At 42.1% G+C, this 137,500-nt stretch overlaps 2 protein-coding genes and 2 long non-coding RNA genes across 6 annotated transcripts; 2 read left to right on the top strand and 2 right to left on the bottom strand.

The window, feature by feature from the left end:
• Positions 1-41,049: 41,049 nt before the first annotated feature.
• Positions 41,050-49,834, bottom strand: LOC113636223 (E3 ubiquitin-protein ligase TRIM39-like). Of its 3 annotated transcripts, none has more exons than XM_047809760.1 (7): positions 49,692-49,834; positions 49,311-49,395; positions 44,604-44,708; positions 44,204-44,437; positions 43,945-44,107; positions 43,760-43,795; positions 41,050-41,979 (listed from the first exon to the last, which is right to left on the bottom strand). In XM_047809760.1, the coding sequence occupies exons 1-7, from the start codon at positions 49,823-49,825 to the stop codon at positions 41,426-41,428; spliced, it is 1,311 nt and encodes a 436-aa protein (XP_047665716.1). In that variant the 5' UTR covers positions 49,826-49,834; the 3' UTR covers positions 41,050-41,425. The 3 variants fall into 3 exon arrangements, with proteins under 3 accessions (XP_047665716.1, XP_047665717.1, XP_026992015.2); XM_047809761.1 differs by having other exon boundaries at positions 43,760-43,786; XM_027136214.2 differs by lacking the exon at positions 44,604-44,708.
• A 9,975-nt stretch (positions 49,835-59,809) lies between these two features.
• LOC113636187 (protein NYNRIN-like) lies at positions 59,810-62,214 on the bottom strand. The gene is made up of 2 exons (XM_047809759.1): positions 61,665-62,214; positions 59,810-61,537 (listed from the first exon to the last, which is right to left on the bottom strand). The coding sequence occupies exons 1-2, from the start codon at positions 62,121-62,123 to the stop codon at positions 61,460-61,462; spliced, it is 537 nt and encodes a 178-aa protein (XP_047665715.1). The 5' UTR covers positions 62,124-62,214; the 3' UTR covers positions 59,810-61,459.
• A 20,439-nt stretch (positions 62,215-82,653) lies between these two features.
• On the top strand, positions 82,654-84,086 carry LOC125140593. Its single transcript, XR_007139825.1, has 4 exons — positions 82,654-82,715; positions 83,156-83,272; positions 83,706-83,754; positions 84,076-84,086. It is a non-coding gene; the product is annotated as an uncharacterized LOC125140593 (long non-coding RNA).
• Positions 84,087-99,430: 15,344 nt separating this feature from the next.
• Positions 99,431-106,468, top strand: LOC125140594. The gene is made up of 4 exons (XR_007139826.1): positions 99,431-99,492; positions 99,933-100,049; positions 100,483-100,531; positions 106,459-106,468. It is a non-coding gene; the product is annotated as an uncharacterized LOC125140594 (long non-coding RNA).
• The last annotated feature ends 31,032 nt before the right edge of the window (positions 106,469-137,500 follow it).

Raw genomic sequence — 137,500 nt, 5'->3', positions numbered from 1 at the left:
TAAAAACCAAAAGTTATGTGTCACATACACCTACATACAGGGTACGACATGCAGTGACATGCTTTTTACATCTGTCCGGTATATAAGCATAAAAAAGGAATACAATTTAGGATAAAAAAATAAACCAAAAGGAGATAGATAAGTAAAAAAGTATCTACTGTATAAAAAACTATATAAAATATGAAAATCCTTTTTTTTTTGCCGCTGGTGATTGTCTGTTTTTTATACTGCTGACACAAAACCTTGTGATTTCACATCAAGCTTTCAATGTTACTCTCTATCTTGACATTTAAACACGCTACTGAACCGTACATCATTTCTTGAGCAGACAAACGATTATGTAAGTTCGTATAAAAGGTAAAGAAAACTTATTGTTCTATAAAATGAAAAAGAAACTTAACAATTCTATAATCTTCTTTCAGCAAGATGATGGGTCTTTATCCAACTGTCTAGGTACAGTGTCTGTTGCTCCTGTTGTTGTATCAGCTTCCTTCTGGATCTCTTCTTCACAGTTTTAATCAGATACATTCACTTTCTTTATTTCATACAACAGTGTCCCCATTTCCTTTAGTTTATTTGACATTATTAACCCCCATGTGTGTGTTGATAGAAATATTAAGAGTGGAGTAACTGCCATACTACCAACATCTGGTTATCCTTATGTGACAATCTCATCCAATACAATAAAGAAACAAAGTGAAATTAATGCAGCAAAATGAGAAAAAAACAAATAAAAGACAACAAAGACACAAAACAAGGAATAAGGAAGTTATGGCAGACTCAGAAGAAACAAGTCGTAAACTTTACTCTTGTACAGTGAGTTTTTTTTAGTGAGTTTGGGCGAAGAAAGTATAGATAGATGGTATAACTTCAGTTCTAAGGTATAGATGGTATAGCTCCAGTAAAGGTCAGGATGATCACTGGCAGATGTAAAGCACCTTGGAGAAACACAACAGCGGCACAAATCATGAAAAGAACATGCAGAAAAGCTGAACGTATGTGGCGGAAAACAATACTTGAAGTACATTATAGCATCTATAAGGACAGTCTTAGTGCTTTCAATGTAGAACTAGGCACAACTAGACAGATCTTCTTCTCAAACATTATAAACAACAACATAAACAACGGTCACACTCTTTTTGCTACTGTAGAGACACTAACAAACCCCCCAAATCAAGTTCCTAGTGAAATGCTCTCTGACAACAAATGCAATGAGTTTGCAACCTTTTTCTCTGAGAAAATCAGTAATATCAGAATGGCAATCAATACGGCCTCATATTTCAGTAGTCATGTGAAAGCGATAAGCAAATCAGCTTACTACCATCTCAGAAATATAGCCAGAATTAGATGTTTTGTCTCAAGACATGACTTAGAGAAACTTGTTCATGCTTTCATCACCAGCAGGGTGGATTATTGCAATGGACTCCTTACAGGGATCCCCAAAAAGACCATTAGACAGCTGCAGCTCATATAGAACGCTGCTGCCAGAATTCTGACCAGAACCAAAACATCTGAGCACATCACTCCAGTCCTCGGGTCCTTACACTGGCTTCCAGTTACATTTAGAATAGATTTTAAAGTATTGTTACTGGCTCAAAAACTCTTTATGAAGAAAATAATAACAAGGTCCGTGACGTCGCCCGGTATGGCGCAACCGGGGCCCCACCCTGGAGCCAGGCCCGGGGTTGGGGCTCGCATGCGAGCGCCTGGTGGCCGGGTCTTACCCCACGGGGCCCGGCCGGGCTCAGCCCGAAGGAGCGACGTGGGGCCGATCTCCTGTGGGCCCACCACCTGCAGGAGAAACCGTAAGGGGCTGGTGCAATGTGGATTGGGTGGCAGTCGAAGGCGGGAGCCTCGGCGACCCAATCTCCGGACATGGAATCTGACTCTAGGGACATGGAATGTCACCTCGCGGGGGGGGGAAGGAGCCTGAGCTGGTGCGGGAGGTTGAGAAATACCGACTAGAGATAGTTGGGCTCGCCTCCACGCACAGCTTGGGCTCTGGAACCCAACTCCTCGAGAGAGGCTGGACTCTCTACTACTCTGGAGTTGCCCGCGGTGAGAGGCGGCGGGCTGGTGTGGGCTTGCTCATAGCCCCCCAGCTCAGCAGCCATGTGTTGGAGTTCACCCCGGTGAACGAGAGGGTCGTTTCCCTGCGCCTTCGGGTCGGGGAGAGGTCTCTCACTGTTATTTGTGCTTATGGGCCAAATGGCAGTGTAGAGTACCCGACCTTCTTGGCGTCTCTGGAAGGGGTGCTAGAAAGTGCCCCGACTGGAGACTCCGTCGTTCTACTGGGGGACTTCAACGCTCACGTGGGCAGCGACAGTGACACCTGGAGGGGCGTGATTGGGAGGAACGGCCCCCCCGAACTGAACCCGAGTGGTGTTCTGTTATTGGACTTCTGTGCTAGTCACAGTTTATCCATAACAAACACCATGTTCAAGCATAAGGGTGTCCATCAGTACACATGGCACCAGGACACCCTAGGTCGGAAGTCGATGATCGACTTTGTGGTTGTTTCATCTGACCTCCGGCCATATGTCTTGGACACTCGGGTAAAGAGAGGGGCGGAGCTGTCAACTGATCACCACCTGGTGGTGAGTTGGGTCCGATGGCAGGGGAGGAAGTTGGACAGACTTGGCAGACCCAAACGTACTGTGAGGGTCCGTTGGGAACGTTTGGCAGAGTCTCCTGTCAGAGAGATCTTCAACTCTCACCTCCGGCAGAGCTTCAACCAGATCCCGAGGGAGGTTGGAGACATTGAGTCCGAGTGGACCATGTTCTCCACCTCCATTGTTGATGCAGCCGCACGGAGCTGTGGCCGTAAGGCCTTCGGTGCCTGTCGTGGTGGCAATCCCCGAACCCGGTGGTGGACCCCGGAAGTAAGGGATGCCGTCAAGCTGAAGAAGGAGTCCTATCGAGCCTGGTTGGCTCGGGGGACTCCGGAGGCAGCTGATAGTTACCGGAGGGCCAAGCGAGCTTCAGCCCGGGTGGTTGCAGAGGCAAAAACTCGGGTCTGGGAGGAGTTCGGTGAGGCCATGGAGAAGGACTATCGATTGGCCTCGAAGAAATTCTGGCAAACCGTCCGGCGTCTCAGGAGGGGGAAGCAGTGCCCTGCTCACACTGTTTACAGTGGGAGTGGGAATCTGCTGACTTTGACTGGTGACATCCTCGGACGGTGGAAGGAGTACTTCGAGGATCTCCTCAACCCCACCAACATGTCTTCCATTGAGGAAGCAGAGGTGGAGGGCTTGGTTGTGGACTCGTCGATCCCCCAAGCTGAGGTCACTGAGGTAGTTGAGAAGCTCCTCAGTGGCAAGGCACCGGGGGTGGATGAGATCCGCCCTGAGTACCTTAAGTCTCTGGATGTTGTGGGGCTGTCTTGGCTGACACGCCTCTGCAACATCGCGTGGCGGTTGGGGACAGTGCCTCTGGACTGGCAGACTGGGGTGGTGGTCCCTCTGTTTAAGAAGGGGGACCGGAGGGTGTGTTCCAACTATAGGGGATCACACTCCTCAGCCTCCCCGGAAAAGTCTATGCCAGGGTACTGGAGAGGAGAATTCGGCCGATAGTCGAACCTTGGATTCAGGAGGAACAATGCGGGTTTCGTCCTGGTCGTGGAACACTGGACCATCTCTATACCCTCACCAGGTTGCTGGAGGGTTCATGGGAGTTTGCCCAACCAGTCCACATGTGTTTTGTGGATCTGGAGAAGGCATTTGACTGTGTCCCTCGTGATGGCCTGTGGGGGGTGCTCTGGGAGTATGGGGTCCGGGGCCCTCTGTTAAGGGTTGTCCGGTCCCTATATGACCGGAGCAGGAGTTTGGTTCGCATTGCCGGGTGTAAGTCAGACTTGTTCCCGGTGCATGTTGGACTCCGGCAGGGCTGCCCTTTGTCACCGGTCCTGTTCATTATTTATATGGACAGGATTTCTAGGCGCAGTCGGGGGCCGGAGGGAGTCAGGTTTGGGGACCACAGGATTTCATCTCTGCTTTTTGCAGATGATGTTGTCCTGTTGGCTTCTTCAAATCAGGACCTTCAGCATGCACTGGGACGGTTTGCAGCCGAGTGTGAAGCGGCGGGGATGAGAATCAGCACCTCCAAGTCCGAGGCCATGGTTCTCAGCCGGAAAAGGGTGGCTTGCCCTCTTCAGGTTGGTGGAGAGTTCCTGCCTCAAGTGGAGGAGTTTAAGTATCTTGGGGTCCTGTTCACGAGTGAGGGAAGGATGGAGCGGGAGGTCGACAGGCGGATCGGTGTATCTTCCGCAGTGATGCGGTCGATATACCGATCTGTTGTGGTGAAGAAAGAGCTGAGCCGCAAGGCGAAGCTCTCTATTTACCAGTCGATCTACGTTCCTACCCTCACCTATGGCCATGAGCTTTGGGTCATGACCGAAAGGACAAGATCCCGGATACAGGCGGCCGAAATGAGTTTCCTCCGCAGAGTGGCTGGGCGCACCCTTAGAGATAGGGTGAGGAGCTCAGTCACTCGGGAGGAGCCCAGAGTAGAGCCGCTGCTCCTCCACATTGAGAGGGGTCAGCTGAGGTGGCTCGGGCATCTGTTTCAGATGCCTCCTGGACGCCTCCCTGGGGAGGTGTTCCGGGCATGTCCAACCGGGAGGAGGCCCCGGGGAAGACCTAGGACACGCTGGAGGGACTATGTCTCTCGGCTGGCCTGGGAACGCCTCGGTATTCCCCCGGAAGAGCTGGAGGAAGTGTCCGGGGAGAGGGAAGTCTGGGCATCCCTGCTTAGACTGCTGCCCCCGCGACCCGGCCCCGGATAAGCGGTAGAAAATGGATGGATGGATGGATGTTACTGGTTTATAAATCACTTCATGGCTTAGGACTGAAATACATTACAGATATGCTAATTGAATATAAACCAAGCAGACGACTCAGATCATTAGGATCAGGTCAGTTAGAGATACCAAGGGTTCACTCAAAACAAGGTGCGTCAGCATTTAGTTATTACGCCACCTATAAGCGCTGTGCTGCTTCACACTGACTGTACTTTTTATCCAAATCACTTTTACTCCTGTTTTATTCTTTAAACTGTTTTTATTAAAAATCACATTTATTTTCTTTCATTGTTCTTTGTTTTTATTATTATTTTATCGTGTCTTTGTAGCGGATTTATTAATCAAGAAGAAGCAGAGAGTTCCAAACGGGTGTCGGTTTATTTCTTCCTCTCAACGAGCACCATGCACCATAAGCACCATGAACACCGTGAAAACTACAGCAGAAAACAGCAAAATACAAAATGATTCTACTGTATGTAGTTTCACAAATAATTAGCACATAAATCATGTTCACATCAAATACAAACCATTTTAACATTTTAACTAATAATCGATATAGAATGAACAATGTTTTTAAACTGTTATGACATAAAATATCACATGCTTCTTTTAAATGAAATACAACACATTACAATTGTTCAAAGAAAGAATATATTGCTTTTAAACAAATCTCTTCTGATAATAATACACACTCCACATTTTTGAGTTTCATACCTCATTCCGTTCTAGAAGGGCGCTAATTAAAGAGTTTCCGCCATCAGCTAACATTCTCTAGCTCGACACACACACCCTCACAGTTCAAGGCTCTTAGAAATAACAGGTACGAACAATACAAAAATAATAAAGAAAATCAATGTAAACTCTTTCCTTACAGAATTCAAATGGATGAACATGATAAACAACTAATGTGTTTAAGTTTTTTACCATTCTTCCGATGATGCGTGAGCACCACGTTGTGAAGCGAGTGTAACTGGAAGTTTAGCACCACAAAAACAACAGAAGAAGAAAACGGCACTTTTCAAAATAAAAGCAGAACAGACAACTAGGTGGCACTGTAGAACTACAATGTCTTATTAACACAAATATAATACTGCATAGGAGAATATTAATGCAATTTATCTGACATTTACACTATCACCAAATCCTAGTACGATGAATGAACAAGTACATAAAGAGTAAATGAATTGTACAGGATTTCTTGACTCTAAGAAATAAATAGCTTGAAGTTAAGCTATCAGAGGTGTAGCTATATACATCATCACGCCTAATAAAGCATTTTGTGTAGTGTTGTCAATTGCTTTCTTATAATCAGTTCTCAAGGAGGAGCACCAATTTTTTTGAATGGTCTTTCAATAACTAAGGGCTTGGAGGGAGGATCTTGTTTTTTATAAGGTTTTCTGTCCCCAACTTGCTCTTTAACTCGACGAACTAAGCCATCACTACTTTGAACAGGCTCCACCACTCGTCCAAGTTGCCAATGATTTCTTGGGAGGTTATCGTCTTTAATAATGACAATATCATTCACCTTGAGGTTGTGTTGAGGTGAGTGCCATTTCTGTCTCATGGATATGTTCAACAAATACTCCCTTTTTCAGCGGCTCCAGAATTGTTCGATAAGATACTGAACTCTTCTCCACCTCTTTGTCGCATACAGGTCCTCCTTGACAAATACTCCAGGGGGAGGAAGAGCAACTTTACATTTCATCATAATGAGGTGATTCGGTGTTATAGGCTCCAGTGCCTGCGGATCATTGATTCCATCCACTGTTAAAGGGCGGCTGTTAATGATAGCCATGGCCTCGTATAGCAGTGTTCTGAGGGAGGTGTCATCAAGTCGACCTGAGCACTGTGCAAAGGTAGCATTCAGCACATTTCTAATGGTTCTGATCTGGCGTTCCCAGACACCGCCTGCGTGACTGTCAGAGGGAGCATTGAAAACAAATTCGCACTGCTTTTCAGTCAAGAAGATTTCCAGTAGCTTGGTGTCACATTTTTTAAGCGCTTCCTTGAGCTCGTTTCTGGCACCAACAAAATTAGAGCCTTGATCACAGTGTAGTTGCTGAACAGCTCCTCTCAGGCTGATGAAACATCTCAATGCATTGATGAATGAGTCTGTTGACAAATCTTCGAGCATTTCGATATGAACAGCTCTAGAGTACAGACATGTGAAAATCAGGCCAAATCTTTTGTATTGTTTGCGATAAAAGGGCCGAAACAGTCCATGCCGCTGTATGTGAAAGGTGCTGAAGCTTCGATGCGTTCTTTAGGAAGTTCGGCCATTCGCTGTCTCTCTGTCGGCCGTCTCAGTTTCCTGCAAAACACAAGTGTGTATCAGCTTAGCAACCAACTTGCTCCCACCAATTACCCAGAATCCATTGGCCCGAAGCTCATTTAAAGTCTGGCTTCGACCCTGATGGCATGTATTAGCGTGGAAATGGGACACGATCAGCTTGGTGATGTGGCTGTTATTTGGTAAGATGACTGGGTGCTTCACTTTGTGACAGAGTGATGACTGTTTCAATCTCCCACCAACACGGAGGAGTCTTTCAGACCAAATGGGGTCGAGACGGAAAAGAGAGCTTGACTTTGGAAGTTCCTTTTTACCCTGAAGCATCTTTATCTTCTTGGGGAAGGCTTTCTGCTGTACGATCTTAATTACTTCATCTGCAGCCTTCTCACGCTCCTTAACAGTCACATACTCATGTTCTTGTTTCGGTTTAGAGCCCAGCCTCTTGATTCTTGAAACCACTTTAAGAATTGTTGTCCAGGAGGAAAACTGATTCAGACGCCTGAGGATGTCATTGCAGTCTTTGGCTTCTGTTGCAAGCACCTGAATTGTTTTGACTTCAGGATCGCCAACGAGTAATTCTGATGGAGTGCTGGGGGTTAGAAGTAATTCACGCTTCCAGAGAAACTTCGGTCCTCGCAGCCAGTTTGTTGAATGAATGTCTGAAGCACGAAGACCTCGGGAAGCATGATCGGCCGGGTTTTCTGCAGTGTCCACATAGTGCCACTGACTGGGGTCACTGTTATCCCTTATCAGCTGAACACGGTTCGCAACAAATATGTGGAACCTACGGGCATCATTGTTAATGTACCCAAGCACGACTTGTGAATCTGTCCAGAAAACCTCTTCATCAATCTTTATGTCAAGTTCACCTCTTAACCTGACACTGAATTTTGTAGGAACCACAGCTGCTGCAAGTTCTACTCTCGGGATACTTGTGACCTTTGAGGGTGCAACCCTTGCTTTCGCTAACACCTGACTGCAATGGACTTCGTCCATGTCATTTTGGTACCTGAGATAAGAACATGCACCATATCCCACGCAGCTGGCATCCGAAAAATGGTGCAATTCTACTCTGACAATGTTATGGAAGACTTATAGGTGGTAACATCTCAGGATTGAAACCTCTTTCAACTTGTGAAGACCATTTATTCACTCCTCCCACCGTGACCTCATATCTTTTGGTAGTGGATCATCCCATCCGATGCCTCGGTGACACAGCTCTTGAAGTATACGCTTTCCAGTTGAATGGAGCGATGAATCGAAGTGGGTCATAAAGTGAGGCAATGATATTTTTTTATTTCAGATAATTCCGGGATTCAGGAGTGACGGAGAACTGATAAAACATTCTTTCGATATCACAGATGATCACAACAGCCTCCTTCCTGAAGCGGCAAAGAACTCCTACCAGAGGATTGATAAGGTCAGGCCCAGTCAGTATAGTGTCGTTTAGAGAAACACCATGGAATTTGGCTGAACAGTCGAATACAACTCTCAGCTTGTCTGGTTTTCTGGGGTGATAGATGCCGTGATGCGGAAGGTACCACTCCGTCTCTCCCTCAGATATTGATGCGGCAGGCTCTGCATCACCCTTGTTAATTGTTTCTTCCATGAATGTTTTGTATTGATTATAATAATGTTTATTGGTCTTTAATTTCTTCTTAAGGCACTGCAGGTGAACTGTGGCTAACCTCTTGTTGTTTGGTAGGTTCAGTGCACTGTTGCCCTTGAAAGGGAGGGGCATTTCATAATGTCCGTCTTTCTTCTGCGTGATGTTGTCGCCAAGGAACTGTATGAAATGAATCTAATGTTCATTAGTATGTTTAGATATTAAGACAGAGAGTAACAGTGAAAGCTTAAAAAGGAAATCACAAGGCTTTGTGTCAGCAGCATAAGAACACACAATAGGCCGTGCAGCTGAGGAGACAGAATGTTTTGCAGAAGCATGAGATCATGAGAGACCTGACGATATGCTGACAGAAGCAGAATGACGTTATGAGATCATACTAATAAATGGTATAAATACGGTTTTAGAACCAGTTATTGGTGTGCATTCACCTAGAGCCAAGCTCATGGTGTTATACTCTGTGATTGCTTATAGAGGGTGCATCAGGAGAACAAACACAGCCATCTCGTTTAGGGTGATACTCTGAACAAAGGTTTAAATCGGTGTACCGACTGGCCTTTCGGTTGTGCCGCAGCCCCGCTCACAATATATGCAAAATCAAAAAACTTTTTACAACATGTGACATATCAAAACACTCAGAACAATAAGGGGAACTTCCTCACGGGTATTCTGATGATGTCACTTGCTCGTCTCCACTTACCTCCAAATGTTTTGGCACCCTAGATTTCTGTCTACTTGCTTCCAAAAGTAACACTGACCCTCATGTCAATTCGCCTCCAAAAAGCACCGGCCTTTGAGAATACTTGCGTCGTCAAAGCCAACATCAAAGTTTGTCGTGACGAACTTTAAATATCTAGTCTCTATTGTATTTGTTGTCTTTAAACTCCATAAAGTGTACAAATACCAGTGGATATGAATTCCTTCCTCTCCAGTATTATAATACCAGTGTGTGTTTGTTCTTAGTAAGGGTTAGGGTTAGGGTTGACATGATTTGTTCTGCAGCAAGAAAACTGGCATGATGAATGCATGATGGAGCTGCCTTCTTGTATTACTGCAGCAGCCGGAGCTCCGCTAGATCAGCAATAGGGGGCGACACAGCACCGGAAAGCCGGTCAGAGTCACAGACGAGAAGAGTGTAAGCTGTAAAGTCATTACGCCATCCTATAGTGTGTTACATAACAAGGAGCAGACTTTAATTGGTGCAAACTGGCAAGTGAAGTTAAGCTGAATGTTAGGATAGGGGCAGATTATCTGGTGCAGCAACAGTGCCTCGAAAAAGAGCTATCAGGATTTATTTGATTTAATATATTGTTAATAATTTGTATATAACTGTTACTTCGCTGCATATATTGTGTACACTCGTCACCCGACTCGTCACCCGACTCGTCACCCGAGTGATAGCCTACATTTCTTAATGTATTTGGTAATCTTTGATAACATTAGTTAATAGAAATACAGCAGATCATTGTTCATGTTAGTTCACAGTGCTTACTGACGTTAACAAGTACAATTGATCTGAATGTAATTTATTAGTAAATGTTGAAATGAACATTAACACATTAATATGCTATAGAAATGCAGTTCATTAGAAGGTCATGTTAACAAGGTATTTTCAGATATTGTATCGAAAGTCATAATTTTGGTATCGTGACACTCAATAGCCTAACATTACAACTTGATTTTAAAAAGGGAAAAGTCTTGATAGAATATCATTTCAGATTTAAATAAAAATATGCAATAATCCACACACATTAATGTAATGTAGTATTTCTTAGTAATTATTATTATTCTGATTAGTTAAATGATTGTGTAATTTACACAAATTAGGGTTTTTTGACGAACATTAACACCGACGTCAGACTTCACCTGAATTCACAATGATAATACACATGACATACAATACTTTGTCTACATATTGTTGATTTATAGCCAGAAACATCAGAATTTAAAACGCCAAACCAGCAGACCCCTATGAGGCTACATTAAACTGTATTGTTAAACTGGGGGAAAATAGTAGATAATTGGACCTTTACTGTTGATACTTAAGTAAAGTCGGCCACATATAAACATGTTGGAGTTTCCTGAGTCAATAACTCCTGAGCTAAATGCTATTATTACACAAATAACACCTCTTTTCTACCGTAGTAATGTAGAGAGGCAGCTACAACACAATTCTCCTCAAATTCAGCTTTTTCCTCCGCGGTGGACAAAATACACAAGTCTCTGTGTGCAGACGAATCTGTTTCTCAGTCGTCTGCACACAGAGACTTATGTACTTTGTCCACCACGGAGGAAAGCTGATATTGATATTGAAGAGAACATTTCCAAGTTATGGCAAAACAAATATGGCCACAATTTGGCCCATATCTGTTCAGCCACGCCACATCTAGGCCCCAAATGTGGCCCAAACGTAATTGCTATCTGATTTGTGTGTGTGGGTTTGTGTGCGTGCGTGCAGGTGCGTGTGTGTTGCTGCAGCAGCAGCAGCACCTCCATCTGCCCGGTGGTGTTTATGGATTCACCTGCCTGGGTGAGGAGCCCCGACACTGTCCAAAACCGCAGCAGCATGCTGCATAAGACGCCCACCTGCGCGCACAGCAGCATCCGCCTCTTACCAAGCTTAAACATGTCCGCCATATTAAAGCACTTTATAAATGGTATGGATGCGGACAAGCAATGGAATGCCCGCCATTGCTAGTGTTGTGAAAGGTGATGACAATTACAGGGGCTCCCACTGCCAAGGCGACCCCACAAAATCCAGCAGCTATACTGTTTAGGCCCCTGTTCTGTGAATAATTCTAATATTAATAATAATCTTAATGAAAAGATCTTAATGAAAACCACAGAAACATACAATTTGATATAATAAGTCTTCCAAATATCAGCTCGTCACCCCTCCCTAAAAATTGGTTTAGTCCGATAAGAAGGATTCATTAATTATTCAGTCAATGACAAACATCTGAGGGACCCAATAAATCGTAAGTCCCACCCTAGCTTGTGGAAAAGGACCAATCCGTGTGTTACCAGCGTGAAGTTCCCCCCCACCCAACGCAAAACGTCAGCAAAGGGGAGGCCGATGACGTCATCAGCCACCTCACCTGCTCCAAATTTACCCAAAATAGTCTCGTTCATTTGTGCTTCGTTTGTGCTGCTTTGTGCTGCTAAAAGTTTTGTTTGTGCTGCTTTTGTTTGTATAATATTAAACATTTTATTATAGCTGATGATGTCATCAGGCTCCCCACCTGCTCCAAATTCAACAAAAATGGTCTCATTTGTTTGTGCTTCGTTTGTGCTGCTAAAAGTTTTGTTTGTGCTGTTTCGGTTTTAATATATTATATATATTAATATATTCGGTTATAATATTAAAATAATATTAGGTGGTCATTCTAAGGTCACTCTGTCAAGCCAAGGTAAGATCCATACTGCAAACCAAATCACATAAATAGTCGCATTCACTAAACTGGTATCTATTTACCGTACGCTTTCAGCTTTTAAAGGACACAGCCATGTGTGGAATGTAACATAGACTCTAAGGTAAGTGTTTTTACTTGGTACTCTACGTTCTTATGTGATTAACAATGTCATAAATGCACACACCAATAAGCATATAAACATGTGCAGTAAAAGTCAGAACTTTGAAAACATTAAGATTATTCAAAGTCTCTTAAACTGTATGTACAGTACATACATCAAAAATATAGTAAAAACAGAAATGTTGTGAAATCTGTTCTCTGAACATTTGGAGCAGGTGAGGTGGCTGATGACACTTTTAATATCTAAAAAACCAAAGCAGCACAAACAAAAACATAAATCAGGGTACCAGAAACGCTATGAAAAGGAGAGGGAGGCCAAAAGAGCTGCTGTATCCCAGTCGATCAATACATTCTTTACGACAGTTTAGTGGTGTCTTTTCGGCCCGATTTACTTTTGTAGGAAAACTGCTGTTGGGCGGGCGGGTACTGTCAGGTTATTTTTATCTTTTTATTTTTTTATTACCGAAAAACTGGATAAGAGTCATGACGCATAAAGCACTTCTACATATAAAAGTAACATTATGTCACGCACCGGTCTGCTGATGATGCATTTAATCATATTCAGAATCACAAAATGAATTTATTGAACTCTGTGGAAAAAGGTCTTGGAAGAAATATTGAAGGAAAGGGAAAAAACAATTTATTATTCTGTGATTTGTGATGCAACTCTTGATATTTCTCACATGGAGCAGAATGTGATTCTTTTAAGATATGTTGCAAACAAGGAGGATGATCAGTGGGAGATAATTGAGCGTTTTTTACAGTTCAAAGCGTTCAATGGTAAGACTGGCCGGGAAATATCAGAAATGATACTGAAGACTTTGGAGGAACATTCTATTGATATTTCAGATTGCAGAGGACAAGGGTTTGATAATGGGGCAAATATGTCCTGCAAAGTAAAAGGGGTTCTGGCTGAAATAAAGAAAATAAACCCTCTTGCCACATATTCACCCTGTGCCTCACACTCTCTGAATCTTGTTGGTGTACAAGCAGCAGAGTCTTTTCCTGATGTTTCCACATTTTTTTTGGCTGTTTGAACCGCTTGTACAATCTCTTTAGTGCAAGTCCTGAGCGTTGGGCAATACTAAAAAGTCTGGCTGCTCCCTTCAACGCTTATCAGAGACCAGGTGGAGTGCACACATATCTGCAGATAATCCTGTAGCAAACCACTTGCCATCAATTATAGAAGCTCTGGACACCATCCTTGTGAAGTGCAGTTTAACCAATGAAGCTAGGTCAGAGTCCAGTGGTCTAAAACAGTACTTCATGTCCTTCAAAGCCATAGTTCTTCTCACTGTATGGAAGAAAATGCTGCAGTCCATTAAAGACAGAACGCTAATTCTGCAATCAGGGAAAATTTCAAACGAACAACATACAGGCACTTAAAGAGGAGATGGAAGTTTAGCGTAACTCATGGGATAATCTTTTTGCAGAAGCTTCCCTCATTGCAGAAGCTATGGATGTGCCCATGGGGTTTCCAGTCAGCCACAAAAGAAAAAGAAAGCGCTTTGCAGATGAGAGACAGAGTTCAGAGGATGCTAACCAACTAGAGACAGAAGAAATTCGGTTTTGAAACAATGTGTTTTTTTGTGGCATTGGATAATATAATCTCTGCACTGGATATCCGCTTCTAAACCACTGCAAAGATATATGAAGAGTTTTTTGCAATCTTGAAGTTAAAAGACCTAAAACAAGATCGGATTCATCCAGTTTGCCACTCATTAGTGAGCAAACATACACAGGAACTTACAACAGGCTTTGAGAACGAAGTGAGGCATCTTAAATCTGTGTATAATGCTACATTTGCAGACGGTCATTCTCCTCTTGACCTGCTGAATTCAATCTACAGGATGCAGCTCCAGAGCATTTTTGGAGAGGTGTGTGTTTCAGTGCACATCTTCTGCACTCTACCTGTCTCTGTTTCTGGTGCAGAAACTCAGGTCTACACAAACTCAAGAAAGGTTTAATAGCCTTGCCCGACTTTCAATTGAAAGCCAACTAAGCAGACAGCTGGACTTCAAAGACCTCATTGTCACAACCAGAGGAGGAAGGAGGTGGAAGCACACACAGGATCGCTTCAAATGAACGGGGTTTAATAAATGATAAAGACAAATACAGGACAACAATGAGGACTAAAATATTACACATGACGAAACCAACCTAGACTAGACGTAAGCAATGAATCCGCGCCGCCATCGGCAACGCGGCTCACATTTATACACAGGACAATAATGACACAATGAGGAGCAGGTGTGGTGACAGGGAGGAGCAGACAAAGGCGGGGCAGACACGTGATGAGGAACGACAACAAACACATGTGGCCGAAAGTCTGTGCTGAACCCTGACACCGAACATCTGCATCCGAGGAACAACACATGTTAACCGGCATTAGGAAATAATGAAAATAGCATTAGGATACTGGAATAATTAGCCTACATCTTGCCCGGTGATTATTTCAGCCAAACCATAGGATTATTTGAACATCGGCTAACCCAGATGGCTTTGGTGAGTTTTATCTAGTTTGTGTCGATTTTTAATGAAAAGTGTTTTACAAACAGCTAACAAGTAAATTTAGCTAACTGTAGTTTGGTCAAGGCTTTGCATTTTTCTGTTTAAATGCCAAATTGGTGTGAAAATATTGTCTTTCTGGACTCTTTGTGAATGCATTTTGTCTATTTATCTGTCGCTGCACGTCTCACACAGCCTTCAACTGTTTTAGAGCATATAGGCTTTAGCCCTATTCGGACGGGACCAGTTTTCCAAATGACATTTGATTTAGAATTTTTTTAAGCCAACGTCTGTCATTTCATGTAACATCTCTGTGTTTATAACGGATCTAGGAGTGTCTGTGTTTTACATGTGGGCGTTGCACAAGACCACATGTCCAAGATGCGTGTATTGCGTATGGTCAAAAAAAAAATGTAAAAAATGTTTAACATCATATGGTTTTATATAGAACTTCTTATAAACCCACTGGAATAAATACGTTTTATATAATTTTCACGTTATGTAATTGACTATAGACATGAAAGTTACCTGAAACTGATATTACAGTAGCCAGTCTTAACAATTTACTTGATTTGGCTTTTCTTTTTGATTTCATTTTTTTTATTTCTTTGCAGGGTAGCAAACACATTTACATCCATTATTGGTGTGCAGAAAGCAGAAACTTGAATACCGGTGCACTAGGGTTAATATGGTAGTTCACGTTGACCAAAACAGACAAGAAAATGCATTTTGGAAAAAACATTTTCGGCAATGACAGACGTTCGCATTCAGACGGAATTAGATTTCTCAGAGGAGAATTTTTTTTGCTGAAAAACAGTAGGTTATTTGCTCTGGAATTTTTACACAGGTTGTGTGAGAAAAAGACAGACATGGCAGATTCGGACGGGATTAAAATCACAAAGTACGTCTGTGAAACTGAAATTTCTATAACGACCCCCTGTAAAATTTGTCCTGTCCAAATAGGGCTTTAGGCAAACCGTTTTACATCATTTGTGGCTTTTCTTTCACAATCTTAAAATTTGCAACTTGGTTAAGGTTAAACATTTCTGCATGAAGACTGATACGGTGTCACTAAAAATCAGACAGCAACCGTACTAATGCATGTTTGTTGATGAAAATTTTCAATCTACAAGGAATTTACCATCAGGCGATAACAAAATGTTCCCCTGTCAGATCTGTTGCAATAACTGTGCCACAATAATGACATACATAAGGCATTATGTATTAGAGAGTGGAAAAAAAGTTGTGTCCTTACAGACACTGTAAGTAAGAGCTTTACAGTTTCATCCACATTTATATCACACATGAGTAGGAAACATAAAAATGGTGCTGAGGAAAATTTGTCTGAGTCCGTTGTGAATCCTGGTGTTTCCCATGAGAGTGAATGCAGTAATGCAGGTAATGAACAAGATATTTACCCTGAAATTGCTGATGAATCACAGTTCTTTAAAAATTTAGCCTTTTTTTATTTGAAATTGCAAGCAAAGTGTTTGCTTCCATCCTCTGTCATCCAAACAATAGAAGATTTTAGGAAATACATGATACAAGCCAGTCACATTTGCTTTTCAAACTCAAAGAGAAGTTGATTACAGTTTGGATTTCTGAAGCAGACACAAACAATGTGACTGAAGTCATGGAAACTGAGGATCTCTTTAGGACCTGCAACACTCAGCCACTGAAAACTGATCAGAAAAGAAAAACAGTTTTCAAGAACAGCTTCAACTTGATTGATTCTCTATTCCATTGGCAATCGGTGCAGGAACAATATAAGCAAGTACACTCCAGTATACTGTAGGTTCTAAGGATATTCTTAAGGATTTGTGGCATGGCAAAAATATGGCTGAGAATGTGCTCTTCCAGATGGAGAGCTCATCACTGAGCTTGATCCTGTATCAGGATGCATTTGAAGTGGTAAATCTACTGGGATCTGGAAAGAAAAAACATAAGATACTTGCAGTGTACCTAACTCTTGCAGATTTAATGCCACACAACAGATCCAGCACTGATCAAATGCAACTTATTCTTCTCTGTAAAGAACACTATTGTAAGTATTTTGGTCAAGACTTGTTATGTGCTCTCTTGTCGATGACCTTAAAGATCTTGAGCTCAATGGTTTTACCCTGTCTGATCGAAAGGTTTGTGTACCATTGCAGGTGACAACCTAGGCTCACATAACATAGGAGCAGTGGTGTAGTCTAGTTTTTTGTAGTGAGTATACTGTGATTTCCCCCCCCACTCCCAGCCTCATACGCACCCATCCTAGAGCGACACCCCATATGCACCACCACACTCACTAATGCATAAAATATGCATCTACATGTAATTGAGAGCATTATTAAAGACCGCTTATGTGTTATCAACATTCCAATTTATTGTAAGCAACAAAAGACAGTCAGCTGATAAAACCTGTGCTCCAGGTCCCATATTCATATAACATTTAAGGCTAAATGTAATCAGACAGTTGGCAGCACCCATTAACTTTCACAGTAGGAAAAAATATAGACTATGAAAGGCAATGGGTGCTGCTAACTGTCTGATTTACCAACATTTTTCAAAATATCATCTTTTGTGTTAAACAGAAGAAAGAAACTCATACAGTTTTGGAACAAATTGAGGGTGAGGAAATAACACAATTTTCATTTTTGGGTGAACTTTATACCTTTAAGAGCTACATTTAGCCTTAAATATTATATGAATATGGGACATGGAGCTCAGGTTTTACCAGCTGTCAATTTTCAATGTACATTTAAGAGTGAACAGTAAACATTTGTTCAGTTCTATCACCAACACTCTTTCATTGCAGAATATTATGAACTGAATGAACTGGTAGTTTACAAAGCTTTCCAAATACATTTGTACTCGGGCTGTGGGTGAAATGTCACCCAAAGCTGCTGTAGCTTTAGGTGCAGGCTTCCGAAAACACTCAGAGTGTAGTTTGAGTCTGCTTTCGTTTCAGATCTTCTTTTACATTAGTTAGTTAATTTCAAATTTGCGCCACAAAAAAAACGCCAAGCAACTCATTTTCCTCCTTGGTAGGTGACGTCAGATCAGGTCACAGGCCACGGAAGCCCCAATGGTCCAAAAACGTTAGTGATTCGCAATCGCAACCAAAGTCTGTGTTCACAACACAGACGGGGTGAATTTATGACTGAAAGTTCTGTCACAAAACGATATCGTTACGTATCCTCATGCTTTTTAAGTGGGTATATGGAAATCCTTGCCATTTCCTAGTGGGTATACGGAAATCCTTGGCATTTCCTAGTGGGTATACGGCGTATACCTGCGTATCACGTAGACTACACCACTGCATAGGAGGTTTTGTGGAGAACTTCAGTAGGAGCTCACACTTCTGCAGATATTGTGATATCAGCAGAGAAGCATTCCATGCAGATTCTCTTATCCAGAGCACAAAACGCACAGTGCAGTCATACAGTGGTCATGTTCAGAGCAGTGAAGGACAGTCTACATCTAGTGGAGGTGTTAAATTTGACTCCACTAAACCACGAACGTTTGGCAGTTGGTTTTGCATCTTAGAGAAGTTGTGGACCTCAGTTGTGCACACGTGATTTCAAAGTGCCAGATAGCCTACCTAAGAGTTCTGAAAAAAAGTAAATCTTTTAAGTTGACTTTTGAGGAAATATTAATCTAACTCTCAGGAATATGTTGAGAGGAAAAACACGAGCCTGTGGGCTTTTTTCTGCGAAATGTGCCAAAGATGCTTGCATGTTCTTACTCATGTGATAAAAAAGTGAAAGTGACGTGACATACGGCTAAGTACAGTATGTCTGAGCACAGCAGTGAACACACACACACCGTGAACACACACCCGGAGCAGTGGGCAGCCATTTATTCTGCGGTGCCCGGGGAGCAGTTGGGGGTTCGGTGCCTAGCTCAAGGGCACCTCAGTCATGGCCGGCTCGAGACTCGAACCCACAACCTTAGGATTACGAGTCAGACTCTCTAACCTTTAGGCCAAAGCTTAACTTAATGTAGATAAGATAAATCACTTATGACAATAATTTGGTTCAAAAGTGTTCAAACTTATGTCTTAAATAAAAAAGTCAACTAAAGATTATGCCCTTCACATATGGTAAGGATTAGGGTCAGCATCTGATGGGCAATTTAAAAATATAAGTTTATTACCATAGTCTAAAGCAGACACTACTGTTTCTGTTTGCTACTAGAAAGCCCTTCTCAGCATCGTCCAACAGGGTTTCTTTTCTTTTTTTCCTGTTGACATCTACTGTGCCTGTCTACAGTAAAGTGTGAGAAGTTAAAGTAACAACCTAAACAATATTATTTTAGTTTTCCAAATAAATCACATAAATATGCTGCATTTATTTTTTACTGTATTCGACTGTGAAATCATTTAACAGTGTGACTACAGAAATATACTGAATTTCTGTATTTACAGACTACTACCGTAAAGTTTTACATATGAATACCGTAAAAATAACGGCATACTGCTGGTGTCTCTGCTGCTCTTTACTGTTATTTTACAGGAAAATCTTTTACAGTGGAGTGATAATTATACGACAAACTCTGAGCTCACACACAAAGATATGAAGAACTGCTCATTTATCAGATAGAATGTGGTGGCTCTTAAAAGAACCTTTGTGCACATTAGATAGAATTGAGGTTTAAGCATTCTATTCTATGCCACACACCCCTCCCACTCCTGTGTGTGTGTGTGTGTGTGTGTGTGACTGAGTGAAGACAAACGAATGTACATGGATTTAAAATGTAAACTGTCCAGTTCTCCCTAGTTGTTCATACATTTATGTGAAGGTGAATGTACAAGTCTGTAGCTGCCTAAACATTCGGTACAGAATCCACTAAAGTCATCATGATGTCATCATTTTGTTTATCATGTTTATCAGAATAGGAAACAACTCTTTAAGGGAAAATATGGGTGGCTCTTAAAAGAGCCGTTTGAGGAATAAAAAACATAAGAAACAAGTTTACTTCTTCTTGGGAGCCTTTTTGGCCTTCGCCGCTTTGGGCTTTGAGGTTGTCAGGGAGCTCTCTGGCTCGCCTGCTTACTGATTGCTCTCACCTGACTCTCATTTCACTCTCATCAGCCACCATATATAATCCCCTCTCTCACTCCCACTCACCGTCAGTTATTATCCATGGTTTCACTGAACATTTCTCGACATTCCCGTGTTCATGGTCAGCTTCGTGCTTCTCCCACGCGCTCCCGTGGTTAGTACACTGACTGCCTTTCATCCCCTACTCTCTGGACTTTGTGGGCCGCGCTTCCACCGCGCACCACCGGATTACACAGACTGCCTTGCTACTCTGGATCTTTGTGGGCCGCGCTTTTCCGCGCACCACCGGATTATTCTACTTCCGTGTTTTCACAATAAACTCTGTTTGCTTCCACTCCGGCTTCCTCCTCTGTGTCTCGCATAACAGAGGTCTTGGGCTTTACAGCCTTTACCTTCTCCTCCTCGTGTCTCATCTCCTCATTTTGGTTACATTCCCTCTCTCTCTCCTAGTTTGGCTTCTTCTCCCTCTAACTCTGAGCCTGGCTCACCAGGCTTTGTTCCTTCTTCCCCTTCTCCTAGGCCTGGATCCCCAGACTATACTCCCACTTCTCCCAGGCCTGATAGCTCTGGTTATTACTAAGTTTGTTTGCAATAAACCTCTCTTTCTCTTTTATACTTCTCCTGAGTCCTGTGTGGTTTATTTGCATTAAGTAACTACTTATTCTTATTATGACATCTGAGCTCTATACCCATATATCCTATGATATCAATCATAAGTCTTTACGTATGCTCCTCTGGGGCCCTTCTTAATACATCATAGAATTTTCACAACATCACAGGTTTCTTTAGGATGGGAATAACCCTTGCTCTCTTGAAAGTAGTTGGTACCTCACCAGATGCTATGGATCTATTGACAATAGTGGAAATGAAGGGCAAAAGGTCTTGTGAGATGGAAACAAGAGAACCTTCAATTTAAATAGGTAAGCCCTGCCCCCAATTCACACCTTAACCCTCTGAGGTCGACAGGCGCGTTTTTGGCGCATTTTTCCTCTTCAACTTGAAATCCACTTAAAATACTCCGTCATTCATAATCATACACATACATGTAATACATCATTCGAAACTGTGAAATGTCTACTTTTATTTGACTGCCTTCATAATAACAACAAAACGCTGTGCTTTTGGCAAATAAAGAAAATAACCAGGATGTGCATTCAGACATCTATGTGTCCTTGACCATCTTCCTGGAACACGTTACAAATATGGAACACGTTACAAATATGAACTGATAACTCCGCCAATACTTATCACATGAACATGATACTTATGTCTAATGAAAGCCTGAAATGTCTACTTTTAAATGATATAATTAAAATCGAAAGCAAATATTGTCTTTTTGTGCAATCTGTATGTAAGTAAAAGAGAGGTACAGTTTTTCTGGCTCGACCTCATTAGCGCTAATGTGATCCCACCTACCCGAGCGTGCCGTTCATATGGAAATTACCTGACGTGGGCTATGCAAACAAGATCAATGCCCCAAACAATGCTGTAAGAAGCACCAAGTTTTAACAGATTCCATTAAAGATTAAAAAAAGATTCAATTAAAGATTCCATTAAAGATTTTAACAGAGCCATATTGTATTGGTCATATACAATATTGTTACTTGTATACATATTGTTACTTTATAATTTATTTTAAGCATCTGTCTTGTAGTATAGTGTCTGTTTGCTCGGTCTCTTGTCTGGCACAGTTTGCACTAAGTTGTACACATGCACTTTATGTGGATTTTTTAGTACTTATCTCTTGTCTGGCACTGTTTGCACTAGTTAAATATTCTAAATAAAGTACAAACACAAAATATACACATTTATTTTGTCTTCACATTCTTTCTTGTAACTTCTCTCTCAGAATTACATTAATATGCATGATAGTTGACGCCTACTTGCATATGCACTTTTCAAGCAAAATGTGTCTTAGAAAATTTAAATCAATATATTGTTTTCTGTGAGCGAGTAAACAAGATGATTTTCACATAATTTTGAAGCAAAAACACTAGGATACAAGATCCAGTTCTCAAAAGTCCTGTGAACCGACGTTCTGTATGTGTTTTATGGCCTTATTCAAGTGATTTATAATGTTTCATTTTTCACTAACCACGCATAAACATTGTTTTCTCAAAAACACAATCATGTACATACATGCTGCTCACACATTATTGTAGCCAAGTTTGTGCTGATTACAGTGATATTAGACTTTAGCCATTTATATCTTCATAAGCAACTGAAAAAAGCACAAATATCAGGGTATGTCAAAACTTCTCCAGGCCCAAAAATACCCTTAGACCCCGGAGGGTTAAGGGAGACTAAAACTACTCCTGATTAATCAGCTGGGAGAACAACAAAGACCAACACTATAAAATCAACAATGGAATAGAATATAACACAATTCAAATCACACTACTCTAGAACAAAGTGAGTTAAGCAGAAAGTATACAAATGACAGGAACCTACTTTACCAGAAGACAATATAATCAAATGTAGAGAGCACACACGGTCACTGTGTGAAAACTACTTATCCCACGAACACCCGCTCCAGACACGCTACTGTTAGCATGTAGCTAATGTTTGGTCATAGATATCTACACCTAGATGTCGCCTGTTTATGAATGCGTCAATAGAGCCGCCATCTTGGAACGGGGACCCCCTCCTCTTTAATGCATCAGCGTCAATGTAGGTAAAGGGAAATAAAATCACCATAAATCGTCATGAATGCCATTTTCTAGTTTTTTTTGGTTTGTTACAACAATCAGACATGTATTTATCATTGAGTCCAGAGAAAATTTAAGGTTTTGGTATGAAGATAAATGCAAAATTTATAACATTTATCATATCTACATTAAAATGGATGTGTCGTTGATGGGAAAGAAAATGATTTATAAGTTTGATCAATGAGCGAATCTTTTACGTGCATGCGTTCAAAAGTGCGTCATCAGCTGTCTGCTTTATCTCACCTGAGAAGCACAGAGTCAGTCAGAGCTGGAGGTGTTTATCTATAAGGTTAATCGGCAGAAAGCCACAGACGGTTATAGAAAGTGTTTTATAAATGTGATAAATGTTATAGATTTTGACAATTAGTTACAAGGTTGTGTCAATACTAAATAAAAATAACATTTATTGATTTGGTTTTTGTGAATATTAGTTTATTAATGACTGCATTAATAAGTAATGAGCTGTCGTTACTGCGCATGTGTGAACCTTCAGAGCAAATTATTGGGATATGCATAGTAACTAGTCATAGGTTATTAAACATTTTATATAAAAAAGTCATACAACTCTTCAATTAACTGACATTACAGTATATGTAATAAATCAAGTGAACAGTTGATGATGATGATGATGATGATGAACAAAATGATGACTTCATGATGACTTTAGTGGATTCTGTACCGAGTGTTTAGGCAGCTACAGAGTTGTACATTCACCTTCACATAAACATATGAACAACTAGGGAGAATTGGGCAGTTTACATTTTACATTCATGTGCATTTGTTTTTACTCTCTCGTCGACCCACCACAGAATATATCTGACCTGGTGCAATCTGTCACCAATCAGGCGCATTATGTGCTCTCCCTGTTGCAGCATGTCTTTGACCCAGGCCTGAATGACCACTAGATGCTGAATGACCACTAGGCGCTGAATGACCACCAGGCACTGAATGACCAAAGGCGCTGAATGACCACCAGGCGCTGAATGACCACTGGGCATGAATGACCACTAAGCATTCAATGACCACCAAGCACTGAATGACCACCTCGAGCAGCATGTTGTCAACCCGGAGCATCAGCCTGTCCTGCAGCATCCATTAAGTCCGCCTTTATTTGTGCAGAAATTAAGTATAGAAATTTCTACATAATTTATTGATTTTCTATTAATTAAATTTTTTCATCAGCTTACTCTCAAGGTTCTCTTGTCGATTCACTAAAATGTAGGTCATGCTAATGTGGTCATGTGGTGTTTCTCACAGCCGATAAACATGAACGCGCAGCAGAGACAAAGAACATCTGCTGATGTTTTGTTGTTGGCATCTTCTGTGTTGGGAAGTATACCTGAGGCAGTTTTATCCCGAGAAACAGCAGTAATCTGTCTGGCTTCCTTGGCCATTGCTGCAGAGATTTGTATATAGTTTTTTGTATTTTAAATTGTTTTATTATAGGTTTTATTTGTTTTATATATAGCAACCTACAAGCTTTCCATATATGTTCTGGCTGTTGAAGTTTTCAGAAGGAACATCTGATTTATGGTCTTTCTTTCTTTCTTTCTTTCTTTCTTTCTTTCTTTCTTTCTTTCTTTCTTTCTTTCTTTCTTTCTTTCCTTCCCTCTATCAGACCAGATACAAAGACCTGAACAACAGGGTAATTTGTTTTCTTACTTTCTTAATTTGGTAATTGCTGCCATTGTTTGTTTTGAACCTGGTGATCACCATCCTGGTCAGTTTAGTAAGATCATTTTCAAAATAAAAAGAGGTAACGTAAACCTGAGGTGATTGTTATATAAATAGTGAGGTAACATAAACCTTAGGTTATTGTTAATATAAAACAAGTTAGAGAGATAATGTAAACCTGAGGTGATTTTTAATATAAATGGTGAGGTAACGTAAACCTGAGGTGATTGTTAATATAAACCAAGTTAGTGAGGTAACGTAAACCTGAGGTGATTGTTAATATAAATAGTGAGGTAAAATAAACCTTAGGTTATTGTTAATATAAATAGTGAAGTAATGTAAACCTGAGGTGATTGTTAATATAAACCATGTTAGTGAGATAATGTAAACCTGAGGTGATTGTTAATATAAACCAAGTTAGTGAGGTAATGTAAACCTGAGGTGATTGATAATATAAATAGTGAGGTAACGTAAACCTGAGGTGATTGTTAATATAAATAGTGAGGTAATGTAAACCTGAGGTGATTGTTAATATAAACCAAGATAGTGAGGTGACATAAACCTGAGGTGATTGTTAATATAAATTGTGAGGTAACGTAAACCTGAGGTGATTGTTAATATAAATAGTGAGGTAATGTAAACCTGAGGTGATTGTTAATATAAACCAAGTTTCTGAGGTAATGTATACCTGAGGTGATTGTTAATATAAACCAAGTTAGTGAGGTAACATAAACCTGAGGTGATTGTAAATAAAAATTTGCGAGGAAATGTAATCCTGAGGTGATTGTTAATATAAATAGTGAGGTAATGTAACCCAGAGGTGATTGTTAATATAAACCAAGTTAGTGAGGAAACGTAAACCTGAGGTGATTGTTAATATAAACCAATTTAGTGAAGTAATGTAAACCTGAGGTGATTGTTAATATAAATAATGAGGTAATGTAAACCTGAGGTAATTGTTAATATAAATAGTGAAGTAATGTAAACCTGAGGTGATTGTTAATATAAATAGTGAGGTAATGTAAACCTGAGGTGATTGTTAATATAAATAGTGAGGTAATGTAAACCTGAGGTGATTGTTAATATAAACCAAGTTTCTGAGGTAATGTATACCTGAGGTGATTGTTAATATAAACCAAGTTAGTGAGGTAACATAAACCTGAGGTGATTGTAAATAAAAATTTGCGAGGAAATGTAAACCTGAGGTGATTGTTAATGTAAATAGTGAGGTAACGTAAACCTGAGGTGACTGTTAATATAAACCAAGTTAGTGAGGTAATGTAAACCTGAGGTGATTGTTAATATAAATAGTGAAGTCATGTAAACCTCAGGTGATTGTTAATATACCCAATTTAGTGAGGTAATGTAAACCTGAGGTGATTGTTATTATAAACCAATTTAGTGAGGTAACGTAAACCTGAGGTGATTGTTAATATAAACCAAGTTAGTGAAGTAATGTAAACCTGAGGTGATTGTTAATATAAATAGTGAGGTAAAGTAAACCTGAGGTGATTGTTAATATAAACCAAGATAGTGAGGTAGGTAAACCTGAGGTGATTGTTAATATAAACCAAGTTAGTGAGGTAATGTAAACCTGAGGTGATTGTTAATATAAATAGTGAGGTAACGTAAACCAAGGGTGATTGTTAATATAAATAGTGAGGTAAAGTAAACCTGAGGTGATTGTTAATGTAAACCAAGATAGTGAAGTAAAGTAAACATTAGGTGATTGTTAATATAAACCAAGTTAGTGAGGTAATGTAAACCTGAGGTAATTGTTAATATAAATAGTGAGGTAACCTAAACCTGAGGTGATTGTTAATATAAACCAAGATAGTGAGGTGACATAAACCTGAGGTGATTGTTAATATAAATTGTGAGGTAACGTAAACCTGAGGTGATTGTTAATATAAACCAAGTTTGTGAGATAATGTAAACCTGAGGTGATTGTTAATATAAACCAACTTAATGAGATAATATAAACCTGATGTGATTGTTAATATAAATAGTGAAGTAATGCAAACCTGAGGTGATTTTTAATATAAACCAAGTTAGTGAGATAATGTAAACCTGAGGTGATTGTTAATATAAACAAAGTTTCTGAGGTTATGTAAACCTGAGGTGATTGTTAATATAAACCAAGTTAGTGACGTAACATAAACCTGAGGTGATTGTAAATAAAAAATAGTGAGGTAATGTAAACCTGAGGTGATTGCTAATTTAAACCAAGTTAGTGAGGTATCGTAAACCTGAGGTGATTATTATTATAAAACAAGTTGTGAGATAATGTAAACCTGAAGTGATTGTTAATATAAACCAAGTTAGTGAGGTGACATAAACCTGAGGTGATTGTTAATATAAATTGTGAGGTAACGTAAACCTTAGGTGATTGTTAATATAAATAGTGAGGTAATGTAAACCTGAGGTGATTGTTAATATAAACCAAGTTAGTGAGGTGACATAAACCTGAGGTGATTGTTAATATAAATAGTGAGGTAACGTAAACCTGAGGTGATTGTTAATATAAATAGTGAGGTATCGTAAACCTGAGGTGATTGTTAATATAAAACAAGTAAGTGAGGTAATGTAAACCTGAGGTGATTGTTAATATAAACCAAGTTAGTGAGATAATGTAAACCTGAGGTGGTTGTTAATATAAACAGTGAGGTAAGGTGAATCTGAGGCGCTTGTTTATATAAATAGTGAGGTAATGTAAACCTGAGGTGATTTTTAATATGAACCAAGTTAGTGAGGTAACATAAACCTGAGGTGATAGTTAATATAAATAGTGAGGTAACATAAACCTGAGGTGATTGTTATTATAAACCAAGTAAGTGAGGTAATGTAAACTTGAGGTGGTTGTTGATATTAATAGCGAGGTAATGTAAACCTGAGGTGGTTGTTAATATAAACAGTGAGGTAAGGTGAATCTGAGGCGCTTGTTTATATAAATAGTGAGGTAATGTAAACCTGAGGTGATTTTTAATATGAACCAAGTTAGTGAGGTAACATAAACCTGAGGTGATAGTTAATATAAATAGTGAGGTAACATAAACCTGAGGTGATTGTTATTATAAACCAAGTAAGTGAGGTAATGTAAACTTGAGGTGGTTGTTGATATTAATAGGGAGGTAATGTAAACCTGAGGTGATTAATATAAATAGTGAGTTATTGTAAACCTGAGGTGATTGTTAATATAAACCAAGCTAGTGAGGTAACGTAAACCTGAGGTGATTGTTAATATAAAACAAGGTAGTGAGGTAACGTAAACCTGAGGTGATTGTTAATATAAAACAAGTTAGTGAGATAATGTAAACCTGAGGCGATTGTTAATATAAATGGTGAGGTAACATATACCTGAGGTGATTGTTAATATAAACCAATTTAGTGAGGTATTGTAAACCTGAGCTGATTGTTAATATAAATAGTGAGGTAATGTAAACCTGAGGTGATGGTTAACCACTTATATTGTCGCCGTCGCGGAAACGAGCCACCACCGCTAGGGGGCGAAGCTGCAGCAACTTCATTGTAACTTTTAATCATTAAATCCTCTAAATACACGGTTAAATTATATACTGTTTGAAAGCTTAAACTCTCATGATTTTATTAAGCATAATATGATTTATAGCCATCATAATAATTTAATCAATTTGATATCCACCGGAACTAGGCGGCGCTAGTTCGGTCTGTTTACTTACCATTAAACGCTTGTCTTTTTTCACTGGGGTAATATTTTCTAAAACAAAATGCTTGTAAAAACCCTCAAGAGGAAAAACCCTCAACTGGAATATGTAAGCATTTTAATCAAAAACGCTTTGCTCGCCTCACAGATATTAAGTTTCTGAGCGGAAAATGCGAACAGTACTTTAAATCTCTTTAAATCACTTTAAATTTGATTATATTGTCTTCTGGTAAAGTAGGTTCCTGTCTTTTGTATACTATCTGCTTAACTCACTTTGTTCCAGAGTAGTGTGATTTGAATTGTTATATTCTATACTATTGTTGATTTTTTATAGTGTTGGTCTTTGTTGTTCTCTCAGGTGATTAATCAGGAGTAGTTTCAGTCTCCCTTAAGGTGTGAATTGGGGGCAGGGCTTACCTATTTAAATTGAAGGTTTGTCAGAATCTCTCTCTCACATTAGTGTCTAGTACTGCTTGATATATGATTTTTTACCATACCTTTTTAATTCTCACTCTTGTTTGACTACAAATATGTGCATTAAACCCATCTCTGTACTCAAGGTCTACTCTCGCAGACGCTCTCATCCACAGAGCAGAGGTCACAATCCCAGTAACCTCATCTACCCTCCTCTTTTGTGTAAGTCTCAAACAGTAGTGGTAGGTGGGCTCTGGAATTGTCAGTCTGCTGTAAAGAAATCTGATTTTATCTCTGCTTTAACTTCCCATTACTCCTTTGATTTTCTTCTTTTGTTTATCCCCACAGAACACTGCTACACCAGCTGCTCCATCCTCTGCCTATGCTTTCTCTCACTCACCACGAGAAACAGGCGGGGGTGGTGGTACAGGTTTATTGTTGTCAAAGAAATGGTGCTTTACACCTCTCCTCTTCTCTCATTTAACCATCTCTTCTTTTGAATTCCATGCCATTTCAGTTACCACTCCTATCAACCTTGTTATCATTGTTGTATACCGCCCCTATACCGCCATCCTACCTGGAAGGATGCTCATATCAGGTAACATGGAGGGGAGTGACATCTGCTCCACGCAGACTCTCCACTGGTGTCCCACAGGGCTCAGTACTTGGTCCTCTTACATTTACATTTACATTTACGGCATTTAGCAGACACCCTTATCCAGAGTGACTTACAACTGAGCAACTGAGGGTTAAGGGCCTTGCTCAGGGGCCCAGCAGTGGCAACTTGATGGACCTGGGGTTTGAACCCATGACCTTCCGATCAGTAGCCCAACACCTTAACCACTGAGCTACCACATCCCCACATCCTCTTCTTTTCTCCCTGTGTACTCACTCTCTTGGTGAAGTTATTTCATCACCACTGCTTCACCACTGCACCAGTCTTACCACTGCTATGCTGATGATACACAACTTATCTTCTCTTTTCCACCTTCAGATGCCACAGCTTCTGACCGGATCTCAGCATGTCTGGCAGAAATTTTATCATGGATGACTGCTCATCAGTTAAAGCTCAATCCTAGCAAAACTGAGCTGCTGTTCATCGTGATTCATCCCCAGGTCATGATCTTGCTATATCCTTGGACAACGATCTTGCTATATCCTTGGACAATCTTCCCTTCAGCCACAGCTCGCAACCTTGGGGTAACCATGGACAATCAACTGTCCTTTTCCTCTCATGTTGCTAATGTGACTCGGTCATGTCGGTTTCTTCTCTACAACATTAGAAGGATTCAGACATTTTTGTCCACACAGACTGCTCAGGTACTTGTTCAGTCTCTTGTCATTTCTAGACTGGATTACTGCAATGCACTGCTGGCAGGTCTACCTATGAACGCAATCCATCCTCTGCAAATGATCCAAAATACAGCTGCCTGGCTTGTTTTCAACCTGCCAAAGTTCTCGCATACCACTCCGCTGCTGCGATCCCTCCACTGGCTTCTGGTAGCTGCACGCATCTGATTCAAAACACTGATGCTGGCCTACAAAGCCAAAAATGGACCAGCTCCCTCTTACCACAAAGCCCTCATCATTCCTCGCACTGCACCCCGCAACCTCCGATCTACCAGCACTGCTCGACTGGTTCCACCATCTCTCAGGGTAAGAGGCAAGTATACTACAAGACTCTTCTGTGGTGGAATGAACTTCCCCTAGAGGTCCAGACAGCTGAGTCACTGGCTATTTTCAAGCGGCAGTTGAAGACCTACTTATTCAGGAAACATTTCAACTAGCACTTCTTTCCTTATCTTTTGCATTAAAAAAAAAAAAACTGACACTTTTCATTGTAACTTTGAACAAATGTTAAACTCATGGTATCTTAAGTATGTAACCTAGTGAACCTGCATTAATGTATTCAATTTTAGAGATTTAAGCACTTCACTACGTGGCTCTGGATAAGGGCATCTGCCAAATGCTGTAAAAGAAATGTAAATGTAAAGGGGTGTGGCTGTTAGAGCCGTGTGTATAAACATATCTCCAGATGCGTAAAGCGTGTGCCCTTTACACACAGCTGTTAGTGTTGGTGTTTTTGTGGAAAGTGACGTTGGTGGGGTTTTTGGACAACTTGTAGGTATTTTTGAAAAGTTTGCCAAGAATTTCCAAATGGAAGGCAAAAAGTTTTTCACGCCTGAGCAGGTAGCCAACATGATGTGCGAAATATCCGATGATTTTTCATCCTCGGCAGAGAGCGATTTATCTATGGATTCAGAAGCTGATGAGGATTTCCTAAAAGGAAGAGATCCTGATCTAGAACTGTGAGTACATATATTATGTTATGTGTTTATTATTTTATGTATATATATATTTTTTTATATTTATTTATATATTTATATATATATATATATATATATATATTTGTGTGTGGGTGCGTGCGTGCATGCATGTGCATGTGTAAGGGGAAATTCTAAATGTGATCTGACTGTGGTCAATACAGAAACTTTGTATTTTGGGAAGGGTGCTGTGTAAAAACAATTTCTGCTTGGTATTGCACTGAGTTTATTCTGAGTGTTGGGGGTTGTTATTGGGCATTGAGATTGTTCTGTCTTTGGGAGTTATTATTGGTCATTGAGATTGTTTGAATGTGTCTGGATGAGGTGTGACAAGCTAATCATCGCATTTCTTTGTTTCAGAGAGCCAGAATTTCTGCCTGGTATTGCACTGAGTTTATTCTGAGGGTTGTGGGTCGTTATTGGGCATTGAGATTGTTTGAATGCATGTGAATGAGGTGTGACAAGCTAACCATTGCATTTCTTTGTTTCAGAGAGCCAGAGTCATCAGACTCAGATTGGCAGGCAGAGAGAAAGAGGCCCATGAGGACCCCAGTGACTGTGGAGGAGGAAGACCTGGAACCCCAACCCTCTAGCTCCACACAGCCTGCAAGTCATGGAAGAGGCAGAGGGAGAGCAGGAGGGAGAAGCACTCCGAGTTCTGGACTTGAAGGTGCATGGCAGAGCACTGATGTGGAGGACATCACTCCTGATCAGCCATCCTTCCACCCAGCATGCACACCTGGTGGCCAGCTCATGGGTGGTGTAAAATACACCATCCTACAATTGTTCAGTTTATTCATGACAAATAACATTATCAAAGACATCATGAACAATTCCAACAAATATGGAGAAAGGAATCACCTGGACACATTCCAGAGGATTACCATGGCAGAGATGATGTCCTACCTCGCAATGATCATATATATGGGAATACTCAAGACAACAGCAGTCACTGACTATTGGAGAAGGTATGAGCTGTATGCCTTGTCTTTTCCCTCAAGTGTGATCTCCGGGCGCCGCTTCAGAGCCATCTCTCGCGCCCTCCACCTCAGTGACCCTGGTGAAGATGCTGCCAGTGACTCATGAAGAGGCACCGCTGGGTACGATAAGTTTGGCAAAATAAAGCCATTGTACCAGAAGTTCAGGCAGATGTGCATGGCACATTATCAACCCCACCAGTACAATTGAGGAGAGGATGGTCGCCTCCAAAGCCCGCAGCGGAATCCGCCAGTACATGAAGAATAAGCCTGTGAAGTGGGGTTATAAGCTGTTTGTGCTGGCGGATTCCGCCAGTGGTTATACCTGGGACTTCATCAACTATGAAGGCAGGGGAGCACCAATCAACAAGGGGCTCAGCTATGACTCCGTCATGCGTCTCACAAATACGCATTTGCTTGGTACCGGGTACAAGTTATTTGTAGATAACTTTTACACAAGCCCAGATCTCTTTCATGACCTCCTGCAAAAGAAGATCTGGGCCTGCGGTACCATTCGCGGACAGCATATTGGGTTCCCCAAAGACAGGCCAGGCGGGCTTGTGAGGTCGTCTCCCCGGGGCACCATTCGCTGGATCCGTGAGGGGCCCCTGGTGTTTGTGCAGTGGAGGGACACCAGAGATGTGCTGATGTGTTCCACGCTTCATGCAGCACATGGGGACGATAGTGTCCGGAGACGGATCAAGGGGGCAGATGGGCAGTGGCGTGTGCAGGATATCTCCATTCCACCAGCCATCAAGGATTACAACAGGTATGTACAGTGTTTTTTTGAAATGAATATTGATATCATGTCAATGCATCAATATCTCGGATAAGCGATAGAAAATAAGTGAGTGAGAGTGCATCAATATCAGTGTAATGTCATGGCTATGTTCCTTTTCTACTCAGGAACATGGGTGGTGTGGACCTGTCAGATGCTATGATCGGGTATTACAGTGTCCTGCACAAAACCAAGAAGTGGTACCGGTCTTTCCTGTACCACTTCATCGACATCGCCATCGTCAATGCCTTCATCCTTTACAAGGAGATCGCCACTGCAAGGCAGGAGAAGGTGATGTCCCACAAGGCCTTTCAGGAGACCCTGGTGATGGAGCTGAGAGAAGTTGGGTCTACCACCACAGCCCCTCCACAGCCACCCCCTCCTGCTCCCCAAGGTGCCTCACACAAGCCTGTTCACTTTTCACAGGATGGCACCGTAGGTCGGAGGAGGTGTGTCCACTGCCACCGGAGGACCACAGTAAAGTGCACCTCCTGCAACGTATGCCTGTGCTTCGTAATAAACAGGGACTGTTACAGTACATGGCACACCATGAAGAATTTGACTTTTCTATAACATGTAAATATTTATTGTGTGTTTTGTATTTTGCAGTTTTTGTAAATTATGTAAATAGTTCATTTTACAATTCTTCAACATTACACTTTGACAGTGCATTTTGTGTGCTCTTTTTTTTATCAAAATCTCAGGAGGAATGGAAGAAAATGTGTTTTTTTTTGTGGTTATGCTAATGTAAATTTGTGCCTAATTGACTGACATCAAATCCAAATACAGAACATCATACCTCAGAGGGTAAGCTTTCATCAGACAGCAAGATTATGTTTCTAGGCAAAGGGTTTCAAAAGTTATAAGCCTTGGAAACTGTGGGTACCCAAGGTTCATTTTGGAGTCTCCAAATGGCACAAAGCAAAAATGCATGGACATACCTGTAGAAAAACATTCATATAAAATCCATTTTTTAGTCTCTTGACTTCAAACTTTTTATGGTGAAAGATAAGACATGTGGCTATGACCCTGAGTTGTTCTTTAGCTCCTGACATATGTTTACAGTAGTGTATTTTAGGCAGTTTTCAGAAAAATTATTTGGGTGGAAATGAAATCCTCCATTCTAGCCTCTGTAACTCTGTGTCAGTAAGGCCTAGAATCACACTGATACTTCTATCAGAAACTAGAGATTATCTTCTTTCCAATGAGACCAGGCACACCCCTGTGTGTCAAAGTATGTGGGAGCTGTACCACTTTTTAGTTGGATATGTCATGTAAGCGAAAATCATGACAATAGGGGGGTGACAGGTAAGAGGTATATACCAAGTTAGTGAGGTAATGTAAACCTGAGGTGATTGTAAATGAAAATTTGCGAGGTAATGTAAACCTGAGGTGATTGTTAATATAAACCAAGTTAGTGAGGTAACGTAAACCTGAGGTGATTGTTAATATAAACCATGTTAGTGAGGTAACGTAAACCTGAGGTGATTGTTAATATAAATAGTGAGGTAACGTAAACCTGAGGTGATTATTAATATAAACCAAGTTAGTGAGGTAATGTAAACCTGAGGTGATAATATAAACCAAGATAGTGAGGTAATGTAAACCTGAGGTGATTGTTAATATAAACCAAGATAGTGAGGTAATGTAAACCTGAGGTGATTGTTAATATAAATAGTGAGCTAACGTAAACCTGAGGTGATTGTTTATATAGTGAAGTAATGTAACCCTGAGGTGATTGTTAATATAAACCAAGTTAGTGAACTAATGTAAACCTGAGGTGATTGTTAATATAAACCACGTTAGTGACGTAATGTAAACCTGAGGTGATTGTTAATATAAACCAAGTTAGTGAGGTAATATAAACCTGAGGTGATTGTTAATATAAATAGTGAGGTAAGGTAAACCTTAGGTTATTGTTAATATAAATAGTGAAGTAATGTAAACCTGAGGTGATTGTTAATATAAATTGTGAGGTAACGTAAACCTGAGGTGATTGTTAATATAAACCAAGTTAGTGAGGTAACATAAACCTGAGGTGATTGTTAATATAAAACAAGTTAGTAAGATAATGTAAACCTGAGGTGATTGTTAATATAAAACAAGTTAGTAAGATAATGTAAACCTGAGGTGATTGTTAATATAAATAGTGAGGTAATGTAAACCTGAGGTGATTGTTAATATAAACCAAGATAGTGAGGTGACATAAACCTGAAGTGATTGTTAATATAAATTGTGAGGTAACGTAAACCTGAGGTGATTGTTAATATAAATAGTGAGGTAATGTAAACCTGAGGTGATTGTTAATATAAACCAAGTTTCTGAGGTAACGTAAACCTGAGGTCATTGTAAATAAAAATTATCGAGGTAATGTAATCCTGAGGTGATTGTTAATATAAATAGTGAGGTAATGTAACCCAGAGGTGATTGTTAATATAAACCAAGTTAGTTAGGTAATGTAAACCTGAGGTTATTGTTAATATAAACAGTGAGGTAGCCTAAACCTGAGGTGATTGTAAATATAAAGAGTGAAGTAATGTAAACTTGAGGTGTTTGTTAATATAAACCAGGTTAGTGAGGTAATGTAAACCTGAGGTGATTGTTAATATAAACCAAGTTAGTGAGGTAATGTAAACCTGAGGTGATTGTTAATATAAATAGTGAGTAAATGTAAACCTGAGGTGATTGTTAATATAAATAGTGAGTTAATGTAAACCTGAGGTGATTGTTAATATAAATAGTGAGGTAACGTAAACCTGAGGTGATTGTTAATATAAATAGTGAGGTAACGTAAACCTGAGGTGATTGTTAAAACTACTTATCAGGTCGCCGTCGTGAGAACGATCCACCACCGCTAGGACGCGAGACTGCAACAACTTCATTGTAACTTCATTGTAACTTTCAAGCATTAAATCCTCTAAATACATTAAATTCCTCTAAATACGTTAAATTATATACTGTTTGAAAGCTTAGACTCAGGATTTTATTAAGCCCACACACAAAGCATAATATGATTTATACCAGTCATAGTAATTTAATCATTTGATAGCCATTTGAACTAGGCGGCGCTAGTTCGGTTTGTTTACATACCTTTAAACACAATTTCCCTTTCTTCACATTGTCACTAATGTTAATGTATTTTCCAAAACAAATGCTTGTAAAAAAATCCCTGAGTCCAAGGAACTTGAATAATTAAGCCTTTTAATCCAAAACGCTTTGCTCACCTCACAAGTATTACATTTCTGACCGAAAACTTTAAACAGCGGTTCACTTCCGTCCTTTGTTTCTTCTCTCACTTCTCATTGGAGGCTTACAAAACTACACTCACGCGTCAGATTTGTAGTCGAGGGTCTACCAAATCAAACAAGCCCTCTCATGAGCCAATCAGTGCCTGTGGTGCAGAGATAGGCAGCTAAGAAACCAATGAGGTTTCTCCATGCTATGTGGGACACCCTCCCTTTGACTGACAATTGCTCCCTCCAGTAGCGATTTGATGTTTCGCGAGCGTCATAGCTCTTTAGCCAAGAAGGAGACAATTCCAACGAGATGCAACAGGATACATCTGGTGAGGGCGGGCTATGCAATGAGCATGCGCATAATAATTTTTTTCAACTTTATTGCACAATTCTCGAACTTTTCACACTCTCACACCTCAGGGTGTCAGGTTACAGGCCTTTTTTCACAGCAGGCTTCTAGGCAGAGGGGTTCTCTTTGTTATAGGACTTTTGAACTAAGCATGCAGTCTTTTTATACAAAGTTATACAGTAAACCAATAAATGTGCCCGTAGAAAAATATTCATATAAAATCCATTTTTGAGTCTTTTGACTTAATTTTTTTTGGGTGAAAGCCAAGACATGTGGCTATGACCCTCAGTTGTTGTTTACCTAACATCATTAAATACAGCAATGTATGTAATCAGTGTATCAGGTAAACAACTCAGACGGAAATAAAAACCCTCCATTCTAGCCTCTATAACTCTGTGTCAGTAAGGCCTAAAATCACCCTGATACTTGTATCATAAACTAGAGACTCTCTTCTTTCCAATGAGACCAGGCTCACCTCTGTATATGTGTAAAGTATATGGGAGCTGTACCACTTTTTACGTGGGTATGTCATCTAGGCGATAATCATGAAAATGGGGGGGCGACAGGTAAGAGGTTAAAATATATAGTCAGGTGTTCATTTAACTGGGAAGAAAATAGTCAGATATTTTCCACTACCTCGACTTTCGCATCATCAAGCCCAGGAAGGTGTTCTTCATGGCCGTGGATGGTGTCACACCCAGGGCCAAAATGAACCAACAGCGTGGCAGAAGGTTCAGGTATGTTCTACATCCGTTAGTGCAGGATGCATCTAACAGGAAGCTGCTTGCTGGTCTGGATTGCCTTAACGAGCTTGTTAGGTTGGTGATTAAATTAGTGATAGTTTATATAGATTATGTTCAAAAGTAATACTCGTATATGGAACGTTTCCACCGGGCTACATCCCAAACCGCACTCTACTGTAGATCACTTAATGTCAGTTGTTGCTCTCTTTTCTTTCAGATCAGCAAAAGAAACAGAGGAAAAAATAAAGAAGGCTGTGGGCAAGGGCGAGGATTTACCTGCAGTGACCTGGTTTGACTCCAACTGCATCACACCCGGTTTGTGTTACAGCTTTTACAGAATATTAACAGTTTATCACACTGTTTTAGTTCATTACAATCTTTTTTAAAAAGCAGATGTCATAATCATGAGTTTTTTATAAATTGTGTTTATTGTAATTATTCATATACAGTGGTAAGAAAAAGTACGTAAACTGTTTGGAATAAACTGGTTTTCTGTTGTAATTTGTCATAAAATGTGATCTGATCCTCATCTAATTCACAGCACTAGACAGCATGCTTGATGGACAGAGAGAGAGAGAGAGAGAGAGAGAGTCAGACAGGGAGAGAGACAGACAGACAGGGAGAGAGAGACACACACAGAGAGACAGACAGGGAGAGAGAGAGACAGACAGGGAGAGAGAGAGAGACAGAGAGAGAATCACAGAGAGACAGACAGACAGGGAGAGAGAGACACACACACAGAGACAGACAGACAGGGAGAGAGAGACACACAGGGAGACAGACAGACAGGGAGAGAGAGAGAGACACACAGAGAGACAGACAGGGAGAGAGACACACAGAGAGACAGACACAGAGAGAGAGAGGGAGAGAGCGAGCAATAAACTTGTGAATATAATATGAATTATAGTATAATAAAATGAATATAAATGAATTATAGCATCCAAATGTTTTTTAATAAACTGCAAGGCTGTAAATGCATGAAGTAATTAAATAAACACATTTAGCTATTTAACTATAATATAATAAGCACTAATTGGTTGCATTATGTTTTTTATTATTAAATTATGTTCTTTACATTCTCATATGTGTTATTATTATAAGCTTTTTTTTTATTCAAGTCTTTTTTTTTGTTAAAGTGCTCTGAAAGTTTAGGTATATGTTCATGTTTTGCTTCATTTCTCTGTAGGTACGGAGTTCATGACTCGGCTTCACAAACATCTGAAATACTTTGTGCAGAAAAAGCTGTCCACAGACCGACCGAGTAAGAGTGTATCTGTCTGGTCACGAGGTGAGTAGAGTGACCGCACACACACACACACACACACACACACACACACACACACACACACACACACACACACAAATATTTTTCTCTTTATGAAGTTTCCATCTCCAGGACAAATCCGTGATCATGAATTCGTCCCCCCAGTTTATAAACCGTACTCACAGATTATTGAACTGTTCCCTCAGTTTTACAAAGCGTGCACATGAGGTAACAATCCGTGCTCTCAGATTTGTAAACTGTACCCTCAGGTTTTGTAATCCATACCAACAAATTCATAAACCGTGCGCACGCTTTCGCAATCCATACCCATGGTTTTGCAGACGGTACTCACTGATTTGTAGCCCCTCCCTCATTTTAGACACCTGAAGTCCACAAGCAGGACAACAGCTCCACAAACAACGTGTTTAAACTTCTTTTTTTTTTAAATATGATAGAGGGTTGGATGACCGTACTGTGTCAACTTTTCAAGAGGAGAAAGTAAAAACCATACAATACGAATAATGCACAGATTCCTTGGCTTAATACAATTGAATAAAGTTATTTTATAATAACATATTGTCAGGACTCAACCCGGACTTTTGGCCACGTGCTGTTTTAGTTTTCTTCTTCGTCACGTGTCTGCCCCGCCTTCGTCTGCCCCTCCCTGTCTTCACACCTGATCCTTATTGTGTCATCGTGTCTTTTTTATATTTAAGTGGGCCGCGTTGCCGAGTGCAGCGCGGAATCATTAGTTACGTTTACCCCTCGTCATGTCTAGTCTTTGTTAAGTGTCTTCATTTGTATTGCTTTTGTTATCATCTTATGTCGTTGTCTTTATTATTTATTAAACCCCTTTCCAGGAAGCTATCCTGCATACGGGTCTGTCTCCTTCCGCTTTCGGTTGTGACAGAATGATTCCGCCTACGAACTGAGACCCAGCAGGATAGCTTCCAGCTCGGACCGGTTTTTTTTCTTCTCCCCCTGGACTGTTCCGGCAGTCCTTCTGAACCTTTTTTTCCTTTTTTCGGTGGCATCGCTCCGCACTTTTTTCGGTGAAGCACGCCGCTACACTTTCGGTTCCGTCCGAAGCGGTCGTTGCCTCACTACCTTCGCGGAGGATGTCACCATACCGTTTTTGCCCCTTTTTTATTTTTTGGTGCCCTGCGGCATCGGCCCGCATTTTTTCGGTGAAGGACGTCGCTCCACTTTCGGTTCCGTTCCGAGGAGGGCGTCGCTTCACTTCTTCCGCGGGGGGTGCTGCAGGCCCAGGGCGAAGGACTTTTCCCACCCTCCCACCCTTCATATTCTGGTCATCGGGACCTGGATCTGGCAGCGGTGCGTCGGGGGTTATGTGCGGCCTTCCAGCTCGGCTGTGGACGTCGCTCGGCCCTCCAGCTCGGCTGTAGACGTCACTCGGCCCTCCAGCTCGGCTGTGGATGTCGCTCGGCCCTTCAGCTTGGCTATGGAAGTCGCGTGGCCCTTCTGCTCGGCTGTGGACGTCGCTTGGCCCCTCTGCTTGGCTGTGGACGTCGTTCGGCCCTCGCTGGCTGTGCCCGCCATGTGCCTTGTTCCCCCCACCGGACCTTGTCGGGGTTTGGCGCTTCGGGAGCCGCACCTCGAGGGGAGGGGTACTGTCAGGACTCAACCCGGACTTTTGGCCACGTGCTGTTTTTGTTTTCTTCTTCGTCACGTGTCTGCCCCGCCTTCGTCTGCCCCTCCCTGTCTTCACACCTGATCCTTATTGTGTCATTGTGTCTTTTTTATATTTAAGTGGGCCGCGTTGCCGAGTGCAGCGCGGAATCATTAGTTAGGTTTACCCCTCGTCATGTCTAGTCTTTGTTAAGTGTCTTCATTTGTATTGCTTTTGTTATCGTCTTATGTCGTTGTCTTTATTATTTATTAAACCCCTTTCCTTTGAAGCTATCCTGCATACGGGTCTGTCTCCTTCCGCTTCCGGTTGTGAAACATATTAACGAATGAAAGTAGCAACTGATTAAAATATTATTTCTTAAAATATCTCATTTCCGCAGGCATTGTGACGCTCCGGGAGCTTGTGCAGATCACGGGAGCTGACCTGTCGAAGGTGGAGGACCTGGCAGTGCGTATGGGAATGCGGTCCCTGTGTGTTGTCTGTCAACTCTTACATCCCTAACATCTGAGGAGCGTGTTCGGCTGAAGGACTATCAGTATACAGAGACTTTTCCTGCAGAGGAGGAACCCTTTCCCCAGCTGAACATCGCTCCTGACCTCGACGGGTGTGAAGGTCCTCTCCTGGAGTGCCGGGGCGAGGCGGAGATGGCAGTGTCGGGGAAGCTGCTCTACAGAGCCAGTGTTAAGGTTTTAAATAAGAATAAACTGAGTGTGAGGGTCGACACCCCATGGAGAAATGTACATGGTTTTAATAATGATATTAAACCAGACTGGAGACACTGTACAAACCACCGTTAGCCAAAAGAGCTGCCGACCTCCAGTGGAGGATTTTACACTGTATTCTCTCTGTGAACTCGTTTATCTCCGTATTAAACCCTGATGTTACACACGACTGTCCTTTCTGTTCACAGAGACAAACTGTTCATGCTTTTATTTACTGCTCCAGGTTACAGTCTTTCTTTGTTTTTACTGAGCTGCTTAAGGTCTTTTAATGTTGATTTTACTTTTCAGTGTTTTATTCTTGGTTTTAAATACGTCAGGTTCAGGTGCCAACTGATCAATTTTATCTTTGGTCAGGCAAAAATGGCGATATACCTTAGCCGAAAAAACAATCTTGCTCAAAATACAGACTGTGAGTCTAAAGTAATCTTCTCCAGACTTATTAAATCAAGAGTTTAATTTCTATAAGTGTGAATGACCTGCACATGTTTCAGTCAGAGTGGTGTTGTAATAATGGTCTATGTGCTGTCATTGAAGAAGCTAAGCTGATGATGATTATTATCGGTTTACCTCATTTATTTGAATTATTTTAATACTCTTATTTATTTATATAGTTACCGATTGTTGTTTTTTACATGACTTGCGCAAATGAAGGATCTCTCTCTCTGTGTCTCTCTCCCTCTCTCCCTCTCTCTCCCTCTCTCTCTCCCTCTCTACACTCGGAGCATCATGGAATAACAACAAATTAATTACATCTGGGTTTTTTCATCTTATAAATAAACTATGAATTACTCCCAACTATTTATAATGTAAAAAAAAACACACAGTGAAATAAAAATACATTCCCATAAACAAAAACAAACACAAAATATCCTGATTGCTGGATAAATAGTTTAATATGTGATTTGTAATGACAAAGTTCTACAGTCATAATGTCACACAATCATAACAAAGACTAGGATTACAATTAAAACCAGGTATTAAAATAATATCTACAGCATTTTAAAATTCAATTCAAATGATATAAGTATTTCTAAAATCTAACCAAAAAAGTAAACAAATTCGTTTTACTCTTAACATCTGATGATCAAATTTGTGAGGTTTAAATGTATTCAGTTTTAAATACAGGAGAGATGATCAGTGGTGCTGCATTTTTATCTCCTTCATTGAAACAAGGGCTGAAGAATGGATAGAGTTCCTCAGTGAAAGTCTGACCAGTGAAAGAGTAGATATTAGATCTGGACTTCACATCATAAAAGGAGACCAGACCCTCCTCATAATCCACAAACACCCCCACAACCTCCACCTTCTCTTTCAGTGTGAGGAGGACAGAGGGATGTTCACAAGCATCATACTGATTCTCATTCCACAGGGTCACAGCCCAGAATCCATTCTGAGGAGACAGTGTAATCTTCCCTTTCCTGTTAATGTTCTCTCTCGCGACTCCTAATGACCAGCCAGTTTTCCCTCTGACCTGCACCTCATAATAAAATCTCCCTGAGGAGAAACTGTGCTTTCCCAGAACACTGATACATGGACTAAACCTCTGTGGTGTATCAGGGAGATTCTGTCGTCTGTCTCCATCTCTCACTTGTTTTCCATCAGCAGACAGGATGAGATCAGGATGAGCTGTATCAGGATCCAGGGTCACATCCACTGAGAGAAACACACAGTGTGTGATGAGTAAACTTGTAAAAAATATTACATCATCATCCAGTGGTTCAGATTCATTATCGATTTATAAAAGGATTTGTAGAAGATTTTTTTAATTTTATTTCATTGAAATTTCTAAAATACAGTTTATAATAGGAGTTTATTAAAGATATGAAATATAAAAAGGTTCCTTCTGAAATTTTAGTGATTAATTTTTTGTTTGTAATTTTTGTTTTTCAGGAAATACACAGAAAGGGTCACAGAACATGAGAGAAAACCATTTGAGGTAAAAACACTGAGTGTCTCTAGTGACAAATATCTGGTACGTTTTACATATAGAAATAAAACATGGGACTCTCAAGTGATTGAGAGAAACAGTTTGTTTTTTTATTATTTTTTTTAACTGTAGGATTATAAATCTTTCAGCCTTCTTTGTCCAGCAAAACAACAACATTCTCCTCTGATAGACAAAGTATTTTATACTCATCACTTTTCCACATACAAATATCATTCATTATTTCCACACAATGTTTTACTCACATCAAGAATCTTTCATTTCTACAAGTGAAGCTGAATTCAATCCGATCATGAAGCTGAACAGTGAAGGTAAAGCTGCACTGATCCAATAAATAACAGCCATCAATCATATAGATGTCTTGTGTAATTTTAATTTGTGCTCTCTCTCTCTCTCTCTCTCTCTCTCTCTCTCTCTCTCTCTCTCTCTCTCTCTCTCTCTCTCTGTCCTTAGTGAGAACATATGGAGGTTTTGCTGATTCTGATGATAAATAAAGTAAAATTTTCCTTTTGCATCTTTACTTTAGTGATGTATTTGTGTTTGTGATTTTTATCACCCAGGAAAGACAGAAAGAGTCACAGACTATGAGAGAAACACATTTAAGGAAAGATCTTGATAAAGATGGACAAAATAGTTCAGTAATTTTCTCCGTCTGAAAAAAAAAAAACAGGCCTGAATTTTTACACGTTTTCTTTAACTGGTACAAAAATATTTTATCAAAGACACTTGTTTGGGGTGTCAGTTAGTGTTAGTGTAAAATATATATTTTTGTAGAATACATTCATCACTTTTATGTTCAGGTTTATTACACACACACACACACACACACACACACACACACACACACACACACACACACACACACACACACACACACACACACACACACACACACACACACACACACACACACACAACACATTCCCAAACACACACACACACACTATCTCTCTCTCTCTCTCTCTCTCTCTCTCTCTCTCTCTCTCTCTCTCTCTTTTCTAAATGAAGCTCTCTCAGTTAGTGATAGTGTCAAAATATATTTTTGTAGAATACATTCATGACTTCAAGTTTATTTGTAAATGACAGAAACACTGCATGGTGTAAAAACTCTTTTCTAACTGCATGACTTTAAAACTCTCACCTTTTGGACTGAATAAAGATTACATTTACCACTGATAGTCAAAGAAATCCATCTTTTATCATGCAGTTAAAAAAGTTATAAAGTTAATCTCTGTACAAACATACATCTGTTCCTGCATTATTTTATTAGTGAAATGTAAGATGATGATCAGTGTTTCTAAAGTAGTAAAGGGTTTAAGGGCTTTAGTGCATGGCAGTAATAAGGAGCTATAGTGAGGAGGATAATGAGACACTTTAATACTCCTTGTATTTGGAGAGATCTACAGATGATAATAAGTCTGATGATGCAGTGGTGTGATGCTGATATGTACATTTTAATATGAGAGGAAATCAGAAAGCTCACTGTACCTGCATACTGCTGAATCCTCTTCAGTTCTGTGGAAACTAATTACAACAAAACATCACGTCATTAGATTTCAGATAAATTATTGGTATTTAATATTTAAATTTTGCAAAACATATATACCTAAAACATCTACTTTAGTCTATTATTAGAGACTTTTTTTAATCTAAAGTACAAAATAATTTCTCACCTGTTTCCTTTAACTTGTCATTGAGTGATTTATTGAGTTTCTCATTCAGAGTCTGCTGAAGCCGAGACAGAGCTGTCCTCACAGTGTCCACACTCACATCAGTGTTAATGCTGATCTCAGTCCAGTTCTTGGTGTGTGGAGGGCTGCACATGGAGGAGTAAATCTACAGTAGGGCAGAAGAGAGGAGAAATCCCTCAGCATGGTGAGTGTTGTTCTGTGATGTTCTGCATTGTCAGTGAGCAGAGAGAGGAACACTGACCTGTAGGACGTGGAGATGCTCCTCAGTGTGTGAGAGCTGCTCCAGCTCAGTGTCTCTCCTCTTTAGCACACTGATTTCCTGCTCCAGCTCTTTAATGAGTCCTTCAGCCTGCCTCTCTGCTGCTTTCTGCTTCTCCTCCATCATCTCCAGCAGCTCAGCCTGACTTCTCTCAATAGAGCGAATCAGAGCAGTGAAGACATCAACAATGTCTGCTTTCTCTTTCTCTGTGCTTCTCTAAAGGAGGAACACATTTTCCCTTCCATCAGAAAACACTGATACTTGGTAACCTCTCTCAGTGTTGTATTAATCTTCAGTTCAGGTCTCTTGGTGAATTTCTTTTTACATAATGGACAGCGACAGCGTTTGTTCATGTCCCAGCACTGTGTAAGGCAGCTCTTACAGAGGTTGTGTCCACATGGAGTGGTGACTTTATCAATGAGCACATCCACACAGATCGGACACAGCAGCAGATCTTTAGACAGGAGACTGCTGGAGTCATGAAAAACTAGAAAAGAAAATGTTACACTTTGTTGATAAATGGTGTAAATACATTAAATGCAAGTTTAGGTGTGAAAATCACAGACTGTGCATAAAACTGTGCATAGGATCCCTACTAAAAGTTTACGTACGTCCAAAAGCCAAAAATGGCGTACACCAAAAAAATTCCGATTTATAAAACCGTGCGTACGCAAACCTGTAAGCAATGTTCCCTTTATAAATAACAGATCACCCACAGATGTGCGTACGTGAACCAGCCTCAAATCCCGCCCTGTACACGCCCATTTTTAACCATAAATAGTCAATGCTAATCACTCCGCGGGCACGAGAGTGGACCTCGTTATAATGAGTTTCCTCTGCGCTCTGTGTGTTTAAAAATGGGGTGAGGAGCCAGCGTCTCAGGGGTAGCCACTGTCGCCTGCAGGTTATAATTATATTAAAAACAAAATTGTTACATTTTCTACTTTTTAATATTGTTAAACTCACCAAGAAGCCAGCCATCACGTACTGCGCCTGCATTTAGTCAGTTCCCTACACTGTTATGTGTCAAGATAAAGGAATCATGTGTTGAACCAGGCCAGCGTGCCACAATGTTTGTGAGGGTCATGTTGGAGTCACATCTGATTTACACATTAATACAATGCACATGCTTTCTGTTAACATAAGCAAATTCATTTTCAGATGGTGCCCTTATAGCAACATGAGCACAGTCAATTGCGCCGATTACATTTGGGAAACCAGACATTGCTGCAAATTGCATTTTAATTTTGGCCTGTTCTCGCACAGTGTAGGGGAACCTGATGTACCGACTACCCATATTAAGTATACCAAGTATACAATTATTTCATATACAAAAAGGTCTTAGAGACAAAGTTGAGGATTACTTATAGTTTTTTTATATAAATAATTTACCTGTCTGCCAATTCCCGCTGGAAACAGCCGGTTGCCAAGAACCCCAGAGTGGTGAGGACTTGTATTTGGACTGGGATGGCATGGCTCTGGCGTTTTGCCCTCTCTAATACTGGGCCCAATTTAACACATATATCTAAGAGCACAGCTCTAGGGAATCTAAATCGGCTTACTAGCCAGTTATCATCATGGGCCAGGAAATCATCATGGTCCCTGAAAACTCGTTCTCTCCTTATTCTCCCATTGCGTAATCCTCCAACAGTGCCAGCAGTGCCATCATGAAGCATTACATACCCGGGTCACCGGAGGATTTATATGTTTCTAGCAATTAGACTGATCGTTAACACCTTGACAAAATCACAGAATTAATTTGTGGGCGAAAGTGTTAATTTAAATTAATTTAAGACGAAAATGTTATAGTGAACACATACTTCTTCATGATGGTTTTGTAATGAACACTGTAATAGTTAGGACCGATGATGAGTAGCGATTGTGCTTCATGACTGTATTTGCAGACTTTGACATTTTATGATATAAGTACATTAAGGAAAATATTTAGTTTTTACACTGTGTTCTGTAGTTCTCTAATAAAAGAGTATTTCATGCTATTCTGTATCACTTGTAGTCGCGCCGTCTCCTTCTGTGCTCCCGTTGTGGACAATGTGACTGTAAGGCAGCGCTGAGTATTATTATTATTATTATTATTATTATTATTATTATTATTATTATTATTTTATTTTTAATACATTTTGAATTACGTTTGGATTTTACTAGATGTATATAGCCTAATGGGGCAGTCGTGGCCTAATGGTTAGAGTCTGATTCATAACCCAAAGGTTGTGGGTTCGAGTCTCGGGCCGGCTACGACTGAGGTGCTCTTGAGCAAGACACCGAACCCCCCCAACTGCTCCGAAACCCCCAACTGCCGCAGCATACTGTAAATGGCTGCCCATTGCTCTGGGTGTGTCGTCACGGTGTGCGTGTGTTCACTGCTGTGTGTGTGTGAGTGTACACAGCAGTGTGTGCACTTCGGATGGGTTAAATGCAGAGAACATATTCTGAGTATGGGTCACCGTACTTAGCCGTATGTCACGTCACTCAAACAATCGACACAAATAACACTGTTGGATTTAATCTTCATGATAATGTGGATATAACGTATGAAATGGAGTGAAAATTAAATGTCATTAATTCTCATAATCGTTCTCACATGAATTTTCTACAGTCTTCTTCTTCAGTTCACGACCTCACCATCTGTGTCGCCAATTCCCTTTGTCTCCAGAATGTGTGTACGCACGTCTCAAAGTTTGCTTAAAGGTGCGCACATTCTCACGTCAAGTTTGTTTTTTATAGATCACAACCTTTGCGCGAAAACTGGTGTACGTACGTTTCCAGCCCCGTTTTGTGCGTACGCACGCTTTATAAATGAGACCCCAGAATGTCTACGAGTTTTCCTAAACTATGTAAAGACACTTGTTGGGGTGTCAGTTACTGTTAGTGTAAAAATGTTATTTTTGTAGAATAGATTCATGAATTTTTCAGTGAAAACTGGTTGCCATCTGACATCACTGATTGAACATCAGCTCTGTTTGGATGATGAGAGGATGCAGAGTTTATTTAAACAGCATTGTCCTGCTAGTTGTGTGTGGGTGTTTGGGTGGGTGCTGGTGTGGTTGTGAGAGAGTGAGCTGTTTTTGGGAGGTGCTTCAAATCTCTTCCAGAAGTTTGTATTTACTGTTTAGTGATTGTACTTTGAGCTTTTGTTATTCTTTCTGTTGTTGGAATTGACATCTCTGTAACAGGAAGTTTTTCTTTTGGTTGTAAGTTAATATTCGTTACACTTTTTCATTCTTTATTTGTTGAGTTCTATAGTTAATTTGGAAAGAGGTTAATAGGGAAGGGGTGCCGTTTATTTTGGATCTTGTTTTCTCTTGTTTATGTTAGTAATGGAGTTAGTGTATTGTGTATTGTGTTGTAATCTTTGTTTTTTATTTTCTTTTGTAGCTTATTTAGTTTCTCCCTAAATGAGTTAGATGGGTTCTGCTTATTGTTTTGTCCTGATCCCCCTCTTGGAGTCTTCAAACCCTCCTGCACTTCATGTTTGGGAATAAATGAGCTTTGTTCATTTTGACTTGGTTGTATAGTGATATTCTTTTTTGTGACAGGATTTAGGAAAACGTTATACATTTTGAAGTTATTTAGTGTTGCAAGGTTTTGTTAAATGAAGTTTGTAATTATTATCAATATTCAAGATGAATATTACATATAACACATTATTGTGATGTAATATTTTACAATGACAGCTGTCTGACCTTCTGTGCATGTGACTAGGAGTTATTTGTGACTATAAACTGTTATTACCAGAGAGAATTTGTGTACAATATTAGAGGGTCAGAAGGAGCTGGAGACGTGATGGTGAGACTCAGGCTCATAAAAACTTGGTAAGATCCTGATCAGTAGAAGATCGAGCGTTGTGCATCCAGCCAATGATTGGTGATGTTTTCCTTTCTTCTGTTTTCTGCCTATAAATCATTCCTATATAACCTCAGTGTAATAAATGTTCTATTCCCTTCGTCTCTCCTGATACACGAGGAGCTCTGGGTCCTGCTGTGCAGCAGCACAAATACATTGTGAACCTTTTTACTCTTGCTCGTTCTGATCGTGCTATTTTTATTTTCTCTAAAACTTCCACAACAATAATCAGTCACAGATTTTGCTAAATATATTATTTAGTAACTATTTTACATCTTTCTTAAACAGTTTCTATGTATTTGTTATTATTTGTATATTTTCTGTTTAGTTTTACTGACATTTAGCTCAGTTACATAGAGACAGTTTTCAGGGAGTTTTTTAATGATGCTTGTTTTTTAATCATTTAAATTTTAATCAATCACCCTGATTAACAACTCATTATTCAACTGATTATTCCCCGCTTCATATCTACAAGTACTGCATTATCAGAACTGTCAGTCATCACATTATCTGTGTACGTTACACACACTACTGCTGCTGCATTTTGCACAAAAGCAAAATATTACACAATATTGTTATTAGCACTACAATGCACTTATCACACTGTACATAACTGACCAGTCATATATTCTGTATTATATTTAATACTCATACTGTCTATATTGTATCACATTGTCTGCATTTTCCTGTACAGTCTGTATTGTCCTGTCTTGTGTAGTATAATGTTATGTCTGTACTTTTGAGAGTCACAAACAGCTGGAACCAAATTCCCTGTGTGTGTCAACACCCTTTTGGCCAATAAACCTGATTCTGATTCTGATTAATTTTTCTGCCTTTCAGTGTCAGTGAAATAAATTAATATACAAATATTAAAATAGCAAACAAAACATTTCACTCTTATATATCTATTCAAATAAATACAAACTATAAAGAAAGAAAGAAAACAATAATAAATAATATAATTCTAATGAGTTCTACATTTCATTACATATTTAATTACTGAATTATAACTAACAAAGTAATGTAAATCCTCCATAGTTACAGCATCAGTGTAAATAAATGTCTTTCTAAGATGTTTGTATATTATATCACAACTCTTGTTACATAAGGCAGTTAAGACAATTAAGCCATTCACTGAGATCATTTTTATTACAATATAGATTATAATAGTGACAGTACTTCATTAAAACATACAGAAAACTAATCATGAATAAACTGTATAACTTACATAATTCTGGTTCTTCCATGTTCCCCCTTCTTCTGCCTTCTGTTGGTGATGAAGATTCAGCCATTTACTTCCTCCTGTTTTTAACCTTTACAGTGAGAAATCACATCATTCAGTCCATACATGTAATGGGGTTTTACTGATTAGTCTGTTTAACTCACTTATGTCTGTCTGCAGTGTTAAACCTAATGAATGACACTAAAACATTTAGTCTGTGATTTAAAACACATGTAAACATTCTTATCACCATGAGATTGTAATAAACACAGAATTTCACTGATCTTTCTCTCAGCTTTCAGCTCAATAACTGTATCATTTACAGTTTCTCACATCCAGATAACTTTGTAAGTGTAAGTTTGTGTCCGAGTTTCACCCAGAGCTTACCACAGTCTGTACTGTCCTGTCCTGTGTAGTATAATGTTATGTCTGTACGTTTGAGAGTCACAAACAGCTGGAACCAAGTTCCCTGTGTGTGTCAACACCCTTGGCCAATAAACCTGATTCTGATTCTGATTCATTTTTCTGCATTTCAGTGTCAGTGAAATAAATGAATATACAAATATTAAAATAGCAAACAAAACATTTTACTTTTATATATCTATGCAAATAAATGCGTGAGTGAATGAGAGTGTGTGTGTGCCCTGCGATGGGTTGGCACTCCGTCCAGGGTGTATCCTGCCTCGATGCCCGATGACGCCTGAGATAGGCACAGGCTCCCCGTGACCCGAGAAGTTCGGATAAAGCGGTAGAAAATGAATGAATGAATGAATATCTATGCAAATAAATACAAACTATAAGGTGTAGCTGACCCCATCCTAATGACGACCCAAACTTTACTGATGGTCTTAATGGAGTTTTATTGATCCTTGATAATTCCAACAGATCACAGTAAGAGTTTATGCCCTTTAGGGGGTGTTAACAAAAATATAAAACTTTACAGCTGAGAACCGTAGTGCTGTGATGCTTTACACAACCGTGACTGTGACTGCAATGCATCACTGCTGCTTTTCAAAATAAGAGTGCCGCATTTATTTCAAAATTTAAACACTATATCTATATATATATATATATATATATATATATATATATATATATATATATATATATATATAAATATTCAAATACGTCTGCTACACTCCCACCAAATTATAAATGTCTCTTAAACATTTCCATTTATGTTTCTTTAACCTTTGTATGTTTGGAGAAATATAAAGTCCACATGTGAATCAGTTCATTCTGATTCTTCTAATAGCAAAACCAACTTTTGAACTGGCCTTTCTACCATTGATATTTATCCGTTCTCCTTTCTTGGACAATTTCCTGTCACCAAGTATTTATTCGATCCAACCTGTGAATATGTGGCCGACTTTGTCACGTCACGTCACATCACTTAAGAAGTAAAGAGGTAACTTATACACAGAGTCATTTAACCATAGTTCCCTTTCGGAACTCGAGCTGTGTCGAAATGCTATGGGAACGCCCCTGTGTGACCGCACTCTGAACCACGTGTGTAATTTGACCAATAGGTGTTGGGATGTGACGTCATCGGCGGGCGACGTCGCGTAAACAGGAAGCTACAAATGGCACAGATGGACAAACAGCTTCTGCTCATTCAGGTAAGCGCTGTTTTTCTGATACTGTGTTTCTGATCGAGTGATGGCTAGCAGACAGAAAAGTGTGTTTTTCCATGTCCCCGTTTCATTACCGGGAAGGATTTGCATGATCGGTGTGTTGTTTGCTTGGGAGTGGAGCATGCACAATCGGCTCTTGAGGGAATCGATTGCTTGCACTGTAGTCACATGGCTATGCATACGCTTTGCTCTCGGAGAGCACTCTTCGAAAAGAGCTCTCCCTCGCGGCTCCGGTCCCGCTCTTGCTGAGGCAAAGCGGCGCCGGCACTCATGGGGCTTGCGGGCTGATATCGCAGCAGGATTGGAGGCAGATGAGTCCTCTCCAGTCTCGTCTGCTGAATTGAGCTCATGCTCCCTCGGAGAAGCAGGCCCGATGGCTGCTTCTTCTCCTGGCAGCACGGCATTACATGGCTCTCCCTCTGAGGAAGGAGATCTGATGGATGCTAGCGAGCCCGTGGGCTCCTCACAGCTTGTGCTGTATGAGGAGCTCCTCGAGGTTGTGACATGAGCCGTAGCCAAGCTGGATTTAGATTGGCTGGTGGAGCAGCAGAAGCAGCGCGCACCCAGTAAGCTGGATAAGTGTTTCCTGTTCCTGTGTCACTTCCTGGGCGCCGGGGCCTGCCATTTTTTCCCGATCTGCACGCCGAGGTGTCCAGATTCTGGGAAACCCCGTACTAGGCACGCACTTCTCCTCGTCACTCCACACGAATGTGGTTGAGGCTAAGGCGTGCGGCTATGGGGCGATGCCGCGTGTGGAAGAGATGCTGGCTTGCTATATCTCCCCTAGCGTAGCATCCTCACTAAAGGCTCCAATGTTCCCTACTTAGCCGCTACGTGCTACGTTGGCCTTAGTGAGGAAGGCTTCTGCCCTCCTCCGTTTACAGCCCCTGAATAGGAACGACAGAACCGATTGTGTCCAGTGCGAGCACTAGTCACTTACCTCCGCAGGACGAGTCCGTGGAGAAACTCGGAGCAGCTGCTCGTGTGCTACGGCCCTAACAGTAAGGGTTTCTCGACCACTAAGCAGACGTTGAGCAGATGGGTAGTGGATGCGATTGTGTCAGCTCACGAATCCTCTGGTTTCCCCGCACTGCTCGGGGTCTGAGCTCACTCCACCCGGGGTGTGGCGGCCTCTACGGACTGGTCCGCTGGAGTGGCACTCCAAGACATCTGTGATGCCGTGGGTTGTTCCACCCTGCTGACCTTCGTCAGGTTCTATGACCTTGACCTCAGAGCCACCTCGGACTCCTCTGTACTACGTACAGGCGCCAAGGCCCTCGCTCTCTAAGCAGGGTCTGGTCAGTGTGGCATAATTGGACACTCGTTCCCATAGCAAGGCAAGGCAAGGCAAGTTTATTTGTATAACACATTTCATACACAGAGGTCATTCAAAGTGCTTTACATAGAAATTAGAAAACAGTTTATAAAAGAGAAAAAGAAATATATATGAAAAATAAGAAACACGATAAAATCATAACAAAAACAGTTTAAAATATGTTAAAAAGAATAAAACAGGAGTAAAAGTGATTTGGATAAAAAGTGCAGTCAGTGTGAAGCAGCACGGCGCTCATTCAGTAAATGCAGAGTTAAACAGATATGTTTTTAATCTTGATTTAAAAGTGTCTACTGTTGAAGCACATCTGATCTTTTCTGGAAGCTGATTCCAGCTATAGGTGGCGTAATAACTAAATGCTGATGCACCTTGTTTTGAGTGAACCCTTGGTATCTCTAACTGACCTCATCCTAATGCTCTGAGTAGTCTGCTTGGTTTATATTCAATTAGCATATCTGTAATGTATTTCGGTCCAAAGCCATGAAGTTATTTATAAACCAGTAACAATACTTTAAAATCTATTCTAAATGTAACTGGAAGCCAGTGTAAGGACCTGAGGACTGTAGTGATGTGCTCAGATTTTTTGGTTCTGGTCAGAATTCTGGCAGCAGCGTTCTGTATGAGCTGCAGCTGTCTAATGGTCTTTTTGGGGATCCCAGTAAGGAGTCCATTGCAATAATTCACCCTGCTGGTGATGAAAGCATGAACAAGTTTCTCTAAGTCCTGTCTTGAGACAAAACATCTAATTCTGGCTATATTTCTGAGATGGTAGTAAGCTGATTTGCTTATCGCTTTCACATGACTACTGAAATTAAGGTCAGACTCTAAAATGACACCAAGATTTCTGACTTTATTTTGTGTCTTTAGACCCCTAGAGTCAAGGTGTGTGTTAACCTTGAGAGTTTCATCTTTATTTCCGAATACAATGACTTCGGTTTTGTCTTTGTTTAACTGGAGGAAGTTTTGACGCATCCAACTGTTAATTTCCTCAATGCACTTACATAGAGAGCCTCAATGGGGCTGTAGTCATTAGGGGACAGGGCTAAGTATATCTGGGTGTCATCTGCATAGCTGTGGTAAGCAATTTGGTTCTTTTTCATTATTTGACCAATTGGGAGCATATACAAATTAAAGAGAAGCGGTGCAAGATTTGAGCCCTGTGGGACTCCACATGTCATGGATGTCCACTCAGATTTATGGTTACCTATGTTCACATAGTAACCTCTACCTTTTAGGTATGATTTAAACCATTTGAGGACCATCCCAGAAAGCCCTACCCAGTTTTCCAATCTATGTAAGAGTATGGTGTGATCTACCGTGTCAAAGGCAGCACTAAGATCTAGTAGCACCAGCACTGATATTTTACCCGAATCAGATTTTAAGCGAATATCATTTATTATCTTTATGAGCATTGTCTCTGTGCTATGATGCTGGCGGAAACAAGATTGAAAATTGTCCAGGCAGCCATTTGAATTTAAGAATTTGTTCAGCTGATTGAAAACAACCTTTTCAATGATCTTGCCTATAAAAGGAAGATTAGAGATTGGTCTGTAGTTGTTTTTAGGGACTCTGGAAAAGTGCCTGTGAGCAGAGAGGTATTTACTATTTTTAAGAGGTCAGTACCTTTTTGAGAAAGGATGTGGGGAGGGTGTCAAGGCTGCAAGTTGATGCTTTAAGATGTTGTACTGTTTCTTCCAGGGTTTTTATATCAATTATGTCAAATTCTGAGAAAATGACAAATTTTTGAGGTTGTTGTAGTGAGGTCTGACTGACCACATTACAATATGAGGCCGTATTGATTGCCATTCTGATATTACTGATTTTCTCAGAGAAAAAGGTTGCAAACTCATTGCATTTGTTGTCAGAGAGCATTTCACTAGGAACTTGATTTGGGGAGTTTGTTAGTGTCTCTTCAGTAGCAAAAAGAGTGCGAGTGTTGTTTATGTTGTTGTTTATAATGTTTGAGAAGAAGATCTGTCTAGCTGTGCCTAGTTCTACATTGAAAGCACGAAGACTGTCCTTATAGATGCTATAATGTACTTCAAGTTTTGTTTTCCGCCACATACGTTCAGCTTTTCTGCATGTTCTTTTCATGCTCTGTACCACTGTTGTGTTTCTCCAAGGTGCTTTACGTCTGCCAGTGATCATCCTGACCTTTACTGGAGCTATACCATCAATAACATCTTTAACTTTTAAGTTAAAATTTTCAAGGAGAACATCAACAGAGTCTGCTGATATGTTTGGCAACATTGATATAGCATTCATAAATACCTCACTGGTGTCTTCATTTATGAACCTTTTTTTGACATAGACAGATCTAGCATCAGTGGCAGGACAGATCAATAAATAAAATTAAACACAGAAATGGTCAGATAGTGCTTCATCCTTGATAACAGTGGATGGAATGTTTAGACCCTTGCTAATGAGCAGATCAAGAGTGTGTCCCCTATTGTGTGTAGGACCTTGCACGTGCTGGGTCAGATCGATAGTGTTCTAAAACATTTAACAGTTCAATTGCAGTATTGTTTTCTGCATTGTCTATATGAATGTTGAAATCTCCAGCAATAACAAAATAATCAAATTCAGAGGGGATTGTTGATAAAAGTTCTGTGAATTCATCAACAAAAGTTGGGGTGTATTTGGGAGGCCTATAAATAATTGTAAACAGAATGCGTGGTGTACCTTTTAGAGCAATACACAAATATTCAAAAGACTGGTATTCACCAAGTTACACTTGCTTGCATTGAAAGGCATCTTTGAATAAAGCAGCTATTCCTCCACCTCTTCTAACAGCTCTACAGACACTTATAAAAGTAAAGTACGGTGGGGTTGATTCATTGAGGACTGTAGCGCTGCAGCTGTCATCTAACCAGGTTTCATTTAGAAACACGAAGTCCAGGTTGTTAGTGGTGATAAGATCAACTAAACTAAAAATGATTTGTTCTTTAATGAACAGATGTTCAGAAGTGCTAATTTAACAGTAACTGGTTTTGGCCCTGTATCCATCTCAGAATGACGTCTTAAAGGCAGTAGATTGGATAGAGTTGTCGTGCGGCTAGAGAGGACCTTCGTCTTTCTATCACATATCAGGACAGAGATAGGGAAAGCTAAAGGGACATTGGGCTCCCGCTTGTTCTGAAAACATTTCTGATTGTTACTGTTGTCATAGCGGGGACCCAACACATATCAGTTACCAGTGCTGTTTGCAGATGAGGGCTGGTGTGATCCCTGACGTTGAGGCAGAGGTCGGGGTGCCCTCTCAGATGGAGGGGGAGGGCAGGCTGGGCCCAGAGGCTTTGGTGGTTGTGGAGCCCGGTTGGTATTTGGGGACTTGCAGCAATAGAGTGGGAAAGCTTAGTTCCAGCGGATACCAGTTTCTCCATTTTCTCTGAAAAGCACAGAAGTGGTGATGTTGAAGAGAGGGAGACAGAGTGTGACGACAGCAGCTGTGATTCTGGTGTTCCTGGAGGCTCGGGTGTGTTATCTTGTTTTTCCTGGTTGTTATCCACAGAAACGTCCTTGGGTGTCGATTCACCATCCAGCTGTAGTGAATTCTGTGGGTAGGGCTCAGCCTGAGCTGTGTCTGTGAACAGTAGTTGTTGTGGCTGCGGAGATTTATCCTTGTCAACTGAATGTCCATCCAGGTGTTGGTGTGAAATCCTGAGTGGACTGGCACACTCAGCTGATGAATGATGAAGGAAGAAAAAGATATTGTCTTTAAGCAACCTAGCACCTAGTTTGTTTGGGTGGATACCATCTCTGTTAAAAAGTTGCCTTTGACTCCAGAAGATATTAAAATTGTCAATGTAATTCAGTCCTCTCATGGTGCAGGTTTTTTGCAGCCATGAATTTAAACTTAGTAGCCGAGAAAACATATTTGTTCCTCTGGCTGGGAGAGGTCCACTGATGAATGATTGAACTTTCAGTCTTGCAAGTGTTTCAAAACGTTCATTGAAATCCCTCTTGAGGAGCTCAGACTGCTCTTTCCAAATATCATTCTTTCCCACATGTATGACAATCCGACTGAGAAACTCATGTTTCATCAGAATGTTGTAAAGTTCCTTGTTAACAACAGAAACCGTTGCCCGAGGAAAACAGTATGTACGGGTAGCCTTGCTTCCAATGTTTCTGATAATAGAATCACCCACTATCAGTGTGCTTGGCTTGGCTGCTGTCTGAGTGGAGCGCCACTGCCTGTATGATATTGAGCGTCTGTTACCTCCGTTAGCTACTGGCTGATGAGATCTGTGTCCATTTACATTTAGGTATTCTTCGCCCAAACTCACTAGTGCTTCATATCTATTTTCAAGCCGCACAGGGGGTGGTGGAATACCAATATTAGCTACTCGAGCTGGACCCATATCTGTGGTAGATGATGCTAATGCAGCACCTTTGGGTCTCGCACCCTGTTTATGCCATCGGTTTGTGTCCTCAATTACTTTAAATTTCTCTGAGCTCACTATGACCTGTTTAGAAGCATTAGGTTCATAGGACTCACCAGCTTTATGTTGAGAGGGACCACGATGAAGCTCTGCTATATGTTCTGGCCGTTTCAGGAAGTCAAGCCGTTTCGACGCAGCTCGAGTTTCAAAAGGGAACGTCTCTAGGTTACGACCGTAACCCCAGTTCCTGTGGAACAAGACACTGTGTCTCCGTGCCACACTCCCTGCATCCCTGCAGAGCTTACCTTCTCTCGCAGGAGCTAGCGTCTTGTCCATCTCGCAGCCTTTTGTAGCTTCCTGTTTACGCAATGTCACCCGCTGATGACGTCACGTCCCAACGCCTATTCGTCAGTTTACACATGTGGTTCAGAGCATGGTCACGCAGGGGCGTTCCCATAGTGTTTCGACACAGCGTCTCGTTCCTCAGGGAACTAGGGTTACAGTCGTAACCTAGAGACGTAACTTACTCTGTGAACTTAACCTGGGAACTATTGCACAAAACTAGGATAAGGGATTAAGCCGGGATATCTTGGCGATCCTGGCTCAATTTATCCGTGATCCGGTTGCACTAAAGCTGGATAAGATGGCGGTAGGATGTGATGGTATAAATTACCATGGAGATTTATTCTGTGGAGCTAGTCTGCTCCAGACCAGGATAAGTTCTAGGATCTATTTAAAACGGAAACCAATAGTTATTCCACTGCCCACTATACATTATCACATACAATGTAACTAGACCCACTGTCATTATTTAAACATTTGTGACAATTAATTTCAATCAATTTGCATAAATGATGATTTTTAGATGATGTTGCTATCATTAGATAATTTACAGTTTCCCATAAACTATAAGGCTATATATAAAATGATAGAATATTAGGGCCACAGAGGAAAAAAGAAAATTCACAGTCTCTGAGAATGAAGTCTTTAATAATATTGTAACCCGTTGTTTTAGAGGACAGTTGTTAAAATGACAGCTGTGGGGCATTTCGTGGAATTGTTCTTCAGTATAGTTTCACAAACAAGGACATACGTAATCTTTTGGCACATCATCAGCACATTGTCATAAGTATCATTACTGTCCATCCATCCATTTTCTACCGCTTATCCGGGGCCGGGTCGCGGGGGCAGCAGTCTAAGCAGGGACACCCAGACTTCCCTCTCCCCAGACATCCGGGGGAATACCGAGGCGTTCCCAGGGCAGGCGAGAGAAATAGTCCCTCCAACGTATCCTAGGTCTTCCCCGGGGCCTCCACTCGGTTGGACATGCCCGGAACACCTCCCCAGGGAGGCGTCCAGGAGGCATCCGAAACAGATGCCCGAGCCACCTCAGTTGACCCCTCTCAATGTGGAGGAGCAGCGGCTCTACTCTGAGCTCCTCCCGAGTGACTGAGCTCCTCACCCTATCTCTAAGGGTGCGCCCAGCGGATGAAATTCGGAGGAAACTCATTTCGGCCGCCTGTATCCGGGATCGTGTCCTTTCGGTCATGACTCTAGGTGAGGGTAGGAACGTAGATCGACCGCATCACTGCAGAAGATATACCGATCCGCCTGTCGATCTCCCGCTCCATCCTTCCCTCACTCGGGAACAGGACCCCAAGATATTTAAACTCCTCCACTTGAGGCAGGAGCTCTCCACCAACCTGAAGGGGGCAAACCGTCCCAGTGCATGCTGAAGGTCCTGATTTGAAGAAGCCAACAGGACAACATCATCTGCAAAAAGCAGAGACGAAATCCTGTGGTCCCCAAACCGGACTCCCTCCGGCCCCCAACTGCGCCTAGAAATCCTGTCCATATAAATAATGAACAGGACCAGTGACAAAGGGCAGCCCTGCCGGAGTCCAACATGCACCGGGAACAAGTCTGACACTGCCGGCAATGCGAACCAAACTCCTGCTCCGGTCATATAGGGACCGGACAGCCCTTAGCAGAGGGCCCCGAACCCCATACTCCCAGAGCACCCCCCACAGGTCACCACAAGGGACACAGTCAAATGCCTTCTCCAGATCCACAAAACACATGTGGACTGGTTCCCATGAACACTCCAGCAACCTAGTGAGGGTATAGAGATGGTCCAGTGTTCCACAAACAGGACGAAACACGCATTGTTCCTCCTGAATCCAAGGTTCGACTATCGGCCGAATTCTCCTCTCCAGTAGACTGGCATAGACTTTTCTGGGGAGGCTGAGGAGTGTGATCCCCCTATAGTTGGAACACACCCTCCGGTCCCCCTTCTTAAACAGAGGGACCACCACCCCAGTCTGTAAGTCCAGAGGCACTGTCCCCAACCACCACGCGATGTTGCAGAGGCGTGTCAACCATGACAGCCCCACAACATCCAGAGACTTAAGGTACTCTGGGTGGATCTCATCCACCCCCGGTGCCTTGCCACCGAGGAGCTTCTCAGCTACCTCAGTGACCTCAGCTTGGGGGATCGACGAGTCCACAACCAAGCCCTTCGCCTCTGCTTCCTGAATGGAAGACATGTTGGTGGGGTTGAGGAGATCATGGAAGTACTCCTTCCACCGTCCGAGGATGTCACCAGTCGAATTCAGCAGATTCCCGCTCCCACTGTAAACAGTGTGAGCAGGGCACTGCTTCCCCCTCCTGAGGCGCCGGACCGTTTGCCAGAATTTCTTTGAGGCCAACCGATAGTCCTTCTCCATGGCCTCATCGAACTCCTCCCAGACCCGAGTTTTTGCCTCTGCAACCACCCAGGCTGAAGCTCGCTTGGCCCTCCGGTAACTATAAGCTGCCTCCGGAGTCCCCCGAGCCAACCAGACTCGATAGCACTTCTTCTTCAGCTTGACGGCACCCCTTACTTCCGGGGTCCACCACCGGGTTCGAGGATTGCCACCACAATAGGCACCGGAGACCTTACGGCCACAGCTCCATGCGGCTGCATCGACAATGGAGGTGGAGAACATGGTCCACTCCGACTCAATGTCTCCAACCTCCCTCGGGATCTGGTTGAAGCTCTGCCGGAGGTGAGAGTTGAAGATCTCTCTGACAGGAGACTCTGCCAAACGTTCCCAGCGGACCCTCACAGTACGTTTGGGTCTGCCAAGTCTGTCCAACTTCCTCCCCTGCCATCGGACCCAACTAACCAGCAGGTGGTGATCAGTTGACAGCTCTGCCCCTCTCTTTACCCGAGTGTCCAAGACATACAGTTAAATGTTGTGTTACAGTTTATATTGTGATAACACAATATTGTGATTACATCATTAAACCTGTTATTAATGTTAGATTAGACTGTGATATCAGTGCATTTAATGGTGAATAACTGCTGAACTCCCAACTGCCATTTACCCAGATGCCTACACACACATACACACACACACACACACACACACACACAGACAATGACTGTCATTGCCAATGCAGATTAACAAACCGTGCTAACACTCTGAATTAGCATCTCAATTGAGCAGCAGGATGGAGTTGCTACTGCACTATCGCTGTACTCTATTGTTCCAGTGTGAGGAAGTGTGCTGATAATTGTGTGTGTTTGTGTGTGTGTTAGAGAACGTTGGTGATTATAAAACATCATTCACCTCCCTGTTACCTCAAATAAAGTTGTTTAAATATTTGTTTTAATCAGCACATAATCATTAATCGGTCAATTAAATAACATTTTTAAATTATGTAATAAACATTTTGTGTGTGTGTGTGCGTGTGCGTGTGTGTGTGTGTGTGTGCGTGAGAGAGAGAGAGAGAATATTTTAGTCTGCTTGTTCAGCATAATGAACTCTGGACAGGACAAGAATATTCACACACACGGCAGTTGGTGCATTTGTGTGTGTGTGTGTGTGTGTGTGTGTGTGTGTGTGTGTGTGGTGTGTTTGTCTTTTGTTCTTGGCATTGCCATTTAGTGCTAGCACTTTGCTTTGGGCAAGTTTTAACCTGATAAAACCTCTTGAAATGTTGTTCTGTGCGCATATTAAACATCCGTCTAATATTCTATTCACGTCTGTGTGTAAGCGGAAAATACAAAAAACCTCAGATAAGTCCTGTAACACCCCTCTTCGTCCGCGATGAGTGGGGCCATGAAACTCGCGGATGAGAAAAGGAGTACAATGTCGTGGTAGACAGACACGGCCCTTGTTATCTAGAATAACATAGGAATCAGTCGCACCCTGACTAGTCCAAAATTCACGGTCAACAGGCGAAGCTGAAGCCTGCAGCGAAGGGAGATCCATGTCAGGTAGAACAGCACTGATCATGGTGTTAACAGAGACCATGGCTGGAGATAGATTTGGTGGAAGTGGGCGTGAAGCCGCAGCCTGTTTAGCCATTCGGTCAGCAAAACTGTTCCCTCGCACTTCATCGGTGTCACCAGAGGAATGCGCCCTAGTTTTAACAATGGCCACAGAACGAGGCAGATGACAGGCGGTGATTAAATCCTGCACTAACGAGGCTTGCCGTCAGCTGCAGTGAAGCCACGAGATTGCCAGATGCGGCCAAAATCATGAGCTACTCCGAAGGCATAACGAGAGTCAGTGTAAATAGTGACGTCAGCGTCCTCAGCGAGAACACAGGCACGAGTGAGAGCGAAGAGTTCAGCTGCCTGTGCAGAGGAGAAAGGGAGAGAAAAAGATTCAAGGACAGTGTTAGGTAATCGACAAACAGCATAGCCACAAAGATAACCACCATCACTAGGTTTGGAGCAAGAGCCATCTACAAAGAGGACATCACCTGTCTGTAGGGGAACAGAGGAGAGGTCAGGGCGAATGCTAGTGGCATTGACTATTTCAGTAAGGCAATCATGATCAGAGTCACCCATACAATCATCCTGTGCATTAAGAAGGCGCTGCAGGGCATGCGCTACAGTGTCAAGAGAGGATGATGGACGTACAGTTAAATGCTCAGTGGCCAATAACACGGTCTCATATCCTGAACGACGCTGGGATGACATGCGCTGTGTGTTTAAATTGCGTAGAATTTGTGTAACCTGATGTGAGGTGTGTAAGATCAAAGGATGAGATAAAACGATCTTTTCAGCATCAGTTACCATCAGAGCACAGGCGGCAACAGCACATAGACAGGCCAGCAAACCCTGAGCCACAGAGTCGAGGTTGCAAAAGGTTGCAAACCCCCCCCCCCCACCACGTTCCTGCTCCAGCATCTCAGAGGCTGTTCCTGGCTGAGTCGCAACATACAGGTGGAAAGGGAGGCTGTAGTTGGGGAGTCCCAGAGTAGGAGCTGTACACAGGGCCCGTTTCAAGGCCTCAAAAGCAGCCTGCATTTCTGAAGTCCATGAGAGAGGTGCGGATGAAGGATCAGAATGCTTCACCGCAGCACGCAGACATTTGTCATATAGAGAGCAGTCTGGGATCCAGTGGTGGCAGTATTTGATGAGGCCGAGGAAGGCCTGTAAAGCCTGTTTAGTGGCAGGCCGCTGAGTGTCCATGATAACTTGTATTCGTTCAGCAGTTAACTTCCGTGAGCCCTGAGAGAGTTCATAACCCAGGTAGCGGACAGTGTTCTGACAAAACTGGAGTTTTGACTTGGACACCTTAAAACCTTTCTCAGCCAGGTGTGTGAGTAGAGCCAGGGTTGCTGCTTGGCAGGTGTCATAATCGGCCACAGCCACCAGGAGGTCATCTGCATATTGTAAGACCACTGAGTCTGGGGGAAGGCAGAGGCTTGACAGGGTGTTCTTGACCGTGGTCGCGAAGACCGCGGGGGAATCGATGTAACCCTGTTGCAACCTGGTCCACGTATACTGCTGTCCCCTGTGTGTGAAGGCAAAGAGTGGCTGTGTGTCTTTCCCTACAGGAACACTAAAGAAAGCAGAACAAAGGTCAATCACAGAAAAGACTCTATGTGTACATGGAATAGAGGCTATAATTGAGGATACATCAGGGACAATTGGAGCAACAGGAATAACAAGCTTGTTTATTTTACTCAGATCTTGGGTGAATCTCCAAGAGCCATCTGGTTTTAGAACAGGATTGACAGGAGTATTGTATGGTCTAACATGGCATCACCACCCCCTGCTGTAAAAGAGAATGAAGAATAACGTCAATTCCAGCGGCTTTCTCATGAGACAGAGGATACTGTTTAATATACACAGGTGTAAGGTGTTTAATTCTGGCCTCATAAGGACAGGAAATGCAGCCCACGTCATCCTTGTGTTCCGCCCACAAAGAAGGAACAGACTCTAGAGCGGGAGAGAGAGCAGGGAGAGAACAGACAGCGTTACGTTATCAGCAAGCCTTACCATCCTGCTTATGTTTGCAGAAACACAGGGTACAAAAACAAGAAAACAAGAACACACTTATCACAGGTCAGCATGACCAGAGTGGGGGGGGGGGACACATTCATTCCGACATAGAAAGAGAAATGTGGAAAGAAAATGAAATAAGCACAAACATTAATTACCATAAAGAAAATTCATTTCAGCAGTGTCTGAGTGTGTGTGTGTCTGAGTGTGTTTATCTGAGTGTGTGTGTCTGAGTGTGTGTGTCTGAGTGTGTGTGTTGATATGAGAGAACACACAGACAGAGTGAGTAATTAGATGTTATGTTCATTAGTATTTAATGACATGATGAGGTTTAATAGTAATATCACACTGAGAGATAAAAAGCTTTCTCAGAGTTCTGTGTCCTTAAATAAGTTCTGTTTAGAACCTTCCATCAATAGAATAGAACCTGTTATTGTTCTAAATCTAATGTAGAATCCAATAAAGATTAAATATGTTAGATATTCATATTAATTAAAGAATTAAAGATTTGTTTTTACAAAGATGCAAAAATATGTTAATTACACAACAAAGAAATAATCACGCACATCAGAGGAACGACACGAAACACACATTTAATATTAATCAGCACATGCACTCATGTATACACACACACACACACACACACACAGAGCAAATGTGTGACATATGCCGATGTCTCCACCAGGACTGCCAGCTCCCTGCTGCTCTGGACGCAGCATTTGGTCGGGTTGTGCTGTGTGTGTGTGTGTGTGTGTGTGTGTATACATGAGTGCATGTGCTGATTAATATTAAATGTGTGTTTCGTGTTGTTCCTCTGATGTGCGTCTGACATGCCTTAACCACAAATGGACGTGTGTGCTGATAATTTTGTGTGTGTGTGTGTGTGTGTGTGTGTGTGTGTGTGTGTGTGTGTGTGTGTGTGTGTTTGTGAGTGTGTGATTAGTGTGCCAGACCATCATTACGTGTCTACAGCTTTTGTGTGTTTGCTGATATTAAATGCTAAATGACTGCAGTCGTCTCTCTGCACACATCACTTCCTCTAAGGGAGGATCCAGTTTGTTTACTTCCTGTTACACTGACCTTTATAATGTTATAATAAACAACATTTATCAAATCACTCAACATTTCTCTAAACATTAGTAACATTAAGAGTGTTTATGTCAAAAAGGGCGGGGCTAAAGGGGGAAAGCAACCACTCAGTAGTATACGTGATCACGTGACATCATCACAATGGTCACAAAGAAATCAGGAACAAATGAGAAATAGAGTTAAAGTAATATGATGTGACAAATGTGAGATTTTGTTAAGGACTTTATTATAACTTCTCTTTTTAATACCAGTGCAGTGTTCAGGTGCAATGTTCAGGTGCAGTGTTCAGTGTTCAGGTGCAGTGTTCAGGTTCAGTGTTCAGGTGCAGTGTTCAGGTGCAGTGTTCAGGTGCAGTGTTTAGTGTTCAGTGTTCAGGTTCAGTGTTCAGGTGCAGTGTTCAGGTGGACAATCAACTGTCCTTTTTCTCTCATGTTGCTAATGTGACATGCTTATGTCAGTTTCTTGTGTAGATGTAGGATTTGGCCATTTTTTATCCACACAGGCTGCTCAGGTACTTGTTCAGCCTCTGGTACTCTCAAGACTGGACTACTGCATCACTGTCTGGTTTGGGAACTGCACCATCTCAGATCACACGACCCTGCAGCGGATAGTGAGGACAGCTGAGAATATCATTGGGGTCTTTCTTCTCTCTATCATGGACACTTACACCACACGCTGCATCCACAAAGCCAACAGTATTGTGGACCTCACACGCCCCTCACAGACACTCTTCACCCCACACACCCCTCACACACACTCTTCACCCCACACACCCCTCACACACACCCTTGTGATATACAGTATGTGTGTGTGATGTAGTGTGTGATATACATTGATGATCTGACATAAGGGAAATGAGCAATAACTGCGTTATTAATGTTTAATAAACACTATATTAACACAATTAATATCTTTGTTCATATTTGAATAGTTTTAGAACTTTAGGTTCTAGAGACAGTTGATGCGTGGTGTCGAGTGACGTCACCAGAATACCCGAATTTGCCAATACTTTTGGCAAAAAGTGGCTACTGAGGGTTTGGACAGTTCATGTCAATACTGCAGTCATTATGGGTATCTACTTATTATACTACATAGAACAGTACATGCAATTCTTAATGTTGGATGTATTGTGTGTGTGAGAGCTTAGAGAACTTTTCGGAATTCTTTATTCAAGTCTATGGGATGTTCGATCGTCGACTATGTGAAAACCGAAAATTCCGTCGGAACTCAGAAATAAAAACTTCGTCCGGAGTAAGGTCCTAAAGAACCTGTCCGAGTTCCGTGTAAATCGCTCGAAAATTTGCCGAGTTATGAACCTCAAAAGTTTATAATGGAAGTCTATGGGAAAAAAGGCCACTTTGAGCTTCCGTACCGGGAATGCCGGAATTCCGATCGCTTAGAAAAATAGAAGCAACAAACTTCAGACCAGGGTCTACGACATATCCGAATTTGGTGCATGTGGCTCGAAAGCCCTAGGCCGCATTTTTTTAAATAAATTTTTGTCTAATAATAATAATAATAAGTAGATTTGTAAAGTTCGTCGCGACAAACTTTGATGTTGGCTTTGACGCGGCAAGTATTTGCAAAGGCCGGTGCATTTTGGAGGCGAGTGGACAGAAAGATTGTGAAAGCTACTGGACCACTAGGGTGCCAATACTTTTGGAGGTGAGCATACATAAGCATGTGACGTGACCAGAATACCCGTGGGGCAGTTCCCCTCAATGTTCTGAATGTTTTGATAGGTCACATGTCCATGTTGTGCAAATTTTTGATTTCGCTTGTTTTGGGGGCAGGGCTACATGTGACGTCACGTGGTGTCGAGTGACGTCACCAGAATACCCGGTGGGGTGCCAATACTTTTGGTAAAAAGTGGCTACTGAGGGTTTGGACATTTCATGTCAATACTGCAGTCATTATGGGATTCTACTTATTATACTGCATAGAACAGTACGTGCAATTCTTAATGTTGGATGTATTGTGTGTGTGAGAGCTTAGAGGATTTTTCGAATTCCCTATTCAAGTCTATGGGATGTTCGATCGTCGACTACAGGAAAACCGAAAATTCCAGTTCCCCTCATTGTGCTGAGTGTTTTGATATGTCACATGTCCATGTTGTGCAAATTTTTTAATTTGCTTCTTTTGGGGACGGAGCTACACGTGACGTCACGTGACGTGACCAGAATACCCATGGGGCAGTTCCCCTCATTGTGCTGAGTGTTTTGATATGTCACATGTCCATGTTGTGCAAATTTTTAATTTAGCTTGTTTTGGGGGCGGGGCTACACGTGACATGACGTGACGTGACGAGAATACCCGTGGGGCAGTTCCCCTCAATGTGCTGAGTGTTTTGATATGTCACATGTCCATGTTGTGCAAATTTTTGATTTTGCTTGTTTTGGGGGCGGGGCTACACGTGACCTCACGTGACGTGACCAGAATACCCGTGGGGCAGTTCCCCTCATTGTGCTGAGTGTTTTGATATGTCACATGTCCATCTTGTGCAAATTTTTGATTTCGCTTGTTTTGGGGGCGGGGCTACACGTGACGTCACGTGGTGTCGAGTGACGTCACCAGAATATTCGGTGGGGTGCCAATACTTTTGGCAAAAAGTGGCTACTGAGGGTTTGGACATTTCATGTCAATACTGCAGTCATTATGGGATTCTGCTTATTATTATACTGCGTGGATCACAGAGAGAGAAGCCGTGCCTGAGCTCTGCGCACGCTGTGTGTGTGAGAGCTTAGAGGAATTTTCGGAATTCCCCATTCAAGTCTATGGGATGTTTGATCGTCGACTACGGGAAAACCGAAAATTCCGTTGGAACTCCGGAATAAAAACTTTGTCCGGAGTAAGGTCCTAAAGAACCTGTCCGGTGTAAATCGTTCGGTGTAAATCGCTCGAAAACGTGCCGAGTTATAAACCTCAAAAGTTTATAATGGAAGTCTATGGGAAAAAAGGCCACTTTGAGCTTCCGTACCGGGAATGCCGGAATTCCGATCGCTTAGAAAAATAGAAGCAACAAACTTCAGACCAGGGTCTACGATATATCCGAATTTGGTGCATGTGGCTTGAACGCTCTAGGCCGCATTTTTTAAAATAAATTTTTGTCTAATAATAATAATAATAATAATAATTATTATTATTATTATTATTATTATAGTAATAATAATAATAATAATAATAATAATGATAATAATAATAATAATAATTATGATAATAATAATAATAATAATTATAATAATAATTATTATAATAATTATAATAATAATTATTATAGTAGTAATAATAATAATAATAATAACAATAATAATAATAATAATAATAATAATAATAATAATAATAATAATAAGCTTATAACAGAAATCAGAATGTTGGCTTCTACAAAGCCAACATAATAAAAACTCTATGACTAACTTATAATGCCATATGGACTGATGCCCCCTTGGTCTTCAGGCTCCTGTTCTCCATGTCAGGAACGTTTGTTATTGCGTACATCAACAATATTCTGAACTAATGAACACACACGAAATCATCAGCAACTCTTCTGAAGTATCAGCTGCTTGTTACTTGAACATGAGGAATAAAATCATTCTGTTTGTGACAGCAGCTGTCCCAGGTTCAAACCTACACACGTCACCCAAGCACCACCTCCACCTCCACCTGCATCATGTACTTATTTCAACCACCAGTACCTGATCATTTGGATGAAAAATCCCATAAAATCCCATCATCCACATCTTGAAGGTCAAACTGTACACACAATCATTGCCTACATTTCAGATCCTTTCCATGGGATACGAACCCAACACCTTTTCACATGCAGGCAAAACCACCTTGGGTTCATGGTGAAGTCCTGCTGTGATGTGTGTGACATTACTGAGGGTTCTGACCCCTGCTTGTTTAGTTTTGCCCAGTGCAGTGTGTCTGGCTGCCCTTTGGATTTGTCTGTGTTGTTGTTTCTTAATAAAACCATGAACTTTCTTCTAGAGAGCTCCAGTCTGTGCCTGACGGAGGGGGTTTCCATTTTTATCTCACTACAGAGTAAAGAAGATTCAGTACACACTGTATATAAACAGCCTGAGAGACTTGCGTGATTCATCTGCATGCAACTTTTTTACACACACACACACACACACACACACACACACACACACACACACACACACACACACACACTGACCCATATCACATCATATGACCAATATAACAAAAAAGGAGGAAGAAAAAGAACTCAAACTCAAGTTGTTTCCACATATTTTTGGAAGGATAATAAAGATGCTTTAGACCAATTGCGTCGGCAGCTCACTAAATATCTGCTTAATATTAAACATGCTAATTGTGATCTCTCTCAGGTTACTAACTGTACACCATGGTTCTCAGACCTTAGCTCATAAATTGTTATGGAGAATGAAGAAGTCCATGGTTCTCAGACCTTGGCTCATAGCGATAACTTGTTATGTAGACTGAAAAAGACATTGGTTCACAGACCTAGGCCCTGAGAACTAAAGGGAGGAAAATCCATAAATGGGCATATGGGGAAAAGGTGATGGGAAATAAGGGGAAATTAGGTCAGTGTGTTTAGAAAACATAGGAGGTGATGCTGATAAATAAGGTGATATGGCACCTGGGACTCCAAGAAATACTGGGAACCAAAGAGGAGGCTAGGAGCGCCAGGGTATATATTGAGAAGATCGGGGGTGAACGGGTGTGTGTCAAATTCTTCTGGCCAGGTGAAGGAGGCAGCCCCGCGCGCACGTGTGTGTGGGGTGTGTGTGTGTGTGCGCATGTGTGTGTGATGTATGTACGTGTGGTGTGTGTGTGCGTGTGTGTGTGTGTGTGGGTGAAGGTGGGTCTTTTTAATTTTGCAAGAACGTCGCGAGAGTTTTTGTTTTTGATTGATTTTGCATGACTTGCTCTTTTTGGGGTTTTCATTTGTTACTTTCAATTTGGCAATTTCTCTTAGAAGATTGTTGGCTGATTGACCACAATAAAGAAGTTTGCTCATTCTCATCCAGGTCTGAGGAGTTTTCTCAGTGTTTTTTGTAGTAATTATAGAGTTAACAGTTAACCCTCTGGGGTCTGACCATTTTGGGACACTGGCAGAGGTTCTGACATGCTCTTACATTTGGTCTTTCTTTCTTCTTTCTTTCTTCTTCTACCGCTTATCCGGGGCCGGGTCGCGGGGGCAGCAGTCTAAGCAGGGATGCCCAGACTTCCCTCTCCCCAGACACTTCCTCCAGCTCTTCCGGGGGAATACCGAGGCGTTCCCAGGCCAGCCGAGAGACATAGTCCCTCCAGCGTGTCCTAGGTCTTCCCCGGGGCCTCCTCCCGGTTGGACATGCCCGGAACACCTCCCCAGGGAGGCGTCCAGGAGGCATCCGAAACAGATGCCCGAGCCACCTCAGCTGACTCCTCTCGTTGTGGAGGAGCAGCAGCTCTACTCTGAGCTCCTCCCGAGTGACCGAGCTCCTCACCCTATCTCTAAGGGAGCGCCCAGCCACCCTGCGGAGGAAACTCATTTCGGCCGCCTGTATCCGGGATCTCATCCTTTCGGTCATGACCCAAAGCTCATGACCATAGGTGAGAGTAGGAACGTAGATGGACCGGTAAATAGAGAGCTTTGCCTTGTGGCTCAGCTCTTTCTTCACCACAACAGATCGGTATATCGACCGCATCACTGCAGAAGATACACCAATCCGCCTATCGATCTCCCGCTCCATCCTTCCCTCACTCGTAAACGAGACCCCAAGATACTTAAACTCATCCACTTGAGGCAGGAGCTCTCCACCAACCTGAAGGGGGCAAGCCACCCTTTTCCGACTGAAAACCATGGCCTCGGACTTGGAGGTGCTGATTCTCATCCCCGCCGCTTCACACTCAGCTGCAAACCGTCCCAGTGCACGCTGAAGGTCCTGGTTTGAGGAAGCCAACAGGACAACATCATCTGCAAAAAGCAGAGACGAAATCCTGTGGTCCCCACACCGGACCCCATCCGGCCCCATACTGTGCCTAGAAATCCTGTCCATATAAGTAATGAACAGGATCGGTGACAAAGGGCAGCCCTGCCAGAGTCCAACATGCACCGGGAACAAGTCTGACTTACTGCCGGCAATGCGAACCAAACTCCTGCTCCGGTCATATAGGGACCGGACAGCCCTTAACAGAGGGCCCCGGACCCCATACTCCCAGAGCACCCCCACAGGTCACCACGAGGGACAGAGTCGAAAGCCTTCTCCAAATCCACAAAACACATGTGAACTGGTTGGGCAAACTCCCATGAACCCTCCAGCAACCTGGCGAGGGTATAGAGATGGTCCAGTGTTCCACGACCGGGACGAAACCCGCATTAATCCTCCTGAATCCGAGGTTCGACTATCGGCCGAATTCTCCTCTCCAGTACCCTGGCATAGACTTTTCCGGGGAGGCTGAGGAGTGTGATCCCCCTATAGTTGGAACACATCCTCCGGTCCCCCTTCTTAAACAGAGGGACCACCACCCCAGTCTGCCAGTCTAGAGGCACTGTCCCCAACCTCCATGCGATGTTGCAGAGGCGTGTCAACCAAGACAGCCCCACAACATCCAGAGACTTGAGGTACTCAGGGCGGATCTCATCTACCCCCGGTGCCTTGCCACTGAGGAGCTTCTCAACTACCTCAGTGACCTCAGCTTGGGGAATCGACGAGTCCACAACTGAGCCCCCGCCCTCTGCTTCCTCAGTGGAAGACATGTCGGTGGGGTTGAGGAGATCCACGAAGTATTCCTTCCACCGTCCGAGGATGTCCCCAGTCGAAGTCAGCAGATTCCCACTCCCACTGTAAACAGTGTGAGCAGGGCACTGCTTCCCCCTCCTGAGGCGCCAGACGGTTTCCAGAATTTCTTCGAGGCCAAACGATAGTCCTTCTCCGTGGCCTCACCGAACTCCTCCCAGACCCGAGTTTTTGCCTCCGTATCCACCCGGGCTGAAGCTCGCTTGGCCTTTCGGTACCTATCAGCTGCCTCCGGAGTCCCCCAAGCCAACCAGGCTCGACAGGACTCCTTCTTCAGCTTGACGGCATCCCTTACTTCCGGGGTCCACCACCGGGTTCGGGGATTGCCACCACGACAGGCACCGGAGACCTTACGGCCACAGCTCCGAGCGGCCGCGTCGACAATGGAGGTGGAGAACATGGTCCACTCGGACTCAATGTCTCCAACCTCCCTTGGGATCTGATTGAAGCTCTGCCAGAGGTGGGAGTTGAAGATCTCTCTGACTGGAGACTCTGTCAAACGTTCCCAGCAGACCCTCACAGTACGTTTGGGTCTGCCAAGTCTGTCCAACTTCCTCCCCCGCCATCGGATCCAACTCACCACCAGGTGGTGATCAGTTGACAGCTCCGCCCCTCTCTTTACCCGAGTGTGCAAGACATACGGCCGGAGGTCAGATGAAACAACCACAAAGTCGATCATCGACTTCCGACCTAGGGTGTCCTGGTGCCATGTGTACTGATGGACACCCTTATGCTTGAACATGGTGTTCGTTATGGACAAACTGTGACTAGCACAGAAGTCCAATAACAGAACACCACTCGGGTTCAGGTCGGGGGGGCCGTTCCTCCCAATCAAGCCCCTCCAGGTGTCACTGTCACTGCCCATGTGAGCGTTGAAGTCCCCCAGTAGAACAACGGAGTCCCTGGTCGGAGCACTTTCCAGCACCCCTTCCAGACACGCCAAGAAGGTAGGGTACTATACACTGCCATTTGGCCCATAAGCACAAATGACCATGAGAGACCTATCCCTGACCCGAAGGTGCAGGGAAACAACCCTCTCGTTCACTGGGGTGAACTCCAACACATGGTTGCTGAGCTGGGGGGCTATGAGCAAGCCCACACCAGCCCGCCGCCTCTCACCATGGGCAACTCAGGAGTAGTAGAGAGTCCAGTCTCTCTCAAGGAGTTGGATTCCAGAGCCCAAGCTGTGTGTGGAGGTGAGCCCAACTATATCTAATCGGTATCTCTCAACCTCCCGCACCAGCTCAGGCTCCTTCCCCCCCCAACAAGGTGACATTCCATGTCCCTAGTGCCAGATTCCGTGTCTGGGGATTGGGTCGCCGAGACCCCACCTTCGACTGCCACCCAATCCACATTGCACCGACCCCTTACGGTTTCTCCTGCAGGTGGTGGCCCCACAGGAGATCGGCCCCCCGTCGCTCTTTCGGGCTGAGCCCGGCCGGGCCCCGTGGGGCAAGACCCGGCCACCAGGCACTCGCCTACGAGCCCCAACCCCGGGCATTATGACTATTTATTACTAAACTAGTTATTACTTTGTTTAGTAGAACTCCACTCTGGGTATCAGCCAAAGTTGAAGTCCAATCTGAGAGAAAAGTTTAAAAGAATTAATGAAGGAATCTCACAGCATGGAAGCTCAGCACTTCTGAATGAGATCTACACTGAGCTCTACATCACAGAGGGTTGGAGTGGAGACGTCAGTAATGAACATGAGGTGAGACAGATTGAGGCAGTGTCCAGGAGACCAGCAACACAGGAGAAACCCATCAAATGTAATGAGCTCTTTAAAGACAAGTCCATCAGAACTGTGCTGACTAAAGGAGTTGCTGGAATTGGAAAAACAGTCTCTGTGCAAAAGTTCATCCTGGACTGGGCTGAAGGAGAAGTAAATCAGGATGTCACCTTCATGTTCCCACTTCCCTTTAGAGAGCTGAATCTGATGAAGCAGCAAAGTCTCAGTCTGATGAAACTTCTTCATCACTTTTTCCCAGAAATAAGAAAACTAGAATCAATAGACTGTGACTCCTACAAAATGGTGTTGATCTTTGATGGTCTGGATGAGTGTCGACTTCCTCTAAATTTCCAGAAGAATGAGATATTGTGTGATGTGACAGAGTCAACCTCAGTGGATGTGCTGCTGACGAACCTCATCAAGGTGAATCTGCTTCCCTCTGCTCTCCTCTGGATAACCACAAGACCAGGATCAGCCAATCAGATCCCTCCTGAGTGTGTAGACCAGATAACAGAGGTACGAGGCTTCAGTGATCCTCAGAAAGAGGAGTACTTCAGGAAGAGGATCAGTGATCAGAGCCTGGCTGATAACATCATCACACACCTGAAGTCTTCAAGAAGCCTCTACATCATGTGCCACATCCCAGTCTTCTGCTGGATCTCAGCCACTGTTCTGGAGAGAATGTTGGGTGGAGCAGAGGGTGGAGAGATCCCCAAGACTCTGACTCAAATGTACACACACTTCCTGATCTTTCAGATCAAACACAAGGACCAAAAGTACCATCAGAAATGTGACCCTGATCCTCAGCAGACCAGAGAGAGTATCATGGCACTGGGAAAACTGGCTTTCCACCAGCTGGAGAAAGGAAACCTGATCTTCGATAAGGAAGACCTGAGAGAGTGTGGCATTGATGTCAGAGAAGTGTCAGTGTACTCAGGAGTGTGTACCCAGATCTTCAGAGAGGAGTCTGGGCTTCACCTGGGGAAGGTGTTCAGCTTCGTACATCTGAGTGCTCAGGAGTTTCTGGCTGCTTTATACACATTTCTCTCCTTCATCAGCAGAAATGTAACAGAACATCAAACCTCTGATCTGTCTGATCTTCTCAGGAAGTCAAACCTGTCTGATCTCCTCAGGAAGTCAAACCTGTCTGATCTCCTCAGGAAGTCAAACATGTCCGATCTCCTCAGGAGTGCAGTGGACAAGGCCTTACAGAGTGAGAATGGACACCTGGACCTGTTCCTCCGCTTCCTTCTGGGTCTCTCACTGGAGACCAATCAAACTCTTTTACGAGACTTAATGCCACAGACAGGAAGCAGATCTCACAGCAAACAGGAAACAGTGGAGTACATCAAGGAGAAGATCAGGGAGAATCCATCTCCAGAGAAATCCATCAATCTGAACAGGAGCTGGATGTGTTTGATTTGAGGAAATATGATCCATCACATGAATGTCTTCTGAAGCTGCTGCCAGTGGTCAAAGCCTTCAAAGAAGCTGAGTGAGTATTTTTATTTATAACTGTATTACTGCATGGTTTATTATTTTAATGTAACACTGAACTGCACTGTTTGGTTTAATGTGTTTTAATAGTTCCTATGTGTATAGTCAGTGTTTTAGATTGAACAAACGAATGTCTGTATGTTTATCCATCTAAAGCTAATACTTGTGTATATACAGTGTGACTCATTTAAAGGTAAGAAGTTTGACTTTGTTTATTTCTGATGCTGTGTGCAGTCGTGCTGATGTGACGTCACTCTGTAAACAGGGAAGGAGCTCAGATTTGAGAAGAAAACCCCACGTTCACTTCTCAGTTGTGGAGGCATGAAAGACATGATCCCATTTACTCTGTGGAGAAAGAAGGGTTCACTAAGTTGTGTTGAAATAGTAACAGTGACATCTGTAGTAAACAGTACAATGTTCTTTCTAATATCCTTTATTTACATTGTTTATGATCGATGAGAGATTTTTACACATCTATATTTTATAAAAAATACAAATCATTATCAAGAATCGTTTATAAGGTTAAAGACTGTAATCTTTCTCTTTAGTTTGGATGTGTTTGGATGTATGTGAACACTCCACCTGTACTCAGGTCCACACCAAACACCTGAACCAGTGTGTGTGTAAAATCAGAGGTCTGGAGGTGACAGATTTGTACGTGTACGAGCACAGAGAACAACACACACCAACTGTTTTAGTGTCTCTGTGAAATCCAACATATAACTGAGTGTAAAGTACGACTAGTATTGTCATGTTATTACCTGGTAGTGTACAGCTGTATAATTCTTTATGTTCTGTAATAAAATGCACTGTATCTGCAGTGTTGGGTGTAGAAACTTGAACACAGATCAGAGTGTAGTGTTTGTAGGCTGCTCGCTCTCACATGTGTGTGTTATGTACATGACCTAATGGTCTTATAATAAATTGTAGCTGAGAGATTGTGGAGTGCAGAAAGACGTCCCTGCTCCTGTAAATGTGCTGATGTGGTGTCCTGTCCTCTGATTTGTGTGTGTGACACAAACACACTGACAGTTCTGTTACATCTTCAACTTTAGCTGGATTATGGCTGTGTTTGTGTGTTTGAGATCAGTGTCCTGATGTTTCATCATTTCTCTTCCAGTCTCCGTGACTGAAATCTGACAGAGGAAAGCTGTAGAGTTCTGTCCTCAGTTCTCAGCTCAAACTCCTCCAGTCTGAGAGAACTGGACCTGAGTGTCAATAAACTGCAGGATTCAGGAGTGAAGCTTTTCTCTGATGGACTGAAGGATCCACACTGTACACTGGAGATACTGAGGCACACACACACACACACACACACACACACACACACACACACACACACACACACACAGCTTTAATAAACACTACAACATCCAGTTCTCCTCTGTGGTAACTGTAACTGTAGTGATCTGATATATTATCATTGTTGTGTGTGTGAGATGGAAAGTAAATGTACTGTATATAAAGATTTTGTGTAGTTCATGTTTTCAATACTAAAACTGAGTGTGTTAAGTGTGAGAAGGTTCTCTTTCTTACAGGATGGAGGGCTGCAGTATTACAGATGAAGGTTGTGCTGCTCTGGCTTCAGCTCTGAGGTCAAACTCCTCATCACACCTGAGAGAACTGGATCTGAACAATAATAAACCAGGAGAATCAGGAGTGAAGCTGCTCTCTGATCTACTGAAGGATCCACACTGTAAACTGGAGACACTACAGTGAGTTACTGACTTACTGTCTCTTTACTGTATGATATTGTGTAATATTCACTGTGTGCTGTAAAATGTCACATCTAATGTGTGTATTTATGCTTCTGTTGTTCATAAGTAATGTGTTTAAATGTGTCTGTAATTCTGTCCTGTTTTGTTTTCCAGCATTAATTATAAGACACTCACCAGGTCTGGTGTAGGACAGGAGTCTCTCCTCAGACCTTTTTCCAGGATAAAGCAGTTATGGTGGTGAAGCGTTAGAACACGTCCCACATTTCCAGCAGTTTGGGAGCTGAATCATTCATATTCAGATGTAGAAGATCCATAACAATAACTATGACTGATCACATCCTTTTATCCTCTCAGCTACAACTTCACACTTTAACATCTTTTACAATCCAAAGTCAAATCCTTTAGCCTCTTGTGGGAAAATAATTTTAAGACGTTTTAATTCAATTGTGCATCATGCTTAAGCCATATCAAGTTACAATGCCAGTTAAATTCAAAATTGATCTCTGTATTTAAGTCCTGTATATCATTAATAAAAGAGCAAATAATTAAGGAAAGGGCGAGGTAACTCAGGATATCATCTGTCACTTTGTGGCCATTTGATTCAAGGTCTGAGTCAAGAAGGGATGTCAAACATTAGAACTCATTCCTATGATAATGAAGGGTTCTGAATAAGACTGTTATGTTAATGGGATTAATGGTGGGTAAAATTCTAGGATCTGGGGTCTCATTTATCTGGGGTCTCTAAACTGTGCGTAGGATCCCTACTAAAAGTTTACGTGCGCGCAAAAGCCAAAAATGATGTACGGCAAAAAATATTCCGATTTATAAAACCGTGCGTACGCACACCTGTAAGCAATGTTCCCGCAGATGTGCGTAAGTGAACCAGCCTCATATGTACACACCCATTTTTACACGCCCATTCAACGCTCCACAACTGCATGGGCACGAGAGTGGACCTCGTTATAATGAGTTTCCTCTGCACTCTGCGGGTTTAAAAATAGGGTGAGGAGCCAGCGTCTCAGGGGCAGCCACTGGGGTAACCACTGGGGTAACCACTGGGGTAGCCACTGTCACCTGCAGGTTACAATTATATTACAAACAAAATTGTTACAGTTTCTACATTTTAATATTGTTAAACTCACCAAGAAGCCAGCCATCACGTAGCTACTGCACCTGCATTTAGTCTGTTCCCTACACTGTTATGTGTCAAGATAAAGGAATCATGTGTTGAACCAGGCCAGAGTGCCACAATGTTTGTGAGGGTCGTGTTGGAGTCACATATGATTTACACATTAATAGAATGCACATGCTTTCTGTTAACATAAGCAAATTTATTCTCAGATGGTGCCCTTATAGCAACATGTTCTCGCACAGTGTAGGGGAACCTGATGTATCTCGCACAGTGTAGGGGAACCTGATGTATCTCACATAGTGTAGGGGAACCTGATGTATCTCACACAGTGTAGGGGAACCTGATGTATCTCACACAGTCTAGGGGAACCTGATGTATCTCACACAGTGTACGGGAACCTGATGTATCGTCTCCCCATATTAAGTATACCATTCAAAACGACAGATATTATGGCACTCAGGGACGGCTGTGATATACCAGACCTATAGGGTGAGATGATTGATTCCAATAGAATTATTTCATATACAAAAAGGTTTTAGACACAAGGTTGAGGATTACTTATAGTTTTTTTTATATAAATAATTTACCTGTCTGCCAATTCCCGCTGGAAACAGCCGGTTGCCAAGAACCCCAGAGTGGTGAGGACTTGTATTTGGACTGGGATGGCATGGTTCCGGCGTGTTGCCCCCTCTAATACTGGACCCAATTCAACACATAATTCTAAGAGCACAGCTCTAGGGAATCTAAATCGGCTTATTAGCCAGTCATCATCATGGGCCAGGAAATCATCATGGTCCCTGAAAACTCGTTCTCTCCTTATTCTCCCATTGGCGTAATCCTCCAACAGTGCCAGCAGTGCCATCATGAAGCATTACATACCCGGGTCACCGGAGGATCTAGACTGAATTTAGACTGATCGTTAACACCTTGACAAAATCACAGAATTAATTTGTGGGCGAAAATTTAAGACGAAAATGTTATAGTGAACACATGCTTCTTCATGATGGTTTTGTAATGAACACCGTAATAGTTAGGACCGATGATGAGGAGCGATTGTGCTTCATGACTGTATTTGCAGACTTTGACATTTTATGATATATGTACATTAAGGAAAATATTTAGTTTGTACACTGTGTTCTGTAGTTCTCTAATAAAAGGGTATTTCATGCTATTCTGTATCACATGTAGTCGCACCATCTCCTCCTGTGCTCCCGTTGTGGACAATGTGACTGTAAGGCAGCGCTGAGCATTATTTTGTTTTTAAATACATTTTGAATTACGTTTGGATTTTACTAGATGTATATAGCCTAAAACAATCAGCACAAATAACACTGTTTAATTTAATCCTCATGATAATGTGGATATAACGTATGAAATGGAGTGAAAATTAAATGTCATTAATTCTTATAATCGTTCTTCTCACATGAATTTTCTACAATCTAACTTCAGTTCACGACCTCACCATCTGTGTCGCCAATTCCCTTTGTCTCCAGAATGTGCGTACGCACGTCACAAAGTTTTCTTAAAGGTGCGCACATTTTCCTGTCAAGTTTGTTTTTTATAGATCACAAACTTTGCACGCTTTATAAATGAGACCCCAGGTGCTACAGGATCTTAGTGCTGCCTTTGACACGGTAGATCACACCATACTCTTACATAGACTGGAAAACTGGGTAGGGCTTTCTGGGATGGTCCTAAAAGGGAGAGGTTACTATGTGAACATAGGTAACCATAAATCTGAGTGGACATCCATGACATGTGGAGTCCCACAGGGCTCAATTCTCGCACCGCTTCTCTTTAATTTGTATATGCTCCCAATTGGTCAAATAATGAAAAAGAACCAAATTGCTTACCACAGCTATGCAGATGACACCCAGATATACTTAGCCCTGTCCCCTAATGACTACAGCCCCATTGACTCTCTATGTAAGTGCATTGATGAAATTAACAGTCAGATGCGTCAAAACTTCCTCCAGTTAAACAAAGACAAAACCGAAGTCATTGTATTCGGAAATAAAGATGAAACTCTCAAGGTTAACACACACCTTCACTCTAGAGGTCTAAAGACACAAAATAAAGTCAGAAATCTTGGTGTAATTTTAGAGTCAGGCCTTAATTTCAGTAGTCATGTGAAAGCGATAAGCAAATCAGCTTACTACCATCTCAGAAATATAGCCAGAATTAGATGTTTTGTCTCAAGACAGGACTTAGAGAAACTTGTTCATGCTTTCATCACCAGCAGGGTGGATTATTGTAATGGACTCCTTACTGGGATCCCCAAAAAGACCATTAGACAGCTGCAGCTCATACAGAACACTGCTGCCAGAATTCTGACCAGAACCAAAGCATCTGAGCACATCACTCCAGTCCTCAGGTCCTTACACTGGCTTCCAGTTACATTTAGAATAGATTTTAAAGTATTGCTACTGGTTTATAAATCTCTTCATGGCTTAGGACCGAAATACATTATCGCCCTTACTACCAAAACAGCCTTCTTCCTCCTTAGAAACATTGCCAAGCTGAGAAACATCCTGTCTGTATCTGATGCTGAGAAGCTAGTTCATGCCTCCATGACCTCTAGACTGGACTATTGTAATGCATTACTAGGTGGTTGTTCTGCATCTTTAATAAATAGGTTACAGTTAGTCCAAAATGCAGCTGCCAGAGTTTTCACTAGGACAAGAAAGTATGACCATATAACCCCAATTTTATCATCTCTAGAATAGTCTTCCTGATAGTGTTCGAGGCGCAGACACACTTTCCCAGTTTAAATGTAGATTAAAAACTCATCTCTTTAGTCAGGCGTACACATAATACATCCCATAATATCATGCACCAGTACATCAGACCAGCACATTTTTATGAACAGCAGATATGTTAATCCCTTTCCACTGCTTCTCTCTTTGTACCCATCCCGAGGCATCCAGACACTGTACCGGCTCCCAACGTCCCCTGTGGGACGAAGCCTTTGGACGTCCACTGAGCCGAGGCTGACTCCAAGAATCCTGAGACATCTCCAGTTAGACTCTGTGGTACTCAGGAGATCAGAAGTCCTTGAACCTCACACCAATACAACATTTAACTGACTGTATATTACAATCACACCCCCAGTGTCACCCATATGAGGATGGGTTCCCCCTTGAGTCCGGTTCCTCTCAAGGTTTCTTCCTTTACCAATTTAAGGGAGTTTTTCCTTGCCACTGCTGCCTGAGTCATCTCAGACTTGCTCATAGGGGAATAAATACATACACACTGTGAACTATATACATCTAATAATAATTTAGAATTTTTATTCTGTTAATTCTTATTTCTTTTATTATTCGTTAATTCCTTTATCATTAATTATGTTTACCTTCTGCTCTGTGTTTATGTTCTGTAAAGCTGCTTTGAGACAATGTCTATTGTAAAAAGCGCTATACAAATAAACTTTAATTGAATTGAATTGAATTACAGATATGTTAATTGAATATAAACCAAGCAGACTACTCAGATCATTAGGATCAGGTCAGTTAGAGATACCAAGGGTTCACTCAAAACAAGGTGCGTCAGCATTTAGTTATTACGCCACCTATAGGTGGAATCAGCTTCCAGAAGAGATCAGATGTGCTTCAACAGTAGACACTTTTAAATCAAGATTAAAAACACATCTGTTTAACTCTGCACTTACTGAATGAGTGCCGTGCTGCTTCACACTGACTGTGCTGCTTCACCCTGACTGTGCTGCTTCACACTGACTGTGCTGCTTCACACTGACTGCGCTGCTTCACACTGACTGCGCTGCTTCACACTGACTGTGCTGCTTCCCACTGACTGCGCTGCTTCACACTGACTGTGCTTTTTATCTAAATCACTTTTACTCCCGTTTTATTCTTTTTAACATATTTTAAACTGTTTTTATTAAAATCACATTTATTTTCTTTAATTGTTCTTTGTTTTTATTATTATTTTATCGTGTGTCTTATTTCTACATATATCTTTTTTTCTCTCTTATAAATTGTTTTCTAATTTCTATGTAAAGCACTTTGAATGACCTCTGTGTATGAAATGTGCTATACAAATAAACTTGCCTTGCCTTTCCATACATCCAGCAAGAAGGGTGCTAGTAGCATTAAAAGAAAGACTGAGAGAAAACAGAAGGTCTGATAAAGGAAGGAATAATCAGAAAAATAGAACCTACAGAATGAGATCTAACCATGAGATAAAACCAGATGGAGATCTAAATCTGTGTATAGATCCAAAAGACTTAAACAAGGCCATCCAACATGAGCACTACAGACTTCCAACAAAGTCAGACATTACTAGTGCAATGAGTGGAACATGTTATTTCTCCAAACTGGATGCCTCATCAGGATTTTACCAGATAGTCCTAGATGAGAAAAGCATAAAATGATGCACCTTCAACACACCTTTCGGAAGGCATTGTCCAACGGTTTAGCAGAGAAAGGAGTTAAAATAGTGAAACACCTTCTAAAAAAAAGCCACCGAGACAGGGAGTGATCCGTACCTGGCTATTCTGAACTATAAAGCTTCACCACTGGAGAATGGACTTTCACTGGGCGGAAATGCTCACAAACAGGAAACTACAGACAAAGCTACCATCGATAAAGCATCAAATGGTACGGAGTAGGTGGGATTCTGCAAATGAAAGACAGATTAATCACTACAATAAAACACTAAGACCACTGAGCCCACTTGCCCTAGGAGAAATTGTACGAGTGACATGTGATGAACAGTGGGGACCATTGGCCAAAGTGATTAAAGAGACTATGCCCAGGTCATACGAAGTGCTAACAGAGTGTGGGACAATAATGAGGACAAACACAAGACATTTGCTAAAAGTGTCTCAGAGAGAAATAAAAATCAATGAGAGTGAGACAAATGATCCGGAAATTGCAAAGCAAAATGAACAATTAGCAATGCAAAGCAATACTAAAGAGTCTGTAACTGTAAATAGACAGGATGCTGTAGAACAAACAAAACGTCCTAAGAGACAAATAATAAGGCCAAAAAGACTAATAGACGAAAAGAGGAAATGTTACAAATTGTGGATAAATGAAAACAATTTGGTGTAATATTTGTAGTCATGGGCAGAGGAACCATTATATGTGGGTGGGACAGGACCCGCCCACTTTCTAAGACCAATAATATTGACCCGCACACTTTCTAAGACCAATAATATTGGACCCGCCGACTTTATATGACCAATAATATTGGACCCGCCCACTTTATATGACCAATAATATTGGACCCACCCACTTTTACCAATTACCACTTTTTTCTATTCAGCACATATGTCCGTTCCCTTTTCAGCGCGCCGACAGTCGAATCCATTCTGCTTGAGGAAAGTCCTAATAAATAAAACTCCATTCCGTGTTTTACCTACAGCACTGACCAAGCTGCTGCTTCCTGATATCAATGGGCGTCGGAAACATTGTGTGTGTGTGTGTGTGTGTGTGTGTGTGTGTGTGTGTGTGTGTGTGTGTGCGCGTCAGCGTCACTGTACTTCCCCCCTCTGCAGTATAAACTGTAATGAAAGTGAAAAGTAAAAGATTTGAGGAGTAAAAACACAGTAAGTATCTAAAGCTCTAATATATAAACACACTGAAGTGACACTAGATACAGAAGAGTTTTGTGGGTTTGTACTGAAGCTTTAATGTACACAGGTTGTTTTATAACTTGAAAGCGTGACTATTTCCTGTAAGTGAACTCTGTGCTGATTCAGGGTTTAATTTAACACACCGATGTTGGAGTGAAGTAAACGTGTGTCCTGCTGTAATCTGGAGAAGGAGACATGACCTCCAACATGAGTGTGTCTGGGAAACAGGACTTAAAGAAAGACGAGAGGTGACTTACTTTTACATTCACCAGTAATAAATACACACCGTCTCATGGGAACACATCTGTATCTCTAAACACTCACTAGTTAACACAGGAAGTCAACTTTAAGGTGTTTAATAGCAGTGAATATATCACTGATCTGATCTAAGAACAGTTTAGACAAATCATTCACTGAGAGAAGACTAAAAAGGACTGTGTAATGTGGAGCATAATAGCAGCAGAGCTTTGTGTCAGTGAACTCTACAGGCTTTAAGACCCAGCTGAGTCAGTTAGCTGTGATTGGGACTCCTGATATCAGTGTAATTCCTAACTTATTAAGCCTGTCTCCTGTTTGAATAAGTGTACAGACTGGATCTGAATTAAAAAGATGGAATTATTGGTGTTTAATGATGAACACATTGTTTAACAGTGCTGAGTATTAATTATTGCTGATATTTCTGTTCTAGAATGATGGAGGGAAAGAGATCAGACTCACCAGAACCCAGCTGTGTGTCCATGAAGAGTGACGACTCAATGGAACTTCCATATAACTTCAGAGCCAGAGACAGTTCTACTGATGTGAGGTCAGTATAGTGAGGTGTTTTACAGCAGTGTTCCACATGATCAAACTCACTTGTCTCACTATGAAGCCCTTCATGAGCTTTATCAGGTGTTGAAGCAGTAAAACACTAAACTGTGCAGTGCTGCAGCTCTCGGACTGGCAGTGAGGAAAAGTGCTTTATGAGTTCAGTTCAGTCTGCAGTCCCTGAGCTGGAGGGTCTGTGGTGCTACAGAAGAACATTTACACCTGGGACATTAATGACTATATAAAGATTTTATTCATTTATTCAAACATTTGTTTCTAAACATGTTGGTGTCAGTTAGGAAATCCTGAAACCAGTGTATTGTGTTAAGAGGATAGTGTTAAATATCTGTGTGTGTATTTATTAGTGTGTGATTTGTGCAGCTATGAATACATATAGTCCATATTACATGATGGGTTTTGTTTGTTCACAGACCACAAAAATCAAACATCAGCACAAATCAGCTGGACTCTATATTCAAGGTGTGTGTGTTGTGTTTAAAGTGTGTAATGTGTGTGTTGTGTTTAAAGTGTGTAATGTGTGTGTTGTATGTAATGTGTGTAATGTGTGTGTTGTGTTTAACTTGTGTAATATGTGTGTTGTGTTTAAAGTGTGTAATGTGTGTGTTGTGTGTGTGTTGTGATCCCTTGTCATGCCTTGATGTGCAGCAGCATTATGGGTAATCAGTTGTATGAGTTTTAAATGTGATAATAAAAAGAGACTTTTCTTCTTGTGATAAAATAAAAGTCTCTCTCACTGTAACATGATAATATTTAGATCTTTTCCTGTGTGTTTCTAACCAGGAGCTGGAACACAAAGTCATCACTCTGATAAAGAATGAGCTGAAGAGGTTTAGGAAGCTCCTGAGTCCAGTTTACCCAGCATGCACTGAGAGGGAGGTGGAGGATGAGGAGGATCTGCACAGTGTCAGAGACGGAACGCTGAAGATCACACTACACGTCCTGAAGAACATGAACCACACAGATCTCGCTAACACACTGCACAACAGTAAGAGCTCTGAGTCATGACTTTATTCCATCAGCTTCACTTTAGAGAGAGGAAATAGTTTTAGATATGAAGACTTTTAGTTTTACATTTAATTTTAATATCATGTTGTATCTGTTCATGGTCCGGCTTCAATAATATTTTAAATATATTTTATAACATTATAGCTACTTCTCTTCTTCTGCTTCTTCTTCTTCTTCTTCTACTACCGCTTATCCGGGGAAGGGTCGCGGGGGCAGCAATCTAAGCAGGGATGCCCAGACTTCCCTCTCCCCAGACACTTCCTCCAGCTCTTCCGGGGGAATACCGAGGCGTTCCCAGGCCAGCCGAGAGACGTAGTCCCTCCAGCGTGTCCTAGGTCTTCCCCGGGGCCTTCTCCCGGTTGGACATGCCCAGAACACCTCCCCAGGGAGGCGTCCAGGAGGCATCCGAAACAGATGCCCGAGCCACCTCAGCTGACTCCTCTCGATGTGGAGGAGCAGCAGCTCTACTCTGAGCTCCTCCCGAGTGACCGAGCTCCTCACCCTATCTCTAAGGGAGCGCCCAGCCACCCTGCGGAGGAAACTCATTTCGGCCGCCTGTATCTGGGATCTCGTCCTTTCGGTCATGACCCAAAGCTCATGACCATAGGTGAGGGTAGGAACGTAGATCGACCGGTAAATAGAGAGCTTCGCCTTGTGGCTCAGCTCTTTCTTCACCACAACAGATCGGTATATCGACCGCATCACTGCAGAAGATACACCAATCTGCCTGTCGATCTCTCGCTCCATCCTTCCCTCACTCGTAAACGAGACCCCAAGATACTTAAACTCATCCACTTGAGGCAGGAGCTCTCCACCAACCTGAAGGGGGCAAGCCACCCTTTTCCGACTGAGAACCATGGCCTCAGACTTGGAGATGCTGATTCTCATCCCCGCCGCTTCACACTCGGCTGCAAACCGTCCCAGTGCACGCTGAAGGTCCTGGTTTGAGGAAGCCAACAGGACAACATCATCTGCAAAAAGCAGAGACGAAATCCTGTGGTCCCCAAACCGGACCCCCTCCGGCCCCATACTGCGCCTAGAAATTTTGTCCATATAAGTAATGAACAGGACCGGTGACAAAGGGCAGCCCTGCCGGAGTCCAACATGCACCGGGAACAAGTCTGACTTACTGCCGGCAATACGAACCAAACTCCTGCTCCGTTCATATAGGGACCAGACAGCACTTAACAGAGGGCCCCGGACCCCATACTCCCAGAGCACCCCCCACAGGTCACCACGAGGGACACAGTCGAAAGCCTTCTCCAAATCCACAAAACACATGTGAACTGGTTGGGCAAAACTCCAATGAACCCTCCAGCAACCTGGCGAGGGTATAGAGATGGTCCAGTGTTCCACGACCGGGACGAAACCCACATTGTTCCTCCTGAATCCGAGGTTCGACTATCAGCCGAATTCTCCTCTCCAGTACCCTGGCATAGACTTTTCCGGGGAGGCTGAGGAGTGTGATCCCCCTATAGTTGGAACACACCCTCCGGTCCCCCTTCTTAAACAGAGGGACCACCACCCCAGTCTGCCAGTCCAGAGGCACTGTCCCAAACCTCCATGTGATGTTGCAGAGGTGTGTCAACCAAGACAGCCCCACAACATCCAGAGACTTGAGGTACTCAGGGCAGATCTCATCTACCCCCGGTGCCTTGCCACTGAGGAGCTTCTCAACTACCTCAGTGACCTCAGCTTGGGGAATCGACGAGTCCACAACTGAGCCCCCGCCCTCTGCTTCCTCAGTGGAAGACATGTCGGTGGGGTTGAGGAGAACCTCAAAGTATTCCTTCCACCATCCGAGGATGTCCCCAGTCGAAGTCAGCAGATTCCCACTCCCACTGTAAACAGTGTGAGCAGGGCACTGCTTCCCCCTCCTGAGGCGCCGGACGGTTTGCCAGAATTTCTTCTAGGCCAAACGATAGTCCTTCTCCATGGCCTCACCGAACTCCTCCCAGACCCGAGTTTTTGCCTCCGCAACCTCCCTTGGGATCTGATTGAAGCTCTGCCAGAGGTGGGAGTTGATCTCTCTGACCGGAGACTCTGTCAAACGTTCCCAGCAGACCCTCACAGTACGTTTGGGTCTGCCAAGTCTGTCCAACTTCCTCCCCCGCCATCGGATCCAACTCACCACCAGGTGGTGATCAGTTGACAGCTCCGCCCCTCTCTTTACCCAAGTGTCCAAGACATACGGCTTCTACGATCATCGACTTCCGACCTAGGGTGTCCTTGTGCCATGTGTACTGATGGACACCCTTATGCTTGAACATGGTGTCCGTTATGGGCAAACTGTGACTAGCACAGAAGTCCAATAACAGAACACCACTTGGGTTCAGGTCGGGGGGGCCAATCCTCCCAATCACGCCCCTCCAGGTGTCACTGTCACTGCCCATGTGAGCGTTGAAGTCCCCCAGTAGAACAACGGAGTCCCCGGTCGGAGCACTTTCCAGCACCCCTTCCAGACACGCCAAGAAGGTCGGGTACTATACACTGCCATTTGGCCTATAAGCACAAATGACCATGAGAGACCTATCCCCGACCCGAAGGCACAGGGAAACGACCCTCTCGTTCACCGGGGTGAACTCCAACACATGGTTGCTGAGCTGGGGGGCTATGAGCCCACACCAGCCAGCCGCCTCTCACCATGGGCAACTCCAGAGTAGTAGAGAGTCCAGCCTCTCTCAAGGAGTTGGATTCCAGAGCCCAAGCTGTGTGTGGAGGTGATCCCAACTATATCTAGTCGGTATCTCTCAACCTCCCGCACCAGCTCAGGCTCCTTCCCCCCCAGCGAGGTGACATTCCATGTCCCTAGTGCCAGATTCCGTGTCTGGGGATTGGGTCGCCGAGGCCCCCACCTTCGACTGCCACCCAATCCACATTGCACCGACCCCTTACGGTTTCTCCTGCAGGTGGTGGGCCCACAGGAGATCGGCCCCCCGTCGGTCTTTCGGGCTGAGCCCGGCCGGGCCCCGTGGGGCAAGACCCGGCCACCAGGCGCTCGCATACGAGCCCCAACCCCGGGCATTATGACTATTTATTACTAAACTAGTTATTACTTTGTTTAGTGGAACTCCACTCTGGGTATCAGCCAAAGTTGAAGTCCAATCTGAGAGAAAAGTTTAAAAGAATTAATGAAGGAATCTCACAGCATGGAAGCTCAGCACTTCTGAATGAGATCTACACTGAGCTCTACATCACAGAGGGTTGGAGTGGAGACGTCAGTAATGAACATGAGGTGAGACAGATTGAGGCAGCGTCCAGGAGACCAGCAACACAGGAGAAACCCATCAAATGTAATGAGCTCTTTAAAGACAAGTCCATCAGAACTGTGCTGACTAAAGGAGTTGCTGGAATTGGAAAAACAGTCTCTGTGCAAAAGTTCATCCTGGACTGGGCTGAAGGAGAAGTAAATCAGGATGTCACCTTCATGTTTCCACTTCCCTTTAGAGAGCTGAATCTGATGAAGCAGCAAAGTCTCAGTCTGATGAAACTTCTTCATCACTTTTTCCCAGAAATAAGAAAACTAAAATCAATAGACTGTGACTCCTACAAAATGGTGTTGATCTTTGATGGTCTGGATGAGTGTCGACTTCCTCTAAATTTCCAGAAGAATGAGAGATTGTGTGATGTGACAGAGTCAACCTCAGTGGATGTGCTGCTGACGAACCTCATCAAGGTGAATCTGCTTCCCTCTGCTCTCCTCTGGATAACTACAAGACCAGGAGCAGCCAATCAGATCCCTCCTGAGTGTGTAGACCAGATAACAGAGGTACGAGGCTTCAGTGATCCTCAGAAAGAGGAGTACTTCAGGAAGAGGATCAGTGATCAGAGCCTGGCTGATAACATCATCACACACCTGAAGTCTTCAAGAAGCCTCTACATCATGTGCCACATCCCAGTCTTCTGCTGGATCTCAGCCACTGTTCTGGAGAGAATGTTGGGTGGAGCAGAGGGTGGAGAGATCCCCAAGACTCTGACTCAAATGTACACACACTTCCTGATCTTTCAGATCAAACACAAGGACCAAAAGTACCATCAGAAATGTGACCCTGATCCTCAGCAGACCAGAGAGAGTATCATGGCACTGGGAAAACTGGCTTTCCACCAGCTGGAGAAAGGAAACCTGATCTTCGATAAGGAAGACCTGAGAGAGTGTGGCATTGATGTCAGAGAAGTGTCAGTGTACTCAGGAGTGTGTACCCAGATCTTCAGAGAGGAGTCTGGGCTTCACCTGGGGAAGGTGTTCAGCTTCGTACATCTGAGTGCTCAGGAGTTTCTGGCTGCTTTATACACATTTCTCTCCTTCATCAGCAGAAATGTAACAGAACATCAAACCTCTGATCTGTCTGATCTTCTCAGGAAGTCAAACCTGTCTGATCTCCTCAGGAAGTCAAACCTGTCTGATCTCCTCAGGAAGTCAAACATGTCCGATCTCCTCAGGAGTGCAGTGGACAGGGCCTTACAGAGTGAGAATGGACACCTGGACCTGTTCCTCCGCTTCCTTCTGGGTCTCTCACTGGAGACCAATCAAACTCTTTTACGAGACTTAATGCCACAGACAGGAAGCAGATCTCACAGCAAACAGGAAACAGTGGAGTACATCAAGGAGAAGATCAGGGAGAATCCATCTCCAGAGAAATCCATCAATCTGAACAGGAGCTGGATGTGTTTGATTTGAGGAAATATGATCCATCACATGAATGTCTTCTGAAGCTGCTGCCAGTGGTCAAAGCCTTCAGAGAAGCTGAGTGAGTATTTTTATTTATAACTGTATTACTGCATGGTTTATTATTTTAATGTAACACTGAACTGTACTGTTTGGTTTAATGTGTTTTAATAGTTCCTATGTGTATAGTCAGTGTTTTAGATTGAACAAACGAATGTCTGTATGTTGATCCATCTAAAGCTAATACTTGTGTATATACAGTGTGACTCATTTAAAGGTAAGAAGTTTGACTTTGTTTATTTCTGATGCTGTGTGCAGTCGTGCTGATGTGACGTCACTCTGTAAACAGGGAAGGAGCTCAGATTTGAGAAGAAAACCCCACGTTCACTTCTCAGTTGTGGAGGCATGAAAGACATGATCCCATTTACTCTGTGGAGAAAGAAGGGTTCACTAAGTTGTGTTGAAATAGTAACAGTGACATCTGTAGTAAACAGTACAATGTTCTTTCTAATATCCTTTATTTACATTGTTTATGATCGATGAGAGATTTTTACACATCTATATTTTATAAAAAATACAAATCATTATCAAGAATCGTTTATAAGGTTAAAGACTGTAATCTTTCTCTTTAGTTTGGATGTGTTTGGATGTATGTGAACACTCCACCTGTACTCAGGTCCACACCAAACACCTGAACCAGTGTGTGTGTAAAATCAGAGGTCTGGAGGTGACAGATTTGTACGTGTACGAGCACAGAGAACAACACACACCAACTGTTTTAGTGTCTCTGTGAAATCCAACATATAACTGAGTGTAAAGTACGACTAGTATTGTCATGTTATTACCTGGTAGTGTACAGCTGTATAATTCTTTATGTTCTGTAATAAAATGCACTGTATCTGCAGTGTTGGGTGTAGAAACTTGAACACAGATCAGAGTGTAGTGTTTGTAGGCTGCTCGCTCTCACATGTGTGTGTTATGTACATGACCTAATGGTCTTATAATAAATTGTAGCTGAGAGATTGTGGAGTGCAGAAAGACGTCCCTGCTCCTGTAAATGTGCTGATGTGGTGTCCTGTCCTCTGATTTGTGTGTGTGACACAAACACACTGACAGTTCTGTTACATCTTCAACTTTAGCTGGATTATGGCTGTCTTTGTGTGTTTGAGATCAGTGTCCTGATGTTTCATCATTTCTCTTCCAGTCTCCGTGACTGTAATCTGACAGAGGAAAGCTGTAGAGTTCTGTCCTCAGTTCTCAGCTCAAACTCCTCCAGTCTGAGTGTAATGTGTCTGTCTGTGTTTTCCCCTTGTTTCTGTCTGCCGTCTCTCCCTGATGTTAATTGTTGACCCCGCCCACCTATCTGTTACCATGGACACTAATTACATTCATTCTCTTCCCCAGGTGTTTTGTCTTAGTCCTTGTCTGTCTCTGTTTTGTGATTGGTTCTCGTTCTCCATATATACTCTGTCTGTTCACTTCAATGTTGTTGGTCGTTTTTGGTGTTGGTGTGTGCATGTCTATGTTCCCGTTTCCTGTTTGTTCCGCGTTGCCTGCCTGTTTGTGTCTTGTTTAGTAAAAACCTCTAAACTGCATTTGGATCCTCACTCGTCTTTGTCTCACCGTGTCACATCGTGACAGAACGACCAACCCCCAATGGATCCAGCAGAACTCCTGTTTTGCCTACGTCAGGAGGACGCCCCAGTTGAGGAGTATACGGAGGTATTCGTGGACCTATGCAATGAGGTCAACTTTGGGGAGAAGGCCCTAAAAGACATTTTTAAGCATGGACTAAGGGATATACTGCGGTATCTGATGCCGTCTACCTGGGAGATCAAAACATTCTCAGAGTTCGTCAACCTGGCATTGCTCCTGGACGGGTCCACGCTAACCTTGAGCACTGTAGAGACGGAAGCCGGCCGTAAGTATTTTTTGGGGGGGGGCAGCAAGCATCGGGATCCGTGGGCCACAGAGTGGAATCAGCCACGGACGCCCGAATGCTCCACAGTGCCTCCGCCCAGACCAGTCCCGTGCACATCCGTGATTGAGCCAGTTCCCATGGCTACCGTACCGGCGAGCTCAGCTGAGGTCCGTGCTAACCGGCTGGTCTCCAAATTGGCGGATACCCCGATGAGGTCGGCTCGGGCGGCCGGCATCCCTAAGCCGCCAGCTGGACCAGCCGGGTCGCCGGAACCAGCCGGGTCGCCGGAACCGACCGGGTCGACGGAACCGACCGGGTCGACGGAACCTGCCGGGTCGATGGAACCTGCCGGACCGACCGGACCGATTGGGTCGACGGAACCGACCAGGTCGAAGGAACCTGCAGAACCGTCCGGGTCGACGGAACCGACCGGGCCGACGGAACCTGCCAAACCGACCAGGTCGATGGAACCTGCCGAGCTGACCGGGTCGACGGAACCGACCGGGTCGATGGAACCTGCCGTACCGACCGGGTCGACGGAACCGACCGGGTCGATGGAACCTGCCGAACCTGCCGAGCCGACCGGGTCGACGGAACCGACCGGGTCGACGGAACCTGCCGAACCGACCGGGTCGAAGGAACCTGCCGGGTCGATGGAACCTGCCGGACCGACCGGGTCGACGGAACCGACCGGGTCGAAGGAACCTGCAGAACCGTCCGGGTCGACGGAACCGACCGGGTCAACGGAACCGACCGGGTCGACGGAACCTGCCGAACCGACCGGGTCAACGGAACCGACCGGGTCGACGGAACCTGCCGAACCGACCGGGTCGACGGAACCGACCGGGTCGAAGGAACCGGCCGAGCTGACGGAACCAGCCGACTCAGCCGGGTCGACCGAAATGACTGAGTCAGAGAACGCGGTCGACATCATGACACCCAAACTACCTGAACTCTCTGCCTGGCCTGAACCTATGCATGTTTCTGTTTTCCTGTGTTTTGCTTCGCTGGACTTGCCAGCCCTTCTACCTCCTGTCCCTGTTCATAGGCCCAAAGCACCACCCTGGCTGCCAACTCCGTTCTGGTCTCTGGCTCCGCCTCCAGCACCACCCTGGTCTCTGGTCCTGCTCTGGCCTCCGGCTCCGCCTCCAGCACCACCCTGGTCTCCGGTCCGGCTCTGGTCTCTGGCTCCGCCTCCAGCACCACCCTGGTCCCCGGTCCTGCTCTGGTCTCTGGCTCCGCCTCCAGCACCACCCTGGCCTCCGGTCCTGCTCTGGTCTCTGGCTCTGCCTCCGGCACCACCCTGGCCTCCTGTTCTCCCGGCGCCGCCCTGGCCTCCTGTTCTCCCGGCGCCGCCCTGGCCTCCGGCTCTGCCGGCGCCGCCCAGGCCTCCGGCTCTGCCGGCGCCGCCCAGGCCTCCGGCTCTGCCGGCGCCGCCCCGGCCCCCGGCTCGGCTGGCGCCACCCCGGCCTCCTGCTCGGCGGGCGCCACCACTACACGAACCCGACCCGCCCTCCCACCCTGGTTGCGCCTTCGCTCCACTCGCCTGAACTGGGTTTTGTGGACTTGGGAGCGTCTGGAAGCCGCTCGTGGGGGGGGGCTCTGTAATGTGTCTGTCTGTGTTTTCCCCTTGTTTCTGTCTGCCGTCTCTCCCTGATGTTAATTGTTGACCCCGCCCACCTATCTGTTACCATGGACACTAATTACATTCATTCTCTTCCCCAGGTGTTTTGTCTTAGTCCTTGTCTGTCTCTGTTTTGTGATTGGTTCTCGTTCTCCATATATACTCTGTCTGTTCACTTCAATGTTGTTGGTCGTTTTTGGTGTTGGTGTGTGCATGTCCATGTTCCCGTTTCCTGTTTGTTCCGCGTTGCCTGCCTGTTTGTTTGTGTCTTGTTTAGTAAAAACCTCTAAACTGCATTTGGATCCTCACTCGTCTTTGTCTCACCGTGTCACATCGTGACACTGAGAGAACTGGACCTGAGTGTCAATAAACTGCAGGATTCAGGAGTGAAGCTGCTCTCTGATGGACTGAAGGATCCACACTGTACACTGGAGATACTGAGGCACACACACACACACACACACACACACACACACACACACACACACACACACACACACACACAGCTTTAATAAACACTACAACATCCAGTTCTCCTCTGTGGTAACTGTAACTGTAGTGATCTGATATATTATCATTGTTGTGTGTGTGAGATGGAAAGTAAATGTACTGTATATAAAGATTTTGTGTAGTTCATGTTTTCAATACTAAAACTGAGTGTGTTAAGTGTGAGAAGGTTCTCTTTCTTACAGGATGGAGGGCTGCAGTATTACAGATGAAGGTTGTGCTGCTCTGGCTTCAGCTCTGAGGTCAAACTCCTCATCACACCTGAGAGAACTGGATCTGAACAATAATAAACCAGGAGAATCAGGAGTGAAGCTGCTCTCTGATCTACTGAAGGATCCACACTGTAAACTGGAGACACTACAGTGAGTTACTGACTTACTGTCTCTTTACTGTATGATATTGTGTAATATTCACTGTGTGCTGTAAAATGTCACATCTAATGTGTGTATTTATGCTTCTGTTGTTCATAAGTAATGTGTTTAAATGTGTCTGTAATTCTGTCCTGTTTTGTTTTCCAGCATTAATTATAAGACACTCACCAGGTCTGGTGTAGGACAGGAGTCTCTCCTCAGACCTTTTTCCAGGATAAAGCAGTTATGGTGGTGAAGCGTTAGAACACGTCCCACATTTCCAGCAGTTTGGGAGCTGAATCATTCATATTCAGATGTAGAAGATCCATAACAATAACTATGACTGATCACATCCTTTTATCCTCTCAGCTACAACTTCACACTTTAACATCTTTTACAATCCAAAGTCAAATCCTTTAGCCTCTTGTGGCTAATATTATAATATTATATAATAAAATAAAATAAAAAAAAATTTTTATTTAAAAAAATAAAATAATTTTAAGACGTTTTAATTCAATTGTGCATCATGCTTAAGCCATAACAAGTTACAATGCCAGTTAAATTCAAAATTGATCTCTGTATTTAAGTCCTGTATATCATTAATAAAAGAGCAAATAATTAAGGAAAGGGCGAGGTAACTCAGGATATCATCTGTCACTTTGTGGCCATTTGATTCAAGGTCTGAGTCAAGAAGGGATGTCAAACATTAGAACTCATTCCTATGATAATGAAGGGTTCTGAGAAAGACTGTTATGTTAATGGGATTAAGGGTGGGTAAAATTCTAGGATCTGGGGTCTCATTTATCTGGGGTCTCTAAACTGTGCGTAGGATCCCTACTAAAAGTTTACGTGCGCGCAAAAGCCAAAAATGACGTACGGCAAAAAATATTCCGATTTATAAAACCGTGCGTACGCACACCTGTAAGCAATGTTCCCGCAGATGTGCGTAAGTGAACCAGCCTCATATGTACACACCCATTTTTACACGCCCATTCAACGCTCCACAACTGCATGGGCACGAGAGTGGACCTCGTTATAATGAGTTTCCTCTGCACTCTGCGGGTTTAAAAATAGGGTGAGGAGCCAGCGTCTCAGGGGCAGCCACTGGGGTAACCACTGGGGTAGCCACTGTCACCTGCAGGTTACAATTATATTACAAACAAAATTGTTACAGTTTACATTTTAATATTGTTAAACTCACCAAGAAGCCAGCCATCACGTAGCTACTGCACCTGCATTTAGTCTGTTCCCTACACTGTTATGTGTCAAGATAAAGGAATCATGTGTTGAACCAGGCCAGAGTGCCACAATGTTTGTGAGGGTCGTGTTGGAGTCACATATGATTTACACATTAATAGAATGCACATGCTTTCTGTTAACATAAGCAAATTTATTCTCAGATGGTGCCCTTATAGCAACATGTTCTCGCACAGTGTAGGGGAACCTGATGTATCTCGCACAGTGTAGGGGAACCTGATGTATCTCACATAGTGTAGGGGAACCTGATGTATCTCACACAGTGTAGGGGAACCTGATGTATCTCACACAGTCTAGGGGAACCTGATGTATCTCACACAGTGTACGGGAACCTGATGTATCGTCTCCCCATATTAAGTATACCATTCAAAACGACAGATATTATGGCACTCAGGGACGGCTGTGATATACCAGACCTATAGGGTGAGATGATTGATTCCAATAGAATTATTTCATATACAAAAAGGTTTTAGACACAAGGTTGAGGATTACTTATAGTTTTTTTTATATAAATAATTTACCTGTCTGCCAATTCCCGCTGGAAACAGCCGGTTGCCAAGAACCCCAGAGTGGTGAGGACTTGTATTTGGACTGGGATGGCATGGTTCCGGCGTGTTGCCCCCTCTAATACTGGACCCAATTCAACACATAATTCTAAGAGCACAGCTCTAGGGAATCTAAATCGGCTTATTAGCCAGTCATCATCATGGGCCAGGAAATCATCATGGTCCCTGAAAACTCGTTCTCTCCTTATTCTCCCATTGGCGTAATCCTCCAACAGTGCCAGCAGTGCCATCATGAAGCATTACATACCCGGGTCACCGGAGGATCTAGACTGAATTTAGACTGATCGTTAACACCTTGACAAAATCACAGAATTAATTTGTGGGCGAAAATTTAAGACGAAAATGTTATAGTGAACACATGCTTCTTCATGATGGTTTTGTAATGAACACCGTAATAGTTAGGACCGATGATGAGGAGCGATTGTGCTTCATGACTGTATTTGCAGACTTTGACATTTTATGATATATGTACATTAAGGAAAATATTTAGTTTGTACACTGTGTTCTGTAGTTCTCTAATAAAAGGGTATTTCATGCTATTCTGTATCACATGTAGTCGCACCATCTCCTCCTGTGCTCCCGTTGTGGACAATGTGACTGTAAGGCAGCGCTGAGCATTATTTTGTTTTTAAATACATTTTGAATTACGTTTGGATTTTACTAGATGTATATAGCCTAAAACAATCAGCACAAATAACACTGTTTAATTTAATCCTCATGATAATGTGGATATAACGTATGAAATGGAGTGAAAATTAAATGTCATTAATTCTTATAATCGTTCTTCTCACATGAATTTTCTACAATCTAACTTCAGTTCACGACCTCACCATCTGTGTCGCCAATTCCCTTTGTCTCCAGAATGTGCGTACGCACGTCACAAAGTTTTCTTAAAGGTGCGCACATTTTCCTGTCAAGTTTGTTTTTTATAGATCACAAACTTTGCACGCTTTATAAATGAGACCCCAGGTGCTACAGGATCTTAGTGCTGCCTTTGACACGGTAGATCACACCATACTCTTACATAGACTGGAAAACTGGGTAGGGCTTTCTGGGATGGTCCTAAAAGGGAGAGGTTACTATGTGAACATAGGTAACCATAAATCTGAGTGGACATCCATGACATGTGGAGTCCCACAGGGCTCAATTCTCGCACCGCTTCTCTTTAATTTGTATATGCTCCCAATTGGTCAAATAATGAAAAAGAACCAAATTGCTTACCACAGCTATGCAGATGACACCCAGATATACTTAGCCCTGTCCCCTAATGACTACAGCCCCATTGACTCTCTATGTAAGTGCATTGATGAAATTAACAGTCAGATGCGTCAAAACTTCCTCCAGTTAAACAAAGACAAAACCGAAGTCATTGTATTCGGAAATAAAGATGAAACTCTCAAGGTTAACACACACCTTCACTCTAGAGGTCTAAAGACACAAAATAAAGTCAGAAATCTTGGTGTAATTTTAGAGTCAGGCCTTAATTTCAGTAGTCATGTGAAAGCGATAAGCAAATCAGCTTACTACCATCTCAGAAATATAGCCAGAATTAGATGTTTTGTCTCAAGACAGGACTTAGAGAAACTTGTTCATGCTTTCATCACCAGCAGGGTGGATTATTGTAATGGACTCCTTACTGGGATCCCCAAAAAGACCATTAGACAGCTGCAGCTCATACAGAACACTGCTGCCAGAATTCTGACCAGAACCAAAGCATCTGAGCACATCACTCCAGTTCTCAGGTCCTTACACTGGCTTCCAGTTACATTTAGAATAGATTTTAAAGTATTGTTACTGGTTTATAAATCACTTCATGGCTTAGGACCGAAATACATTACAGATATGTTAATTGAATATAAACCAAGCAGACTACTCAGATCATTAGGATCAGGTCAGTTAGAGATACCAAGGGTTCACTCAAAACAAGGTGCGTCAGCATTTAGTTATTACGCCACCTATAGGTGGGATCAGCTTCCAGAAGAGATCAGATGTGCTTCAACAGTAGACACTTTTAAATCAAGATTAAAAACACATCTGTTTAACTCTGCATTTACTGAATGAGCGCTGTTCTGCTTCACACTGACTGTGCTGCTTCACCCTGACTGTGCTGCTTCACACTGACTGCGCTGCTTCACACTGACTGCGCTGCTTCACACTGACTGCGCTGCTTCACACTGACTGCGCTGCTTCAGACTGACTGTGCTTTTTATCTACATCACTTTTACTCCCGTTTTATTCTTTTTAACATATTTTAAACTGTTTTTATTAAAATCACATTTATTTTCTTTAATTGTTCTTTGTTTTTATTATTATTTTATCGTGTGTCTTATTTCTACATATATCTTTTTTTCTCTCTTATAAATTGTTTTCTAATTTCTATGATTTTATAATTTCTACTTTGAATGACCTCTGTGTATGAAATGTGCTATACAAATAAACTTGCCTTGCCTTTCCATACATCCAGCAAGAAGGGTGCTAGTAGCATTAAAAGAAAGACTGAGAGAAAATAGAAGGTCTGATAAAGGAAGGAATAATCAGAAAAATAGAACCTACAGAATGAGATCTAACCATGAGATAAAACCAGATGGAGATCTAAATCTGTGTATAGATCCAAAAGACTTAAACAAGGCCATCCAACATGAGCACTACAGACTTCCAACAAAGTCAGACATTACTAGTGCAATGAGTGGAACATGTTATTTCTCCAAACTGGATGCCTCATCAGGATTTTACCAGATAGTCCTAGATGAGAAAAGCATAAAATGATGCACCTTCAACACACCTTTCGGAAGGCATTGTCCAACGGTTTAGCAGAGAAAGGAGTTAAAATAGTGAAACACCTTCTAAAAAAAAGCCACCGAGACAGGGAGTGATCCGTACCTGGCTATTCTGAACTATAGAGCTTCACCACTGGAGAATGGACTTTCACTGGGCGGAAATGCTCACAAACAGGAAACTACAGACAAAGCTACCATCGATAAAGCATCAAATGGTACGGAGTAGGTGGGATTCTGCAAATGAAAGACAGATTAATCACTACAATAAAACAGTAAGACCACTGAGCCCACTTGCCCTAGGAGAAATTGTACGAGTGACATGTGATGAACAGTGGGGACCATTGGCCAAAGTGATTAAAGAGACTATGCCCAGGTCATACGAAGTGCTAACAGAGTGTGGGACAATAATGAGGACAAACACAAGACATTTGCTAAAAGTGTCTCAGAGAGAAATAAAAATCAATGAGAGTGAGACAAATGATCTGGAAATTGCAAAGCAAAATGAATACTAAAGCAAAGCAATACTAAAGAGTCTGTAACTGTAAATAGACAGGATGCTGTAGAACAAACAAAACGTCCTAAGAAACAAATAATAAGGCCAAAAAGACTAATTAGACGAAAAAGAGGAAATGTTACAAATTGTGGATAAATGAAAACAATTTGGTGTAATGTTTGTAGTCATGGGCAGAGGAACCACTATATGTGGGTGGGACAGGACCCGCCCACTTTCTAAGACCAATAATATTGGACCCGCACACTTTCTAAGACCAATAATATTGGACCCGCCGACTTTATATGACCAATAATATTGGACCCGACCACTTTATATGACCAATAATATTGGACCCACCCACTTTTACCTATTACCACTTTTTTCTATTTAGCACATATGTCCGTTCCCTTTTCAGCGCGCCGACAGTCGAATCCATTCTGCTTGAGGAAAGTCCTAATAAATAAAACTCCATTCCGTGTTTTACCTACAGCACTGACCAAGCTGCTGCTTCCTGATATCAATGGGCGTCGGAAACATTGTGTGTGTGTGTGTGTGTGTGTGTGTGTGTGTGTGTGTGTGTGTGTGTGTGTGTGTGTGTGTGTGTGTGTGTGTGTGTGTGTGTGTGTGTGTGTGTGTGTGTGTGTGTGTGTGTGTGTGCGTGTGTGTGTGCGTGCGTCAGCGTCACTGTACTTCCCCCCTCTGCAGTATAAACTGTAATGAAAGTGAAAACTAAAAGATTTGAGGAGTAAAAACACAGTGAGTATCTAAAGCTCTAATATATAAACACACTGAAGTGACACTAGATACAGAAGAGTTTTGTGGGTTTGTACTGAAGCTTTAATGTACACAGGTTCTTTTATAACTTGATAGTGTGACTATTTCCTGTAAGTGAACTCTGTGCTGATTCAGGGTTTAATTTAACACACCGATGTTGGAGTGAAGTAAACGTGTGTCCTGCTGTAATCTGGAGAAGGAGACATGACCTCCAACATGAGTGTGTCTGGGAAACAGGACTTAAAGAAAGACGAGAGGTGACTTACTTTTACATTCACCAGTAATAAATACACACCGTCTCATGGGAACACATCTGTATCTCTAAACACTCACTAGTTAACACAGGAAGTCAACTTTAAGGTGTTTAATAGCAGTGAATATATCACTGATCTGATCTAAGAACAGTTTAGACAAATCATTGACTGAGAGAAGAGTAAAAAGGACGGTGTAATGTGGAGCATAAGAGCAGCAGAGCTTTGTGTCAGTGAACTCTACAGGCTTTAAGACCCAGCTGAGTCAGTTAGCTGTGATTGGGACTCCTGATATCAGTGTAATTCCTGACTTATGAAGCCTGTCTCCTGTTTGAATAAGTGTACAGACTGGATCTGAATTAAAAAGATGGAATTATTGGTGTTTAATGATGAACACATTGTTTAACAGTGCTGAGTATTAATTATTGCTGATATTTCTGTTCTAGAATGATGGAGGGAAAGAGATCAGACTCACCAGAACCCAGCTGTGTGTCCATGAAGAGTGACGACTCAATGGAACTTCCATATAACTTCAGAGCCAGAGACAGTTCTACTGATGTGAGGTCAGTATAGTGAGGTGTTTTACAGCAGTGTTCCACCTGATCAAACTCACTCATCTCATTATGAAGCCCTTCATGAGCTTTATCAGGTGTTGAAGCAGTAAAACACTAAACTGTGCAGTGCTGCAGCTCTCGGACTGGCAGTGAGGAAAAGTGAATTAAGAGTTCAGTTCAGTCTGCAGTCCCTGAGCTGGAGGGTCTGTGGTGCTACAGAAGAACATTTACACCTGGGACATTAATGACAATATAAAGATTTTATTCATTTATTCAAACATTTGTTTCTAAACATGTTGGTGTCAGTTAGGAAATCCTGAAACCAATGTATTGTGTTAAGAGGATAGTGTTAAATATCTGTGTGTGTATTTATTAGTGTGTGATTTGTGCAGCTATGAATACATATAGTCCATATTACATGATGGGTTTTGTTTGTTCACAGACCACAAAAATCAAACATCAGCAGAAAACAGCTGGACTCTATATTCAAGGTGTGTGTGTTGTGTTTAAAGTGTGTAATGTGTGTGTTGTGTTTATAGTGAGGATAATGTGTGTGTTGTGTTTAAAGTGTGTAATGTGTGTGTTGTGTTTAAAGTGTGTAGTGTGTGTGTTTGTGTTTAAAGTGTGTAATGTGTGTGTTTGTGTTTAAAGTGTGTAATGTGTGTGTTGTGTTTAACGTGTGTAATGTGTGTGTTGTGTTTAACGTGTGTAATGTGTGTGTTGTGTTTAAAGTGTGTAATGTGTGTGTTGTGTTTAAAGTGTCAAGTTTCAAGTTTATTTGTATAGCGCTTTTTACAATAGACATTGTCTCAAAGCAGCTTTACAGAACATAAACATAGAGCAGAAGGTAAACATAATTAAGGATAAAGGAAATAACGAATAATAAAAGAAATAAGAATTAACAGAATAAAAATTCTAGATTATTATTAGATGTATATAGTTCACAATGTGTATGTATTTATTCCCCTATGAGCAAGTCTGAGGTGACTCAGGCAGCAGTGGCAAGGAAAAACTGCCTTAAATTGGTAAAGGAAGAAACCTTGAGAGGAACCGGACTCAAGGGGGAACCCATCCTCATATGGGTGACAGTGGGGGTGTGATTGTAATATACAGTCATTTAAATGTTGTATTGGTGTAAGGATCATGGACTTTGGATCTCTTTAGTATCACAGAGTCTAACTGGAGATGTCTCAGGATTCTTAGAGTCGGCCTCGGCTCAGTGGACGTCCAAAGGCTTCGTCCCACAGAGGACGTTGGGAGCTGGTACAATGTCTGGATGCCTCGGGATGGGTACAAAGAGAGAAGCAGTGGAAAGGGATTAACATATCTGCTGTTCATAAAAAAGTGCCGGTCTTATGTACTGGTGCATGATATTATGGGATGTATTATGTGTACGCCTGACTAAAGAGATGAGTTTTTAATCTACATTTAAACTGGGAAAGTGTGTCTGAGCCCCGAACACTATCAGGAAGACTATTCCAAAGTTTGGGAGCTAAATAAGAAAACGCTCTACCACCTTTAGTAGACTTAGATATTCTGGGAACTACCCAAAGTCCTGAGTTTTGTGATCTCAGAGAGCGTGAAGGATTGTAACGTGTTAGAAGACTAGTTAGATACATGGGAGCTAAACCATTAAGAGCCTTGTACGTAAGTAGCAGCAGTTTGTAGTCAATTCTAAACTTAACTGGTAGCCAGTGTAGAGATGATAAAATTGGGGTTATATGGTCATACTTTCTTGTCCTAGTGAGAACTGTGGCAGATGCATTTTGGACTAACTGTAACCTTTTTATTAAAGATGCAGGACAACCACCTAGTAATGCATTACAATAGTCCAGTCTAGAGGTCATGAACGCATGAACTAGCTTCTCAGCATCAGAGACAGACAGGATGTTTCTCAGCTTGGCAATATTTCTAAGGTAAAGAAGGCTGTTTTGGTAGTATGGGCGATATGATTTTTAAAAGACAAGTTGCTGTCTAATATAACACAGAGGTCTTTCACTGTCGAGCTACTAGTAACAGTACATCCCTCTAAATGGGAGTTAAATTGTGAGAGTTTCTGTGCACTGGTTTTTGGACCTATGAGTAGTATTTCTGTCTTATTTAACAATAGAAAGTTGCAGCTCATCCAGTCTTTTATCTCCCTAAAGCATTGAGTTAATTTGGACACTGTGGCTATTTCATCTGGTTTTGATGAGATATATAACTGTGTGTCGTCAGCATAACAATGGAAACTAATCCCATGTCTTCTAATAATGTTCCCTAATGGAAGCATGTATATAGAGAAAAGCAGAGGTCTGAGAACTGATCCTTGAGGGACCCCATAATTAACTGGTAATAAACTGGAGGATTCACCATTTAATTCTACAAAATGGTATCGATCAGACAGGTAGGATGTTCTTCTCCTTCTTCTTCTTCTTCTTCTTCTACTACCGCTTATCTGGGGCCGGGTCGCGGGGGCAGCAGTCTAAGCAGGGATGCCCAGACTTCCCTCTCCCAGGACACTTCCTCCAGCTCTTCCGGGGGAATACCGAGGCTTTCCCAGGCCAGCCGAGAGACATAGTCCCTCCAGTGTGTCCTAGGTCTTCCCCGGGGCCTCCTCCCGGTTGGACATGCCCGGAACACCTCCCCAGGGAGGCGTCCAGGAGGCATCCGAAACAGATGCCCGAGCCACTTCAGCTGACTCCTCTCGATGTGGAGGAGCAGCGGCTCTACTCTGAGCTCCTCCCGAGTGACCGAGCTCCTCACCCTATCTCTAAGGGAGCACCCAGCCACCCTGCGGAGGAAACTCATTTCGGCCGCCTGCATCCGGGATCTCGTCCTTTCTGTCATGACCCAAAGCTCATGACCATAGGTGAGGGTAGGAATGTAGATCGACCGGTAAATAGAGAGCTTCGCCTTGTGGCTCAGCTCTTTCTTCACCACAACAGATCGGTATATCGACCGCATCACTGAGAAGATACACCAATCCGCCTGTCGATCTCCCGCTCCATCCTTCCCTCACTCGTAAACGAGACCCCAAGATACTTAAACTCATCCACTTGAGGCAGGAGCTCTCCACCAACCTGAAGGGGGCAAGCCACCCTTTTCCGACTGAGAACCATGGCCTCGGACTTGGAGATGCTGATTCTCATCCCCGCCGCTTCACACTCAGCTGCAAACCGTCCCAGTGCACGCTGAAGGTCCTGGTTTGAGGAAGCCAACAGGACATCATCATCTGCAAAAAGCAGAGACGAAATCCTGTGGTCCCCAAACCGGACCCCCTCCGGCCCCATACTGCGCCTAGAAATCCTGTCCATATAAGTAATGAACAGGACCGGTTACAAAGGGCAGCCCTGCCAGAGTCCAACATGCACCGGGAATAAGTCTGACTTACTGCCGGCAATGCGAACCAAACTCCTGCTCCGGTCATATAGGGACTGGACAGACCTTAACAGCGGGCCCCGGACCCCATACTCCCAGAGCACCCCCCACAGGTCACCACGAGGGACACAGTCGAAAGCCTTCTCCAAATCCACAAAACACATGTGAACTGGTTGGGCAAACTCCCATGAACCCTCCAGCAACCTGGCAAGGGTATAGAGATGGTCCAGTGTTCCTCGACCGGGACGAAACCCGCATTGTTCCTCCTGAATCCGAAGTTCGACTATCGGCTGAATTCTCCTCTCCAGTACCCTGGCATAGACTTTTCTGGGGAGGCTGAGGAGTGTGATCCCCCTATAGTTGGAACACACCCTCCGGTCCCCCTTCTTAAACAGAGGGACCACCACCCCAGTCTGCCAGTCCAGAGGCACTGTCCCCAACCTCCATGCAATGTTGCAGAGGCGTGTCAACCAAGACAGCCCCACAACATCCAGAGACTTGAGGCACTCAGGGCGGATCTCATCTACCCCCGGTGCCTTGCCACTGAGGAGCTTCTCAACTACCTCAGTGACCTCAGCTTGGGGAATCGACGAGTCCACAACTGAGCCCCCGCCCTCTGCTTCCTCAGTGGAAGACATGTCGGTGGGGTTGAGGAGATCCTCGAAGTATTCCTTCCACCGTCCGAGGATGTCCCCAGTCGAAGTCAGCAGATTCCCACTCCCACTGTAAACAGTGTGAGCAGGGCACTGCTTCCCCCTCCTGAGGTGCCGGACGGTTTGCCAGAATTTCTTCTAGGCCAAACGATAGTCCTTCTCCATGGCCTCACCGAACTCCTCCCAGACCCGAGTTTTTGCCTCCGTATCCACCCAGGCTGAAGCTCGCTTGGCCTTTCGGTACCTATCAGCTGCCTCCGGAGTCCCCCGAGCCAACCAGGCTCGACAGGACTCCTTCTTCAGCTTGACGGCATCCCTTACTTCCGGGGTCCAACACCGGGTTCGGGGATTGCCACCACGACAGGCACCGGAGACCTTACGGCCACAGCTCCGAGCGGCCGTGTCGACAATGGAGGTGGAGAACATGGTCCACTCGGACTCAATGTCTCCAACCTCCCTCGGGATCTGATTGAAGCTCTGCCGGAGGTGGGAGTTGAAGATCTCTCTGACCGGAGACTCTGTCAAACGTTCCCAGCAGACCCTCACAGTACGTTTGGGTCTGCCAAGTCTGTCCAACTTCCTCCCCCGCCATCGGATCCAACTCACCACCAGGTGGTGATCAGTTGACAGCTCCGCCCCTCTCTTTACCCGAGTGTCCAAGACATACGGCCGGAGGTCAGATGAAACAACCACAAAGTCGATCATCGACTATCGACCTAGGGTGTCCTGGTGCCATGTGTACTGATGGACACCCTTATGCTTGAACATGGTGTTCGTTGTGGAAAAACTGTGACTAGCACGAAAGTCCAAAAACAGAACACCACACAGGTTCAGGTCGGGGGGGCAGTTCCTCCCAATCACGCCCCTCCAGGTGTCACTGTCACTGCCCACGTGAGCATTGAAGTCCCCCAGTAGAACGATGGAGTCCCCAGTCGGAGCACTTTCCAGCACCCTTTCCAGACACACCAAGAAGGTCGGGTACTCTACACTGCCATTTGGCCCATAAGCACAAATGACCATGAGAGACCTATCCCCGACCCGAAGGCGCAGGGAAATGACCCTCTCGTTCACCGGGGTGAACTCCAACACATGGTTGCTGAGCTGGGGGGCTATGAGCCCACACCAGCCAGCCGCCTCTCACCATGGGCAACTCCAGAGTAGTAGAGAGTCCAGCCTCTCTCAAGGAGTTGGATTCCAGAGCCCAAGCTGTGTGTGGAGGTGAGCCCAACTATATCTAGTCGGTATCTCTCAACCTCCCGCACCAGCTCAGGCTCCTTCCCCCCCAGCGAGGTGACATTCCATGTCCCTAGTGCCATATTCCGTGTCTGGGGATTGGGTCGCCGAGGCCCCCGCCTTCGACTGCCACCCAATCCACATTGCACCGGCCCCTTACGGTTTCTCCTGCAGGTGGTGGGCCCACAGGAGATCGGCCCCACGTCGCTCTTTCGGGCTGAGCCTGGCCGGGCCCCCGCATGCGAGCCCCAACCCCGGGCCTGGCTCCAGGGTGGGGCCCCGGTTGCGCCTTACCGGGCGACGTCACGGTCCTTCATATTAATTCACTCATAAGGGTTTTTTTGAACCGCTCTTTGTCTGGCCTGTCACCCAGGACCTGTTTGCCTTGGGAGACCCTAGCAGGGGCAAAAAGCCCCAGACAACATAGCTCCTAGGATCATTCAGGCACGCAAACCCCTCCACCACAATAAGGTGGCGGTTCAAGGAGGGGAGGTAGGATCTAAACCAGTTTAAAGCCTGTCCATGAATACCTGTGTAATTTTGTAAGCGATCTAGGAGAATGTTGTGGTCTGTAGTGTCGAATGCAGCACTAAGGTCAAGTAGAACTAATAGTGACATACAGTCTTGGTCCGAAGCTAAGAACAAGTCATTTGTAACTAACAAGTGCAGTTTCTGTGCTCTAATGGGGCCTGAAACCTGACTGAACTCTTCAAGGACGTTGCTCTCCTGTAAGAAGGAGCTCAGTTGAACAGACACAACCTTTTCAAGTATTTTAGACATAAACGGAAGGTGTGAGATAGGTCTGTAATTTGATAGTTCATTAGGATCTAAGTTAGGTTTTTTGATGAGTGGCCTAATAACTGCCAACCTAAAAGACTTTGGGACGTAACCTAAAGATAACGAGGAGTTAATGATATTAAGTGTGTAATGTGTGTGTTGTGTGTAAAGTGTGTGTTGTGTTTAAAGTGTGAAATGTGTGTTGTGTGTGTTGTGTGTAATGTGTGTGTTGTGATCCCTTGTCATGTCTTGATGTGCAGCAGCATTATGGGTAATCAGTTGTATGAGTTTTAAATGTGATAATAAAAATAGACTTTTCTTCTTGTGATAAAATAAAAGTCTCTCTCACTGTAACATGATAATATTTAGATCTGTTCCTGTGTGTTTCTAACCAGGAGCTGGAACACAAAGTCATCACTCTGATAAAGAATGAGCTGAAGAGGTTTAGGAAGCTCCTGAGTCCAGATTACCCAGCATGCACTGAGAGGGAGGGGGAGGATGAGGAGGATCTGCACAGTGTCAGAGACGGAGCGCTGAAGATCACACTGCACGTCCTGAAACACATGAACCACACAGATCTCGCTAACACACTGTACAACAGTAAGAGCTCTGAGTCATGACTTTATTCCATCAGCTTCACTTTAGAGAGAGGAAATAGTTTTAGATATGAAGACTTTTAGTTTTACATTTAATTTTAATATCATGTTGTATCTGTTCATGGTCCTGCTTCAATAATATTTAGTCCATCAGTCAGGAATTAATAGCAGTGTTTGTACGATTTTGCATTATAACTATTTATTAATAAACTAGATATTACTTTGTTTATTAGAGTCTGTAGGTTCTGTGTATCAGACAAAGTTGAAATCCAATCTGAGAGAGAAGTTTAACAGAATTAATGAAGGAATCTCACAGCATGGAAGCTCAGCACTTCTGAATGAGATCTACACTGAGCTCTACATCACAGAGGGTTGGAGTGGAGACGTCAATAATGAACATGAGGTGAGACAGATTGAGGCAGTGTCCAGGAGACCAGCAACACAGGAGAAACCCATCAAATGTAATGAGCTCTTTAAAGACAAGTCCATCAGAACTGTGCTGACTAAAGGAGTTGCTGGAATTGGAAAAACAGTCTCTGTGCAAAAGTTCATCCTGGACTGGGCTGAAGGAGAAGTAAATCAGGATGTCACCTTCATTTTCCCACTTCCCTTTAGAGAGCTGAATCTGATGAAGCAGCAAAATCTCAGTCTGATGAAACTTCTTCATCACTTTTTCCCAGAAATAAGAAAACTAGAATCAATAGACTGTGACTCCTACAAAGTGGTGTTGATCTTTGATGGTCTGGATGAGTGTCGACTTCCTCTAAATTTCCAGAAGAATGAGATATTGTGTGATGTGACAAAGTCAGCCTCAGTGGATGTGCTGCTGACGAACCTCATCAAGGGGAATCTGCTTCCCTCTGCTCTTCTCTGGATAACCACAAGACCAGGAGCAGCCAATCAGATCCCTCCTGAGTGTGTAGACCAGGTAACAGAGGTACGAGGCTTCAGTGATCCTCAGAAAGAGGAGTACTTCAGGAAGAGGATCAGTGATCAGAGCCTAGCTGATAACATCATCACACACCTGAAGTCTTCAAGAAGCCTCTACATCATGTGCCACATCCCCGTCTTCTGCTGGATCTCAGCCACTGTTCTGGAGAGAATGTTGGGTGGAGCAGAGGGTGGAGAGATCCCCAAGACTCTGACTCAAATGTACACACACTTCCTGATCTTTCAGATCAAACACAAGGACCAAAAGTACCATCAGAAACATGACCCTGATCCTCAGCAGACCAGAGAGAGTATCATGGCACTGGGAAAACTGGCTTTCCACCAGCTGGAGAAAGGAAACCTGATCTTCTATGAGGAAGACCTGAGAGAGTGTGGCATTGATGTCAGAGAAGTGTCAGTGTACTCAGGAGTGTGTACCCAGATCTTCAGAGAGGAGTTTGGGCTTCACCTGGGGAAGGTGTTCAGCTTCGTACATCTGAGTGTTCAGGAGTTTCTGGCTGCTTTATACACATTTCTCTCCTTTATTAGCAGAAATGTAACAGAACATCAAACCTCTGATCTGTCTGATCTTTTCAGGAAGTCAAACATGTCTGATCTCCTCAGGAGTGCAGTGGACAAGGCCTTACAGAGTGAGAATGGACACCTGGACCTGTTCCTCCGCTTCCTTCTGGGTCTCTCACTGGAGACCAATCAAACTCTTTTACGAGACTTAATGCCACAGACAGGAAGCAGATCTCACAGCAAACAGGAAACAGTGGAGTACATCAAGGAGAAGATCAGGGAGAATCCATCTCCAGAGAAATCCATCAATCTGTTCCACTGTCTGAATGAACTGAATGATGATTCTCTAGTGCAGGAAGTACAAACTTACCTGAACAGAGAAGGTGACAGTCTTCTCAGAGACACCAGTCTCTCTCCTGCTCAGTGGTCAGCTCTGGTGTTTGTGTTACTGACCTCAGAACAGGAGCTGGATGTGTTTGATTTGAGGAAATATGATCGATCACATGAAGGTCTCCTGAAGCTGCTGCCAGTGGTCAAAGCCTCCAGAGAAGCTGAGTGAGTATTTTTATTTATAACTGTATTACTGCATGGTTTATTATTTTAATGTAACACTGAACTGCACTGTTTGGTTTAATCCAGTGTTGTAATGTAACGGAGTATAAACACTTCGTTACTGTACTTCAGTAGAAATGTCACATATCTGTACTTTACTTTGCTATTTAAATTTATGACAACTTTCACTTTTACTCCACTACATTTCCTAGATAAAACGTAAACTTTTACTCCGTTATATTCCCACTAAACATCTTCATTACTCGTTACTACAAAACAAACTCAGCAGAAATGTGTGTGACTGTAATAAGGGAGGTTTGGTGTATCACTGCTCCTAGATTGTATTACGCTCCGCACGCTGTACGGGGAAGCACAGGTACGCACAGCGTGCACGCACAGTCAGATCTGGAGGCGTTTATCTATAACGGCGGCAACCAAAAGCAACCAAAAGCAGTGAAATGTCACTATTCTTATTACCAGAGTTGTAGCACAAACTAAATATTAATGCAATATCAATACTAAATAAAAATAACATTTATTGATTTGGTCTTTGTGAATATTAGTTTATTAATGACGTCATTCATCGGACACACTGTTTGTAGAGAATACACACACACATGAACTGATCTGATTCAAGACTGACATCATTACATCATGCATAAAATTTTGGTGTCCACTTTTAACATTTAATAATACCATAACTTTTGGCTTACTGTGTAGTCATATAATATATAATATAAAAATCTTCTTGTTTTAAATTCTCACGGAGGGATAAACGCCCTAAAGATGAAGCCCTAGAACTGCCCCTGAACTTATACCTACTGAAAATTTACTTGTTACTTTTACTTCAAATACTTAAGTACATTAAATATCAGAAAATGACTTTTGATACTTAAGTACAGTAAATATCAGATACTTTATGACTTTTACTTGAGTAATATTCTAAAAGGTGACTTCCACTTCTACCAAAGTCTTTTTCTAGTACAATACTTGTACTTTTACTCGGGTATTGTTTACTACTTTATACAACACTGGATTAATGTGTGTTAATAGTTCCTGTAATCATCTTTACACAAACCTCTGGTACTTTTACAGAAGATTGTGTCACTTTTTACACTAACATGTTATATCTGAACTGAGGGCTGGGCCACATGGACAACATCTTATAACATCATATGAGGCATTTTATAGCTTTTATATATGAAATTTAAAATTTAAAAAATTTATGTAAAAATATCTCTACAAAATAACTGCATGCATTTAAGAACTAAAGACATTTCTGAACTAAACACCAGTGAAAGTCACCTTTTTCTGTTCTGTTTATGGGTAGTTGACGTGACATGGCTTTTTCACTGTCACAGAAGATAAAACATAATTTATTTCACATTTTCATAATTTAGAATACTGTAAATGGTTAAACATTTTCTTGTTTTATATGAATTTGTTGTCTTAATACCCAAGTTATTGTTAGTTTTTTTAGAACTTTGAGCCAAATCTCAAAATTGTCCTATGGTGTGACGGTAGACAACATTATTTCATAAATATTACATTTTATAAATAAAGAAAATAATGTTTAAAAATCTTAATGAACACTCCTGGCATAATTGTGCAAGTGTCTATTTCACTAAGTGGCCATCACTTTTCATATACATACATTTCTAAAAGTGTAGGAATTTCATAAAGTTTGTCACAGAAAAAAATGTCCTTTGGTGTTATGCAAAACCCTAATTTTAAATAGGACACCATAGGACACATTTACAGTATTGTTGAGTGAAAAAGTGAAAAAAATATGTGAAGTCATTGACAAAATGAGTGACCAGTACTATTTTCTGAAACTTCAGTTTTCATACTCCACAAATATATGTAACTTACAAATATATGTAACTTTTATATGTATCTTAAAAAGTTATGCTTTCCAAAAAAAGTACTTTTTCTTGGTCATTTGTCAACTACCCTTATATTGAAAGTGACATTTAACAAAACTCTCACAGATGAGAAAAACATCAGACTGAAAAATGGGATCAATATGGATAGAAAATATAAAAAGTAAATATCAAAACACTCTAATGTCCTTCAAGTATGTCTTTATGTTGAAGTTCCTCATCTTTTGTTGTTTGTGACAGTGTTGTGGGGAGATTCACTCTGTCATGGCTTTTTTACTCAATTGTTCTTTCTAATAAAAATAAAACATAAATGCTTTTTAAAACTTTAACCCAATACAAAGGAAAAACAAAAGTCTCCTTCAGTCTGCACTACTGCTAAACTTTACCAAGGACTGAGCTCGTGGTCAATAAAACATCAACCATCATTTTGGACCTCGACACATTGGACAGACGAAGTGGGAAAATGTTCAGCTTTATCTTCTTATTATGTTAGAAACAAGCTAGGCAGCGAACTCAGATGTGTGATGAAGATTTTCTTTCTCTAACACTGACCTGTTTGTAGAGGATGGAGTTTAAATGTGACTTTTTATATGAAGACTTTTTGATGGGGTTCTTTGTTCTTTGCTTATCAAGTGTACAAGCAGGTAAAAAGAGAGAGGATGAATGTGTCACAGGTGAGTGTAGTGTCGTGACCGCTGTTATTAAAAAGTCCTGTTTTGTTCTACTTGGAGCCCGACAAAGACACCAAACTGTTAATGAGCGATCACATTCTTGTTCTTGGGTCGTTATTGTTGTTAATCTGTTGTGGTTGAATTATAGACAGTTTTTTTGTCTGGTTCACTGCATCAGAAGATGGTGGATGTGGTAAAAACAGACGGTGAACACAAAGACGGTTGCACGTGACGGTCGGTCAGGTTTATCACCGTTACTGTTGAAGAGACGTCAGGTTTCGTTCTTTGGAAACTTTCTGTGGATTTTGGAGACATTAAGCTGTGGACTGTGTTTGTATTTATAAGCAGCTGTAGTGAATCTATATTTTTGTTGTACAACATTAATAACAGACTGGTTTTGTTCTCTGTTCATCAATATGTACTCATAAAATATTACACATTGGTACACTACATCCTACCATGTCACTTATAGCCCCCTGAAGCCCACCTACACAAATCCTTTAGTGTAACACACAGTAGTGTTGTGTTAGATTTGTACCTACAAGGTGGGTTAGATTTCCTGCTATGTGTATAGTCAGTGTTTTAGATTGAACAAACGAATGTCTGTATGTTGATCCATCTAAAGCTAATACTTGTGTATATACAGTGTGACTCATTTAAAGGTAAGAAGTTTGACTTTGTTTATTTCTGATGCTGTGTGCAGTCGTGCTGATGTGACGTCACTCTGTAAACAGGGAAGGAGCTCAGATTTGAGAAGAAAACCCCACGTTCACTTCTCAGTTGTGGAGTCATGAAAGACATGATCCCATTTACTCTGTGGAGAAAGAAGGGTTCACTAAGTTGTGTTGAAATAGTAACAGTGACATCTGTAGTAAACAGTACAATGTTCTTTATAATATCCTTTATTTACATTGTTTATGATCGATGAGAGATTTTTACACATCTATATTTTATAAAACATACAAATCATCATCAAGAATTGTTTATAAGAAAAACGTTAAAAAATCTAACTTTCTCTTTAGTTTGGATGTGTTTGGACGTATGTGAACACACCACCTGTACTCAGGTCCACACCAAACACCTGAACCAGTTTGTGTGTAAAATCAGAGGTCTGGAGGTGACAGATTTGTACCTGTACGAGCACAGAGAACAACACACACCAACTGTTTTAGTGTCTCTGTGAAATCCAACATATAACTGAGTGTAAAGTACAACTAGTATTGTCATGTTATTAACTGGTAGTGTACAGCTGTATAATTCTTTATGTTCTGTAATAAAATGCACTGTATCTGCAGTGTTGGGTGTAGAAACTTGAACACAGATCAGAGTGTAGTGTTTGTAGGCTGCTCGCTCTCACATGTGTGTGTTATGTACATGACCTAATGGTCTTATAATAAATTGTAGCGGAGAGATTGTGGAGTGCAGAAAGACGTCCCTGCTCCTGTAAATGTGCTGATGTGGTGTCCTGTCCTCTGATTTGTGTGTGTGACACAAACACACTGACATTTCTGTTACAGCTTCAACTTTAGCTGGATTATGGCTGTGTTTGTGTGTTTGAGATCAGTGTTCTGATATTTCATCGTTTCTCTTCCAGGCTGTGTGAGTGTAATCTGTCAGAGGAAAGCTGTAGAGTTCTGTCCTCAGTTCTCAGCTCAAACTCCTCCAGTCTGAGAGAACTGGACCTGAGTGTCAATAAACTGCAGGATTCAGGAGTGAAGCTGCTCTCTGATGGGCTGAAGGATCCACACTGTACACTGGAGATACTGAGGTACACACACACAAAATCACAATCACACTCACACACTCGCACTCGCGCACACACACTCACAATCACACTCACACACACACTCACACTCGTGCACACACACACACACACACACACAATCACACTCACACACAATCTCACACACAATCACACTCACACACAATCTCACACACACACACACACAATCACACACACAATCACACTCACACACAATCACACACACACAGTGTTTAAGCTGCTTTGTAAATGTATTTAGTGAAGGTGACTGATGGATAAACACTGAGAGTGAGATCCACATCCTGGGAGCAGCGACACTAAAAGCAGTTTGACTGAAGCTTCTTCTTATTAAAATTCACCTTAAGGAAGTCAGCATTTGTTGATGATAAATAAATATTTGAGATGATATTAAAATGATTGTGGATGTCACAGGTAACCAGTACAGTTCCTGTACAATAGGAGTGATTTGGTTACTAACTGTAATTAGGGCTGGTGTCAGGACTCTGCCCCGACTTTGGCCATGTGCAGTTGTTTATGTTCTGTGTTCATGTGTCTGCCTCGCCCTTGTCTCTCTCTGCCTGCTTCTGCACACCTGTTCATCATGTTTCAGATTGTCTTGTCTATTTATTTCAGCCACGTTGCCTTGTGCAGTGCAGAATCCTCTGTTGTCTTCTGTTTTTGTCCAGTGTCCAGTTTGTGTCCATGTTTCGTGGTTTTTAAGTTATTAAAGCCTGTTTCATTTAAGCGATCCTGCAGTTGGGTCCATTTTTATTCCCCACGTCACTGACAGCTGGACGATATGGCCGAAAACTGTATCATGATATCAGTGCTTCATATTGGTTGATATCGATATATAATGAACTTTATGACCCATTTAAAATAAGGACCAGGAGAAAAATCTATTAGATTTAAACCTTTTTATTTGAAACTTAACCTTCCTCTGATCAGAATGCCCTCAGTTATTAAGACAGAAATGTCACCAACCAGGAAACCTCCAATAATTATAATGTAAACATGAGTCTAAAGTCACAATGAACACTTAACTATTATCTCTTAACATTTAAGGTGAGAAATGACAGAAAATGTAAGAAATGTTTAATAAAGTGTAATAAAATAGTGCAAAGTGTTAAATATAAACAGAGAAAGCTGAGAATTTAGTGCAGGTTTAGTGTGAGGAAGTTCAGTATAGAGAAATAAACCTGAGGTAGACTGAGATACGTCTGTAATATAAAACACAAACCTGATACACTACAGTAACGTTGTGTGGAATATAAAACCCGCAGAAGGATGAAAAGTAACTCAATTTATTCTTACTCTAATCATACGTGAAGTTGAACTATTCAAGTATATTTTTGTAGACTTATAATTAGGGCTGTAGCTATCGAATATTTTAGTAATCGCATAAAATTAACTTCTATTTTTTAAATGCATAGTATGTAATGCATACAACAATATTTTCTATCACAAATAAACATTTAAATTTTACCCATTGTTTCTCTGTCTGTACTTGTGCTGTGAACAATGACAAAGTTTACTGAGAAGAATTAAGTACATTTAAGTGCCAAACATTCTGGGCTTTAAATTAACGCTTTTCTGAGATGCAAAAACAAAAAAATAAATTATTTTCAAATTACTTTTTTAAAGTATCAAAACTGAGGCATACATTAAAATAAATAGTAATAATAATACAAAAATACTGCCTTCAAGTCATGCAACTTAACTTTCAGAACTAAAACATTCAAAATCTACACCTCAGAAATAACAAACCTTTACTGTCTAATTTGGAATGTTTTGTGATAATTAAGAGGCAAAAATCATGGACAGGAACTTGGACCTAGAGACCATGTGTGGTTTCACACCGAGTACTTTAAGCATATATATATATTAATCAGAATATAAGTCTCTCTCTCTCTCTCTCTCTCTCAATGTGTGTGCTTTAAAAGTCTTTAAAGTGATTGCAACGATAAAAAGGTATCAACATGCTCAGAACTGAGACTTGTCCTGCGCTTTGAAGAAATGTTTCCTGCTGCTTAGAACAGACGCTCTGATAGTGTCCCAAAACTCGGACATTTTCAGTCGTTTTCTCCTGTTTGTTTCTTCTCTTTGCTCATTGACATTGTTATCGCTCCCTTCCATTTTGCAGCCCGCACGCGCACTCAAATCAAAAGACCGCTAACTCCACGTGCCTCCTTCCGCTTTTACATAACCGCGTACACACACACACACACAAAATAATTTCACAATAATTGACGTGAGCTTTAAAATGAATTAAAAGTGGCTTCGAGGCAGAAGAATTTGCCTTGAACAATTTTTGTAATGGAGTCACTCTGTAACACTTTCCCTCGTAACGTTTTATGCTGGGGTGCCAGACAGAGATAAGTACTCTGTCAATTATAGTAAGGATTTGTTAGTCCAGTCAGAAGGAGAGTGAACAAAGGACACATGTACCTTAATGTATGAACATCACATATGTAACCGAGCGTTTAACATCGGGTTCGCTTAAACTGAAATGAAACTAAAAAAAAATAAGAAACGGAGGCTCATCGTTTGATCATCAACTCTTTTTATTGTTATTCCTCGCGGCACACCAACGTGATGCCCCACACCGAAAACTTCCCGAGAACACTGCCCTCCTGTGCGCATGCCCACACGCCATCTACGGCGAGCCCCGAGGGGAAAATGTATTACACACACAAATCACAATGCTCAGTATAACATCAACATGCACTCCAGCTCACAGATTAAGTCTGTTACACATATATCCCAAAACTTGGAAGAGTAAACCAAATACTGAAGAACACAAACGTTTCACCATAATTTCCAGTGTATTCAATAATAACAGTGCACCTATTCAATCACACCACAAAACGATTATTTAGCAATAACATCAGTATAAACAACATCATTATCATCAACAGCAAAATTATTCATGTCACAACCCTTCAGCACAGTTCAAATAGTCTGGAAAGATTGTACAATTAGGAGTAGGGGAAAGTCACAGTCGCCAGTTCATCACTAGTTCAGCCATTGCTTCCGGTGTTAAGCAAAGTCAAAGACAGTTTAGTAGCGCTTGTTTAAGGGTTTCCTGTACTCACACCTACACCAGCTTTTCGAAGTAAAGAGCAGCTCCCAATCCTCCGTTCGTGTTAATCTGCATTACAGGAACAGCGACATACTCCATACCCCATGAATTAATATCCATTCGCCGCCGTTCGCCGCCACAACACACAATAACGATGATTTGGCGCAACCAAACTTGATACTGTTACATGATTGGCTGTTAGCGTGTCACTCCCCAAGTTGCTAGGTTACCAGAGAGTGAGTGCCTTTGTTAATGCAACCAAACTCGCTTCGCAACCTCCGTTTTCTTCCGACGAAGAATAAAAAATCTCGAACGTCTTATCGAGCACATTTTATATCGCATAACATATCGTTATCGTTTTATCACCCAGCCATGTAATGCATAAAGGGTTTTTTGTGTGAAATACATAAGAGCGTTACATTAATCTAATCTACTTGGAATGATTGAATGTAGAAAAAGTTTTTCTGTTTCTTCTTTACATTAAAATGGACAAATTCTTTCAGTGTTCCTCAAATGATAAAATGTGACGAGATATTATTGATGTGAGGAACAAAGCTGAGGTCAGAGTCGACTATTACACCCAGATTTCTAACCTGTATCCCAGCTCATTGTGTTCAGGTAGACACTTTATTTCTCGCTGATGGTAACATCTCATTTCACTATAAATCAAACACTTCATCATTTCTCTTCCAGGCTGTGTGAGTGTAATCTGTCAGAGGAAAGCTGTAGAGTTCTGTCCTCAGTTCTCAGCTCAAACTCCTCCAGTCTGAGAGAACTGGACCTGAGTGACAATAAACTGCAGGATTCAGGAGTGAAGCTGCTCTCTGATGGGCTGAAGGATCCACACTGTATACTGGAGATACTGAGGTACACACACACACATGCACACACATGTACATGTACACACACACACACGCACACGCACACACACACACACACACACACACACACACACACACACACACACACACACACAATGTGCAAAAATAATAAAATTAAACTACAGTAACAAGGACCAAATGTGTACATTATGAGTTCTGCATGAGGAATTAAAGACAAAATCCAGATTTAAGTTAATGTCATCATTTCATGGGTAACAACTTTGTCAACAATGTCTTTCTTAACAAAGACCTGCTGCAGATATTTTAATATTGGAACATACTGAAATGTGCTGGTCTGTTTTTCATCATGACATTATTCAGTATTCCACAACACTAAACTTGTCCTGGTAAAGCTGCTTGTACTTAGGGGCAACATAAAGGACCCCCTCTGCCTATGGCTGAATGCAGTGTAGCTGTAATGATGGGAGTTGTGACTTCATTCATAGATTCATCAACATTGATATTTTGTTCCTTAAATACATGCTGTGAGAGGAACTGACAGACTTTACATAGTAATGCAGTTCACCTAAAAACATCATCAATAGCTGAAGAAGGATTATGTACAAGATGTTCTAGTTTTAATAACATTGCACCTCAATTCTGAACAACCAAATCAGGCAAGTCTTCATCCATTTCACTGCAGTCATCATGTACTAAATTATTACTGACTTCACCACTGTCAGCATCTTCAGGTTCCTGTAATTGTTCAGAGATGGTTACTAGGCCAAGATTAAGATAACTTGGTGAATGTTGGTTGTTTTTATGTGATTTAAAAGTTCCATAAACATTTGACTGGAAATCACAAACTGAAAACATGCAATGGACGTTTCATTCTTCTTTAAATGACTGTTTATGTGAGAAAGTCATTTCTTTATGAGGAAAGTCCACTGTATGCACACAAGAGCAGTCTGTTTCACCCCTGATACAGTAACTACATGGTGAAGTGATGCTTGGTCTTCTCCCAGCCCATGTCCACAGTACAAGATAAAGGTATAATATGTTCCTACTCTGTCCTGCCACACTGAGTCACAGACAGTGACCCCTTTTGTACCTTTAACTCTTCCAAGGATGTGGAAAGATTTCTGAACTTGACATCAGAGCAGAGCATCGAGTGCCAAGCTAACCATGGACCACTAACAATGCTTTGTATGTGGAGCTGCAGCCTTTTTCAAAACTTGGTCCATACTGAACTTTAGACCAGCCAGGTCTCATACATCATAGTGCAGTGAATTAACATTTCTTTTGTCTTTTATTCATAACATTTGTTAGTTCAGTCTGGCTATAGGTTAATGCCTAGCTTTGGCCTGCTACAATAAGAATGCTTGATACACTCATCTATAACTGTTTAATAAAGGCCTGGACTGGTTCTAGCACACTGGGCTGACTGGGCTTTACTGGACCTGCTAGCTGGGGTCACTATAGAGTGGAGAACTGATCAGCTCCTTATAAACACTACAGTAAACTGACTTTTTATTGAACTTTTGTAATGCTCAGCTCCATGTACATTATGATTTGGGTCACTCAGTTCAGTCCTCATAACATTAGTAAGCAGCTCTCAGCTAAACCATGAATGCTATTGTTGAGAAGTGATGATCTTTTCTCCTCCACAACTCTTTCACAGTTGTCATGTCCTCTTGATCCTGATAGCTCAGATAACAAAGGGTTTTTTTCTTCTGCCTCCTTAAACAGATTGTCCATGTAAGACATCAGATAGAGGTTGAACTCCTCCTTGCTGAAAAAAATCACGATTGATAAAGTTTATGACTGAATTTGAGGAATTTATTAGCTTTATGAAGCCATTAACTACATCCCATAATACAGGGGTATTCAATTAAAATTCAAAGAGGTCCAGTTACTAAAATTTCCTCCCAGCAAAGGTCCGAATCTTATATAGTCACTTAAAATAGTGCACCTCATGTTAATAAACTCAATAACACACATTTCTATATAATTTAGTGTTAAATTCCAAGTGTTTTCAGGCTGAACTTGTCTGGCACTTGGATGTAAAACAATCCTGTAGTCGTCTTTACTACGTGTCAAGTAACAGACAACAGACACTGAATTTCTTCTGAATAAAATAAATAAAGTACAAACACAGCTTTGTTCAGCCTGAACTTAGGGCCTAGATTTCAGGTCAAACATTCAGAATCTTCTGAATAAAATAAAAGTGCTTTTAATCTTTAAGAACAAAATGAAACCGAAGACTTTTGAGCTGCCCCTTTTTTAAACATTAACTACATTAACAACACAGGAACTTTAGGCTAAAGGACATTTCAGGTAAAATAGAACAGGGCAGAATTTACTGAATAAAAGAAAATTGCAGAGCTTTGACCAGCTCCCTTTTTCCTCTCTCCTTTCCACCTCTCCTTACTCCCTTTCCATCTTCCGTTCCTACTGAGAGACATGGACATGTAACTGTCCTGCCAGCAGGTTATATCTTGGCTTAAATGGGGTTAGTGCCAGTCTCATGCTCATGTGGAGATGCTCATTGGTGCCCTCACTGCTGACTTCTGCGGGTACATTTCCTCAAACGACCCGTGTTTGGTGTCATATTTGCCTCTTTTCCATTGGAAAGAACCGGGTGCTGGTTCAGAGTTGGTTCCACTGGCGTACCTCTGGTTTGCCTTTCCACCGGTTAGAGAGCATCACAGAGCCGAGTGTGACGTCACTGTATACGTGTCACGTGTCCCAGCGACGTTAGCGCAGCAGCGACAAACACAAACACAACAACAACAATGGTGGATGTTACTTTACTGTTAATGCTCATGGCTTTGTGAACCTACATTAACACTCAAACGCGGTGAATCCGACGTGTACGTGCGGCTCCGTGTAATCTATATAAACGGAGGTTGTGATAGATAAAGTACATAACGTTATTTTATCTTTAACACAGAAAAAAGTTAGCCTTAGCATGTAGCTACCTACTATCATGTGTGCTGATAACTGATCATATTGTGGTAAAGTAAAAATGTATTAAACATTAGTATACTTAAGGTACATTATCAAATGCACTAACAGTAGCCCCACCCACAGCCCCGCCCATAGCCCCTGACACAAGCGGTTCTTAAGTCTAGACCAGCAGCGTTTTGGTGCTACTTAAGAACCACTTTTCCTGGATCAGAGCCGGTGCTTTGGCGGTCGAAACAGAAAGAACTGGTTCTAAATTAGGCTCCGAACCTGCACTCAAACTGCCTCGGTGGAAAAGGGGCAATAGTGACGCTTAACGTTGCCACTTTTTATTAACACCACTATAAGTTACTGATAAGGCTAGTTCAGGCAAAGTGCTACCAGGATGGTGTGATCATTAAAACACAGAAGCTCCAAATAATCCAGTTCCTTAACATTTTATTATCAGGCAATCATGAGACCAGAGTTGTATGGTATCTAAATCAAATAAAACAACATTTTAGAATTTTAAACACATAACAAATCAATCACAAAAATTGCAAATATGAAGCAAACAATAATACTAAGCATTACATAACAAATATATTTAAAAAAATACAGAAATTAATAGAATATAAACTTACAAGTTCAAGCACTCATCAACACTAGGGTGACCAGATTTGGGTGTGTGAAAAAGTGGACACTTCAGCACGTGGGGGTGGGGGGGTGTGTGTTTGTGGAATTCATACAAATGTGTCAGACATGGTGACTATGTATGATAATGAGCTCTATTGGCTGGCCCAACACTAACAGAAAAACACTGCCTCAAAAGGCTATTTTGAACACTTGAAATTTTTAAATGTGCAAAAACAAATTATACATTTGTACACAATGTAAAGTTTAGTCACAACAATGGTAAAAAATAAAACCTAATTGCATAAAATAAGACATTTTTAAAGTTGAAAAGTGGAACAATGGATGATACTTTTCAGTCCTCCTCACGTGGGGCATATTTTTCAGAGGACTGAATCTTTCCCAACAGTCTACGATTACTCATTAAGTAAGAATGGAAGTCTTTGCAGGTCATGTGCTTGTAATTGTACTGAGTGCACAGAATTCCCTTCAGTGAATCAACAGACAAGCGATTCCTCTCCTTGGTCCACTGGGCTTGCATCAGTGAAAAGATACGCTCAAAATTTGCATTGTGAGCAAGTACGGCAAAAAAAACTGTGCCATCTTAAGCAGCTCTGAATGAATCAACACTTTTGGATCTTTCAAAGAATTTGGTCCACCTCTGGTGTGCTTTTAGATCACTGAAGTCAGCTAGGTGCCTGATACAGCCCTCTACGTCATTCCAGTCAGGAATCTCGGATCCATCCACATAAAAGTGGAAAACACCTACATGGGTGCCATCCATCTCTCTAGATAGTCCAAACATGTACTGTACAGGCCCTGTACTTGAGCACTGAAATGCTCACACCTTTGACCATACCCATCCTTCTGATTTTGTGCCAGCATACTTTTGACTTTAAGAAGCATGAAGTTGTTCATCTTGCGTTCATGAAGCATGCTATGGACACTGTACAGTATAGACTCCTCTTTACTTCCACAACTGAATTGTTCTCTCTCTCCATCTCTCTTATTTTCGACTGAAATACACACATGAATGAATGCATTTGCCAGAGATAAATCTCACTCAACTCATCTTCAAAAAACTTCCTGATGTGCATTGGTGGTTTTTCCTGTGGAAAAAAAGAACACTTTCCATGCTCAATGTCAACATCCAGTGTGTCTGCTCCGTGGTGAACACAATTGTTCAGAATATGTGCTGGCAGCCTACACCAATAAGAGCTGTGGTCTGCAGGGACTTCTTTAAATTTCTTCAATCTCATTACGCTGGATTCCTCCAAAATCTGTGTTGCAGTTGTCACCAGTAAATGCAATGCATTTAGAAAATATCCCTTTCTTTTCCAGTGTGTCTTTTATGTACTGTGAAATAGCTTCATTTGGGGTGTTTTTAATTTCAAGTAATTTACTTTGCACACCGCCGTTTTTCCAATCAAAATACTGAATGAGCAGATGGAATATCTTTACTGCTCCATGATTGCTGCCATCAGTACACACGCCACAGTAGGGGATATCTTCAACAGAATGTGGGGCTATCACAGTATTTACAATTGCCTCTGTCTTTGTTCCAGCGCTTGAGAATTTTTGAGCTGTTTTAGAATCTGTGAAAACCTTTTCTAACAAGCCAGATGTGCAGTCCATTGACTTGTAGCTTTCATGGTGCTTAACCGTGTGGAGAGCATCGGTAGCCTCAGCAGCAGTGACAGCTGCACTTTCATTTTTACTTACGAAAAACTCCATCACATTAGCTGATAAGCTCTCGCCCCTCGCTGCCTTTCGATGCTTTGCTGAACATATGTGTGCCTTTAGGTCGTTGGCTTTATTTGCGACCGACACGTAAGTACCTGCTTTGCAGGTCAGGCATTCAGCTTCATGTTGATCTCGACCGACACGAAAACATGGAAATTTTTGTTTTAATTCATCAATGAACTTACACTTGCATTTCGACATGGCTGAAGATGCCGGGTAGCCATGCGCAATTAAATGTGTACAGAGAATACTATCGACCAATGACGGTAGCTCTACACCCTACACTTCCACTCAATACAAAGCGAACTGTAGGGGGAGGGACATGACTAGTATGTGAATGAAAGAGAGAGCAATGCAAATTCGCCGTAAACACATTTGAGACTAGAATAACAAAATCCCGAACGATTTAGAAATTCCGCCTGGACACATTTTTAGGTTTCAAAAAAGGACATGTCCAGGCAAAGGAGGACGTCTGGTCACCCTAATCAACCCTGACCCTCCCCATGAGCTGTTGGATGCCACACTGAACAAAGAGCCACTAATTAACAATTTAACGCAGCTGTGGAGACAAAGCTCCTCCCACCTACTACAAAGAATTCTTAACAGCCACCTTTTCATATGAGACACAAAGGTTTAGAACTGGTTGTAGGCAGAATGAACATGTACTGGTCAGTCCATTCATCTTTAAATGTCCATTCATCTTTAAAAGTCCGGTTTTCACCATCGACCTCTCTCATGTTTGAGCAAGCCATTTTCTCTCCTCTCCTCTCTCTCTCTTACATTCGTTATTCTCTGTTGCTGAAAGGTAAACGATCCATCTCTTCTTCTTCTTGGTTTTTAATAGCGGCTGGAAACCAGCGTAATTAGGTGCATTACTGCCACCTTCTGCTCTGGAGTATGGAACAGAAACAAGCGATTTGATTGGCTTGGCTTTTGATGACGCTCCTGTTGTAATAACTAGATTGACTGCACATGAACGAAAGATTTATCTTTTTACCGCAGTCCGCCATTTGGTGATGCCCGCTATAACAACATACAGTCCTCCACAAAGTTGCTGTTAATCTGTGTAAAGATAAATCTGTTAAACTACAAAACCTTGAGGAAATAAGATTAGACAGTCATGTGGAACTCCTTCTACACTTTTATTCATTTGTTTATGGTGGTGAGATGATCCAGATTTAGAGCATGATCTGGATTAGTGTTAATTTCGTCAGACGAGACGAGACGAAATATGTTTGTCAACAACCTTTTTTTCATGACTAAGACGAGACGATGACAAGACTGCACCACTATCCAAAAGCGCTGACTAAGACTAAATTAACATGGATTATTGTTGATGAAAAAAGACGAGACGAAAATGTTTTGTATAAAATAAAAACTAAGATAAAATCTCTCTTCATTTTTGTCTACAATTGTCTCTGTTTTTTCATCGACTGTTACGCCTTTAAAATATTCAGGACGAATTCACGGCTTTGCGCTGTTGCTCGTTACAGGTCTCATACGCCTGTGGCTGCAACACGACACTGCTGAACAATTGTATTGCTTCCGCTAAAGAAAATAGTGCGGCTAGGCGGCTTTTTGTGTTAAATGATATTTCCTGTATCTGCGCTTTTATTGTACACGACAGGTTATGTCCCGATGACCGGTCTTTACATTACGATTAAAAGCAGTATCAGTAAAGTAAAACATGTGATGTGCATCAAGTCTGAGTGTGTGTTTAAACGTGTTCTCAACTTCTCACTGATACTTTTGTGATTCGGAGTTTTGACAAGTTTTATAGCCTTGATATTGTTTCTTATTCAAAAGGGGTGACAGAAAAACGTGACGTTTTCCGGAGTAAGGTCCTAAAGAACCTGTCCGAGTTCGGTGTAAATCGCTTGAAAACTTGCCGAGTTATAAACCTCAAAAGTTTATAATGGACGTCTATGGGAAAAAAGGCCACTTTGAGCTTCCGTACCAGGAATGCCAGAATTCCGATCGCTTAGAAAAAAAGAAGCAACAAACTTCAGACCAGGGTCTACGACATATCCGAATTTGGTGCATGTGGCTCGAACGCCCTGGGCCGTATTTTTTTAAATAAATTTTTGTCTAAGAATAATAATATTAACTAGATTTGTAAAGTTCATCCCGACAAACTTTGATGTTGGCTTTGACAGTGCAAGTATTCGCAAAGGCCGATGCATTTTTGAGGCGAGTGGACAGAATGATTGTGAAAGCTACTAGAACGCTAGGGTGCCAATACTTTTGGAGGTGAGCAGACATGAGCATGTGACGTGATCCGAATACCCGTGAGGTAGTTCCCCTCATTGTGCTGAGTGTTTTGATATGTCACATGTCCATCTTGTGCAAATTTTTAATTTTGCTTGTTTTTGGGGCGGGGCTACACGTGATGTCACGTGACGTCACATGATTTGACCAGAATACCCGTGGGGCAGTTCCCCTCATTGTGCTGAGTGTTTTGATATGTCACATGTCCATGTTGTGCAAATTTTTTATTTCGCTTGTTTTGGGGGCGGGGCTACACTTGTCGAGTGACGTCACCAGAATACCCTGTGGGGTGCCAATACTTTTGGCAAAAAGTGGCTACTGAGGGTTCGGACATTTCATGTCAATACTGCAGTCATTATGGGATTCTACTTATTATACTGCATAGAACAGTACATGCAATTCTTAATGTTGGATGTAATTGTGTGTGTGAGAGCTTAGAGGACTTTTCGGAAATCCCTATTCAAGTCTATGGGATGTTCGACCGTCGACTACGGGAAAACTGACATTCGTCGGAATGTCAGAAATAAAAATTTGGTCCGGAGTAAGGTCCTAAAGAACCTATCCGAGTTCGGTGTAAATCGCTCGAAAACTTGCCGAGTTATAAACCTCAAGCTACTTTGCACTGTTCATGCTATATTAACTACAAGGGGGGAATCATTTCTTTTGTTGTTTGCATCATTTGTATTCAACATATTTATGTTTAACATACCCACATCCCATAATTTGTCAAGCCACACAAATATATACATACATACAACTTTTTTAAGCTTCCAAGAGCTATATATACCCAACAGGCATTAAGTCCATTACAAGTGAGATCAAAGGATAGTCCAGTAAACAGAAAACAGTCTTATCTGTAGATGACAAGAAGGCGTTGGAGGTTAAGGTCTGTGATCAGAATCCCAAATAGAGTTTCTTCAGCCGAGTAAGCAATACATCTGTCCATACCAATCACACATAGTCATAGTCATAACAAATGAACAAAATAATCCTCTTGGAGCAGGAAGACAATCAAGCTTCTCAAAGCACGGGTAAGATGGCCCTCACCACAGAGCATGAGGTAACTCAAAACAGGATCTCCCTTTTTACTCTTCAACTTCCTGTTGTATCCCCTACAGGACATATCCCTATGTGTCCCCCTAGTGGCCAGGATGAATTATTAACAAAAACTGTGTTAAACCTAAACCTAAACCTAAAACTTGACTAACAAAAAAAGATGTGAATGACTAAATATGACTAAAACTAACCCTAACCCTAACCCAAGGACATTTGGCCCAAGACTAAGACTAAATTAAAAATAAGTGATGAAATTAACACTAATCTGGATTCAGTTACTGTTTGCTCCAACATTCAACATACGTCTTACAACCCTGATCACCAGCTGGTGAATTTTAATCCCCCCCCCCCCTCTCTCTCTCTGTATTAGAGCATGGACTCTGTCCTATATAGATGTAATCTACATGGAACTCTCAACAGCCTGAATTAATGTTGTTAATGAGGCAATCAATGTCCTGGAAAATCTCCTATAAAAACTTTAACATTTGTGCTTCCATCGCTCTCTCTTTATATTCTAAACAGTAAACTCATCCGTCCATCAATCTATCCATTAGTCCATCCATCCATCCATCATCCACAAACCTTAATTTATCAAACAATTGTTTTATTAAAACATTAAACTTATGTTAACATGTCACTGTACTGTAGACAAGAGAACATCTGAAAACATTTTTACAAGTGAAACTCTGTCACAACTGTCACGATGTGATGTCCAGTGTGAACAACCGTGTTGTTATTAATGAGAATTATTACATTAATAATTATGGAACATAACACAAGGCTGTTTTATTGTGATATCTGATTTATTATGACAATAATAAACAATGGATTGAGATCATCAGTAATGTTACAGAATGAATAAGTTCTACAAATGTTTCAGTTGATGATGGTCTCCGTATTGGTGGGTTGTAATAGTTAGTTCTGTGGTGTCCTGTCCTCTGATTTGTGTGTGTGACACAAACACACTGACATTTCTGTTACATCTTCAACTTTAGCTGGATTATAGCTGTTTGTGTGTGTTTGAGATCAGTGTTCTGATATTTCATCATTTCTCTTCCAGTCTGCGTGACTGTAATCTGACAGAGGAAAGCTGTAGAGTTCTGTCATCAGTTCTCAGCTCAAACTCCTCCAGTCTGAGAGAACTGGACCTGAGTTACAATAAACTGCTGCAGGATTCAGGAGTGAAGCTGCTCTCTGATGGACTGAAGGATCCACACTGTACACTGGAGATACTGAGGTAGGTACACACACACACACACACACACACACACACACACACACACACACACAGACACACACTCACACAGAGACAGACACACACAGAGACAGACACATATACACACACACACAGACACACACACACAGACACACACACACAGACACACACACACAGACAGAGAAACACAGACAGAGACAGACACACACACACACACACACACACACACACACACAGTTGTGCCTGTATGAATGAAGACTTCTGTTAAAGCTAAGATAAAGCTATAGCTCCCTCTGCTGTGAAGTCAGCAAAACACACACACACACAGACAGACACAGAGACACACAGAGACAGACACATACACACACACAGAGACAGACACACACACAGACAGAGACAGACACATATACACACACACACACACACACACACACAGACAGAGACAGACACATATATACACACACACACACACACACACACACACACACACACACACACACACACAGCTTTAATAAACACTACAACATCCAGTTCTCCTCTGTGGTAACTGTAACTGTAGTGATCTGATATATTGTCATTGTTGTGTGTGTGAGATGGAGAGTAAATGTACTGTATATAAAGATTTTGTATAGTTCATGTTTTCAATACTAAACCTGAGTGTGTTAAGTGTGAGAAGGTATTCTTTCTTGCAGGATGTGGGACTGCAGTATTACAGATAAAGGTTGTCCTGCTCTGGCTTCAGCTCTGAGGTCAAACTCCTCATCACACCTGAGAGAACTGGATCTGAACTGTAATAATCCAGGAGAATCAGGAGTGAAGCTGCTCTCTGATCTACTGAAGGATCCACGCTGTAAACTGGAGACACTGATGTGAGTTACTGACTTACTGTCTCTTTACTGTATGATATTGTGTAATATTCACTGTGTTCTGTAAAATGTCACATCTAATGTGTGTATTTATGTTTCTGTTGTTCATAAGTAATGTGTTTAAATGTGTCTGTAATTCTGTCCTGTTGTGTTTTTCAGCATTAATTATGATAAACTCACCAGGTCTGGTGTATGACAGGAGTCTCTCCTCAGACCTTTTTCCAGGATAACGCAGTTATGGTGGTGAAGCGTTAGAACACATCCCACATTTCCAGCAGTTTGGGAGCTGAATCATTCATATTCAGATGTAGAAGATCCATAACAATAACTGTGACTGATCACATCCTTTTATCCTCTCAGCTACAACTTCACACTTTAACATCTTTTACAATCCAAAGTCTTGGATTCTTTTTTTCCTCTTTCCACCATATATTTTGCTTTATTTCTTCATTTTGCCCCCTCGAGTTCTTTCTCCTCCCTTTTTTTATTTTTGTCTCTTTGACCAATTCATTCTCTAATTTTTAAAATGTACTTTTACTTGTTATTTTTCTTTCTTTCTTTCTTTCTTTTACATTAGTTAGTTAATTTCAAATTTGCACCAAAAAACACTGCCAAGCAACTAATTTTCCTCCTTGGTAGGTGACGTCAGATCAGGTCACAGGCCACGGAAGCCCCAATGGTCCAAAAATCACAATCGCAACCACAGTCTGTGTTCGCAACACAGACAGGGTGAATTTATGAAAGTTCTGTCACAAAACGATATTGTTACGTATCCTCACGCTTTTTAAGTGGGTATACGGAGATCCTTGGTCTTTCCTAGTGGGTATACGGTGTATACCTGCGTATCACGTAGATTACACCAGTGATGTACAAATGTAACAGTTAGAATAAAGGCCTCTTGTTCTTTCTCCCCAGTCTTTCACACAGAATTTACTGTAAAAACACATAATTATATAAAAACACTCATGATATTTAAAATGTCCTCTACACCAGCTTTAATCTGCTATCAGGTAGTTTTAAAAAAAAAGAAAAAGAAAAAACAAAGTGAAATGGAGGAGAGCTTCACTCTCCTGACTGCTGCCACTGAATAATAAAATGATGTTGTTACAGAATTCAGACAGTAAAGTAAAAAGTTTACAGCACCTGAGATTCCCAGGCAGTCGCACATCCAAGTACTAACCAGGTCCGACTCTGCTTAGCTTCTGAGATCAGACCAGATCAAGCGTTCACAGGTTGGTTTGGCTGCAACAAAACAGTTAATCAGCTAATCAGTTAGACATGTAATTTTCTATTAAATAATAACACTCTAATTGATTTCATAGGAATTTTGTATAAAATAAGTAGTGTGTGTGTTGTCAAGATTGAGATCCAGTGTGTATCACAATGACAAAAAGTCTAAAACAAATAAACATCCCATAATAACCTGTTAAAATGTCCAACAATGTTTACAGTGTTAAAAGTCTTATACAATATTTACTATTCTTCTGCATGAAGTGTTTTCTGTAGTGTTGGTTGTATAATTTTTATAATAAAGAAATCTTTATACACTGATGATACTATTAGGTATTCCTGATAACCAGTACAATAAAGATTAAAGGCTCGGCTCAATCCTCATAGCAGTGTTTAACAATATACCAACACTCTTTTGTTGGAACCTTTCTGTGTGTCTGTCATTTCTGGTCCTATTAAATATACCTGAACTGAATCCTGAACTGATTACTCTGTGAAATCTAGACTGGCTCTTAACTCTGTATATCTGTGTACTTCATGTCATGTTCAACCACAGGGTTGCTGTGGATCTGGAGTCTATCCCAGGAACACTGGACATGTGAAGGAATCCACCATGGATGAGATAATATCAGTCACAATGAAGTATATTATAGTAGATAAATAAACCTTGATTTGTCTCTCTGGCTGTTAGGGATGTAACTGAACATTAATACACCATTTGGATTAAACAGACACAGTGACCAAGAGCATCACTACCAGAGATATTATGTGACGATGGCTGGGGGAGTTTGTGCTCTGTGGTAAAAAGTGTTTAGGCTTCACAGCTGACATTAGTGATGATAGTGGAGACAGAAGCTGACCAGTAGGGCTGAGGGAAAAAATCAATTCACCTAACTATTAAATTGTTTAACACCAGAATCGATTTTTACTTTTACTTTTCCTAAGAGGTGGTTGAGAGAAGTTACCAATTTAATTCCAGCAAAGGGCGCAATGTATTTGTTGTTATCTATAGTATATGACATCATGTCAGTTTCAAGCTGGTGCGAGAAGTAAAACCATGGTGGAGGCAGAAGATTCTCTTTGAAGATTCATGCTGCATCCTCACGGTTTAAATATCAAGTTTGGAAACACTGGATTTTACACACTGCTGGAAAAACTGCACTATACATGACTAAAACTGTATGTAAACACTGTCATATACTGATTCCATATTGTGACAATATGACCAACTTGAGTGGCCAACTTGCTCGTCAGCATCCAGAGTTGAATATCCAGCTAAACACCAAACAATCTGCAGCAACCCAGCTGACAGTGTCACAGAGTGCAATGCACAATTTTACTGCAAAAACATTCGTCCGTATAGCGTTGTGGAAAATGCAGGTTTTCAATCAGGTATAGTATTGAATCAGCAGGTAAGTGTATCTTTCCAGTACTACTAACCAGTTACCCAGTTTAGTCCATCCACTTTTTAAGACCAATAATATTGGACCCACCCACTTTTACCGTCTCTATTTAGTGCATATGTCTTTTTTTATTACTTTTCAGAGCACCGCCAGTCGAATCCATTCTGCTTGAGGAATGCCCTAATAAACTAAGCTCCATTCCACATTTTACCTACAGCTTTGACCACGCTCCTGCTTCCTGAAATCCATGGGCGTCGGAACCATTATATGTGGGCGAGACAGGACACGCCCACTTTGTATTTGCTATTTACTAACCTGGGGCCCGTTGCACAAAATAAGAATTAAGACATCCAGGATAAATGACTAAGCTGACTTCAATGAAGCCAAAACAAGTGCTTCCAGGCTTAATTGGTTGCACAAAGACCAAGCCAGGATGAGCAGAGACAGATTCATCAAGCCAGGTGAAACCAATCCTGGATATGTGCGTGCTCACGGCTCACTCAAACAGACCTGCCACCGATCACAGATTCACTGATTCACCATGGCAACTAGAGTGGTGTACTTTTCCCCGTCAGGGGAAACATCACAATTACAATCCAAATAGTTAATAGGTGAATTTTTAATTGAAATGGACTGCAGATATGAGTGAAGTTGTGTAAAGTAACTCCATCACACTGTATAAAGCCTTGATAAATTATTATTGTCAAGTTATCTTAATCACTTCAGCTCTGCCCAAACTTGAAAATGGCTTGTTCAACACAAAGGATGCAAAGGGACAACTCCTTTTTGGTACTTTTATTTCCGTTCAGATGGTTTTGATGGCACCCCGTGGCTCCGGAGCCACAAGTGGCTCTTTCATCCCTCTGCTGCGACTCCCTGTAGATTTGGAAAATAAATATTTAATTTAAATGTATTTTATTTTAGTTAGTTAGTTTTTTAAAAAAAAATATTTTTTTTGTCGCTCAAAATTTTGTTGCGTCATAACTGCCGACTTGCTAAATCCAACACACAGAAGCAGACGCAATTTTTGTTTGCTGCAGCCAGCATGTTAAAATTTTGCAGGCTGTTAAGTGTCACACAGAGTGACAGTACCTCATGTGGGTCTTTTCTCACACTGTCCTGCCACACATTTCCCACGCAGAAAAACTTTTTGACTATCATATATTTAATAAGCTGCAGCGCCCAAAATGTATCAGTCCGTACCGCTGTCTCTATGGAAACGGACAGGGATCAAGCGCATCTCAGTTCTTAGTCAAGTCTGAAATTTATCAGCCAATCAAAAAAAAAACCAAAAAGAGGCTACACAATAGTCAATCAGAAAATAGCACCATCTGGGTAAGATAACGCAACAACCAATGAAAAAAATCGGGGTTGTGGGGGGTTGGAGATGTCATGCTTGCCTGTCTTAAAAATTTGAGAGCCCTAGTCATGAATACAAAGAGGACTCAATTAGAAATTAAACATTTTATTTGAAAGTAACCTTCAACCCAGCGTCTTTTTTGTTAAGGTTAGTTCAAACTGTTCAAAATATTTTTGTTTGCCTGCAGAAATAAAATGTTGTTTACTCGGTAGCAGTTCATTGATTTAATAAATGCAACACACTACAGTTTTTTCTATACTTTCCATGAAGGTAAAAAAAATTGTATATGTAGTGTTATCTTCATTTTAGATATCAAAAGGGTTTTGTGGCTCCCTGTGGTATTTTTTCTGTGGAAAACAGGTCCAAATGGCTCTTTGAGTGTTTAAGGTTCCCTATGAAGAATTGTAGCAGGTATTTTGATTGAGAGCTTCTTTGATTTCTCTTGAGCAGGCTTCACAGTTGGGACTGGGTAGCTGGGAAAAGATCTGACATGCATATCTCTGACGATGCCCTTCTTTTCAATGTTGAAAATCAATCAAAAACAAAACTCTCAAGACGTTCTTGCACACACACTCTCATTCACTCAATCACACACCACAGACAATCCTCTAGAGACGCGCCCGAACCTACCATGCCAATCCTCAATATATACCCTGGTGCTCCTAGGCGCCTCCTCTTTGATGTCACCAAGGGCAGCACGGACGCCAAAGGGAACTTAGATCTTGATGATTTCCAGCTCTCTTTCCTCACTTAGGGTCATTTCCTTCCCTCCTGGTTGACAGTTGCTGCACCGGCATCCTACACACTTTGGTTCGCAAGCTGAAGGAATTTCCTCTTGTGTTTTCAGGAATTTAAGAAGGTTCACAAAGTGATGTAACATTATTCCTCGGGTTAACCATGAAGATAAGCCAATCTCTCTTGATGCTGTCAGGTAACTTGCTTTCTATGGATTTGATTACTAGAGGGTTGTTGATGGCTCCTGTGTTTCCAAGCTCTGTGAGGTCATCCAGGGCCTTCTCTATGGTTTGGATCATGTCAATAACTTTCCTAGGCTGATTTGCTCTTAAGGCAGGAATTTTCTACAAATCCTCAATTATCTCCAAGGCAATTGTTGACTTGTTTCCATACCTGTTTTCAAGCACTCTAAACAGGTCTTCAGCAGTATTGTAAGTAGACAAACGGATGTCTCTACATCTCTCTCATCTACATTGTCTCATCTCTCCTTGCTTCAAGGTCGTTAGTGAATACCTTCAGGTCCTTCTCTAATTACAGCAGTAACAGGTATTTGTGCAACTCCATCACAGTTTGTCTTGGCTTTTTTGATTGCAGACTGCACGTCTGATTCCCCGTATATAAGCCGTAGGTTGGACTGGATTATATTTCTGACCTCATCCAATCGTGCTTCACATTCTTGGAATGCCTTCTCAAGTTCAGTCTGCTGCTGCTCGTTCAGGTCAGCTTCTTCACCCTTATCGGTTTCAGCTTCAATGTCTGCCAAAAAAAGCAGTCCTATACTCGTCACATTTGTCTCACTGACCTTCCTCGCTTCCGAAATGAGCTTCTTGAACTCCTCTTGTAGTTCACTCCAATTTAATTATTTATTTATGAAAATGAAGATAATTTTTTAAGAAAATAATCCTCTTAATTTATTTATTTAAAGATAAATGGTTATATTTAGAGGCCTATTTAATAATAAAAAAAATTTTTATTTTAAAGACCTATTTGCAAAAATAAGATGTTAGAGCTACACATTACAATTACCAAACCTGAACCATCACACAATGATGAACATTTACAACACACGTATACAAAGTGAAGACCAGTAGAAGACCATGATTCACCTTCTCTGCCAGTGGCCCTTTTTGTTAACACCGCAAGGTTTCCAGGACCACTCAGGCAGAGTGCTGTGCAGCACGAAGACTATGTTGTGCCCACAGATCCCAGCGGATAGCCACGAATAAGGCCAACAGGCTTCTACTGGGCAGCCCTTAGGGTTAGGGTTAGGGTTGGGGGGTAGGATTGGAGTCCCCAGACCGTGGTCCCAATTAAGGGACTCACGTTGTGCACGGGCCTGCCTAGCATGTCACCCTGATCGTCCCACCGTCTCCCCCGTGGGTCTCATACCATAAACAATGGAGTTTTTTAAGTGTTTTTTCGGGCGGGGACAGTCCAAAGAGGATCTGTCCCCTGTTCAAAAAATTCCTCACAATTGAGGTAATATCAATTGACAATTTGGGTATTCTGGGTGGAGGTGGAGGTGAATACCTTCCTTGCCCTCACTTTCCCATCATTGAAATTTGATTGTGATTGTGGTGGATGGAGGGGTAGGTGGATACCTTGCTGCCCTCACATCCCCACAATCAAAATTTTGTGTTTAGGGTGGAGGGGTAGGTGGATACCTTACGGCCCTCACATCCCTAAATGGCCGAATGAGTATTTTTAATGTGCTTTGGGGGGAGGGGTAGGTGGATACCTTGCTGCCCTCCTCCCCAAATGGCCAATTACATGGGCAGGTCAGTTGCAACGTTTCGGCTTTTATCAAGCCTTCATCAGGCGTTGACCTGCCAAAATTTGGAAAAACACTGAAAACCAAATAAATGTGGACCAAGCAGTAGGTTAAATAACCTTAAAACATTCCAATTAATAATTGTAATCATTGTGAGAGGTGTATTAGCCAAATGGCTGTGAGGTGTGTGCTGCACGGCTCCACTAACAAGTGTGAGTCTGTGTGCAGTGGCCTCCTTTTTATAGAGGGAGGCTCCACCTTCAATTTTTTGAAAAGAAAAAATATTCTTTTTGGGAACCTCTATTCCTGCTTGGATTTTTCCACTGTTATATATAATATATCTATATGGAGAGATACAGGTAAATAACCATATTTAATTTTTAATAATTAATCTTGATAGAATTATCATTATTATAGGGTAAATAACCATAATTTAATATTAGTTTTGTTATAGTTATTTAGAACCAATGTTCTTTCTTCCCCCTCTGTCTTTCCAGGTGGTTTCCAGCTCGATTGGCGGACCGATTCGACAATTTGAGGTAAGTATTTACAAGGTTTGTATCATTACTTGTATCATAAACATTTAATCATGTTTTTTCTTACCTCTTCTTATCAGGGGCGGTTCCTAACCCAATCGGCGGACCGAGTGGACAGAGCAAGATGGTATTAAAGGGCAAAATTGCTGTTATTTTAAAGAACAAATGTTCATATTTTTCTCTCTCTCCATCCTCCAGGTTTGGTTTCGGCCCAGGCGGTAGACAGAATGGACAGACCAAGACGGCAGCGGCGGCGCTGGCTGGATTAGGTTAAGAGTTGGGGTTAGAGTTAGGGTTGGGATTAGGGTTAGGGTTAGGGTTAGGGTTAGGGTTGGGGGGTAGGATTGGAGTCCCCAGACCGTGGTCCCAATTAAGGGACTCACGTTGTGCACGGGCCTGCCTAGCATGTCACCCTGATCGTCCCACCGTCTCCCCCGTGGGTCTCATACCATAAACAATGGAGTTTTTTAAGTGTTTTTTCGGGCGGGGACAGTCCAAAGAGGATCTGTCCCCTGTTCAAAAAATTCCTCACAATTGAGTTAATATCAATTGACAATTTGGGTATTCTGGGTGGAGGTGGAGGTGAATACCTTCCTTGCCCTCACTTTCCCATCATTGAAATTTGATTGTGATTGTGGTGGATGGAGGGGTAGGTGGATACCTTGCTGCCCTCACATCCCCACAATCAAAATTTTGTGTTTAGGGTGGAGGGGTAGGTGGATACCTTACGGCCCTCACATCCCTAAATGGCCGAATGAGTATTTTTAATGTGTTTTGGGGGGAGGGGTAGGTGGATACCTTGCTGCCCTCCTCCCCAAATGGCCAATTACATGGGCAGGTCAGTTGCAACGTTTCGGTTTTTATTAAACCTTCATCAGGCGTTGACCTGCCAAAATTTGGAAAAACACTGAAAACCAAATTAAAAGAACCAAGCAGTGGGTTAAATAACCTTAAAATATTCCAATTGATAAATTAATCATTGTGAGAGGTGTATTAGCGCAATGGCTGTGAGGTGTGTGCTGCACAGCTCAACTATCAAGTGTGAGTCTGTTTGCAGTGGCCTCCTTTTTATAGAGGGAGGCTCCACCTTCAAATTTTTTAAAAAGAAAAAATATTCTTTTTAGAAACCTCTATTTCTGCTTGGATTTTTTCTTATATATATATATATATTATATTTATGTGGAGAGATAAAGGTAAATAATCTTATTTTATTATTAATTATTAATCTTAATATAATTATCCTTATTCTTTAGGTTAAATAACCATAATTTATTATTAATTTTGTTATAATTATAATGAAACAATGTTCTTTCTTCCCCCTCTGTCCTTGCAGGTGGTTTCCAGCTCGATTGGCGGACCGATTCGACAGATTGAGGTAAGTATTTACAATGTTTGTGTTATTACTTTGTGTTGTAAACATTCAATCATGCTTTTTCTTACCTCATCTTATCAGGGGCGGTTCCTAACTCAATCGGCGGACCAAGTGGACAGAGCAAGGTGGTGTTAAAGGCAAAATTGCCGTCATTATAAAGAACTAATGTTCATTTTTTTCTCTCTCTCTCCATCCTCCAGGTTTGGTTTTGGCCCAGGCGGTAGACAGAATGGACAGACCAAGACGGCAGTGGCGGCACTGGCTGGATTAGGTTAGGAGTTGGGGTTAGAGTTAGGGTTGGGATTAGGGTTAGGGTTAGGGTTAGGGTTAGGTTTTTGAAAGAGTACAATGACTCCCCCCATCACAGGGTCTTAACCTGCGTGGTTAGATAGGGAGACAAGGGAAAGGCACTGGCCGACGCATGTTATTGCTACAGCTATCGCTCTGTCAGAACTTTGTATGTATGTAGGTCCCAAATGGGCCTTGAGGAACAAGGAGGTGAGCCACTGAGTTGAGTGAGTCAGTCTCCAAGTTTTAGGATTTTCCTAAGAAAGAGGAAGTGTTCATTTATGTAATTAATTAATTAATTAATTAATTAATTAATTATGCATTCATTCATTCACACATTCATTCAATTATTTATTTATTATTTAAAAAGAATTAATTTTATAATTAATGGTTTATTTAAGGTTGTTAAACAAACACTTTAAGAATTTCAGGACACATCATCAGCAGTGCACCTCAGGCTCAACGGGTGTTTCGGCCTTTGATCACTGAACACCCTCCTCTGAGGCGGCCAGCCGTAGGTGGATCAAGCCTCGGCTTGTGTCCCATGTCCAATCAGAAGCTAACTAATGCTAATGCTAATGAACTCCCCGTATGGGTGGAGTCATTGAACTATTTTGCCTATTAATCTATTTTATCTATCTATTTATTTGTCTATAATGGGCTGTAATTTGCTCTTAAAAGAAGAGAGTGGAAGTGAAGGAGAGCAGAATGGGAGAGAACTTCTCTCTCTCTTTAACGTTACCATTTTGCCACTGTTATTGTTAACATTATTATTATTATTATTATTATTATTATTATTAGTGTAAAGCATTATTTCTATCAAAGTGCTACACAAGTGAAATTGGGAAGCTAACATGGTGTGGGTGCAGTGTGGTGCAGTGTGGTGCATGATGTGCTGTCGTGTGGTCGGTGCTAGCCACCAGTAGAAGACTTGGCCCCATTTAAGGTCTGTTGGCCCCAGACCACCGCCCTGCGTGCTGTCCTAGTGGACCCAGGGAGGCCGGCTACAAACCTCACCCAGCCGAGAATGTCACTTGTTAACACCGCAAGGTTTCCCGAGACATTCTGGCAGGGTCGACGAACAGGTCCGCGAACGAGTCCAACGCCGTCCTAGTAGACCCACGGAGGCCGAAAACTCACCTTGGAGGCCGTATACTCACCTAGGGTCTGAGAACTGGATCGACGCACCCGGGAG

This window comes from Tachysurus fulvidraco, unplaced genomic scaffold (genome assembly GCF_022655615.1).
Source record: "Tachysurus fulvidraco isolate hzauxx_2018 unplaced genomic scaffold, HZAU_PFXX_2.0 HiC_scaffold_56_np12, whole genome shotgun sequence".
In the NCBI taxonomy this organism is placed as follows: domain Eukaryota; kingdom Metazoa; phylum Chordata; class Actinopteri; order Siluriformes; family Bagridae; genus Tachysurus; species Tachysurus fulvidraco.
Note: the sequence above shows the minus strand (reverse complement) of the source record. Positions and strands in the feature narration are given on the sequence as shown.

Coding starts and splice junctions, on each gene's coding strand:
- LOC113636223 (XM_047809760.1), bottom strand. CDS start 49,825: ATGAATCAGAATCAGAATCAGGTTTATTGGCCAAGGGTGTTGACACAC. Junction 44,709..49,310: donor CATGGAAGAACCAGAATTAT/GTAAGTTATACA, acceptor TTTCTTTTCTAG/TTTTTCATGACTCCAGCAGT. Junction 41,980..43,759: donor GAGGATTCAGCAGTATGCAG/GTACAGTGAGCT, acceptor TGTTTCTCTCAG/TGGATGTGACCCTGGATCCT.
- LOC113636187 (XM_047809759.1), bottom strand. CDS start 62,123: ATGGACACTCAGCGGCCTGCCACTAAACAGGCTTTACAGGCCTTCCTC. Junction 61,538..61,664: donor TCTTACACACCTCACATCAG/GTTACACAAATT, acceptor TTGACACTGTAG/CGCATGCCCTGCAGCGCCTT.